This window comes from Diabrotica virgifera, chromosome 3 (assembly GCF_917563875.1).
Source record: "Diabrotica virgifera virgifera chromosome 3, PGI_DIABVI_V3a".
In the NCBI taxonomy this organism is placed as follows: Eukaryota; Metazoa; Arthropoda; class Insecta; order Coleoptera; family Chrysomelidae; genus Diabrotica; species Diabrotica virgifera.
The window spans coordinates 63,575,533-63,719,711 of NC_065445.1; the positions used below are offsets into that span (position 1 = coordinate 63,575,533).

A 144,179-nucleotide genomic window follows, 5' to 3' on the forward strand; every position below is an offset into this window, starting at 1 on the left:
AAAAGACAGAATCCAATCAGCAAATCGCTGTCTATTCGCACTGGATAAGCTTATAAAATCAAAAAATCTTACAAGAATTTCCAAGATCAAAATCCATAAATTCATCGTCAGACCTGTACTAAGATATGGTTGCCAAACGTGGACCATGACCAAATCAAACGAAGAAGATCTCAGACGTTTTAAACGAAAAATACTTAGAAAAATTTTCGAACCTCACCACGACATTAACACAAACCAGTATAGGATCAGAACCAACTTCGAATTAAAAGAACTCCGAATGACACCGATATGGTCCAAGAAATTAAATCACAGCTACTAAGATGGGTAGGCCACGTGCACAGACTTCATAACGAGAGACTTGTAAGACTGGTATGGGAGGAGATTCCTACAGGCAAAAGACCACTCGGACGTCCCAGAATGCGATGGATGCTCATTTGACCCTAGGTTGATGGAAGACCGAACAAATTGGAAGAAAGTTGTACAGTCAGCCAGGACCCACCCAGGGTTGTAGCGCTACGTGATGATGATGAAGATATTATGGGACAGAAGAAATACAGATATACGTCGGAGATGCAAAGTGGAATTAAGGACTGTGTAAGAAAGAGAAGAGTAAAATGGAACGATCATACAGGCACAGAGAGATAGTTCCCCAATAGGAAAACAATCAGTGGGAAGACCACGAAAACAACCAGTAGGAAGATTACGAACACAATGGAACCACAAATAGTTGGAGGCATATTGAAAAACAGACAGAGTCATGTCCATGTCTACATAAAAAGAAGAAGGAGAAGAAGTTATCTCTTTTCTTGGGGTAAATGGGTGTAATGATTCTAAAGTTCCATTCTTTAGATATTCTGTTTTGTATCCATATTTGATTGTTTACTTTATCTCCTGCATATTCTATCAGTTCGTGTATATCATTGTCTTCTGACGCTTTGCTATTGTTACCCTTTATATTTTACCACGTCTTCCTTGGTTGGATATTTTACTTCTTCTTTCTCTTACTTCTTCTCTTGCTCTTATTTGCTTTCGCTGTTTTCTTTTTCATTTTTTTGTTCTTTCTCCTTCTTATTTAGCATTGAGTAGAAGTATTAGGGTATAGACTTATTCTTTCTATATTTCTTTTTCTATATTCCGGTTCATATTATGTTACCTCCTTATTCTTCGCTTTCACTGATTTATTTCTCATATTTTTGTTCTTTCTCCTTATTTAGCAGTGAGCAGAAGTATTCCTTCCATATTTTCTTTGTCTGTTCCGATTAATATTCTGTTATCCCCTTCTTATTCTTCATTCATATAGCTCTACCTATTTTCATGTGATAATTTTTTTATATCATAGAATTTTTTTAATTATTATAAATTATTGACTTTTCTATTCTTTCTGGTTCTCTCTATCCACATATTTCTCTTTATTATGTAAAGCGCGTGATACACACGCAAACTTTAAGTACGCGGGTTTAAAGATCGCGGACTTACTCGGCTCGCCGTCGGTGATACACGGCAGACTTAAAGTACGCGGTTTTAAAGATCGCGGTCGCCGTCGGTGGTTTGTGCTATTTAGGAATCTTATCGTATTATATTGTTCGTATCTATCCTATCGTTTTATATAAGTACTAATAAAAAAAGACGAAATTGAAAAGTGTGGGTAACAAAAAAATATATAGATAAGAGGGTAATATTTTCATCAGGAGGATAAAACAGCCTATAAATAATTAGGTTTACTCAAAAACAAATAATCAAAAATAATTTAGTATAGCTTAAAATAGTGTTTTACGGTTTTCTCAAAACTTATAAAATGTATCTTGTTTTCTTTCAACAATAAACGATTGAATTATTTCTAGGCAATTTGCTTAATTAGTGAAAATATAAGTGTAACTTTAAACGCAATAACATGATGGCTCGAGGCTCGTGGCAGTGATAAAGGGGTGATACACACGCGAGTAAGTACGCCAACTTACGGCTCGCGACCTTTTTCGCGCGTGTATCACCGCAAGTACGCGTACTTTAAGTCCGCCGAGTAAGTACGCCGTCGATCCAACAAGTTTGAAATCTTACTCGTAACCCGTACGTGTATCACTGCCACGAGCCACGAGGCTTGAGCCATCATGTTATTGCGTTTAAAGTTACACTTATATTTTCACTAATTAAGCAAATTGCCTAGAAATAATTCAATCGTTTATTGTTGAAAGGAGACAAGTTACATTTTATAAGTTTTGAGAAAACCGTAAAACATTATTTTAAGCTATACTAAGTTATTTTGATTATTTGTTTTTGAGTAAACCTAATTATTTATAGGCTGTTTTTTCCTCCTGATGAAAATATTACCATCTTATCTACGATATTTTGTTTGTTTATGCCTACCTTGTATTAAATTAAAATAGATCAAAAACAAGTGCTATGCCATCATGATTTTGACAGCTTACCACACTTATAAAAAATCAAATTATTCTTCTATTTAACAAAACCTGATCAAAAAAATAATCAAACTCTACTAAAAAACATAAGATTTCAGCAAAATTAGGTACACAGAAAATAAAAAATTTAACCACGAGGACAGTTTCTAAATTTTTTGCTACCGACGGCGACCGCGATCTTTAAAACCGCGTACTTTAAGTCTGCCGTGTATCACCGACGGCGAGCCGAGTAAGTCCGCGATCTTTAAACCCGCGTACTTAAAGATTGCGTGTGTATCACGCGCTATACACGTACGGGTTACGAGTAAGATTTCAAACTTGTTGGATCGACGGCGGACTTAAAGTACGCGTATTTGCTGTGATACACGCGCGAAAAAGGTCGTCGAGCCATAAGTTCGCGTACTTCCTCGCGTGTGTATCACCCCTTTAAATCAGTTTTATCTTGTTTTATTAATTTCATTCATTTGAGCGTTTCTTCATTTTTTTGTCCTTTATACCGCCCTTCCCGTTCTGTCTCTTTCTCTTACGCCCGGTTTCATAATCAAAATCAACTTAAAGTGAACATTAACTAAAGTTCACTTTAACGTTGACATTTAACCATATGAATTGCATTAATAAAGGTACCAACTTAAAATTTAAAGTCCACATTAACTTATTATGAAACCGAGCGTTACTCTGGTAATTATATCTGTTGCTTGTAATTTGTGGTTTTTTATTTGATTTCAATTTTCAAAGATATTGTTTGTTTTTGTGTCCTTTGGTTTCATTTACTTCTCATTTGTATTTATTTTTAATTTTTTTTCTTGGGTTGCTTTTACTATGTATCTACATTCGCTTTACAGTACGTTCTTGCGTTCATCGCCTTGTTATATATTTTATTTGAAACTAGCCTTTGTTCTATTTCTTTTTCTACGTAAGTGTGTCTGCGTAACTTGAAACCATATAAGAAACTTTTCTTATTATTAGCTTTACGAAAAAAAGTTATTATTCATAAAAAGCTCTGCATTGTCTAAGACCTAAGATGCAACAATCAAGGATAAAACTACCTTTATATTTCACAATATCGAAAACTGTTATTTTGAAAAGTTGTTTGGAATTCAAATATGCAATTAAATCCTTCTAATTGAAAAAAAAATCTTCTCAAATTACCAATATCCAACATCATTTTTATTCATTATATGATAACTCTTTTATTATTAATTTTACAAAAAAAGTTTTTCTGTTTAAAAGGAATTTGCCGTTGCTGCTGAATAGAACTATCCTTATAAAAGCGCTTTCATAATTTGTATCCCCTCCTAGGACTTTGCGATTGCTTAATTTGCCAATTCCTTGTTTTATGACTATTTCAATTTATTACATTATATAATATAATAGTATTATAGTTATTATAAAACCATAGAATATAATAGTACTATCGATATTATAAAACTATAGAATCACGATTATTAATTCATCCTAAGTAGTCGTTGGAATTTCCCCCCCATTATTTGATTCACTAGCGCATGAAAAATACTGATCAAAGGCATATTTTTAGCAGAATTTAGAAATGGGAATATAAGTTTTTCAGATAAACTTTTTGTTATTAGTTATTAACGTTTCGACTTATAGATAAGAAGATCCCCTCAACAGATACTTTTAAAAATAAATACATGTATACTTCTATAAACAACAGACAACTTATCTTTTACGTGATTTAACCTCTTTCTTTACTCAGTGTTCTATCATCAAATTCTGAATATGCACTTCCTCCCTCCTCGTTTTCTCTTTTACATCCTGCGAATCCAGTTTCTTCTTACGGCTTTACAGATATCATCAGTATCACGCAGTTCTTGGTTCTGCCTCGTGGTCTTTTATTATTCTAAGATTTTCATTCTATTATTTTCTTTGTCCATGTCTTCCTCCATTATAGTAACATGCCTGGCCTATCTCCATAAGGCTTCAATTATTGTTATACTAAGGTAAACCTACCTAATAACGATTGCCTGCAGGCAGCAGGACTTGACTACTACGATATAAGACTGCTGAAATACTTATATTACAATCAAGTAGCCTCTACCCAAATTGGAGACAGTCGTACTAAAAAACTGCCGATAAAACGTGGAGTACGACAAGGTTGTGTTTTATCACCCACCCTTTTTAATCTGTACTCTGAAGAAATCTTTAGGGAGGCTCTGGATGACAGACAAGAGGGAGTAAGGCTAGGCGGAGAAGTAATCAACAATATTAGATAAGCTGACGATACAGCCATTCTTGCTGAAAATTTACAAGATCTTCAGACACTTCTAAATCTAGTCAGTGAAGCAAGTTATCGGAGAGGCCTTAAAATCAACATTTCAAAAACAAAGTGGATGGCACTTGGAAAGATTAATATAGATCAAGGTCAGCTTTCTCTTGATGGAGAGGAGTTAAAACGGGTAAATCATTTCAACTACCTTGGCAGCTGGTTAAATGTAAATTGCGACTCTGATGAAGAGATAATAACTAGGATCGAAATATCACGGAAGGCTTTTATGACCTGGAAACCAGTTTTATGTAACTGAAATGTTATGTGTGGTCTATCCTATTGTATGGTTGTGAGACATGGACGTTAAAAACCACAATGCTAAACAAAATAGAAGCATTCGAATTGTGGTGCTATCGACGAATCCTAAAGATAAATCGTGGGTTCCGCACACTTCCAATGAAGATGTTCTTCAAATGCTGAATTCAGAACGTCTGCTCATAAGCATCATAAAGAGGAGAAAAACAGAATACTTCGGCCATATCATTAGACATTAGAGGACCTAAATACCATCTGCTTCGCCTTATAATACAAGGAAAAGTGAAGGGAAAGAGATGGATTGGTCGAAAGAAACTTTTATGGCTGCGTAATATTAGACAATGGTGTGGCTGCACAGTAGAAGAATTATTTCGCGCATCAGCCGATAGAGAGATTTCAGGAAATTGTAAACGTGATGACGGCCAACGTCTGAATACAGATACAGCACCTAAAGAAGAAGAAGAAGACCTAATAACGGCCCATTTAAGGAATATTTGACTTTAGACGTAAAGATTAAGGAAACTAAATAATAGAGAACATGGATTTAAATTACATTTGATAGCTTGTGGTCTTCTTTATCAAAGTAAGAATTTTACGATCTTAAATTATGATCTAAACAGATCTTACGTCTGTTCAATTTTGTTTTTCTTGTACCTGTGGAATCCGACAGAACTGGCAGCTTGTATACCTTTAATTTCAAATAGTTTAGTATATGATGAATTGGTTCTGTAATTCTGGAGACTCCTTAACTACTGTTGTCCAAGTTCAAGGTCAAAGAACTTGTTCTTCTTCTTTTTCTTATATTAGGCCTCTTGACCTGTTTTTGAGCCTCTTGTTTTAACCGATTTTGAGCTTGTATCCGTAGTTGTGATGTTGACTGCCAGCTATCCCGCCACCTTTTAAAGGGCCCCCTATTGGTCTCTTGCCTGTTGGCTTTGAATCTTTGGCTATACGGGCTATTCTCTCGCTGTCCATTCTCGTCACATGCTGATTCCACTCTCGTCTTCTCTGTCTTCCCCACCGGACTATGTCTTGTATGTTACAGAGATCTCTTTTTCTGTCGTTCGGTATCCTGTCTCTCAGTGTTTTCCCAGTTTTTGACCTCAACGTTCTCATTTCTGATGTTCTCAGTATCCTTTTACTTTCTGCTGTGTCACATCTTGTTTCTATCGCTATACTTAAGTAGGTATACGTAATTACGTCACGATCGGTCTTACACATGATTTGTATAAGTACCTATGCGTACTTTCCCTTCTTCTTCTTCTTGTGCCACTCCTATCGGAGATTGGAAATCATCAAGGCTACCCTGATTTTGTTTACAGCTGACCTAAAAAGTTCATTAGTGGTGCAGCCAAACCACTCTCTCAAATTCCGCATCCACGACATTCTTCTACGGCCTGGATTCCGTTTTCCTTCTATTTTTCCTTGCATTATATTTTGAAGTAATGCGTATTTATGATCTCTCATCAGGTGACCCAAATACTCGAGTTTTCTTCGTTTTATCGTTAATAAAATTTCTGGGTCTCTTCCTATCCTTCCTATTACTTCAAGATTTGTGCTTCTTTCAACCCAACTTATCTTCAGCATTCGACGGTAGCACCACATCTCGAAACTTTCAATATTTTTTATGTTGTTCTGTTTGAGAGTCCAGGCCTCTACACCGTATAATAGCGTGTTAAATACGTAGCCACTTAGCATTCTTAATCGTAGAGGGATGCTTATATCTCTGTTGCAGAAGAATTTTCTCATCTTTATGAAGGTGGCCCTGGCAATTTCGATACGTCTTTTTATTTCATTGTTTTGGTCTCCAGTTTCGTTTATTAAAGTTCCCAAGTATTTATAACTTGATACTTTTTCAATTTGAATGCCGTTTATACTAATATGTGCTGGTTGTGTCATGATTTTACTGAAGACCATATACTTGGTTTTTGTGATATTAATGTTTATGCCATAATTGTTGCAAGCAATATTTATGTTTGTAAGTAATCGTTGTAATTCTTCTACTGTTCTTGCAACTAGTACAGTGTCGTCTGCGTATCGAATATTATTTACAACCTCTCCGTTGATTACGATTCCTTCATTTGCTTGCAAAAGGGCTTCCTGACAGATGCTTTCACTATACACATTAAACAGCAGTGGTGACAAAATGCATCCCTGTCTTACTCCTCTACGTATTTCTATTGCTTTTGATATCTCGTTTTCTATTTTGATGTTAGCTTTCTGATTCCAATATAAGTTGAGAATTATTCGCAGATCTTTATTATCTATGTCTTTTCTTTCAAGAATGTCTCTTAGCCTATCGTGGCGTACTCTGTCAAACGCTTTTTCAAAATCGATAAAACATGCATCTACTTCTTGATTAACGTCTAGGCATCTTTGTGTAAGAACATTCAAACCGAAGAGAGCTTCTCGAGTACCTAGTCCTTTTCTGAACCCCATCTGTGTATTACTAATATCTGACTCCAACTTTTGATAAACTCGGTTGTGGATGATTTTTAGAAATATCTTTAGTAGATGGCTCATTAAAGATATTGTTCGATGTTCTGAACATTCTTTTGCATTGGATTTCTTTGGCAGTGTAACGAATGTAGACAGCAGCCACTCTTGAGGTATAATACCAGTATTGTATACTGTGTTAAATAAGTGCAATATTATACCTATTGATTCATCATTCAAGAGCTTTAGTAATTCAGTAGGAACCTCATCGGGTCCATTTGCCTTTCCAGTTTTGGAATTTTTAAGTGCCATTTCTACTTCACATTTTAGGATTTCAGGTCCCGTTTCACCATTTACCTTGTCAATGTTATTTCTGTTGTCCTCAAACAATTCTCTTATGTATTCAGCCCATCTATTAATTTTTTCTGTTAAGTCTACAATAATATTTCCGTCTTTGTCCTTAAGCAAACTTATTTGATGTCTTCTTTGGGTTCCTGTAAGTTCTTTTACTTTTTTATGTATATTGAATGTGTCATACTTTCTTTCATAGTCTTCCATTTCTACACATTGTTCTTTAATCCATGATTCTTTGGCCTTCTTTATTATTTGCTTTATGTTCTTATCAACCTCTCTGTATTTTTCTGAATTATTCTTCAATTTGCGTCTTTCATCCATTAGTTCTAGTATGTCTGGTGTCATCCACACCTTATGTTTCTTTGGAGATTTGGTTAGGTGTTTCTTTCCCGTAGTTCTTATTATAGTGTTTATATACTTCAGTTTTTCATCTATGTTGTCTGTTCTGCGGATTCGGTTTTCTGCTACACTGAGGTCGGTGTTGATTTCTTCGCGCACTGTTTGTCGTCGGTGTTCACTTTTAAGCTGACTTAAGTCTAACGCTTGGATGATGGTTTTTCTCATTTTCTTTGGTCTAGCTTCTAACACAGATACTACTGGATTATGATCCGAACCGATATCAGTTCCAGGGTAAGTTTTAGTAGATTTCACGGCATTACGGTATCTTTTTGTCACCATTATGTAATCTATTTGGTTTCTGATTACTTTTTCTTGTGTGTGTTGAGGTGACGTCCACGTATACAGTCTCCTTGGGGGTAATTTAAAGAATGTATTAGTTATTATTAAATCTTCGCTTTGACAAAACTGAACTAAACGATCACCCCTTTCATTTCTATTACCTAAGCCGTATTCACCGACATTTTCTCCAACTTTACCCTGACCTACCTTGGCGTTCAGATCGCCCATTACTATGTTAATGTGTTGTCTCTTTGTTGTTCTCATCACCTCTTCTAAGTTATTATAGAATTGTTCTATTTCCTCTTCGTCTTTGTCTGCTGTAGGAGCGTACACTTGTATGATGTTTATTATGTTCTTCTTATCTTTCAGTTGTATTAACATCACGCGCTCTGAGAATGGAGTAAAATTTGCTACAGCATCTTTCCATTTTTTTGAGATGATGACTCCAACTCCGTATCGATGGGTTGTGGTGTCACTTCCGGCATAATAAAACATACCATGATTAGTTGTGGGGCATTTGCCATTTCCTGGCCATTGTGTATCGCTTATGCCTAATATGTCTATACCCAAACGATCCATTTCCAACACAGCGTTATCTAATTTTCCCGAAGAGAATAAGCTCCTCACATTCCACGTAGCAATTTTTATGGTTGTTTTTTTCTTATTACAAGGGTTTCGCAGGTTTACGACCGAGGAAGCCTTGTACTTATCTATTTGTCTTCCTCTGCCGGATCTTGGTATCCGATGTCCATGATCAGTACTTCTCCTTTGCATGTCCACCTCCTACCCCTACTTTCCCTTCCAGCCTCATATCTTTATTTCTCCAGATGACATCCCTCAAACATCCTGACAAGTAATTGGATTTATTTGCTTGCTTTCGGACGCTCTCTTTAATATTTCCATAACTACATATTTTGACTCACAGATATTCGAATCCCGAGACCCAATTAGTTCGTTGTTAATTACTATTTTGCATCTTATGGATTCCCATTCCCATAATACTACGCAGGGAGTTGGTCTTTACTGTTAATATTTTCATGCTATAGTTCTTCGCCACTGTATTGAAAGCCTGTGCCATTCGCTGTAGGTTATCCTCGTTATCGAAGGAAAGTTGTTACAGGTCACAAATATAGTGTACAGTTTTCTATTATATTCTATTGCTTTTCTAAAACCTTCCTAAGGGTGTGATGCTGTTATTTTAATGGAATGTACCTGATCATGTTCCGATCTAATTCAAACTTTTTTGTTGGTCTATTCGCTATTAATCACATCAGTATTTTCACACATGATTTGATAAACCTATTACCTATTAACCTGTAGTTGTTAAAATTAGTTCTATTTGTTTTATTATCCAAGAGCATTATTGCGTTATTTCAATCTGCCGTATAATAATTCTTTCCGTCAGGCATTCATAGGATTTCAGGATCTTAAAATTTTTCATTAGTTCGAGATTTGGTGTTTTGTGTTTTAAAAGTTTTGTAATACCTATTTCCTTCTTCTTCATTTGTCCTATTTTCTTGGTCTTACAATTTTTGTTATTTCATTTATCTATTTGTATTTTGAATACATTTTCTATTCTGATAAAATTCTTTTTAATAAAAGTTTATGGCTTTAAGGCCGCTTACAACGAACCACTTTTTGAACTCAAAGTCGGCAGTAAAAAGTCGAGCGTTTGTCTTTTCAGACAGGCGTTTTCTCGACTGCACAACTAGTCCAGGGCGCATCTGTTTTGAGATGGACGTTGAGAGGTGACTCAAATTTTTTTGCAGAAATTGCTTGAAAATAAATCAAATAATAATATTCGAGTTATCCTCCCTCTCAAAAAGGTCCGGAACATTGTTTAAATAATCAAAATGTCAAAAATTGAAGGAAAAATTCGATTTTTTCTTCGTTTTTTGATTATAACTTTAAAAGTATTCATTTCCGAGAAAAGTTGTACCAACATAAAAGTTGCGTAATTAAATTTCCTACAATATAGAATTGGTTAAAAATTTAAAAAATAGTCACCCTAGTTGCAAAATAGCAATATTTGCGAAAAAATCATACATAAACAAGTATTCGCATTTTACGTTTTTCAACCATTTATGCTTCACTTAGGACCTTCATATTTCACCCAGAAAAACTTTATGATACAGTAAAATAATACTGTAAATTTCTTTAAAAGACTGAAATAAAAATTAAGACTGAAAATAAAGCAGATAGCAAGTTGAATTTTTTTTTGCTTATAGAAGTTTACTGTACCTTTCATTTGCAATTTTCAAAATTAAAATCGATTAATTATCACGGCAGCAGAAAATTTTTGAAATAAAAAATAATTTTTGGTGCTACGCGCAGGACAGCCGTGTTCGATTCACACAAGTTGATTTCCACCAAAATTTCTTCCAATCTTTATATAATATATTATTTTCTTACTCTATATTTTGTTTTATTTTAATATTTTAATTCCACAAAAATCAAACTAATTTTATTATCGTTTGTGAAATATTGTTTAAACAATTGCATATGTTTAAAAATAATAAACTTTTATTATTTAAGTTAAAATATATGAACAAAGAAAGTTTTTGCTAATAAAAGTGTTATTTCAAAGGATAGAGTAGGTGTTTTTATTTTGCAATAAACAAATTTATTTATTTATATCGAAATGTAATAAAAATTAAAATGTATCAATCATTATCAAAGGTCACTGGAATGCCCAATCAGAGCAAACTATCCCCTGTCCTGCGCGTAGCACCAATAATTAATGTTTATTTAAAAAAATTCCTGACGCCGTGGTGTTAATCGATTTTAATTTTTCAAAATTGCAAATGAAAGGTAAAGTACACTTCTATGTGCAAAAAAATTTTCAACTTGCTATCTGCTTTATTTTCAGTCCTGTAACATTTTGAAAAAATGAATTTTTTTTACGAAAGCCGGATTGCAAAATTTATTTTGCAAAATCTATTGAACTTATCTTAATGAAATTTACAGTATTGTTTTACTGTATCATAAAGTTTTTCAGGATGAAGCATGAAGGTCCTAAGTGTAGCATAAATGGTTGAAAAACGTAAAATACGAATACTTGTTTTTGTATGTTTTTTTTCACAATTATTGCTATTTTGCAGCAAGGGTGACTATTTTTTAAATTTATAACCAATTCTGTATTGTAGGAAATTTAATTACGCAACTTTTATGTTAATACAACTTTTCTCGGAAATGAATATTTTTAAAGTTATAATCAAAAAACCAAGAAAAAATCGAATTTTTCCTTAATTTTTTGACATTTTGATTATTTAAACAATGTTCCGGACCTTTTTAAGAGGGAGGATAACTCAAATATTATTATTTGATTTATTTTCAAGCAATTTCTGCAAAAAAATTTGAGTCACCTCTCAACGTCCAAATGTACTAATATTTTTACAGATGGGCCATGGTCTATACAACTTCTGTCGCCCGTTAATATCTCAAAAACTGGTTCCTAGGAAAAAATGTATTCAAACATTTTTATAGATAAGTATTATCTGATCTACATTTTTTGCTAGAACTAATTTTATGATAAAACTTATCGTTTCGCTGAAAATTGCTAAAAACCTTTTTGTGACATTTGACCCCGAGTAATATTTTTTCCTCGAGTTTGTGTCTCAAAAGAAAAGTCTTTTGAGATCACTGCTAAAAATATTATTGAGATCCCAAAGGGAAGAAATATGTTTTTCTAAGATATCTACTTTTAGTATACACATCTTTTAGACCGGGCTGTATCGTCGCCTCCGCTAGCGAAATTATTCCGATTCGATTTTTTGCACAAACTTACTCAAAAAGAGGTTCTCATAACCATAACATATTCACAGGGTGCCGGGCGGTGCCGTGGTCGAAAAATTGTTTAAACAATTTTTTTAAACAAATTCACAAAAATAATTTTTTCATTTCGAACAATATTTTTTTTAGATAATTGGGGTCGGTCATTATGAGTAAAAAAGTTATCTTGTCATTTTTCTCTAAAATTGATTGTTGTCGAGTTATATGCGATTAAAAATTTGAAAAATGCTAAAATGGCCATTTTTAAGGCTTAATAACTCGATTAAAAATTATATTATGAATTTCAGAAAGTGACTAAATCAAGTTTCAAACCCCTTCTTCAAGGTACTAAAGAGATTTTTGTCATTACAGTAGAACCCCGCAAATTCGAAGTAATTGAGGGGACAGCCTGTTCGGATTCCGAAAGTTAGCCTTAACTAGTAGTTCAAAGCTTTCATTGTGATTATGAGTCGCCAAACGTTCTCGCAAGAGTGTGGACAATATTTTTGGACTCAAGTTGACTACGAGAGAACCAAAGTAAGTTTGTGTTTAACCTTTATAAACACTTTATAAACCTATATATTAAAGTATAATATTTATTTTTAAGAAATTTTAAATGTCAAAGTCCTAGTAATTCTACATTGTCTAATTTTCTGGCTTTACTCTGCATAATAAACATGTTTTTAAGTTTTTGTCTTGAATTTTTAAATTTTTTTTCACTTTACGTTGGTTCGGATTCGCGTGGTTCGGATTTACGGGGTTCTACTGTATTTTATTACAAAGCTGCTATTTTTAATTATCAACAATAAGCGCTATAGTCCAACTGTATCGTCTCCCCCGTTAGCGAAACTATTTCGACTAGATTTTTTTTACACAAACTTACTCAAAAAGATTACCTTATAACACATCCATAGGTTGCCGGGCGGTGCCGTGGTCGAAAAATTGTTTAAACAATTTTTTTAAACAAATTCACAAAAATAATTTTTTTATTGCCAACGATTTTTTTAGATAATTTGGGTTATTCTGAGCAAAAAAGGTCTCTTGTGATTTTTCTCTAAAATTGATTGTTGTCGAGTTATATGGCCATTTTCTCATTTTAAATCACGTGTCGTATAACTCGACAACAAACAATTTTAGAGAAAAATCACAAGAGACCTTTTTTGCTCAGAATGCCTTAAATTATTATCTAAAAAAATTTGTTCGAAGTGAAAAAATATTTTTGTGAATTTGTTTTAAAAAGAATTGTTTAAACAATTTTTCGACCACGGCACCGCCCGGCACACTGTGGATATGTTATAAGGACCCCTTTTTGAGTAAGTTGTGCAAAAAAATCGAATCGGAATAATTTCACTAACGGGGGCGACGATACATCCTGATGGACTATAGCGCTAATTGTTAATAATTAAAAATAACAGCTTTGTAATAATATAATGACAAAAATCTTTTCAGGACCTTGAAGAAGGGGTTTGAAACTTGATTTGGTCACTTTTTGAACTTCATAATAATAATTTTTAAACGAGTTAAGCCTTGAAAATGGCTATTTTCGCATTTTTCAAATTTTTAATCGCATATAACTCGACAATCATCAACTTTGGAAAAAAATGACAAGAGACCTTTTTGCTCAGAATGACTCAAATTATCTAAAAAAAAATTGTTCGAAATGAAAAAATTATTTTTGTGAATTTGTTTAAAAAAAAATTGTTTAAACAGTTTTTCGACCGGCACCCTGTGGATATGTTATAAGAACCTCTTTTTGGGTAAGTTTGTGCAAAAAATCGAATCGGAATAATTTTGCTAGCGGGGACGACGATACAGCCCGGTCTATAGGTATCTACTTCAAAAATTTACTGTATTGTATTTGTACAACTGAACACTCTTTTCTTCTTTTTGCCTTTTCATTTAGATACATGATTTAAGCTTTGGATACGTGCTTCAATTAGTGTAATTATTGGGAACAAATTTATATTTCCTTGAAATACGTTGAGCTGTTTGTACAAATATTTCGTTTTATCGCCTTTAGCATGTCGATAAATACATGAATCAGAGATAGCTATTATGAGTATGTCTCAGTTGGCGATAATCAAAATGTTTTATATATTTAACATTGACAATAATTATTAAGAATGCATTTATATCAATATCCCTATTAACTATTTATACAGAATATGTACGAAGTTTGAAGAAAAATAAAACAAGTTTTTCAGTAGCCTACTTTTTATGTAGGTACAGCTGCGGCCATTGAATAGTTTACACCCTTACATATCTAATAGCCGATTTTATGAATTTTTACCTTATTTACCCATTAACGCTCACATTATTTTTTTGCATTTTTAACCTAATTTTTTGTTTCGTAATATATTTTGAGGTACAAAATGATGTCCTATCAAAGTTTTTGTTTTTTGTTTTCAAATTTTTGAAAAAACAACTGTCCTCATTTGAGGACGCTGGGCTCAATTAGTATGAAATTAAAGACAAAATTTAGTTTAGCAAAATAAGTTTATTTAGTAGTTTTTCAAATTATATACATATTGCATACTATGGAGTTATAAAATGTTTATATAAATCCTATATTTTTTTATGAAATTGTTCAAAACAAAGCGACACGCAAAGCGTTACATTACATTTCTGGCAATATGTTCGCGGTTTTGACGTACAGTTTCGATTTTGACATATTCGTTGTTTTTCTCATTTTGCTACAATGTGGTTTTTACTATCATATCTAATGTCTTCAGAGATATTGCTTCTTGATATACTTGGAAGACTAAATAGACGACCTTTGCTTATTCTTACGTCATGTCCAATTTTTAGATATGAATAAGCTACTTGTCGCCTAAATTATTTGATGGATATAGTTTTCCTTATGTATCATGTTGTATAGCACGCATTCATTTACGATAGCCATATCTACCATGCCATCAATAAGACACCAATACCATTTTTTTCCTGTTACAGATATATGGTGTTTTTCTTACAACCAGTCATGGTGATCCACGCCACCCATATATTGGAAATAGCGGATAGTTGGGAAACTTGTACTTTCTTTTTTCCTTTTTACTCCATTGTTGAACTTGGTTGGTGAGAAAAACCGTATCATAATTGGTTCCAATAGAAACACATTAACTGTATTGTTGTTGTCAAAGCACCAGTCATATGCACCTCAAGGCTTCTGTTCTAGGTATTTTTATTGTTGGGTAGGACACTTTGCATTTCGGTTTTCTCTAATAAATACTTTTGTCTCATCCTAGAATCGAAGAAAATAATTAGTTACTAAAAATGCCAATGTAGACTTTTTACACAAAATATATGAATTTGCCCAGCGCCAGCGTCCTCATTTGAGGACGCATAATACTCTTATAATTTTTTTAACATTTTTTTTACTCTTTAGTCATTTTGGTATTTTTTGTGCAAGTTGTGGATCTAACCTAATAAAAAATACAAATTTTTAGAACTCACCTTTGTATATAAAAAACTTGCACGCCGATGTAAGTATAAAAATAAAGCATGAATACATACACTTATGTCTACGGTAGTGCTTCTACTAAACCACTGAGGTAGGCAATCACAAAATATTCACCAAGAAATTGTTTTATCCCCACCTAAACAAATCGTCCTCAAACGAGGACGCTGGGCGCTAATGGGTTAAACGCGCATTTTACTTCCAAAGTGGCGTTAATTACCAGTGGAGAACCCAGAATCATCATCAATCAGCCCTGATTTGTCCATTGTTGAACATAGGCCTCCTCCAGATGTATCCATCATCTTCTCTTCTGCGCCTCTGCTATCCAGTTGGTTATAATTCTTTTGAAGTCGTCGGTCCATCACGTTAGGGGACTTCCTCGACTTCGCTTGTCTGCCCATGGTCTCCACTTAAGCAATTTTTTGTCCATCTGTCATCTTTCATTCTCGCAAGATGTCCCGCCCATCTCCATGTTTGCTTTGTACCTAATATACGTTCGATAATGGCTTTCACTCCGGTTCGTTCGATGTTCGATGCTACTGCATCAGCCACTCCTGATCTTTGTCCTAGCCGGCGGTTTGGGATTTTGTCTCGTAGTGAAACGCCCAAATATTTAATATATTTTTTACTTACTTTTTGAGCCTTGAAAATCGTCAACTTTCGTTCTTTTTTCAGTTTTAAATTGTTTATAACTCGAAAACGATCATAGTCCATTAAAATGTTACATTTTTTAAGCCGTACCTTGCATTTCTTAGAGGAGTCAATTTTATTTCTTTAATGTGTAGGGGGAATCAGTAGAAGCTTAAGTTCAAGTTTTTGGGGTCGCCATCCTTGTCCCCCGGTCGCCATCTTGGAAATGGGGTGCAAAGGGGTTTCGCGCTATATCTCGTAAACTACCAACCCTATGGAAAATCTAATTAAACATAAAATGTAGCAAATTAAATTTTCCACAATTTTGTTTCTATTACTTTTTATCGTCAAGTGACCAACAAAAAAGATATAACCAAAAATAAATATGTAAATTTTTTTTAACAAGTTTGCTTTTGGATGTTATAACTTTTTTTCAGTTCATTTTAAAATAAAATAACATTATAGCAATATTGTAGAGGGTTTTTCAGCGAACAATTTCCACTATAAGTTGTTTAATTCTATTTATTTATATAGGTTTTACAGCGCTCCAAACTTGACCAGATTCTCGAATGCTCAAAGGGATACAATAAAAACAAAAGTTAGGCTTACTTTTCTATCCATATATATTTTTTATTCATACAATTTATTATGATTTTAACATTCCTATGCTATTATTAATCTGTTTTTGACCTTTCTTCCCACTATAAAACTTATACCTCTAAGCATATATAGAAAAGGCCCAAGAAGTTGTTTGAGGACAAATTCGCCGCTTCAGAAGAAGAATGACGCAACCGCAAAATGCAAAATTCTTAAGCAGAGCAAAAAAACGATGTTTGATATCAAAATCATAAAGTATGATAAAAATTAGCCATTCACCACACTGTGGTCAGGATCTCGAGATATAAGCGTTTTTTGGGGTGTGCCGCTTGTATATGAAGTAACATAACTTTTTTCCTATTATATATTTTGACTTAAAATTTTCCAAAAAACTTCTTCATGAACTATATTTTATTGTTGTGTTGGTTAAAATTATAAACTAAAAAGTTTGTCACTCAACTTTTTTACGTAAACATGAAACTAACGAAATATGATGACAAAATGTTAATAAATTAACAACTCCTTTTTTAATGTGTTTAAACATTTTGGACAAATTTCATTGTTATCTACGTACTGCAAAGATGACACAGTAAAATTTTTAAAAGGAAATATTTACAGCGACCAAAGATACAGCGAGTTAAATTTGAAAAATCATCAAAATTGATTTTTGCCATTTTTGTATAAAATTTATTTTTTTAACATGTTCCACCAACTCTAGATAAAAATAAACTTCATATTCGGATTCAGCGACCTCTAAAACATAAAAATAGATCAAAATTGATCATTCACCTTAAATTTGATTTTCGTGGTTAGCATAACGGTTAATGCCGCTCGTCTAATATATACGAGTAGATAGAAAAGCATTATTTTTCTACGAGAATTCGAGAATCTGGTCAAGTTTGGAGCGCTGTAAAACCTAGATAATAAATAAAATTAAACAACTTTATAGTGAAAATTGTTTATTGAAAAATAAAATTGTTTACAAAATCGCTATGATGTTATTTTATTGTGAAATGAACGTAAAAAAAGTTATAACCTCCAAAAGGAAAATTCTTACAAAATTTTCTCTTATTTTTGTTTATAACTTTTTTGTTGGTCACTTTACGATAAAAAGTGATACATATAAAATTGTAGAAAATTTAATTTGCTTCATTTTATGTGAAATTAAATTTTCTGTAGGGTAGCTAGTTTATGAGATACAGCGCGAAAGCCCTTTGCACCTCTTTTTCCAAGATGGCGGCCGGGGGACAAGGGCCTCAACCCCAAAAACTTGACCTTAAGCTTCTACTGAACCCCCCTACACATTAAAAAAATAAAATTGACTCCTCTAAGAAATGCACACTAAATGTAACATTTCAATGGACTATCAAGTTTAGAGAAAAATTACAAAAGACCTTTTCTGTTTAGAATGATCCAAGAAATCTGGAATAATATCTATTTGGGTCGACTTTTTTTTAAATCTATAAAAAAAGTCATTTTTAATTATTATCCCTTTCGCGACGGCAATTTTTAAACGTGCAGTGCCTCATATATAGGGTTTTTGGGATTTGCGCTTCCCGTTTAACACTTCCGCACATCTATGTGTTTCCCAACTTTTGTGGTAAATAAGTTCGTTAGTGTAAAATTGAATAAACAAGCACACAACACAACATAAATGTTTTATTAATTATTTATAAAAATGAATATGTGCGTCTCCCGTATATGTGGCATGCAAACTTTTGCGGGTATATGCGGTTCCCGACGTTAAAGGGTTAATTAATTATAGTTTAAACAAAAGTAGATCGGACACCCCTTGTTTTTTGTAATTATTATTAACATGCCAAATTCATCATCATCAATGGTGCTACAGCCTGTAATGAAAGAGCCTTGACCTTACCAAGTCTATTCGCCAGTCAGTCCTATTCATTGCCAACCGTTGCCAGTTTGCGCGCCTATTTTTCTCCCATCCTCATCTACAATATCCTTCCGTCTGAGTTTTGGCCTAGCCCTATTTCTACTTCCCACAGGTTGTGACATAAGGATTCTTCTAGGAGGGTTGTTCTGCTGTGATCTTGCTAGATGTTCTGCCGATCTTAGTCTTCCTATTCTTATAAGAGATACTGATACTACGTCTTTACCACCAAATATATGTTTATATCTGTGGTATACCTCGTAGTTGTACCTCCTCCTCCAAACACCATTTTCACAGATGCCACCGACTATTATTCCTCTCAGGATCCTTCGTTCAAATGTAGGCAAGCAGAAGATTTTCATCTACATTGGAGATGGTCCATGTCTCCGATCCATATGTCAACACTGGTTGTTTAAGGGTTTTGTATATGGTTATTTTTGTTTTTTGGCTTAACCCATTAGCGCCGTGCGTTGCTTTAAAGCAACGGCAAACATGCCTGTATTTGGGAGGAGCTTGAAGTCATAAGACAGTCATAAAAGAGGTGTGACCTTGCAAATTCCATCAACCATAATCGCTCACACTCGGTTATGCCTATCTATTTGCGGTGTTAAGAACTGTTTGTAAGTTTGGTGCATTTGAAGTTGAGCATAATATTAGAACGTAAAAATAATGGACTTTCGATTTGAGTAAGTACCATAATTTCGATATAAATGAAACTGATTATTTATATATAATAAATTTGGGTTGATTATACTTCTAACAAAACATATTTTAAATAATTTATATGAATTGATCAATAACTACTTGTCAGTGCCTGTTGTAACCCAGCCGTTGCCTTAAAACAACGCTAGGCGCTTGTACTACTTATATTTTAAATTTTATCATTTTTGTTCTAGACGAGGATTTTCGCTTGCTCAAGCCCTTGGTATAATTTATAATGATGAACTAGGTGGCGATATTTTTGTAGAACCTCCAGATACAAATAATGTAGACACTGACGAGAATTAATATGAACCATTCGCGAAAACCGAGTTCCCAGAGGATGTCCGTTAACTCCTAAAAATCAGTTTCTGAAAAAAGATCGAGGTTATTTTGAAACAGATATTGAACCAAATGATGGACAATTATATGTCCGGTGGATGGATCATCCTGCGGCACTCACAAAGTAGGTCAAGTAAGAAGATTTTCTCAGAAACTCAAACGAAACGTACTTGTTTCTAGACCCAAATTGATCGCCAAGTATAATACATTTATGGGAGGAACTGACCAAATGGATCAGAATGTAAGTTGCTACCGGATCAGTATTTGTGCAAAAAATGGTAATGGCCAATTTTTACGTGGATGCTCGATGTTGCATTACAAAATAGTTGAATATTGTATAATAAAACTGGCAGAGAAAAGGTATCGCAATTAGATTATATTATAAGAGAGATTGTAAGCACATATTTAGCGAAGTATAGTGTACTTAGTAAAGGAAGTGGAAGACCGTCGGCTTCCTTGACAGCATCTGTCGACAGCCGAGTATCGGATGACATTCTTTTGGACACCATTCCATCAATCATTTGATACAGTACATTCCAGATGGGAAAAAGAGAAGATGTGCGTCTAAAACATGTAAATCTATAGTTAGAACAATGTGTTTAAAATGTGATATTGGACTATGTGTTTCTTGTTTTATACCGTTTCACTCTCGATAGTGTAAATTTTTATAATTAATCACATCGAATTACATTTTTTTATGAATAAATATCTATTTTTGTTTTATTGCCTACTTTACTGTATCCCTAATGCCTTAATTTTTTGGTTTATTATTTTCAACAAAAACTAGGTAGTGTAAGCGCCTAGCGTTGCTTTAAGGCAACACTTAATATCTAAGAAATGGAATATCTCAGAAAAAATATTTTATGAAGTTTTTTATTATTTAAACACAGTTCATTATTAATATTGCAAAAAATAATACAAAATCAATAATTTATTAATCTCGGCGCTAATGGGTTAAGTTTCTGCTTTTCATACATATGTCTACTGTCCAAAATAGCATTTGTTTGCTAGGATTATCCTTCGCTTGATTTCTTCCGTCATGACGTTCTCATTGGTTATCAGGGAACCTCTAAGTATGTGAATTTGTCCACCACTTCAAAGGTAGAGTTATCAACCGTAAATTGGTGACCGATGTTTCTGTCCCTGTTGTTGGATGTTGATGCCATCATCTTAGTTTTCTCCTCATTTACTTGCAGGCCCATATTTTTTGAGGCATTTGAGAAGGTGGTACACACATCCCAGCAAACAGGTTTGAGCCCAGTTACGTGATGATTACGTTAAATTTACGGCAAATTTCAACGAATACGTAACTCGGTGATTTATGACGGGAAAAAAACGTATTTCAGTGCCAAATCATTCACCTATATATTAGTGCTTCCTTTATACATGTTTGACATTAGAAAAATATAAAATCATAATGACGAATATAGTACATGTTTTGTATAGTAGGTGTGAATGAGTGAATGTCGGTTACATCGCAAAGGTACGTTTATTTCACGTAATAATCACGAAATAGAAATAACTTCCTTTGGTTAAATTTAAAAAAATATTTTGGAAAACAAAATTTTACAACGGTGTTGGTTAAATACGTATCGCTTGAATTTTACTCACTGTATTTTATGGACGTCGCAAAATTAGATGTATTGTAAAAGTAATGTAAATAATAATAATAGTCTCCCGTTTTAATATAATAATAGTCTCCCGAAAAATTCGCAGGGGGCCGCGCCTGATAGAAGAACTGACATAAAACTCCCACAGGATGGTCTCCCGTTTTATACCGCTCACGTGGCTTTGGGAGTATAGCAGGGTAGTCTGCTATATCTAGGGCCTACGGTATACAAGGAAGGTAACAGGGCCAGTGCTACGCTTCAACCGCCTATTATTACCCCTGGTTTTACCCAAGGTACTCATTTTATTCAGGCTGAGTCGACCTGGGGCCTATAAACATTTAAAAATGTCTAGTTGTTCTTGCCGGCGGTAGGATTTGAACTCCGGACCACCGGTACGCTAGCCTAGCACACTACCACTCGGCTACGCCGGCCCCAATGCCCCAATTGAAATAATACCAATATTTAAACAAAAAGTTTATGATTTCGCTTTTAAAATCATTTAGCATAACTATTTCAATCCAACCTTGATTTGAAGCTATTTTTGCTATTTTTTCTTTAAAAATATCACAAGGAGCTAAAATGCGCGCGCGGTGACGACGTACTACCAAGCCTTTCTCCTCCTTTAAATACTATCACGTGACCACGGTACGTGACTAACATAGTTGGTTCGAAAACTAAATTAATCGATTTATCGAATAATAGATACGTTTCGACAGGATTATTTTTTTATATTATTCTGGTATTGAAATAGATTTTTAGTAAGACTAATTACTTAATTGTAGAAGAAATTTAAAAACAAAAATAATAGTATATTAAGTATGGAGAACGGTAAGGGTTTTATACCGATCGAAGACAATTGTTTGGAGGAGGAGCGGGGCGACGACTCCAATTGAGGACCTTGCTGCAAGAAGGGGGCAGCTCCATTTATAATAACTTTTGGGAAAATAGAAAAAATGTTTTTTAAAAATTTACTCATGTATTAATTAAAATAAAGCAGTTACGTTAAAAGATAATCATATTGGTACACCTGCCAACTTTTTCCTTTATTTATATAAGCTTCTTTTTTGCTGAAAAAATGCAAAAAAATTTGGAGCTGCCCCTCTCTTGCACCAAAATTACAAAAAAATAGTATCCATTGTAGTTATTATTGGAAAATAAAAAATAACTTACTGCAAAATCTGTTTATTATTATTAAAAACTGACAAAAAAACGTTTTTTCTTTTATATTCAAACAGAAAATCAGTCTATTCGTCTACTTGGTCGTCGTCATCCGTGCCTGAAATCTGGGAAGCATGGTTGTCATTACCAACGTCATCACATTTAAGGGATTGGTAAAACTCCATTTCGTTGGCTGGAACGTAGTTGGTAGCTAACTGCATTACGTCTTTGTACTTGGCCTTTTTTATGGGTATTGATGACTCGTACACCATTAAGTTTGTTTCAACTGAAAGATTATCTTTATTGTCCCTCAAAACGTAGTACGATTCAAAGATAGGAATACCAGTTGTAACAGACACATTAACTGTATCCATGTGGTCCTTGCTGTATTCAAAAATCCGGTATTGAGAAATCTTAAACCTCTGTTTCTGAGAATTCATTATAACTTTTTTAAAATGGTTCTCAAAATGACTGCTAAAGTTGAAGATCATATCTTGATGAACCATAATGGGTATGAAATATTTGGATGTCTGTTGAATAAACTGACAGTATTGTGTAGGAGAGAAAATATAATCTTTTTTTCGTAAAAACTTTTCTATAACACCAAAACAACGGTCACACGGTAGGAAACTGTGCCCTGGTTCAGGAAAACGATGTTGAATATTCTCCAAAGACGTGGTTCTTACAAGAAGATGCAGAAACTGTAGTATCGTTGAATTTTTATTTTGAGCTGCAGCATTATCAGAAAAGAGGTACAGTTGTTTGACATTTTTTGGAAGGATATTTTTTATGTAGTGATAAAGAAAAGAAACAACTTCATTCGGTGATTTTCTAGCGGTTGTTTCATCGTAAATGTAAAAATGAGCTTTGCCGGTTTTGCCCGAATGTATGCAAAAATTGTAGACCCATAGTTGACGTTTGTAGAAGGCTTCGCCGGCCGGAATTTTCGGAAGAGGAAGATTCTGCTGAAAATCAAACGTTAAAATTTCTATGTCGTTATTTTGTTGGCTCAGTTTTGTCTTTTCTTTTAAATCTGTAAAAAAACGACTTGCTTTAACCTCATGTACTTTCTTTTCAAGTCGTAGATTTTCCTTTTCAGTATCATCAAGAGCTGGATCTTGAAGGCTATTGTGTAATATGTCACATCTTTTACAGGTGTCTGAACGAGGCGCCCCAAAACTATAATTAAAATTTGCTTTAAAATACCTAAAATAAAAATCGTAGGTTACTTTAGGTTTATAGTTTTTATCAACAACATTTCCCGGTTCATTCACTTGCAAATAAAGTTCATGCATCTTTTTAACATTGAGATCAGGAGACAAATAAAAACGGGACGTTTTCACTCGGCTGTAGTGTGACTCACGTCGTGGAAAACTTTTTATGTGATTATCTACCTTCTGCAGTAAATCTTTTGAAATGCGGTTTTTTCTATTTTTATGTTTACCTTGTTTGCTGTTCGGTGGTGTAATGTTGTTACTGCGAAAAGTTTTAGCAATATTATCCACTCGTTTTTTGGATATCCCGTGTATTGCTCCAAATGCACTCCTACAAACTCGTATTTTTTCCATACCCAGCTTAATATAGTACTTGTGAGCACAACTACGCCTCTCTCTCTCACCAGTTTTAGCTCGAGTTCTGGCAACATTGCTTGTTGTTATTAAACCACCCAAGTAGATAGTTTGAATCTGTTTGTCTCCTATTTCATTAAAGTTTACTAAAACTGCTTGCCTCTGTTCTTCGTTCACCTTTTCAAAACATTTAAACTTACATTCACAGTTACGTCCAGTTTGCCTAGGTCCCACACTACTACCTTTCCAGTTAACATAACTTTTTCCTTCTGCAATACACTTTTTCTTAATGTTCCGTTTCCACTTAGCTGGATCAACACTTTTTCTGTTCTTCGCAAACGAAACACTCTGAACCTCGTTTTGAACTGTATTGACTGGAAGCTTGTGTTTTTTTACACGCCTTCTTTTCACTGAAGGCCCTGCTTCATCAGGATCAGAGCTTTTTTCCGATTCGGATGGATTATACAGATCCGACGAACCTGTACTAAACAGACTAACATCATCAAAATCAGATTCTGTACCACTCATGATACAAATAAATAATAAAAAACACTTAAAAAATAAATAAACAGTTGTATAGAAACACACGTGGTCAACTTTCGTAAAATGCACTGCGAGAATACGTTAGACCGTTATAGCAATGGACTTCAATCGACTGAATCATAGACTGAATACTAAACTTAAACTTCCGTTAATTTCGTTCGAGGCCAAGCTAACGGTTACAGCCGAAGCGTCTCGATGTTTGGCGAAAGAAGGGGGCAGCTCCGGAGCTGCATCTTTCTTGCAGCAAACAATTTCGGAGGCAGGTACATAAACAGTTATAGGTTTGCCATTTATAAATGGATCTGCTTCTTTCTTGTACCAATCGATTCAGCTAATTTTTTTACATAATATGCATCTTTAACCCAAATTTGACCAAAAATGGAGCTGCCCCCTTCTTGCGGCAAGGTCCTCAATTATTGTCTGAGATCGGTTACCCTTAACGTTCGACATGCTTATAACGTTTTTTGCACGATTGATACCATTATAAATTATAAAATTAAACATTTTCGTCATATTGACTAGTTTCATTCATTTTATCAAGATAGATACTTTGGTTGTTAGGTAGTAACTAGGGTGCATAACAACAATGGAGAATTGAGTTTTTATTTAGTTGTCAATAATTTTAAGTACAATTTTGATTATTATAAATTAAAATATGAGCGAAAGTGAATTTGAAGAAATTGAACGGGCTTGGGAAGAAGGGTGTTCCGCAATTATTCCCGAAAAATCCAAAATCCGTTATCAAAATACCTACCAAAGTTTTAAAAAATGGTGAGAAGGCAAGAATTTAAGAATCGAAGAAAAGACTCTATTGGCATATTTCGTTCAAAGACATATGCAGTTGAAAGCTCCTGGAAGCCTCTGGGCAGAATATTCAATGATTAAATCCACCGTTTTTCTTTATGATGGCATTGATATTTCCAAGTTTTCAACTTTGATCGCGTATTTGAAGAGAAAAAATGTTGGATACTACTAATGTATGCGATTCTGCAGGAGTTTCTGTTAGAAGTGAAACCACAGCCCAAACAAGTGGGATTTCATTAAATAATTTAACAAATTGTACCATAAGTTTCAATATTAATAAATAATTCGTTAGTTTTCTTTATTCTTTCAAAAAATAAATTAAAATTAAGAGATTTTTTAACTCGACGGTAAGTGAATTACTTACCGTCGAGTTGGAGTAGGTACTTACCGTCGAGTTGGATTACTTACCGTCGAGTTGCTAGTAAATGTCACCTACTGACGTAAAATCTGTCACGGTAAACAGTCAAAAATGATCAATCATCAATCGTGAAAAAAATACGTAATACTTTAAAGTAAGTAGAATAGTTTAACTGTAATTTAAAAATAATCGATTATCATAACCTCTAATATCAGCGTCTCTTTTCACATTTCTCACAACAAAAAGTGAAACGTGAAGAGCTTTATTTCCCTCGTTTTATTTTAGGCGGGTTTATTTATAATAATGTCTTTCGTATTAACGTTTACCTCACTGCTCGAGGGTTGAAGTGCCGATGATGTAATTAGAAAAAAACAAGAAAATGTCGAAGTGTCCTCGAAATAAAAAGTGACCTGTGTTGTGTTTTGTGTTGGCAAATTTTTTAATGTGTCTTTAGGTCGGTACCATTTTTGGTTCATTATCTTATATAGCCACTTTACACGATGCAAGTAATTGCGAAATTTATTGCACAAGTTCTTGCAGCAAGAACTTCTGCAATAAGTTGCAACTAGCTTTCTGCAATAAAGTGATTACACCACGATTACACGGTGCAAGTAATTGCATAAACTGACATGAAATGGACAGAAACTTTGACATACCATAAATTTTAGGTTATGTTGTTTTTATAAATTAAAAATGTAATTTTTTGAGTAGAGTTATCAGATATATTAAATTAAAAATGTTAGATTATAATTTGAGAAAATTATAATATGTATTATGTATAACAAAATCAATTAATACCTAATGCAAGTATACCTATAATACATTATTCATTTACAAAAGGAAACAAGTTGTTAAATACAAAAGAAATAGAAAATAGTTTCTTTAATCCCTATGTTGCATAATTAAAGTTATCCACCAGAATAATGTTATCTGTGAAGCGTGAAATTGGTAAAAAGTTCCTTTAGTTTTGTCAAAAATTGTTTAGTTTGAAATTTACAATGACAGAATGTCAAAACAAACAGTGTAGCCTTAAAAGTTACTAAAAATATAACCAAATTGCAGAAAAAATTGCATGAAAAATAGGACATGTTCTATTTAGCTGCAACTACTTGCAGCAAGAAATTGCTGCAAGAAGTTGCAGCTTTTCTGTGCAATTCGCGTATGACACGATGCAATTTCTATTGCTGCAAGAAATTGTGCAATAAATTTCGCAATTACTTGCATCGTGTAAAGTGGCTAATATAATAATAATTATACAAGACAAATGTTTTAAAGTCTCTAAATTCTGCTAAATAAATACATTGTTAATACTTTATATTATGCTTGTTTTATTTATATCATAATATGATGATCATATTATGATGATAATAATAATTACGTGATTCATAAGTTAATTAAGGTCGAATTATTTACGTGAACCGAGGACGTATCTTTCACGTGAGTACTAATATATACATTCCCTAAAAGATACGTTAATCAACACGTATTTGCAGCGTGAATTTCCAGAAACATTTTATTGCTATTTAAGGTAAATAACACGTCTATTGAAGACGAGTTATTCACGTAATTTAAAGACGTATTTTCAATGTGACATTCCAACCAAATTTTCACGTGAAATTCACGTAAGCAATTTACGTATATTGGTGACAAATGTACCCAAAATTCACGTAATTAACACGTCGGTCTGTTTGCTGGGATTTCTTGTATTTCGACTTTGCAAACAACTTTACGCATTGTAGCCTTAATAAATCTTATCAGTTTATCAGGGATGTGAAATTCGTCCATGGTTTCATACAATTTATTTCTTAGGACACTATCATAGTCCGAAAAGATGGTATGTGTAGATATTGAACTCATTGGTTTTTTCCAGTATTTGCCTTAGCACAATGATCTGATCTGTTACTGATCGACCATGTCTAAAACCACTTTGATATTCGCTAAGAAGCTCCTCTGAATGTGCACTTAGGAGACCATATATAAGATACTCGAAAATATTTTGTAACCTGTATTAAGGAGGGTTATTCCCCTATAGTTTCTATATTCCAATTGATCACCCTTTTTGTGTAGCGGGCTCTCAATATTATTTTATATATTTGATTAGTCAGAGCAGCACCTTCCCATTTAATAAGTCCGCGGGTATACCATCACTTCCAAGAGATTTATTATTTTTTAGGTGTTTTATTGCATCCCGTATTTCTTGTCACATGCCAAATTACATATCCAACAATTTTTATCCGATAAACAGCTAGGCGAAGTTCAAACCTTATATCGTATCTTAGATTATAATGTTTTCTTCATAAGGTGTTAGGTATATCTTCTGGGAACATCCACCTTCCACTATTCTTTGAGGATCATTTTTGATCTTTCGACTTCAGTGTTAAAAGTGGTTTTTGCTCTAATTAATCTATGGTCACTCCCTGTTGAAAATTTATTCAATACATACCGTTACATCCTGAACAATATCTTTCCGATTTGATATTATGAACTTGACGACACTCAGTGGCGGATCCAGAAATTTTTTTGGGGGTCTCATGTATCTTGATAATTTTCAAGGTAACACTAATGTAAATTATTTTATACCACAATATCCATACAACATTCCGCTCCAAAATCAATGGCAGGGCCAGCTACAATCACACCAACCACAAGCTTTATTTTTTCAACAACATTACCCACAAATTGCATATGGTCAATCTCAAGCACAGACAACAAATATGTTGGTTGATCAAATGGCAACTGCTGCAAATTACACACAACCACCCACACAGTTAGCATACCAACAACCCACTACAGGTAACTACGTCCCACAACAGATGTCTTTTCCATCAACATCGAGATATCCGGATTTACCAACGCAAAACACTCCCATCAATAAAGCATACCATGTTTCTAAGCGAAATGATGAAACCAAACTCTCTGAGGAACCAAAAGAAAATGAACCAGAAGTAGAAGAGCTCTACGAACCAAACCAATTCCAAACAATAAAATCACGGAGCAAACGCAAACGAAGCAGAGACAGCCCACAGAATAACTCGAAATCAGCAAAAACTATGACCATAAGTAACAAAGTTGAACTGAGCAATCGTTTTGATATACTACAAGATACTGAGGGAGATCAAAACGAAACCACAAACGACAACAAAAGTACCACAAAGAAAGTAAGCATTCCACCATTTATACTATACGGGGTGAATAAAAATGCCCCAAACCTGCTAAAGCTAATTGAAACAGTAACAACTGATTTTACATATCGCTTACTTTACGATAACAAAATGAAAATACAAGCCAATAGTGTTGAAAATTATAAAAAAATTAAAACACTACTGGATGAAAATAAGATTGTAAGACATACATACAAATTACCAGAAGAAAAACTTTTTCGAGTAGTTTTGAGAAACCTCCACCACAGTACAGACACCAATGAAATAATAACAGCGCTAAAAGAAAAAGGTCACATGGTTCATCAAATATTGAATGTTAGAGACAAACGAACCAAGGAGCCAAAAAACTTATTCTTTATAGACCTCCAACGAAACGAAAAAAATAAAGAAATCTATGACATCAAAATATTACTGCATGCAGTGGTTAGATTCGAAATGCCATATAAAAAGCAAGAAATAGTCCAGTGCAAGAGATGTCAGAATTATGGACACACTAGAAATCAATGTACACAGCAATTTCGATGTGTTAAATGTGCAGGACTACACGATTATAGACAGTGCACAAAGAAAAAAGAGGATGGTAAGCCACCCAAATGTTCTCTTTGCGGAGGAGCGCATCCATCAAACTACAAAGGGTGCCAGGTATATCTTGATATCATAAATCGTAGATTTCCTCAAAACAGAAGTGCACCTGGCAAAATAAACACACCCCAACCAGCCAAAATAACAAAACATAGTTACACAAATGAAGAAAGGTCAATAGCTATGACGTATGCAGAAGCTGCGGCAGAACATGTAGTGTTACCAACAAATACAAACGCGCAACCAAATGCCTCAGCAAATGATTTTCAAGTAATAGCATTTCTACAACACCAAAACAATTACCTCCAGCAACAAAACAGACAACTGCAGCTAACTATTGAAAAACAACAAGCTTCAATCAACGACTTAATACTAGAGGTTAAAAAACTAAGATTGGAGGTAAAACAAGACAGGGAAACTAGAGTATAGATGGCAGGGCCGTGCCGTGCTATGATGCGGCGAGGCAGTTGCATCAGGCGGCATCACAAGGGGGGCGGCATAATCAGTAAAATAAAAAAAAATTGTCAGATTGTGTAAAAATGTTGTCAGAAACTATAGAAAAAATGAAAAGTTACAGACAATATGGCTAATTACCAAATAAAAATTTAAAGAAATTGGAGAAAATCTTAATATCTATAAGTTCCGAATTTCCAGGTGAAAATGAAATTCGAGCCAGGAGAACAAAGCGTTTATTTGGTTACGACAAATCTGTGGACGAACTCTTCTGTTCATCTATATTTTAGACATTGCCGTTAATTCTTTGATTGATCGATTTCGCTTCTAGAAACTCACAATAAAGATTTTAAATTTTTATATATTTTTAAATTGAGGGAAATTGATGATAAAACACTAGAAAAATATAGTATGAATCTTCATTCAATACTTTCAATAGAAAAGGAATCGGATATAGAGACAAACGATCTTCTAGAAGAATTGCGTGTGTTGCGAAGAATTGCGAAAATGACCTAATTTCTTTATACCCGAATGTAGTTGTATCACTAAGAATTTTATTAACACTCCCTGTCTGGGTAGTTAGGGAAGTAAGAAATTTTTCAAAATTAAAAATTATTAAAAACTATTTACGAAGCTCCATACGACAAACAAAGCCAAACAATTTAGCACTTATTTCAATAGAGTTCTCACTAGCTGCTACACCTATCTATGCCTACTAGACTACACCAATCTGATTGACCAGTTTGTCAAAATTAAAGTCACAAGGGTAGGTGCATACTATGTATTTCATTTAATTTAAAGTATGTTTTGTTTTTAAAATAAAAGTTTTCGTTCATTTTGTGTAGTTTCATTTAAGGGGGTAGGTGCAAAATCTTGGTCTAATGCTATTTAAATTGATTCATTTTTTCGAATCCTGAGCGAACTAATAACTATTTTTTGAAGTTATACTTCTTTACGCGCGATAGAGGGTGAATTTTAATAGGATTAAAACCTTTGATCCCGGCGCAGTCGCATTACAACTTTGTTCTGATTGGATGTTCAAATGACATGACAAAAATTATCCAATATGGCAAAACAAAAAAGTTTATAATTGTAGTGATTTTTAAATAGTTTTTAAAGCAACAGGTACGTAATAATTGTAAATGTATCACAGGTACCTACCAAAATACATAGTATGTAATATCATTTGAACTATCATTTGAGCCTACCAAAATACATAATATGTAATACTTTTATTTACATAATTTGATTACCATCAAAATTTCTTCACCTAATATATTGTTTTCTTACTCTATGTTTTGTTGTATTTTTTCAATTCTAAATCATTTCAATTCAAAATCAAAATAATTTGATTTACATAATGCAAAAATGTCAAAAGTTTAATCCGTTTAGTTTAGTTAGTCGATCTTCGCACATAATGACACACTGTCTCCGTGGCGAAGCGTAAAATGTGAGTGAACCCCAATACAACGCCAATACCAGCCGCGCTGGTAAGTTGGTTCAAATCCCAATAGAAACTTTTATTTTTTTATTTTTTTTTATACATTTTATGATTGTAAGTATATTTATTATATAATTTTATTTTCAGAAAATACGTATTTAGTTAAAAAAATTTCTGACAATTAATGTTCAGAAATCATTTGTGGCATTTTTAATGTGTTTGTGTGTGTTTTATTCTTTTATTATTTTAATTTTTGGCACTGTTTTAATAAAAATGTTTAAGAAGTAGTAAGTATAAATTAGTTTTATATTTAAATAAAATATAAATAAAAAGTATATTAATTTCGTTTATAATTATATAATCATATAATAGAAGTATAACTTCTTACGTGCGTACAAAGTACACACACATTCTTTTTTTTTTATTTAAACGCAGAATGAAAGATTACATCATTACCGAGGGCCGATAGCTACAGAGGTGAAAAAAAGAGAAAATATAGTGTGATTTTTGATTTCAAATATTTAATTAATAAAAACTTTTTGTTTTTTGAAACTCAGGATCCAAAAAAAAAGGAATTCATTTAAATAGCATTGGATTCCCTTAGACCCTCTTAGGCGCAAAAAAGATTTTGCGTCTACCCCATTAATAAAAATAAAAGTTAAGTTTCAATAATATTTAAGGGGCGGCATTTTGAAGACTTGCATCATATTGAAAAGATATACCGCACGGCTCTGATAGATGGCACAATTATTCAAAATTGCTCTCTGGAATGCTAATGGTGTATTGAACCATAAAAATGAATTGCAGGTATTTTTAGAGTCTCATAAACTAGATATAATGCTAATCTCAGAATCCCACCTAACTTCTAACACTAATTTCAAGATATACAGGGTGTCCCGAAAAGATTGGTCATAAATTATACCACAGATTTTGGGGTCAAAAATAGGTTGATTAAACCTCACTTACCTATATACAATAGTGCACACAAAAAAAGTTACAGCCCTTTAAAGTTACAAAATGAAAATCGATTTTTTTTAATATATCGAAAACTTCTAGAGGTTTTTTATTGAAAATGGACATGAGGAATCTTTATGGTAGCAGCATCTTAAAAAAAAATTATAGTAAAATTTGTGTACCCCATAAAAATTTTATGGGGGTTTTGTTCCCTTAAACCCCCCAAACTTTTATGTACGTTCCATTTAAATTATTATTGTGGCACCATTAGTTAAACACAATATTTTTAAAACTTTATTGCCTCTTAGTACTTTTTTCATAAGGCAGTGTTTATCGAGATATTTTGAATATTTGTCGAATCCACCACCTATTTGTATATGGTTAAGTATGATTATAGACACCTGTTAATAATCTGAAAATTTATTTATAACCTAAATTTTTTGGTATATTTTGAAAAAGAAGCCACATCTCGATAAAAGTTGACTTATCAAAAAAAGACTAAGAGACAAAAAAGTTTTAAAAACACTGTGTTTAACTAATGGTACCACAATAATAGTTTAATTGGAACGTACACAAACATTTGGGGGGTTTAAAGGAACAAAACCCCCATAAATTTTTTATGTAAATATAGTAAAAAAGTAGCCGCATCTCGATAAAAACTGGCTTATCGAAAAAATACTAAGAGGCAAAAAAGTTTTAAAAACGTTGTGTTCAACTAATGGTACCACAATAATGAATTAATTGGAACGTACACAAAAGTTTGGGGGGGTTCAACGGAACAAAATCCCCATAAATTTTTTATGGGGTGGAAAAATTTCACTATAATTTGGTTTTAAGGTGGGCCTGTCATAAGAATGATACATGCCCGTTTTCAATAAAAAATCTTTGAGAGTTTTCGACATATTGAAAAAAATCGATTTTCATTTTGTAACTTCAAAGGGCTGTAACTTTTTTTATGAGCACATTTGTACTAAAGTAAGTTAAGTTCTACCGAACTATTTTTGACTCCAGAATGTGTGGTATAATTTATGACCATTCTTTTCGGGACACCCTGTATGGATATACCAGTTATAATGCAGCTCACCCTGATGCCGTTAGACTAGCAAGAGCAGGAGCCATGGTCCTAATAAAGGATGGCATTAAACACCATTTGGCTAACAAAGTAGAAGAAACATACCTCCAAGCAGTCAGCTTAGTCATAGAGGATTGGATAGGGCCAATAGCGGTTTCAGCTGTCTACTGCCCTCCTAATTATCTACCTAACAAAGAAGCATTCACCAACCTCTTCAAAAGTCTTGGCAATAGATTCCTAGCAGGGGGTGACTAAAATTCTAAACATACCAGCTGGGGATCTCGGCTTACAGCACCCGGTAGAGACAGAATACTCCATCAAGTAAAACAGGAATTAAAACTAGACCATCTATCTACATATCGACCAACCTACTGGCCAACAGATCATCGAAAAATACCTGACTGCCTAGACTTCATTACAAAAGGTTTTGCACAAGGATACCTAGACATACAGTCAAATTTTGATATTGCCTCTGATCATACACCAGTAATTGCTACAATTAACTCTTCGGTAGTATTAAAAGAAAAACCGATAACCTTATGCAATAACAAAACTGATTGGGATCTATTCCGGGATAAAATTGAAGAAAAGCTAAACCTAGCTATATCCTTAAAGAATGCAAAAGAACTCGAAGATGCGTGGAGTACTTCACAACACTGGTCCAAGGGGCTGCATGGGAATCAACCCCTACCACAACACCAAAGCAAAAACAACTAAACTGTCCCTTAAATGTCAGAGAGATGATTAACGAAAAGAGAAGACTAAGAAACACCTGGCAAAGAACAAGGCACCCAGATGATAGATGAAGATACAATCGAGCTGCAAGGCAACTAAAAGAAACACTTAGAAGACTCAAAAATAAATCAATCACAGAATATCTACAAAACTTATCACCCTCAGCCGATACTAACTATAGTCTCTGGAAAGCCACAAAACACCTAAAACAGCCACGAGATCAAATCCTACCAATTAGAAAATCTGATGGTACCTGGTCCAAAACAGATGGAGAAAAGGTATAAGTTTTCGGTAGATATTTGGAGGAAGTATTTCAACCGTTACCACCTGCAAACGGAATTAATGACGACGAAATATATGCATTCCTTGAGGAAAACGAGCAACAAATGGAGCCTATTAAAAACTTCACAATACAAGAAACTTACGACGTTATAAAAAATCACCTAGACCCCAAGAAGGCACCTGGCTATGACCTGGTTACCGGCCAAATATTAAAAGAACTTCCTAGAAAAGCAGTCGTTATGTTGACGCAACTCTTCAACGCAGTTCTAAGACTGAAGTACTTCCCTGCACAATGGAAGGTAGCAGAAATCATATTAATTCGTAAACAGGGAAAACAGCCAAATGAACCTAGCTCCTATCGACCAATCAGTTTACTACCAGTCTTGTCAAAAATAATGGAAAAGTTACTGATGAAGAGACTGATGGAAACTGTCGCAGCAAAAAGCTTAATCCCAAGACTATCAATTTGGGTTTCGTCAGAAACACTCGACAGTAGAACAAGTGCATCGTGTTGTTAACACAATCATCAAAGCATTCGAAGATAAAAGTTACTGTGAATCAGCTTTTTTGGATGTGAGCAAAGCCTTTGACAAGGTGTGGCATGAGGGACTTCTTTACAAATTAAAAAAGCAGCTACCAACAACAATATATTTGATTCTAAAATCCTACTTAGAAGAACGATACTTCAGAATCAGATACGAAAATGAAGTAACTAAACTACGCATCATCAAATCAGGAGTCCCACAAGGGAGTGTCTTAGGCCCAGTCTTATACCTACTCTTCACAGCTGATCTGCCATGTACTGATGACACAGTCACCTCTACGTTTGCTGATGACACAGCTATATTAGCAGTAAACAGAAATCCTGAAGTAGCAGCGACAACACTACAAACCAGTCTCAACAATATAGCAACGTGGGCAAGGAAATGGCGAATTACAATAAATGAAAGTAAATCTGCACACATAACATTCACAAAATGCCATGGTGAAACGCCAAGCATTACATTCAACAATGAACGAATACCTAAAACAGACAGCGTAAAATATTTGGGGATACACCTGGAAAAACATCTAACCTGGCGTACCCACATATGGAAAAAAAGAAAGCAGCTGGATACTAAATGGAAAAAGCTGTACTGGCTCCTTGGCAGAAAATCACAATTATCATTGCGGAACAAATTACTAGCTTACAATACCGTTCTCAAACCAGTATGGACCTATGGAATCCAGTTATGGGGAACAGCATCTAAATCGAACATTGCTATCATCGAGAGATTCCAGTCAAAAGCCCTGCGCAGTATAGTAGATGCTCCTTGGTTCGTAACAAACCGAGACATTTATAATGATCTAGAGATGCCAACGGTTACTGCAGTGACTAAACAGCTTAGCACAAACTACCTAAGACGCTTAGAGCAACATCCAAACACACTGGCAATTAATCTGCTTGACAACAGTGAGGAAACCCGAAGGCTGAAAATAAGAACACCCTTGGATCTACCATTTTAACAGCAATAATTGTACATATGAAATTAATTTTAAATTGTGATAGTTTTATTTTATTTTTTAATATCAATGTAATAATGTAAAGTTACAAATTTTTATTGTTTTTTAACATAAATGTAAGAATGTAAAAGTGCATACAGAGAGTGGATCATTGGACAAACTCTCTCTCACGACATTGTACCAATCAACATGTATGCTTATTGTTATTGTATGATGTAACAGATTGCAAAATAAACATTAAACAAAAAAAAAATGTATCTTGATGGCGATTTAATTACTTTTCTCTGAAGCAAGGTCTCTTAGTCTTACCACCCCTAGGATAAGTGGGTATTCAATTATTTTTTGTATGGGCCTAATTTTTTTTTGTTTGACGGGTCTCGGATTTTCTTTTTTAGGATTATTGAATTAATATTTATTTTCGTCTGGGGGGGGGGTCATGCCCCTCCTTGGATCCGCTACTGATAACACTGCAGTGCATTTAACATTAGGAGCTCAAAATACTTCGCTTGATGGTGAGAGAGCGAATTATAAATTAATATAAAATTTGGTTAACCCGCCACAAGCCACTTCTCACTTGTTATACTTCAGGTTATTTATGTGAAAATAGGTAGGTACTTCAGTTTTAGAAGCTTAATGTTATAGTTAGTCTAAATTTTCTGAAGAAGCTTTTCATAAATTCTTTTTTTTTTATTTGCTAAGTGCTATAATCTGGTCTTTAACCAATGAGTAACTTTTTATCTGTCCTATCTTACTAACTGCTTAATATCTAAGAGTCACCCTTTGATGTCTTCTTAGTTGTCTTTATTATTACTATCACAAAAAGCGCTGCTTTTCACTTTATAACGCACTACACCAACACGTTGCTTGCACATTAGTCGCGCAATACTCCGCTATTAGCTTTGTCGCACACTACACCAACTCGTGAGGTTTGGTCCTCTTCAGTCATCTTTTCTGGTTTAAGTTGTCCAGGAGCTGGATGGCCTCAATATTTTCGTGGAGAAGAAGTCTTTTTTCATGACTTTCTGCGTGTTTTCGGATTTCTTTGTGGACGGGCTCTATTCGTAGATCCTTGTGGAGGTCGTCATTACGGATGTACCAGGGTGCGTTAACTATGCCCCTTAATACTTTGTTTTCAAAAGTTTGTATTATTTTCAAGTTTGTCTTTTTTGTACATCCCCATAGTTGGATACCATACTGGTTTTATAACTTGTTTGTAGACTAGCATCTTGTTATACGTTGACAACCCTGAGTATCTTCCCAGTAGCCAGTATAATTTTTTATATTTGATATTTAATTCTTCCTTCTTTTTCTTTACATGGGCTTTCCAGCGAAGCTTCGTGTCTAGGATTAAGCCCAGGTATTTGGCTGTGTTGGCATAAGGAATGTCTTGTCCATTAATTTTTATTGGTGCGTACAGAATTTTATTATTAGTGAAATCAACATGTACTGATTTGCTTTCATTCAATGTAATCTTGCACATCTTAGTCCATTTTTGGAATTTGCTCATCGCATTTTGTAGTTTATTGGCTGTTTCTACGTTATCTTTACCTACTGCTAATATGGCGGTGTCGTCGGCAAAGGTAGCTAAACAGTAGTTATAATATTATATAAAAGGACTATCCGAGAAACTTAAAACAATAGGAAATAAATTCAACATTTCAACAACATTCAAAACAACAAACACATTGAGATCTATTCTATCTAAAACTAAACCTAACAATGATCAAGAAAGAACAAAGAATTGCATTTATAAAATACCTTGTGAATGCGAACAATTTTATTTAGGTGAGACATCAAGACCATTAGACGTTAGAATAAGTGAACATCAATCTTATATTAAAAATAGAGAATTTGAGAGATCTCAAATATGTCAACACGCATGGGATAATGAACATAGAGTTCAGTGGAGAGATTCAAGTATAGTCCTGAAAGAATCATGATAGTAAAAAGAGAAAAATCAAAGAAGCGGCTCTAATTATGCTAAATGAAACCAATTGTGTCGCAAATTCCTCGGTAGAATGCAGTAGGATGTGGTTACCCATACTGAAAGAGGAAGTCAATAGAAAGAAAATACCAAGATTAGTAAGTCAATAATATCGAGCTAGTACATATTTTATATTTTAGTATTACTTATATATCTAGTATTATTAATATTATTTATAATTTAAACATGTTACAAGTCAGAATTTGGTATTATTTTTTTAGAGTAAATTAATGTAAGACCAAATACTTACGATGTAGGGATAGTATCACAGGGTTTTTCCTGGTTTTCCCTTGTGATTTACTATGAAGTCTCTAACGCGAGAATTTTACTGTCGTTGCATTTGGTTGTCTTTTTAAAGACATATCACATGCTATAATTTTTTATGACGGATATTCTTGAGTTGGGGTTGATTTCATGTAATCGAATGAACTATCTTTCAGTAAGTCGTCCCAGGAACGCAACTCATAAATATTGGCAATATCATTTTAAAGTCTTCTACTTTAAAATGTATAATATATGTCTGAATTGCCAATATAAATGAGTTTATGAATGATTAAATTATGAATGATTAAATAAATTATTAGAAGAATTTTTTTGCTTAGTGCAATCTTGGACCGCGTTTGTTGCTACCTGTTGATCGCTACTGTGTGCTCTTAAAAACCAGCTGGATGACGACTTGCGAGTGTTAGGAGTGCGAAATTGGAAAACCAAGGCGAAGGATAGGAACGAATGGAAGCTGATTCTGGAACAGGCCACGACCCACCATGGGTTGTAGAGCCAATGATGGTGATGATGTAAAAATAAGAAGGCACAACAATTTATAAAGTATTTATTAAAACAAACAAAACATACTAATCTATTCAATATCATTAATTCTGCCCCATTTAAGTCTAGATTTCTTAATTTCTAGTTTCAACCAAGAAGGGACATAACCCTCAAAGTACACAGCATTGGGATATTTTAATGGAGGTGGAGGAGCCTTAAATGGATGTACGTCTTTCAACTTCCTCATTAAAAACTCTTTGTTAATTTGTTTTGGATCTCGGTACTTGTCCATATACAAGTTAAATGGTTCTTTAATTGGAAACCAAGCTTGTTTTTTAATATATGGTGGGGCAAAATCGTACTCAAATATTGGTTCCTTCATATCTATAATAAAAAAGAAACAAATGAATTTTTTATATACTTCCATGCCGTATCATACAGAATTTGAAACAAAACTGTAACAATGAGTAGTAAAAATATACACTGCGTGTCGAGAGAAAACACAGACGGCCACAAAATTGGCCATTTCTTATGTCTCGAATTTCCTAAGCCTGTTGTCCGATTTAAGTGATTCTTTAATATCTATACTATGTTATAGCTTATAGCCTTATTCTCTAACAATATCGCTATAATAATATTGTTGCTAAACAGGTAAATTTTCGTTGTATACCGGGTGGACCAATCAAACTGTGTTTTTTCTCAAAGTTCACAACACCCTGTGGAATATTCTAGCATTTATAAAATACTGAAATTAAAACCCAACTATAGCCTCAGGTTTTCTTAACATTCTGTTTTTTGATTCATTCGCTTATGTTGGATACTTTAGTATCCAATATAGGAAAAAGTTAGTTACTTTAACAATTAGCCATGTTCTTCATCAGTAAAGGAAAGGGTGTTTCTAAATAAGTGCGACAAACTTTAAGGAGTAATTCTGCATGAAAAAATAATGACTGTTTGCTTTATAAACATATGCCCGCAAAAGCTTCGTTTCTGAGACACGATATGACATGGGCCATATTACCCATATGCGCCCATTATTATTTAGAAACACCCTGTACTGATGAAGAACATGGCTAGTTGTTAAAGTACCTAACTTTTTTGTTATCCAACATAAGCGAATGAATAAAAAAACAGAATATTAAAAGAAACTCAGGCTATTTTAATTTCAGTATTTTTTAAATGCTAGAATATTCCACAAGGTGTTGCGAATTTTGAGAAAAAACAGTATGATTGGTCCACATGGTATACAATGAAAAGCTAGCCTTTATTAGCTTCTCTATAACTCTCCCTGAACGGTGTTTTCTCTGCTTCTGTTCTCGCATTTAGTAGTTCTAGATTATTGTATTTGTGGCATTTTGTTTTGTTTCATGTGTCTCTGGTGTCTCTTTCTTTACATATATCTTTAGGCCTTTTACATTTTTTTATGTGCTAAGATAAATTACACCATATACTTACTTAATTTATTATGATAAAATTCTTTTAAAGACGCATCCCAATCTGACTGAAAGAATGCCAGACCAGCTGGAGTCATAGTATCTTGGAATTTTTTGTAAAAATCATATGTATTAAAGGTTCTATCTGACAGGGTTAAACTAAAACAAGAAATATTTATTATTTTCTTCTCCCTGTGGTAAAAATAATATTTAAATTCATATATACATGTACATACCAAGGCCCTTCTTTCTTATATGATGAAAAATCTAATTTCTTATCTTGTTTATACAAAACAAATATCAACCTGTGAAATCCAATGCCCTTTGGCGGAAAAGGTTGCAAATACTCCACCAACTTCTCTCCTTTTTGCAAGTCATTTCCTGGAATGTTGCCACTAAAAAGCAAAAAGATGTTTATAAGCATTATTATACATATATAAATTGCCCCAGGTATGAATAATTGCTCCAGGTCTGAATGTATACCACCTTCTCACATGCCTCAAAAAATATGGGCCTGCAAGTAAATGAGAAAACTAAGACAATGGCATCACACCCAACAATAGATCCAGAAATATCGGTCACCAATTCACGGTTGATAACTCTACTGTTGAAGTGGTGGACAAATTCACATATTTGGCCTACCCAAGGAAAACGTCTGTCAAAATGGTCAATGTATTTTAAATGTATTCAGACAACTAATAAATATTTTTGAAAAATTGAAACGCAGAATGAAAGATTACATTATTACTGAGGCTGAAAGTCCCTGAAAAGTTCTATAAAATGTTTATTTTAATAAGTTACAGGGTAGAAAATAAAAGATAAAATTTAGTGTGATTTTTAATTGCAAATATTTTATTCAAAAGAAACTTTTTACTTATTCTAAGGGACTTTCGGTCCTCGGTAATAACGTAATCTTTCATTCTGCGTTTAAATTTTTAAAAATATTTATTAGTTTTCTCAGGATTTTTGGAATAATATATAAAATCACTTACATAAACCAATGAATATATTCACTCGATGTTTCAGTAAAATGTCCATCTGGATTGACCAACGTTAATGTCCATAGTGTATCACTATCACTATCATAAGAAACAGTAGGGGCGTTTGCTGATTCAGAAGGTTTTATAACATTTCCATAATATACAGGCAAACTTCCGTTCTCTGTTTCATAAAAAATGTTTAAAGGAACTCGTGGGTGAAAATATGCATCGCCATACAAATGTTCAAATACACCATAGTGGTCAGCGACCTTTTTTATATCAACAGGGGCTTGCGTTTTTAACCATTCTTTATTTGTTTCTTCTAAGTTTATTAACACTAAAAAAAAATGTATTAAATTGTTACAAAATAAACAAAACTTGACCAATTACACTTGAGTCCATGGTTCTTTATCAATTTGTTAAAGCAATTTTAACTATTTATAATGGGAAATAAGCCAAAATATTATTAAAAAATGATTTTTATTAACGTATCGACGCCCAAATCGGGTGCCGTTGTCAAAATACAAAATACTACTAACATAAACAAAAATGTTGTTGCTTAGTAAAAAAATTCTTCTAATAATTTATTTAATTTGACTCATTTATATCGGCAATTCAGATACATATGATACATTTTAAAGTAGAAGACTTTAAAATGATATTGCCAATATTTATGAGTTGCGTTCCTGGGACGACTTTGCTGAAAGATAGTTCATTCGATTACATGAAATCAACCCCAACTCAAGAATATCCGTCACAAAAAAATCATAGCATGTGATCTGTCTTTAAAAAGACAACCACATGCAACGGTGACATTAAAATTCTACATATTTAATTACTAAATTATTATATAAATTCTACATACAAAATCCAAAATATTCTACATAGAGCCAGTTTGTCAATGATCCGGGAAAGGTTACAATTTCACAGGTCAAATTTATTTTTTATTGGACAAGACATCGTAAGTATTAAATATTTGCTTTTCGGAATGATATCAAATTCTGATTTTGATCGAACTATTTTTAGTTTACACATAATTTATCAAAATTCATACCAGAAACAAAGAAATATACATTTAAATAAATTTAATATTCTTTTAGAACAAAATAGTATACATACTTTTGATAACCTAAATAGAAATAATGACATATTAGCGACAGTTGTCAATCTATCAAATAGACAGTTAAATGCAATGGAGAATTTGGTATTGTCAAAGGGTTTAAACTATGCTGTTACTCATCCATCTATTCCAAAATTAGACATAATTAGTTCAGTGGAAAAAATATCCCAGTGTTTACCAACTCATGAAAAATAACAGTACAGGGTACTATGTAAACTTGAATTGGAAAAGACAAATAAAATTGAACAGAACATCAGTAAAGAGGAAATGAAAGCTTTAAAAACTTTAAAAAATGATGACTCCATAACGATCCTACCAGCGGATAAAGGAAATGCAACTGTAATAATGGATAAAATACAATATGAGGACAAAATTACAGATCTAATTACAAATGGACCTTATACCAAATTAACGAAGGATCCAACGAAAACACTGGGAAACAAAATCTATAGAACTTTATTCAAATTTAAAAATGATCTAATATACTATCAAAGAAAATTAATGACATCTCATTACAGTAAGTCACCACATTTTTATGGAGTGCCGAAAATTCATAAAGCGAACATACCACTTAGACCTATTTGTAGTACCATCAGTTCTTCTTGTAGTGAACTATCAAAATTTTTATTAAACATTATAAAACCATTTGCTAATAATGATGACACATTTATAGAAAATACAAAACATTTTTTAAACAAATTATCAACTATTGAGTTTAATCCAAATAATATTTTAGTAAGTTTTGACATAAACAGTTTATTTACAAATGTGCCATTAGATAAAACTTTAAACATAATCAAAACGAAATTAGAGAATGATGGATACATTGACAACTAGGACAAAACTAAATGTATCAGCTATAATGGAGTTATTGACATTATGTACTAATAATACCTATTTTCAACTAAATAATGAATTTTATAAACAAAATTTTGGTCTAGCAATGGGCTTCTCTTTATCTCCATTATTGGCTAATATATTTATGGAGGATTTCGAAACTAATATCATTTCTAAAGAAAATTTAAAACCCACTGTATGGTGGAGATATGTAGATGATGTGTTTTCAATATGGCCTCATAGATCAGAATTGTTGGATACATTCCTGAATATTATAAACGATCAAGAAGAGACAATAAAATTTACAATGGAAAAGGAATATAATAACACCCTGCCTTTCCTCGATGTTTTAGTCTCAAAGAAGGATACTGGATATGAGACTCAAGTGTATAGAAAACCAACACATACCAACAGATATCTCAATTACAAATCAAATCACAACATCAACATTAAAAAGGGAATAATAAAATCCTTATATGATAGAGCCAAAATTACTTGTTCTAACGAAAATTGTGAATGCGAACAGTTTTATTTAGGTGAAACATCCAGACCATTAAACGTTAGAATAAGTGAACATCAATCTTATATTAAAAATAGAGAATTTGATAGATCTCAAATATGTCAACACGCATGGGATAATGAACATAGAGTTCAGTGGAGAGATTCAAGTATAGTCCTGAAAGAAACAGATAGTAAAAAGAGAAAAATCAAAGAAGCGGCTCTAATTATGCTAAACGAAACCAATTGTGTTGCAAATTCCTCGGTGGAATGCAGTAGGATGTGGATACCCATACTGAAAGAGGAAGTCAATAGAAAGAAAAAACCACAATTAGTACGTCAATAGTCGAGTTAGTACATATTTTATATTTTAGTATTACTTATATATCCATGTATTATTGATATTATTTATAATTTAAACAAAATTATAGTTAAGTCAGAATTTGGTATTAATTTTGAGAGTAAATTAAATGTAAGACCAAATACATATGATGTCGGGATAGTATCACGAGGTTTTTCCTGGTTTTCCCTCGTGATTTACTATGAGATCTCTAACGCGAGAATTTTAATGTCACCGTTGCATGTGGTTGTCTTTTTAAAGACAGATCACATGCTATCATTTTTTTGTGATGGATATTCTTGAGTTGGGGTTGATTTCATGTAATCGAATGAACTATCTTTCAGCAAAGTCGTCCCAGGAACGCAACTCATAAATATTGGCAATATCATTTTAAAGTCTTCTACTTTAAAATGTATTATATGTATCTGAATTGCCGATATAAATGAGTCAAATTAAATAAATTATTAGAAGAATTTTTTTACTAAGCAACAACATTTTTGTTTATGTTAGTAGTATTTTGTATTTTGACAACGGCACCCGATTTGGGCATCGAAACGTTAATAAAAATCATTTTTTAATAATATTGTGGCTTATTTCCCATTATAAATAGTTAAAATTGTAAAAATACCACAAGAAAATAGCTTCAGAACAACATTGTTAAAGCACCTATGCAAAAGCAACCCTAATATACATTCTATTTATTTGATAACGTCTAATTTTATAAGATATTCCGTGATCCGAGCAGTAATCACTTTCTGTCACTTGCTGTTGCATGGAGTAAATTTACGACTTATTGCATATGCTTTAACACCTTGGCTGCGTTACGAAACAAATAGACTTCATACTACACCAACGTATACGGGACATATATGCCGCCTAACGCACCCAACGTAAATTAATAAATATCTCTAAACGCAGCCAAGGTGTAAAATGATGATGCACGGGTAAAGAACCATGGACTCAACTGTAGCTGTGGTTTTACTTACACTTTTTATCTCTGGCTAATTTTTCTAAGGTTGGATTCTTTTTCTGCTCTTTTAAAATCTTTAATCTTTCTTGTAAAACTTTTGATCTGGAAATCTTAGGAGGAGGCAATCCAATATCTACACGATAATGAATAGCAGGATCTTTATAATTAGCCTCTGAAAAGGAAATACAGTATGTAGGATAGGAACAGTCTTATAGATTGGTAACAGTTTTACCTGCTAATTTGGTTTCCAACGATTTAGCAACGCCTGGAGCTAAACCTCTTAAATGGTGACCATGTCTTACAGATATATTTACCGCAGAGTTAATGCTTCCATTTATATTTTTACAACAAATATTCCATAAAGAACTAGCCATTTCTTGAGGTAAAATGTAAAATAACCTAAACCTAACCTAAAAACATTATTTTGATTTGACAGAATGTGGTAATGGTAACGCCTAAATGTTCGCAACATATTTTACTTTAAATATACTTTTCTATTTACAATGAATATTTTTGTTAATTTAACTATTTTTAATGGGAAATAAAGCCACAATTTTACCAAAAAAATGATTTTATTTTAACGATTTGGGCTTCGAAACGTTAATAAAATCATTTTTTTGGTAAAATTATGGCTTATTTCCCATTAGAAATAGTTGATTATAAAAATGCCAGAAGGAAATAGCTTCAGAACAATATTTTGTTAATTTGTTTATATACACGGTGGTTCATCTTATTCGCCTCGGTCTCTGTACATTAAAAAAATTCTTCACAGAAATATAGGGGGCCATTAACACTACAATCTAAAAATAATGTGAATTATACAGGCTGCAATATATAAAAATGGTACACACATTTTTATTTTATTTTCTTATTACTCAGTAGAGTAACTATGGTGCATCTTTCAGTTCCTAGCCAGCTGCAGACGGGGGATTTGAATTGCAAAGTTTAGAATTCCTTCCCTATCGTCTTTACTGCAGCATCCATATGACTTGCAAATTGTAGAAGTCTTGGAGGCGTATACATGGGGATGTACCAGTAAGTTTTCAATTCAAAAATCTTTTAGTAATTTTTGATATTTTCAATATTAATTATTTGCTATTAGGATTGAAAACTTGCTTCGTATTTTTACGGCCAGATGGCGCTAGCCACCCATTACCATCATTTTGGCTGCAATATTTGGGAAAACATTTCGATGCGATTTGATTGGATTAAGGAGAACAGTGCCTACGTTCCTTCTGATGACGCTCCAATAAGAGCAGAAAACTGCAGTTAAAGGGACTGGCTGCACTCCTTATTCTAATTAAAAAGTAAGATTGTTTTTCCTTCGTATTGCAGCCGAATATATAAAAATGGTACACACATTTTTATTTTAAGAGTGGTTTATATCAAAGTCATATTTTTTCTTATGGAACACCCTATACCTGATGACATTTTTGAATTGTTCTTAAAAAATAAGCTATACTTACCTTTAACCTTTTTATATGGGTTCTTAAATACAGGTATAGGGAGTTTTATGAAGTTTTGATTTATTTCTATTTCCCGATCTCCTGATCTTCCTAATGTGTTTGTTTGTTCTCGTATACTTCTACCCCATCATAATAAGACATTACATTACGAGTAAGTAATATATTGACTCAGATTAGGTAAGTTTACAAGCATTATCATATATTGAGAAGCTAGTATGAGCCCGCAAAGAGCAAAACCTATTAAACCACAAAATTCTCAGAACTCATTATTTACGAATCAATGAAGCTTCTTGGAATTCATTGTTTTGAGAACTGTGTGAACTATTGTAATGATCTCCTTACAGTGTAGTGTATTTCTTAATAACGATGGAAAAACATTGAATGTCTGTCCAGATTGTTACATTGCTGGAAAATGGAGCAAGCCAATTGAATGTTAGTCGTCAAATTGTGCAGAGAACTTAGCAATAATTTTTAAGTTCGGATCGCCACCCGGTATGGCTACCAAAAGGAAGACAACAGTCAGAGATCACGTTCTCACTATTGCTGATAATGCGAGATCACACACGGCAAGGATTGTAACAAAGTATCTTCAAGATGTTGGTGTTCCAAAAATGGACTGGTCTGCCCAAAATCCAGACCTTAATCCTATTGAGCATATATGGAGCCTTCTCAGAAGACATGTAAAATGTATACCCGCTCCAACAACATTGTGAAGAGCTTCGAATGGCTCTCATTGAGGAAATATACCACTTTTCCCAAAGGAATATCCAAAATGTGATCAATTCTATGCCAAATAGAATGATAAGTGCCATCCAGAACCATAGTGGCAACACACATTATTGAGTGATATAGTCGGTTCGCTAAACTCGGCTAGCGATTTTAGTAGGTATTTTTTTTTTGTTTTTTGCCAAGATTGGCAAAATTACTAACTATTTTAGTACCTAATTATTTTTTTAGCTCATTTTACCAAATTGGCAAAATTACTTACTAAAATCACTAGCCACACTAGACAAACCATGTGGCGGACCCATTCAATTATTGTGTATTTTTAAAACCATAAAATGAAAAATAAATCTAAAAAACGACGCAAAATCGACGTAAAAACTACTTTTTTCATATCACGTATTTAAAACGTGAATTATGGTGGGACAAATCGACGTAAAAACTACGTTTTTCATATCACGTATTTAAAACGTGATAAAAATGACGTGAAATATGGTGGGACATATTCACGTGATTTTCGATGTCGAAAAAGCGTGATAAACTGATGTCGTTTGGTGATAATTATGACGTTTTTTCAACGTTTTGTAAACGTTATTTGGTTGCCTGGGATACTTACCTTTTAATGACTCTATAATTCAATATCTGCTACAACTGTAACTATAATGCTACATCGAAATTTTCAATACATTTAGACATTATTTTCTCAAATTTTTCCTTATTTTCCATTTGCTACTAATAATAATGATGGGTTACGTGCTACAAGAGCAGTTGACTAAATACACAATATATTTAATTTGATATACTTAAATAAGGAAAAAATAAAAAAAACTTAAATTTTGTGAGTGACCGTTTTCTCTTACGCGCGGTGTAAATAAAACAAAAACTAAATATATTTCACGAAAAATATTTATTTATAAGTACCAGCACCATTACAAAACGTAACAAAAGAGTATATTCACAACATTCAAACTCAATACATATTGATACAAAAGATAATTGTATTAATTCTATACATCGTAATACAATAAATAGTGACAAGAGTAAAAAAGAGGAAAAAATACAATTATTAAAAAAGCAGCCCTATGATAAAACTAAATACATCTAATATATTGGGTGATTCTAGTATATTAATGGTATATAATAGAAAGAGATAAATATACACAAGGTATGCCAATAGTATAAAGCAGTGGTTCCAAGCCACTTTCTGATGTTCGCGACCCATCCCTCATCCATGATGATAGCATAAGGAACACTAGTGGGTCGCGATCCACCGGTTGGGAAATGCTGGTATAAAGTCTACAGTTATACAGGGAAAATAAATGACAAATTTGATAGAAATACGGTATTCAGCACCAGCTAGAATTTTTTAGTAGATTTTAGTACCTACAATGAACTTAATTGAAAATTTAAAATATTCAGGATGCGCTCCTTTCATAACGCTGTACACAGTTTACTGTCAAAATAAACTTGAATTTTAAGGTTGAGGTTGAATATATAAATCCAAATTTAAATAAATTAAACCACTAAAAAATTCTTTTTGTTATATCAATTGGTTATTAATGGATTGTATTAAGAAATGTGCGCTATGTGTTATTAAAATTAATTGCACAAACTTTACATAATATAAAAGTTATAAAGGTGGAGCTGTATGTAGACTTTCATTCAGTATGAGCAATTATATTTTTGTAAATATAACCGCAATAAATACAGTAAAACCTGTCAGTAACGGCCACTAAAAATGAAGGAACTATTGGCCGATATAGAAAGGTGGCCGGTATTTCCAGTTTTTGTAGTCCACAAATACATAAAAGATAATTGGAACTTTGTTTATTTTGTTAATAAAAGCAAATATAATTCTATACATAAACGGAAACTACTAAAGCTACTTTAATATCATAATATAAAACAAATCTAGGTAGGTATATACTGTATACTACGGAAAAAACAGATTGATGTTAAGCTTTTTTAAAGAATTTTTCAATTCCCTTTTATTTTTTATATCCTTTGATAATTTGAGTTTTTACACCATATTTTTCGGCCAACTTTTGTGAATTTAAATCATACTTATAAATAGTGACAAACGTTTCTCTTTTACAACGCTTTAACATTTTATTATAGGATTTTAAGAACCTTGTGACCACCGACCCGATACAGGTCATTTAATCTCCTGTTTAGGTAGATACAATAGGTCCTAATAAATAGTACTGGGAATTTCGATCAACAAATAGACAAAATGATTTTAACAAAATTATTTCGGCCGACATTCACATTCAATTTCTATAAAATGGGCTTTAAAAATATGTGATTATTTGGCCACTTCCGTATTATAAAGGTGGCCGTAAATAGCAGGTCATAAATAAGGGAATATACATATAATTGGTTTGGGGAATTTTGAAACCGTAAGTCGTAAGTACAGGTGGCAGATTTTGGCAGGTGGCCGGCAACACAGGTTTTACTGTATGACAATACTGTATGACGTACGTATACATTGATAGTATTGTTATGTGTATTACAATGGCGTAAATTATTCTCGCATACGGTATCTGATTATTTCATAACATCTTCTGAATTTTGGGCTCATGCAACCCAGTGCATAAGCGCCTGAATTGGCTCTAGCTATGCTCTGTCTTTAAACCAGAAGGAGTAATTCAAATTCACCGCGAGGTAATGCTTGTTTGTAATTGATCCAACCGCAGACAAGTTTACTCCAGTGTTATGAAATTTTTATGTAATTTTTAGATTCTTTGTCTGCTTTTATATAAAAAACAGTTGTTTTTAGAACTTTTTAGCGACGTATTTAGTATAACGATATGATTACCGTCGAATGCCGACATGATCAACCAAAAAAGAAGATGTATTTGATAATTTTTGTAGTGAAATTATTGGGTGTGGATCTGTTTTAGTTTACTCCTCCTGGATTAAAAACAAGGTATAGTACCTTTATATGAATTGATCCTAATAAGGTTAGCTATTGACACAGTAGGCTCTGTTCAGTTGAACGTGGCATACCCTGTATATTAAACGTCCAACTAGGTATATAAAATATTAAATAATTAACAGTAAATAAATTATTTTTATTAACATTTTACATGCAAAACTAATATATTTGACCGTAGGTATAAATAAATTACTATCTAAAGATGCTTAAGGTGAAGATTCTGTATATTATGTGTGTACAGTACCATTAAGTACACCTACTATACTGTGACTGTGTACTAATATATTAATGATGATCCTAATAATTTTTATACCATCACAATATTATTATAGTCCTTCCATTATATCTTTGCACATGCATGAAATTATTCACGAATTACTTTTTATACTACGTATCTTTTTTTACGCACAGAAACTAGTACCGCAAAATTAAACAGCTTGTCCATAGAAACCACAATAAGTTAAACAAGGATAAACAATACGTCTTTGATACCTTGTTTACTATAAATTTTGACGTTTATAATTTTTAGTTACAGTGACATTAGCGCATTTGTTGTGTTTATTGGAATTTACAACTTATACTGAGTTTATTTTATAAAGTTAGGGCCGGCGTGCAGCTGAGTGTGCCCACAGCAAGAGAGAAGAAGAACCCAATGCATGTACAGACGTTACAGCTATGTACATGGTTTGGAGATAGCAACATATGCATTCTCTGATGAAAAACTAATGAGTTTTGAAACTGTTCGGTCAGAGTGCTTGTTGCGCTCTCTAAACAAACTGAAATATAAGACGGCTTTGGCTTCGTGTTGGGGCGATATGAAAATGGTTATTCATTTTTAATTATAATGTACTTCTTCATCATGAGTATTTATCTATTAGTCTTTTAAGTGTGTATTTATTGTGTTAATTACTATCAACGTATAACAATAATAAAAATATGCCTATGTATTTGTATCGTTTAAAGTATGAGTAATTTTTTTTGAAACTTTTATTTAGCAATATATTACTTATAAACATTCTAACAATAAGCAACTTTGGGGCTCGAAGTAAAAAATTGACTTTAGGTCAGTCCAATGACTGGACCTCTAGTATGGAAAAAACATAACATGTTTGACACAAACCATAGGGCGTCTGTTATAGGGCTTTTCATTCACAGTCATTTGTTTCGAGCTTCAGTCATGTGTCACATAATATTAATATATCTACGTCATAAGTTATTCTTATTTAACAATGATACAAATGATATTGAGTTTAATTAAATTAATTTTTAGCCTTCTAAGATTGCTTCTAAGAAAACTAGGTTTTTCATATCACGTATTTAAAACGTGATAAAAATTACGTGAATTATGGTGGGACAAATCGACGTAAAAACTACGTTTTTCATATGTATTTAAAACGTGATAAAAATGACGTGAATTATGGTGGGACATATTCACGTGATTTTCGACGTTGAAAAAACGTGATAAACTGACGTCATTTGGTGATAATTATGACGTTTTTTCAACGTTTTGTAAACGTTATTTGGTTGCCTGGGGAGTAGCTAAGCGGCAGTGTGCTTCCGGAGTTCAAATGCTACCGCCGGCAAGAACAACTACATTTTTAAAATGTTTATAGGCCCCAGGTCGACTCAACCTGAATAAAATGAGTACCTTGGGTAAAACCAGGGGTAATTATAGGCGGTGGAAGCGTAGCACTGGCCCTGTTACCTTTCTTGTATACCGTAGACCCTAGATATAGCAGACTACCCTGCTATACTCCCAAAACCACGTGAGCGGTATAAAACGGGAGACTATTATATATTATTTTATAAAGTTATATTATGTTAAATATATTATACCACAGTTAAATATAAATGTACATTATAACTTTATAAAATATGTCCACCGCTAATATCCATGTCCTAATTATTTCATTGACATTACATATTAATGATATTACATATCGACGCAACGTACGTTTCACTTAATGTTTTGATTTAACTTGTTTGCAAATGAATCATGACGTTTGTGCAAAGATATAATGGAACAACTATACCTTTATTTAATAATTCAAAAACAAACACAAATAGTGATGTTTTTGCAGATATAATAATTAGCTGATGTATGTGTCTTTAAAAATCTCAATAAAAGGCACTCAATAAAAATATCGAAGTCTGTGAGAAAAGATATTATGTACACAATTTATACGTGAAAAATTTGTATACGAGTAGACTATATAACAAAACAAGAGCATGAAAGCAATGGGTAAAAAAAATGGCGACAAGTAGAAAAGAAATTTTCCGATACTGCCCAACAGCTAAGAAGACCTAATGGATCTCATATGCCTGGTTGAAAATGAGAGTGAAAGGTTTGGTCTGGAGTTAAATCGTTGATTGAATAGCCGAATTTCGAGTATTCAATCAACGGTTAAATATATCAAAGATAAAATCATGGTATTAGATATCCAACACAACGATCATCTACATACATATAGTCCTGTCGCCAGGGGGGGTACAACGGCCTCCTGTATTCAGATGGACTTACCCAAGTTTTTTTTATGTATTTTGACCTGTAGAACACGAATTTTTTGGGTAACAGTTGATCCGGATGTCGATAAGATTGTTATAAACCAAGAAGTTGAGGAATCACATAACAGCGATTTCTCGCAAAACAAAACATTTTTTTGTATTTTTTGGGGGATTCTAACCAAAAAATGTTCCTACAAATTTTTTTGTAGGATGCATAGTTTTCGAGATAAACGCGGTTAAACTTTCAAAAAATCGAAAAATTGCAATTTTTGAACCCGAATAACTTTTGATTAAGAAATAAAATAGCAATTCTGCTTACCGCATTTGAAAGTTCAAGTCAAATTATATCGGATTTAATTATTTGTATTGCTAAAAATTTATTATTTTATTGTTAAAAAAAGCTACAAACACATAGTGTTTCCGGTGCCTAATACATGCGTTTTAACGCATGCTACGTAGAAATAGCCCCGCTTGCACTTCTACCTATTCTACCTACTCGTTCGATTTTAAATGAGAAATCATTGAAAACATCACTCAAGTACTAGGTGTTTATAGCTTTTTTTAACAATAAAATAATAAATTTTTAGCAATACAAATAATTAAATCCGATATAATTTGACTTGAACTTTCAAATGCGGTAAGCAGAATTGCTATTTTATTTCTTAGTCAAAAGTTATTCGGGTTCAAAAATTGCAATTTTTCGATTTTTTGAAAGTTTAACCGCGTTTATCTCGAAAACTATGCATCCTACAAAAAAATTTGTAGGAACATTTTTTGGTTAGAATCCCCCAAAAAATACAAAAAAATGTTTTGTTTTGCGAGAAATCGCTGTTATGTGATTCCTCAACTTCTTGGTTTATAACAATCTTATCGACATCCGGATCAACTGTTACCCAAAAAATTCGTGTTCTACAGGTCAAAATACATAAAAAAAACTTGGGTAAGTCCATCTGAATACAGGAGGCCGTTGTACCCCCCCTGGCGACAGGACTAATAGCCGTTATTTAAAGATTGACTGGATTACTGCTTTGTATTTAGAAGAACGACTTATTTATCCACATAATGACCTAAGTGAAATTTTTAGAAAAATCTTTAAAATAGAGAAATCAAATGTACCTGATCATATTGAGATAACTTGGGAATACTACATTATAGTAGCTTTGAACATAGATATCCGAAATATTGGTATGCGAAATCAACTAATAATATATTTATGTTTAAAGCACGTGAAAGCATTTTTTATGTGTAATGCTATAATAATTTAAACAATTAACAAAAAATTAAATTCTCTCTGCGTACCTGCTAATGAATCAAACTTAATGACTCATTTGTATATTTTAGTATAAAAACAGACTTTAAAAGAAATACGAGATTAAAACTATGGTTATTCTTTTGTTGGGACTTAATGTGTTGGTGATGATGCAGTTCAGTTGGAATTTAGAATCAGATCGTAGTCTGGCATACCCGCTCGGTACGACTGTAAATATTTTATGTGGTAATCTGAGTGTAGTAGGCTTTTCTTAACGGTAGTTTCTTCAGTCATTTGGTTTCGCCATTCCATCTGAAAAAAGAAAATATATAGATATTTTCGATATTTAAACAATGCTTACTTACTACTAAAATCGACCGAAAGGAAAATAATAAACGTATAAAGGTGTAAAAATCTCAACAGCATACGATTTTGACGAATAAGGGTGTAAAATCTTAAACCGGAATAAAATATTCATGAATTAAAGAGTTTACAGAACATAAAATAAAAGAAAAATCTATAACTACCTTGGACCATTTGCTTAAGGCGGGTTGACACGATCCAAGTGTATTTGATTAAAGTCTGCTTGGAGACTGCGAGCGCAAGACGTGGAAGCTACTTTGATTGTGTCACCTATTCGTCCAAGTATACATGTATAAACAGCTTCTAGCCAAGTTGGCATCGTTACGTTCATTGCAAAGGATCTTAATGTCATTAAAGTTAACCATATGTTTCGAATTAATCGCATGTTGAGCTAGGGCGCAAGTATGCTTTGATAAAAATGTCACTCCGGTGAGAGGTTAGTCTCCCTTTAAGTGACGGCCCAGTCTGACCTATATAGCATGAGGTATATATATGATAAATTATGTTCACTTGCTCCAGGGGGACAAGTGTGTTTTAGTTTTGGAGAACAAATTTTTAACTGTTTTTGCATTTTTAACATTTCAATTTGAATTTGAAGGCCATTGAGAGCCAAGAATCGGTTCAATTAGCGTCCTTAATTTTATATTCCTTTATCTGTACATTCCATAATGGTTCCTCAGCTTGGTATGACTCCATGAATTTAACGCTCTCCATTTCAGACCATTTTATTTTTGTGTTTACTTCTCGTTTTCAATTTTCCGACACCGACGCTAATTTTACAATTCGACACTACTTGCATCCAAGAAAGTTGGCCAGCGCCCTAATTAACTTGGATAAAACCTGCTAATACAAGTGTACTTGGAGGAAGAGGTGACATAATCAAAGTAGCTTCCAAGTGTTGTGCGCGCAGCGTCCAAGCAGATTTTAACCAAGTACACTTGGATCGTGTCAACCCGCTTTTAATGACTACCAATTGTGAGTTTTGGCATATTCCAGGATCAGTTTTCATTACAGGGAACAACTGAACTATCTACAAAATGAAAATCAACAAAGCAACAGTACCTGTCAAAACCCCGGCAGTACTTTACAAGTATGGGAGTGAGGACGTAGCCAAGCAAGTCCACAATATTATAGCAAGAGTATGGGAAGAAGAGTAAATGCCTGAAGAATGGAACATCGGTTAGCTGTGTCCAATACGCAAGTGTACTGACCACAGAACAAGGTTGAATGTGGCAATTACACAGAGATAACTTTTGAACACAGTCTGCATGATACCCTCTTAACATAATTTACACATTTACACAGCTCTGAGGAAATTCTTGGTGGATATAAAAGTGGATTCAGCCCTGGACGGTAAACTGTAACGTAACTTTAACGTCGGTGACTATAATTTTGAAGTGCTTTAACAATTCTCTTAAGAGGATCGGTACGTATTTTCGGCTGCAATGCTATTCAAATGGGGATTCATTTTTTTCGAATCCTGAGAAAACCAATAATTATTTTTAAAAAATTTAAACGCAGAATGAAAGATTACGTTATTAGCGAGGGCCGAAAGTCCCTGATAACTTCTATAATGTTTATTTTAATAAGTTACAGGGGTGAAAAACTAAGAGAAAATTTAGTGCGATTTTTAATTTCAAATATATCATTCAAAATAAACTTTTTATTTATTCTAAGGGACTTTCGGCCCTCGGTAATAATTTAGTCTTTCATTCTGCGTTTAAATTTTTCAAAAATATTTATTGGTTTTTTCAGGATTCGAAAAAAATATACACAATGTTGTGGTAATATTTTCCAAATCTATCTTTGGCTTACAACGCACTCAGCGGAATATAATATTGTCAGCATATATTGTCAATCAGACACTGACAATCAGTGACAATTTTAAATATTTGACATTGCATCGGGAATATGTTGAGTTATTGATTAAATATTATTGATATATAGTGTATTTGATAAATAATTGATTTAAGAAGTGAACTTAATAAAAAGTTATTTATTGTGTATTATTTGTGGAAGATCCAAGCAGAGAATACATCAGGATAATATATTCTGTGATCCAAGTATTTTGTTGTTAAAGATGTTCAAAACTGTAAGCGTTCCATAATAATATATTATTAAAAAATCACTTTAACACTTTTCCTCTTTTCTCGATTGAGTATTAGTCTTTGTTGTACAAATAAATTATTACAATCACTGAATACATAGTTAGTGAAAAAATTATCACATTTATTAACTGAATTAATAATTTGCAATTATAAAAATAACAGTTATCCAAGAACATTCAAAACCCATCTCTTTAAATTAATGATGACATTTTCAAGTAGAATGACATTCTAGTAATGTTTACATAATATCCATACCAGTGTGAATTTTACTACACGTAATTTGCCGTGTAAAGACAGAAAAAGTAGGGATACACGTAAAATATTTGCGAATTATGTACCCATAGCCTTAACTGGAAAGCAGTGTAAATACCAATAACACAATAACGGAAGAGATAGAATAACGCTCGCAAATAGACAGAGACCATAGAATAACGCTCGCAAATAGAAGTTACTACAGAATAATCAAACTCTTATGTTAGCTGTCCATTCCTGGCCAATGAGGAAAAGCTGTCGCTTTTCCAGCTTTTCCTCATTGGCCAGGTTTCTAAGGCGTAGGTGAGAATGGGTGTACTAAACTGATGATTAAAAATCTAGACTTATTTCTATAAAATAACTTTTATTGGATAAATTCACTATTTGATTAGCAGGAACATAAAGATGTTTATTTGTAGAGAAAACAAAAAACTAACGACTTTTCAAGTTCTAGACAAAACTAGAGCGACCTGCACCGGTGACGATTGAATCCTAGGGTATGTTATAGTCTTAATAACCTTGTTTAGAGTTTAGAATACTAGTTTGAGGAGAGGAAAAAACAATGGCTTTGTCTAGTTGGGAATTCAATCAACACTTCTTAGAAACAGCATAATCCTAGGGATTTGTAGAGAAGAAAAATAATGGAATAGTGTATTAATTTTTATGTTTCAAAACAGTATCAAAGGCAAGGAGATCGGCCTAATATGCTGGAATAAGGATCTGACTATGCTTTGCGCTATACAGCATTAAAAAAAAACATATCTTACCAATTTCTTGTATTTGTCTCTTCTTAGAAGATGCTGATTGCCGAAAACTTTTAAGATTTCCGCTCGCTCGCACCATGGCCAAATCATGTAGTCTAACATACCAGGTTTGGTGCCACCAAAGAATGGAGTACCCCTTTCTCTTAGTTCCTTTTCGAAAGTGGAAAGGCCTGTTGATATTACTTCGTCGTCGTTGACGTTCATTCTTCCAATATTCACCATTATTCGGTACATTGTGTTAATAACCTACAAGCAATAGTTAATTAATTAATGTTAATCTTTAAAAATGACTGATAAATCATTTAACTATGTTAAATGTAATTCAACTAACTTTTTATTATCGAAGTCTAAAACTCCAAGGGCATTAGAATATTAAAAATATTTTTAATTTAGTAATACATCTTATATTTATATAAACCCACTTTTGACAAAATTTGCCAACGTGGTAAAACACATAGGTAAATATGTAAATTACAATAGTGTAGTAGTCCGTGTGCATAAAAGACCTGCGTAGTGTCCAAGAAAGACTCCCCAAACACCAGGCACTCGCTTACAGATCAGAGCAAATTAAGACGAGGTCGAAGCAACATCTCTGTTGGCAGAAGTCCTCTAAAAACCAACAAGAAATCCGTCAAAAATACTCTTAGGGCCGGTTGTTCGAACGCTAATCAACAATGATCACTATCAAATAATTAATTACTGTCAATGTCAACTTTGTTTGGGTTGTTAAAAAGTCTGTGGAGTCTATAATCAATTAATATAACAATAATTATTAACATAATTAATAATAAATCTCATAATTGTAATTAATTATGTTTTCAGCAACCCAAACAAAGTTGACATTGACAGTTTTGGTGACAGTAATTAAATATTTGATAATGATCATTGTTGATTAGCGTTCGAACAACCGGCCCTTAGACCTTAAATTAAGAGCAATCACAGGTCACAGGTATTTGAACTTGACAAGTTTCATTCAGATATAATCTCTGTAAACTAGTCAAAGTGGACAGAGTCATATTTAGATTCTGCCAGAATCAAACCGCCTAACATATTGTGTTCTTAACTGCAGAGTCATTGCTAATGTCATAAATACATAAGACAGATCTTTTTAGGACCTCATAACAAAGTTAATAAACGGAAATCGAAGCGGATAATATAAAAAGGCTTTCGCCCTTTGTCCGTTCTATCTCGTCTCTTGAATATAAGTAATTTGTACTGTACTATGTATTTCTTTTCTTCCAGATTAAAAGACCCTAAACTGATTTTTCTAACCTGTAAAGGTGTTACCCCTGAAATAATCCTCACCCGGAAGTCCGAACGGAAGCTGTGTATGCTACATTTTACTTGTGTTGCTTAGGTGCTTTTCAAAAATAAAGAATAAACAAAGGGAGTGCAATCATGAAGTCCCAAATTCAAAGTATGTACATAAGTCTTGAATCTTTAGGCACTTCGAAAAAGTAAACACTTCAACAAGACAGACCAAGGTTTATGCTTATACTTCTATTATGTCGATAAATTACCCCAAATGATGGGTACTCCTGAAAAGGAAATAATCACTTCAACAAGAAAGATCATGGTTTATGTGGATAATTATTTCAAATGATGAGTAAGGTGAAAAATAACAAGCAATTAAACTTTGTAAGTCCTAGGTTTTCACCAAAGATACGGAAGTCGATATTTTAACTCTTCGTATAACTTTGCGCCGATCAATATACGATTTCACTAATTTTGAAACTTGTCACAGGTATAATTTCTGCTATATATTTATATGCTGACTTCCGGTTACAACTATTTAACCGAAAGTGATATAAAAACCGGACGTATATATTTGTTCTTTTTTTGCTAAGGCGCTTCGAATAATATATCGCTTGTACTATTTCGGCGACTTTAAAACATTACTTCCGTTTGTAACTCTAAAACCGGAAGTCCGATGCCAAATTTCTTGAAGATGAATGTCATTTTCAATTCATTGTCAATCAAATTAAATGATTGTTACATCTAACTATGTATAGAACAGTTGCAAATACCTCCCATGTAATATATTTGATAATGTCTTAAAAACTAGATATAGATAATAATAGATATGTATCAAAGATAATATCGAAGAAGATAACAATAACATTAGTCTAAATTTACAACCGCGTTTAAAATTTATGCAGAAATAATTGAACGTTACCAGAAAGTAAGTATTAAGTATTTAGATCAACAACATCAAAAATATCCATATTATAATAATTATCGCCAAATATAGGACGATATGAATGAACACTTTCAAGAAGAATATAAACTATTAGCCCGATCAAAGAACACACAATTTTCCGAAAACCTCAAAAGAAATAAAGGAAGGATGAAAATTTGGGAATAGGTAGTTAAAATTATCTATTATTATACAGGGTGTCCCGAAAAGATTGGTCATAAATTATACCACAGATTCTGGGGTCAAAAATAGGTTGATTGAACCTCACTTACCTATATACAATAGTGCACACAAAAAAAGTTACAGCCCTTTGAAGTTACAAAATGAAAATCGATTTTTTTTTCATATATCGAAAACTCTCAGAGATTTTTTATTGAAAATTGACATGTGGCATTTTTACGACAGGAATATCTTAAAAAAAAATTAAGTAAAATTTGTGCACCCCATACACATTTTATGGGGGTTTTGTTCCCTTAAACCCCCCCAAACTTTTGTGTACGTTCCAATTAAATTATTATTGTGTCACTATTAGTTAAACACATTATTTTTAAAACTTTTTTGCCTCTTAGTACTTTTTCGATAAGCCAGTGTTTATCGAGATATTTTGAATATTTGTCGAATCCACCACATATTTGTATATGGTTAAGTACGGTTATAGAGACCTGTTAATAATCTGAAAATTTATTTATAATTTACATTTTTAGGTATATTTTGAAAAAGAAGCTACATCTCGATAAAAGGTGACTTATGAACAAAAGACTAAGAGACAAAAGTTTTAAAAACACTGTTTTTAACTAATGGTACCACAATAATAGTTTAATTGGAACGTACACAAACATTAGGGGGGTTTAAAGGAACAAAACCCCCATAAAATTTTTACGTAAATATATTGAAAAAGAAGGCGCATCTCAATAAAAACTGGCTTATCGAAAAAATACTAAGAGGCAAAAAAGTTTTAAAAACGTTGTGTTTAACTAATGGTACCATAATAATGAATTAATTGGAACGTACACAAAAGTTTGGGGGGGTTTAAGGGAACAAAATCCCCATAAATTTTTTATGGGGTGGACAAATTTCACTATAATTTTGTTTTAAGATGTTCCTGACATAAGAATTATACATGTCCATTTTCAATAAAAAATCTCTAATAGTTTTCGATATATAAAAATCGATTTTCATTTTGTAACTTCAAAGGGCTGTAACTTTTTTTGTGAGCACATTTGTACTAAGGTAAGTTAAGTTCAATCGAACTATTTTTGACCCCAGAATGTGTGGTATAATTTATGACCATTCTTTTCGGGACACCCTGTATAAGAAAAAGTTTACAATTCTACATCACCTCCATTTTCCAAAAATTGGGAAATACGGGGTGAAAAATATTTTCTCGGGGGTGAAAAAATATACATTCAAAATAAGTTCGAAATGGGATAAAATGACTTATTCTAAGCAACTTTTGTTCTATACAGTTTTTTCATTAAGTCAATACTTATCGAGTTATTTACGAGTGAGTATGTTCATTTTTAACAAAAACAAAACATATTTTTGGACGGTTTTTAGCAAATAACTCAAAAAGTAAGTGTTTAATCGAAAAAAAATATTCCTAGCAAAAATATAGCTTATAAGAAAATGAAAAAAATGGTGTATGCATGAAGTTTGTGGACCCAGTAGAAGCAGAGTTGTAGCTAATGAAAAGTAGGTTCTTATTCGTCAAATTCCAAATCGAATATTTCAATGTGAAATAACCAAAAAAAGGAGCACTTTTCGGGGAAAACTCATAACTTTTTTAAAGTGTTTAAAAAAGGTTTCATTCTGTTTTTCAAAAAAAACTTCTGGCATTAAAAGTAAGTGAGTTATGCTCAAAACAATGTTGGTCCTCAAAATAATGTTATTTTTTAGTAAAAAAATCGCGAAGTTACTTTACTTCTATATTTTTTAAACGATGTATAAGTTTCATTGGTTTAATGTGCACATTTTTGAAAAAAATTGGTTTTAAAATAAACACGTTTTTTAATTTTGAAAAGAATTCATTTTCTTTTTTAAAATAACTTAAAAATTATTAGTAATACCAAAAATCTCAAAGAGTAATAAAATGTACGTTTTGCTTTTCTGAATACTCTTTGAACCGATGAAACTTACAGATCATATAAAAAGAATACATAAGAAAAGTAACTTGTGAAGTGGTAACGATTAAATTTATTTGGGGCCAACAATATTTTGAGCGTAACTCACTTTTAATGTTAGAAGTTTTTTTTTTTTAAACAAAAATAAACCTTTTTTTAAACACTTTAAAAAAGTTGTAACGAGTTTTCCCCGAAAAGTGCTCCGTTTTTTGGTTATTTCACGTTAAAATATTCGATTTGGAATTTGATGAAGAACCTAATTTTCATTAGCTACAACTTTGCTTCTAGTTAGTCTATAGACTTCACGCATACACAATTTGTTTCACTTTTTTATAAGCTATATTTTTGCTAAGAATATTTTTTTTCGATAATATACTTTTTGAGTTATTTTCCAAAAACCCTCCAATATCATGTTTTTTTTTTTGTTAAAAATGAACATATTCACTCGCAAATAACTCGAAAAGTATTGACTTAGGGAAAAAACTCTATAGAAGAAAAGTTGTTTAGAATTAGTCATTTTATCCAATTCTGGACTTATTTTGAATGTATATTTTTCACCCCCGAGAAGGGGTATTCTCCTCCATTTTTGTAAAATGGAGGGGATGTAGAATTGTAAACTTTTTCTTATATAATAATAGGCAATTTCAACTACCTATTCCCAAATTTTCATCCTTCCTTTATTTTTTTCCTACATTCCTGCACCTACATTCTAATATAATATTATCCAAAGACTAAATATGTTTTAAATACGCATATTTCTAGTACTTATGTATGTAAACACTTAAGACCAACTGTTGGCTCATAGACAGTAGCATATGAAGGATGATTCTATAAATTAATTTATTATCTTAACATCAATGACTTTCATCATAAGTAGGTTATGTTAAAAATTTTAACATTAAACATTGCACAATTGATTGCTTCACTATTTCTCACAGGTTGCAACTACAGGAGACTGAAAATTAATATTTGGCATTAAAACAAAAATAACAAAGATGACAAAATAACAAATAGGTAAAACAGGGAGCCCTAAAAATATACAATTTATATTATAAAATATAAAATTGTATGATGTGTTTCCATTTACAAAATTTCTAACAGGTGACATTAAAATACGAGGGCAAGAATATTTTAAAAAGAGTATCTTATTTAAAAAAAGTTTATTCCTCTCTTTCTCTCTCTTCAATTCTTGCCCCCTCGGAGGGAGTGTAGTGGTCGTCGTTATTAGTGTATTGTCCATCTCTTTCATTGCCTCATTAAATATCTCTTTCTCTGGTTATTTCTTTTAACTCATGCAGGAAGATCTAGAAGAGAAAGGATTACCAACGAACGCATTAGATACCTACATAATGGGAATCGAACGAACAATCAAAGAAGACTTATCAACAAAGTAACTTATCTGGTTCGGCCATATACAAAGAATGGATGAACAACGAATACCAAAAGAAATATTAAAATGGCCACCAGAAGGAAAGAGAAAACGAGATAGACTGATAAAAAGTTGGAGCGAAGGAAGAGACAAAGAGCTGAGAGAAAGAAACAGAGATAGGCCTGGATTCCGCGTACCAAAAAAAGTTGATTAATAGCAAGCTGAAAATTTGTTAATAGCTTAACGGTGTCTAGTCCGACAAGCTTTGATGTATGGGAACACTGGAACAGGAGAAGTTTTAATTGTGGAACGTGTCATCCTGACAAGTATATGATTGTGAAAACTAGCAGATTGTTTTTAAGTTTATTCAATAGCAAACTTTATATAATATATGAAAAAATGTTTGTCGGACAAATATGTTGGGCAAATATAACAAAATACTAGAACTTCTGTTGGAGTGAAAGTAAAGAGGATGATAAAATCCAACAGAAGTAGGAAAAGAAAAAAACTATTGTGGATAATGGAACAAAAAAAAATGAGAATAGAAAGAAAATAGCTTCTCCGTTGAGAAGCCGAAGTAAAAAAATACTACTTTTGCAGTAGTATTAGTAGAGGAAGATGCAAAGACAAAGAGGATAGAATTGATAAAGAAAGTGATATGAACTGATAATAAAATTAGAAATAGATATATGTAAAGTAAATGGCTAGCTAGATATGCAAGAGAATGACCGCTTGACACTCAAGGAAGGATTCGGCCAATTTGCACGCCCGTCAAGACAGTAAATTAAAGGAAATGACAATGATGGTTAGGAAAGGAAATATTAAGATAGTGCTCAGAAAATAGACAAAATAAATATAATAATATAATAAAAATAAAATAAATTTTTGGGCGCCAGAAGGGATTTGGGCGCCAGAAGGGAGCTAACTAGGTTAACACTCTTCCAAGTATTCTACGCTGCTCTAGAGTATTAAATTTGTAGCAAGATTATATTAAATGTGTAAATATAAAGGAATAATCAGAAATAATATCGACAATAAATAAATAGTTATTAAATATAAATGTTGGGCATTTTATAGTCCGTTCGCTAAAATCAGACTCAACTGGCTAGTGATTTAAGCTAGTAATTTTGCCAATTTGATAAAATTGCCAAAAAAATAATTACTAAATAGTTAATAATTACTAAATATTTAGTAATTTTGCAAATTTTGTCAAAATTGGCAAAAAACAAAAAAGTTACGTACTAAAATCATTAGCCATTTGCGTCTGAGTTTAGCGAACCGACTATAATAAGTCCAACACGTAGAACATGTCAAATGACAGGAATTATATTGGTGGTAAAATAGCAGTCTGACTTTTGCACGGGAGTTTAATGTAAGGGTAACAAATCAATTGGAAATTCTGTCCGACAAAATACATGGGACGTTTTCGTAGTCTGACGTTCGAAACCTGTAACGTGTTCCACAATTAAAACTTCCCCTGTTCAAGTGTTCACGTAGGTACATCAAAGTTTGTCCGACTAGACACCGTTAAACTATTAACAAATTTTTCGCTTGCTATTAATAAACTTTTTTTGGTACGAGGGATCCAGGCCTAAGAGGAAGACCTATGGAACAACCGGATGAAGTGGCCATTGGATGTTGGAAAACGGCGGAGAACGATATAAAAACAGGCTTGTAGTACTAGATAAAAAAATTTAGGGAACGCTTTCATGACTGACAGAAATTGAATAATTCTATTACTTTAGTCTATTAAATACCTTACCCTATTAAATTGTTCAATAAGAATTCTATCTTTGGCCTTTTGTAAGGGATCCTTGGGGTAGAGATGGTGCTGATGATACCTCTCTTCAAGATAATCCACTATTATCAAACTTTCCCAGATAAATTCTCCATTTTCTACTTCTAATGCAGGTACTTTACCTCCAGGTACTCTGTCAAACAGCCATTCTGGTTTATTGGAAAGATTTATATTTACCACTTCATATCTGAAAATAATGATAACAATGTTTTAAAAGTAAAATCTTGGTTTTACGATTAAAATATATATTTTTTTAATTAGTACGGGCTTATGTGGCATATAAATTTAACGAGCGTTTAATTTTCTTTCCAATGGTAGCCTAATCGTAATTTAATATTTTTTTGTTAACGAGTTGTCAAAAAGTCACACTCAAAACTTCATAAGTGATTGGAACGAAGCTGATGATTGAGATGTAAAAAAAAAGAAGTCAAACGGACTTAATTCCGGTGATCTAGGAGGCTATTTAATTGCTTCCATTTTACCAATTCACCTATTCGGAAATCTCTCTTTTAACCTGTCCGACTCCAAGAGCATAATTAGGTGGAATACGTTCCTCCTGTTAATTACCTTCTGCATCAATTTGAGTTTCTAGATTAACAGCTGTAAGAGGATTAATAGTTTCTTCAAATACAGTAAAAACATATCTCCTGTCAAGTTTTCTTCAATAAATAAAGGTTCAACGAGTGTTTTCGAGAATCATAGCTGAGACTTGTGATTTCTTTTAGTAGCTCTTTTTTATTGGATATTCCTTTCAGTAGTTTTTTATTTCTAGTCCATTAGCAATACATACTTAGGTTTTTTTGTTGGCCCCCAATACACATATATGTTTGGTTTTTGTTAAATTTATTTCTAGATCCATTTGATATTCTATCAGTTTTATTAAATACTCTAGACTCCAGGTCATCGTAATTTTAAACGGGTCTACCCCAAAATCCCGACAGCCAAAATCCCGACAGTCACAATCCCGACGGCCAAAATCCCGACACGCCAGAATCCCGACAGGCCAAAATCCCGACAGGCCAGAATCCCGACAGGTTTGATAAGTTTCTTTTTAACATATAATTACATTTATTTCTTGTTTTTTGTTTATGGTCATCTGTTTTTTATTTTTTGTTACTAAACAAAAGTATTTACCATTTAATATGAACTAATTTTCTAAATAAAATTTTTAACATGGGTATATGAATTAAATTATTTTTTTTTGCCAATATATAGTCCAATAATATATGTATAATCAAATCCTGAATTCAAGTTTACTTTCATATAATAGATATTATCATGTCACTTACAACCTTCCATTTCAGTAAGTATAGCTTTTATATTATAAAATGAAGTGTTTAAATAATTTTTTCTTTTAAAATACATAATAATTAGTAGGTACCCGTACTTATTAGTAAGTAATATGTAATTTTTCAATTTCAATACTCTATAATATGATTTGGTATTGCATTTGAAAAGGAAACAATAAATATTCAAAATGTAGTGGTCGGAATTACTTATGCGAGGATTGTTGCATGTCGGGATTTTGGCCTGTCGGGATTCTGGCGTGTCGGGATTCTGGCGTGTCGGGATTCTCTCTGTCGGTGTTTTGGCCGTCGGGATTTTGGCTGTCGGGATTTTGGGCGCCACCGATTTTAAACAGTTACTAATTGATTTTCTGAAACACTTAGCGTATAACAAGTGCATTAGGCAGTCTTAAGCAGAGTTTTAACAACCTTACGCAGCCTTAGGATTTTGTAAGTTTAAGGTTGTTACTGACAGTTGATTATTGTTTCTTATAAACGAATCTCACAGTATTCAAAACTTAATTGTTCTTTAACAGCATCCAATATAATTTCCAGAAGAGGCTTTTTGTATTTCTGTTTCATAACCTAGATACACTACTAATAATATTGATGTAGGTCTAGGTACATATTTTGAATTATACAGGGTGTAACTCAAACGTAGGTAATAAATTGAATCATATATTCTGGGACCAAAAATAGTTCGATTGAATCTAACTTACCTTAGTACAAATGTGCACATAAAAAAGGTACAGCCCTTTGAAGTTGAATTGAAAAAAATGAAAATCAATTTTTTCTAATATACCTATCGAAAACTATTCGAGATTTTTATTGAAAATGGACATGTGGCATTCTTACGGCGGGAACATTTTAAAAACAATTAGCAGTGAAATTTATACACCCCATAAAATTTTTATAAGGGTTTTGTTGCCTTAAACCCCCCCAAACATAAAAATTAAATTATTATTGTGACACCATTAGTTAAACACAATGTTTCTAAAACTTTTTTGCCTGTTAGTACTTTTTCGATTAGCCAGTTTTTATCGAGATATTTGAAAATTTCGAGGGCTGAGGACAATAAGGTTCCAAGCGTCATTTCATAAATTTTTCGGGAGACAAATTTCTAATTTTAATCTATCATAATTTCGTTATTTGAAGGACTGTAAATCTTAAAATTATTTTATACTACAGTGTGGTAAATTGAGATAACGCCTCACGTTAGATAATGTCGTAACTAAGATTCTAGTGTGCAATTCTGTAACGTATTTACTGACGTCTGCAGTGTACTTGGAACCTTATTGCACTATAAGCCTTGTACTTGGAACCTTATGGAATTATAAGATAAACATTTCACAAAAAATTTAAAATTTTCCAAAAATTGCTAGCGCAATTGGTGAAATTAAGGTACCTAATTAATACCTAAGGTGAAATTTGTTGAATTTTTTTCAGTAACTGTTTTATTTTTCATTTTGTCGGTTGGAGCTATGATAAGTTTATTCAAATTACTGGATTTGACCGGAGATCGAGAGGTCCCCGGTTCAAATTCTGGATGCCCTCTGTTCTTTTTTATTTTTTAAATTGTTGTTATTGTTTTAATAAAATTTTTTGGAAAGTAGTAAGTATAAAAATTAGTTTATTTAAACAAAATACAAATAAACTGTTAAAAGTATATTTATTTCATTAAAATCATATAATAGAAGTAAAACTTCTTATGTGCGTACAAAGTACATATTCTTTTTTTTATTTTTGTTTTAATAAAATTTTTTAGAAAGTAGTAAGTATTAATATTAGTTTGATATTTAAATAAAATACAAATAAACTGTTACAGTGGCGCACCTAGTAGAATTTTCCTTGGGGGGGGGGGGGTTGGCTTGGGCACCGAAATTTTTTTGTATTGTTTGTGAAAGACAAGTTACATTTTCCTACTACTTTTTAAATATTTTTTAAAAGCGCTGAGGGGGGGCTGGGTACGCCACTGAAAGTATATTTGTTTCGTTGAAATCATATAATAAAAGTATAACTTCTTACGTGGGTACAAAGTACACACACTCTTAATTTTTCTAAAGTACTTGTCGCTTGGAACCTTATTGCCCGAACATGAAAGTATTTCACGTACTTGAAACCTTATTTCATCATTGATTACACCGCCATCTAGAAACAATTCAACGTTTTGCAACCATCATTCGATGTAGAATTCTTTAAAAAACCGATTTTGTACAAAATGTCGCTTGGAACCCTATTGTTCTCAACCTTCGATTTGGAAAACCCACCACATATAGTGAGCGGCAAAACTATGTATTAAATTTATTTTTTCGAGAATGAGAGATTTTGTTTCAACCAGTTTCGGGATTTCTCTCCAAAATCTCCCATTCTCGAAATAGTGAATTTATGCCATAATTGTGGCCCTTTTTGTATTTGTAAATGGTTAAGTAAAATTATAGAATAATATTTTCATATTACATATTACCAGGTCTCTTTAAGGCTATGGGTACATAATTCGCAAATATTTTACGTGTATCCCTACTTTTTCTGTCTTTACACGGCAAATTACGTGTAGTAAAATTCACACTGGCATGGATATTGTAGACATTACTACAATGCCATTCTACTTGAAAATGTCATCATTAATTTAAAGAGATGGCTTTTGAATGTTCTTGAATAACTGTTATTTTTATAATTGCAAATTATTAATTCAGTTAATAAATGTGATAATTTTTTCACTAACTATGTATTCAGTGATTTTAATAATTTATTTGTACAACAAAAACTAATATTTAATCGAGAAAAGGGGAAAAGACATCGATTTTTTAATAATATTATTACGGAACTGTTACAATTTTGAACATCTTTAACAACAAAATACTTGGATCACAGAATATATTATCCTGATGTATTCTCTGCTTGGATCTTCCACAAATAATACACAATAAATAACTTTTTATTAAGTCCACGTCTTAAATCAATTATTTATCAAATACAAATATCAATTATTTATCAATAATATTTAATCAATAACTCAAAATATTCCCGATGCAATGTCAAATATTTAAAATTGTCACTGATTGTCAGTGTCTATGACTGACAATATATGCTGACAATATTATATTCGGCTGAGTGCGTTGTAAGACAAAGATAGATTTGGAAAATATTACCACGGCATTGTGTTCATTTTTGTCGAATCCTGAAAAAACCAATAAATATTTTTGAAAAATTTAAACGCAGAATAAAAGACTAAATTATTACCGAGGGCCGAAAGTACCTTAGAATAAATAAAAAGTTTATTTTGAATGAGATATTTGAAATTAAAAATCACACTAAATTTTCTCTTAGTTTTTCACACCTGTAACTTATCAAAATAAACATTATAGAAGTTCTCAGGGACTTTCGGCCCTCGCTAATAACGTAATCTTTCATTCTGCGTTTAAATTTTTCAAAAATACTTATTAGTTTTCTCAGGATTCGAAAAAAATGAATCCCCATTTGAATAGCATTGCAGCCGAAAATACGTACCGATCCTCTTAATCTTATTTAAAAATATGTGGTTCTTATTAAAAAAATAAAAACTGGCTTATTGAAAAAGTACTAAGAGGCAAAAAAGTTTTAAAAACATTGTGTTTAACTGATGGTACTACAATAATCATTTAATTGGAAAGTAGACAATTATTTGTGGGGGTTTAAGAGAACAACACCCCCATAAAGTTTTTATATTATGCACAAATTTCACTGTTATTATTTTACAGATGTTTATGCCATAAGAATGCCACATGTACATTTTCAATAAAAAATCTCTAATTGTTTTCGATATATGTATTGGAAAAAATGTATTTTCATTTTGTAACTCCAAAGGGCTTTAACTTTTTTTATGTGCACATTTGTGCATAGAACTATTTTTGGTCTCAGGACATGTGATTTAATTTATTACCTGTCTTTTTGTTCTCCCTGTATAATAAACTCTATATATAAATTTATTACAGAAGTTTTGTGCATTATTATTATAAATATAACAATTTGTTAAAAAAAAAAGAAAAAACTTTTGCCGAAACCAGGGATCGAACCAGGGACCTTTAGATCTTCAGTCTAACGCTCTCCCAACTGAGCTATTTCGGCTATACAAGTAAGTTTTAAAAACAGGTAGGTGTTTACTTACGATATCTTTTTAGCATCCAATACTAAGATTACACGTTGCGAGTATGGACAAAATCGATTACTATACAATCGGATTTTATGGCCTTTTAATGGCGGAGGTGCTTTGGAACCTGAAATAAATTATACATAATAAGTATAAGTAATGCAATTTATAGTTTACTGGGTTTATAATAGCATTGAAACATTTATGAATATAATATATTAACAGCGAGTTTGATAGCAAATAATAGAGAGATATTGCATAGTCACTTTTGCACTTGCTGTTTTACAGCACGCGTTATTTTGACAGTAGAGCATGCGCAGACGTGATAATTGGCTTACGCTGCGTTATTGGAAATAGTGCCTGCCGTTATTAGGGGAGCCGTTACGCTGTGCGGTATTCGTTGCGCTATTTTCTTTTCAGGTTATGTTTGTTGTTTTTCTTTCATTTAAACTAAGTTTATTTGTAATGATTTTCTAAAATGAGTACCTCAGACAGTAGCAAACGAATTAGATTTACATCTGATGACGATTTGTGTTTATTAAAATAAGTTGTAAGTCAAAATCAATTGACTTATTCAGAAAATTGGACGTTAGTTCAGGAAAACATGAAGTGTACAACAGGAAATTTTTTTATTTTAAGAACACTCAAGGATCATTTGTTTCTCATGCTCGATATTTGGAAGAGAATTCAAACCTTCCTTCCATTTAAATCAAATTCTTTATTTTTAGCATGTAATAGGTGTATGTTGATCTTCCAGAATGTTATGTGCAAGATGATAAACTAGATGTTCTTATCATTAGCATTGGCCAAAATGAGAGCTTCTAACTAAATCTTGATCCAAAATTGCATACAAATTAGACAAACAACTAATCTTAATCGAGCCGTAAAATACAGCCACCAAAATGTTGAGCAATATCTGTATTTATGACACGTCTGAGAAATGTCAATTCTGTCAAAATAGCGCGGTGCAAATAGCGCAACGTAGGCTGTATTAAATTTGCAATATCTCTCTAATGTAAAGGTCTAAGCCCTAAGCATAAAATTACTTTATACAGAGCATAATTAAGTACACAAGAGTGTAGACTTTTTACCGAAATGTGAGAGCTACATTTTCTTGAAAAATATTCCTCAAACCACATATTTCTTAAAATGACTACGTGCAGTAGGGGAAACCGGGGCAGAACGAGAGTCGGGGCAGAACGGGAAATGCATCGGTGTGCATAACTTATAGTCGTCATAATATCGGCAATAGCGCCATTCGAACGAACGTGGGTTGACTCACTTCAGTCATTAGAAAGAAACTTTTAGTCACGTAGTGTGCTTCTTTACTGACATAAAATCCTTTTTCTTTGTTTTGTTAAAAAATTTGGTTATATTTATAGAAGTGCATTCAAATATGATAGATATATTACTGAATCTTAATATTGCGTGCTGTGAACCGTTTTATATCTTTTACGTTAGAAATTACTAATTTTATTTGAAATGATGTCTGTTGGGGCAAAGCGGTCGGGACAAGACGGGATATTATCCCAGCTTGCCCCGCTCTTCTAAATTGCCACTACTTTACAGCATTTAAACTTTGTAAAAAGAATCTGACTAAAACTGAAACTAATAAAGAAAGTTAAAGAAGAAAATGAGATGGGCACTGACTCATCAGATGATGAAGATTGTGTTTGCATCTACTGTGGATACCTACTTATATTTGCAGTCAACTGAAGGATGGGTAGTGTGTAGTGTCTGCCATGGATGGGCTCATAATTCGTGCGAAGATGTTGAGGATGAAGACGAAGGTACTCATATTTGTGAACTCTGCCAAGCTGACTAAAATACATTCCCATTTCGCCCGTAACCGGGGCAAAATGGGAATTTCAGAACTGATAAGTTAAGTTCTTTGTTACCAAATAACTAATCAATTTGGATTATAAATAAAGTAAGTTCTATAAAGTTTAATAGGAAGTGATCCTGTCTGACTTTGTTATTTTTTAATACACAGTTTAGTTTTCTTTCTATGACTTTTTCTTTCTTAAGTATCCCGTTCTGCACCGGTCTCCCCTACCTACTATAGTAGTAGACATAATAATTCACATAATTTATTTGATTATTATAACTCAGTTGTGATCTTTTTTTGACGTGGACTCGTTGGACTACCAATAAACACGAAGACGTAATCAAAAAGTACATATCAATAATGCATAGATACAGAACAAGTAGGTAATACCTAGATATGTACTATTAGCAAAAAAAATAACAGGTTAATAACATCATACATTTAAATACGCTGCTAAAATTATAATAAAAAAGGGTAAACGAAACAAACTACAAAATATGAAATCACTCTTTGTGCATTTTGAGTTTTGTCCATAATAAGTGTTCAATTTTCACCCTAAATTTTAAACTATTTCTTAATCCAACCTTTATTAATATCTTACTACTAACTCCACCCCACTCCCTACAAGTTGGCTTTCACCTTTCTCTTTGTGAAGACAGAGAAATCGACTCAACCACCCACATGCTTCGTGGAATAGTCATATGATGCTTTGAGTGAGGTATCTCTTAATTTCATCCATCGCCAGAACAACATGTCAATGTAAGACTTTTAGTCGAAATTTTATAGGTAATACCTAGATATGTACTATTAGCAAAAAAAATAACAGGTTAATAACATCATACATTTAAATACGCTGCTAAAATTATAATAAAAAAAGGGTAAACGAAACAAACTACAAAATATGAAATCACTCTTTGTGCATTTTGAGTTTTGTCCAAATAAGTGTTCAATTTTCACCCTCAATTTTAAACTATTTCTTAATCCAACCTTTATTAATATCTTACTACTAACTCCACCCCACTCCCTACAAGTTGGCTTTCACCTTTCTCTTTGTGAAGACAGAGAAATCGACTCAACCACCCACATGCTTCGTGGAATAGTCATATGATGCTTTGAGTGAGGTATCTCTTAATTTCATCCATCGCCAGAACAACATGTCAATGTAAGACTTTTAGTCGAAATTTTAAGGGTTTTGACCCATGTATTTTTGGTGGCTTAGCATGTAGAGCTTGCTTAGAACACTGATGATGCTCTCTTTAGAGCGAAAACGTTCTGTTTTTAATGTAGCCCTTTATTTGGCTTTTCAAATAAATTATCTTTTACACAGAAGATTTTTTTTCTTCAATGTTTGTAATTAATGGTTTTATATAGCCAGCTCCAGGAAATTTTTTCCTTATGGATTTTAATATTGGCTAAAATAGGTAATTAAAAGCAGAGCCGTGCGGTACATCTTTCCAATATGATGCAAGTCTTCGAAATACCGCCCCTTAAATATTATTGAAAATTAGCTTTTATTTTTCTTAACGGGGTCTAAAGGGGGTCTAAGGAAATCCAATGCTATTTAAATGCATTCATTTTTTCCAATTCTGAGAAAACTAATTAATAGTTTTGAAAAATTTAAATGCAGAATGAAAGACTACATTATTACCGAGGGCTTAGTATAAAATCCCTTAAAAAAAGGAAAAAGTTTCTTTTAATGAAATACATATTTGAAACTAAAATCAGTGAGAACACTATTGAAATAAGTGCTAAATTTTTTAGTATTGTTTGTTTTATGGAGCTTCGTAAATAATTTTTAATTTTGAAAAACTTCTTTCTTCACTAACTACCGAGACAGGGAGTGTTAATAAAATTCTTAGTGATACAACTACATTCGGGTATGAAGAAATTAGATTATTTTAGCAGAAATAGTTCAAAACCTCTAAAGGTATCGTATCATTATTTAGGATATATCACGCAATTCTTCTAGAAGATCGTTTGTCGCTATATCAGATTCCTTTTCTTTTTCTATTGAAAGTATTGAATGAAGATTCATACAATATTTTTCTAGTGTTTTGTCATCCATTTCCCTAAATTTGAAAATATCATATAAAAATTTAAAATCTTTATTATGAGTTTCTAGAAGCGAAAATCGATCAATCAAAGAATTAACGGCAATGTCTAAAATATAGATGAACAAAAGAGCTCGTTAACAGATTTTTCGTAATAAAATAAACGCTTTTTTCTCTTGGCTCTAATTTCATTTTCACCTGCAAATTCGGAACTTATAGATATTAAGATTTTCTCCAATTTCATTAAATTTTTATTTAAGTTGGTCATTCGCCATATTGTCTGTAACTTTTCATTTTTTCTATAGTTTCTGACACCATTTTTACACAATCTGACATTTTTTTTTATTTTACTGATTATGCCGCCCCCTTGTGATGCCGCCTGATGCGACTGCCTCGCCGCATCATAGCACGGCACGGCCCTGATTAAAAGTGCTACAAATGTTGCTGAACTATGACACCAGGTGTCGCTCTTCCGAATAACTTGCACGATGCCAATAGTACATTTTTGAATTTTGATTAATAGATCATGCAAAGTGATTACAAAGCTTCATAATGTATCATAGATTATAGATAAAAAGGAGTAAGTAAAACAAAAATTTCCATGTTTATGAACACTATTCAAGTTACCTACTTATTTTTAATATAGGTACCCAATATAAAAATTTTAACATTAGGAAATAATAATAAAAACATTTCACATTCTTTTTCAACATCAATGTGATACCTACTCGAAGAGGTATTTCGAGTTCATTTTAAAAATAGCAATGGAATAAGGTTAGCGGCACAACAAAATTAATTATTTATGAGCATATCATTTCTCTCTCGTTCCGACAACATAAAACTACGACTATGAGGTAATCAAACGAAAATAAACGTGATACACTCAACACACACCGAGGAAGGACTTTTTTTAACGTAATATGGATTGGTTAAGGTTGTGAATTGTGAATGTTATAAAAACATCGCTATGGGTAGCTGAGTTTTACCGAGATAACATGAGATAATCGGTCGGATTTTAGGAAGTTGTTAAATAATATTTTGTTTACTTAATTTATATATTACAAAATTACTGCATATTGAACATCTCGATCATACTTTGATATTATTATCAATATGTTTATGATAAATATAGTGTAAACTAATAAACAAGCCACAATTAAATTGAAAAAATAATTTTATTAACGTTTCGACGCCCAAATCGGGTGTCGTTGTCAAAACACAAAATACTACTAGATTAAACAAAAATGTTGTTGCTAAGTAAAAAAACTCTTCTAATAATTTATTTAATCTGACTCATTTATATTGGCAATTCAGACGTATATTATACATTTTAAAGTAAAAGACTTTAAAATGATATCGTCAATATTTATTCCTTGTGTAGTGTGAGTTGTGTTCCTGGGACGACTTTACTAAAAGTTCATTCGATTACATGAAATCAATCCCAACTCAAGAATATCCGTCACAAAAAAATCATAGCATATGTGATCTGTCTTTAAAAAGACAACCAAATGCAACGATCACAGTAAAATTCTCGCGTTTGAGATTCCATAGTAAATCACGAGGGAAAAACCAGGAAAAAACCTCGTGATACTATCCCGACATCGTAAGTATTTGGTCTTACATTTAATTTACTTTCAAAAATTAATACCAAATTCTGACTTTAATATGTTTAAATTATAAATAATATTAATAATACATTGAGATCTATCAAATTCTCTATTTTTAATATAAGACTGATGTTCACTTATTCTTATTCTAACGTTAAATGGTCTTGATGTTTCACGTAAATAAAATTGTTCGAATTCACAAGGTATTTTATAAATGCAATTCTTTGTTCTTTCTTGTTCACTGTTAGGTTTAGTTGTAGATAGAATAGATCTCAATGTGTTTGTTGCTTTGAATGTTGTCGAAATGTTGAATTTATTTCCTGTTGTTTTAAGTTTCTCGTTTTGTATTTTGACAACGACACCCGATTTGGGCGTCGAAACGTTCAATTTAATTGTGGCTTATTTCCCATCTAAATAGTTCATCATAAAAATGCCACAAGGAAATAGCTTCAGAACAACACTAATAAACAAGGACGTACATAATCACAATCATCGTCTTCCAACAGATAACGATAACGGCAAAAACCAAATCAAATTAATTCTAATTACTAATGAAATAAAAAATTTTAGTAGTTCCAAAATGACACAAAATCTAGGCATCGAATAAAAAAGTTTATTTGAAGAAAGTGTATTTTTTTGTTCTTAATGGCGGTACAGGCTCGTTTTTTAAATATTCTATTTAATTATAGAGCACTTTCCACATTCTAACATATTTCTGAAATTGGGCTTTGTACGTATGATGTATGATGTTCGTGTTTATCTCTACACATCGTCAGCCGTGGATTAATGTATTTTCTTGTCTTATTTGAGGCGCTTAGTGCAAGAGTGGCCTAACTCGTAAAAATTGATATTGAGAAAAAGACGATTTAGTTTTTATTAAATATGACCACTCTCTTTTCTGTAAGGATTATTATCCTTAGTTTTAAATTTCAACACCTTAAATTAAGTTAATAAATTTCATTTTACATTAATATCACAAAAGAGAAAAATGTTCAAAACATTTTTGGAAAAAAAATTGTAGGCCACCTTTGCACTAACATTATATAAATAAAAAAAATAAAGTGCGTTTTTGCATAAAATACATTTTTACAATACTTGTATACAAAAAATGAACAAAAGTCAAAACAATGCCCTTAACTAATTTTTTTTTATAAACATTTATTCCACTATTTGTTCGGAATCTTCTATAGCGTAAAACACATTATCTTCATCATTATCTTGTATACGTTGACCTGAGTTTTTAACATTTAGGTTGTTATAAAAGTTATGTAAATAGGGTGGTACATACACCAACAAATCTTGTAAATTGCTAAATTTAGCTGCTTCAATGTCTCTGCCCTTTGGGTATAAAAGTGGAAGTTTTCCAATAAACGTAGATATATTGCGCTTCGTAATATCTATATGTTTAAAAATAACATCCGGATTGTTAGATTCTTTATAATGTAATTGTAATGGTTCAGTTAAAGAGTATCGCAACCATTGCATTTTTAACCAGTTGACCGATTCACCCTCGACAGTCTTTTTACGATTAGTAATGGTTTTCTCTAATGGAACACTACTCACGAAATCGTTGCTGGTCATTTCTACAACTGTGAATGGATTTTGTTTTTTGACTGTCCTAATCACTCTGGTCCAATCTCCAGGTACATAGATATCATTGAAAGTTTTTTTGTTCTTCTCTATGATCCCAAAGTCACGGTCACAGGCTAGATATGAATGCCCCGACACCAAAAATTTATGGTCAATTTGCTGGACTTTTGATATCTTGTTTTGTATGATATAATTACAGAATAGAGACATTTTGATATTCCTATTCTGTCCTCCGCATTGGTCACTATACATAATTAATTTTGACGTGTTAACATAGTTTTTAATATACGCTGTATGCAAGATCCAATCTCTTGAGGTCCTCTAGATGCTATGGCTTCATGCCAAACGTACATGTGGGCCTGATTGCTTGACAAGTTGTGGATACCTAAACAGTATGTCCACAACTGTCTTTTGTAGTAACATACCCCAGTTGAAAGATGAGGAGTAGGTAATGTAGACATGAGATCAAACGCTATTATAGTGACATCGTTTTCAGCTATTTTACCCAACTCCGAATCCAATGCCATCCCAGCACGTGCGCTTTCTGCCTTTCGAAGATGCAATTCTTTCTCTAACTTTAAACTTGCTAAAGTAACTTCAGAAGTTTCTGTTTTTATTTTTTGTTCAAATTCGTCACATCTTCTACGACTGCCAGATATAGGTGCATGAAAAGTTAAATTAAATTTTTTTCTGAAAACATCTCTAAAAACAAATTGTGACGCAGGATCATTTGTTTCTTGTTTGTATAAGGAATACATAGTTGACAGATTTAAAGTGGGAGCCAAATAACAAAGATTGGCATTTTTTGTTCTAGAATAGTGTGACTGATATTTTGGGAATCTCGAAATAAAATTAAAAATATTGTCAAGTTTCTCCTGACTTGTTTTATTATGAGGCTCCTTTTTTCCTCGTTTATCCTTAGAAGGTGTACCACCTTGCTCCTTATTATTCAAAGCACGTGTAAGCCGACCATCTGAAACTCTCAGGACTTTTTTAAAAAACTCCTTGCAAACTGGAATCTCTATGCCTCTTTCTCTTGTCAAATAATATCGTCTTGTGTATTTTCTGGAGTCACTTTGAGCAGTATTGGCTAATTTTGAAGTAAGTTTGATTTGGCCACATAAATAAGACGTCTGTAAATCATAATTGGTGAGTTTATAGAAATCTTTAAAAATAGTTTCACGCTGTTGAAGAGTAATAAGTTTATGGCATTCTTTAAAGCAGCGGCAGTCGGATGGATCAAATTGTTTGGCAGCAACTACCTTACCCTTAATGGTTGTATACTCACGTTCACTGTTTCGTAATTTTTTTCTTATATTACGTTGCCATTGACTTTTATCTGCAAATTTGCGCCGAGGACCACGTTTCTTACTTCTTGGAATTTCTCCAGGATTTGCAATATCGTTAGACTGAAAATTGCTTTGTAAATTCTCATCAGCCACCAGCACCTTTTCATTTTCAGCTAAAACAAAGTTTATTAGTTTCTCGCAAACGATTATAATAATAATAAAATACCTGTACTTTTTTCACTTGACGATTCTTCTATATCAGAAGGATTGTAGCTGGAACCTGAATCTGCAAATGGATCATCAATACTAGAGATATCACTGTCATCAAAGATATTATTGCTTTTGCCTGAAAGAGATAAGTTACAGTAATTCAGCCGTGCATTAAAATATACTTTTTAACACCTTATTCCAAAATGTCTGCTTTTACTTTTAATAATATTACTACTTAAGAAAATTATCTGGATAATATATTTACCTGATGTGGATGGAATATCCATAATGAAACTTCCAAATAACTACAGTTAAACAATTAAAGTATACACGAGCTGTTAAAAAACAAATAATAATTTTAAGGTTAAAAGATAGGCCACTAGTGCACACGAGAAATTGAAACACATAGATAGGCACGAACGTTGGGCTATTACTGCACAACCGTTTGTCAACAAATCGTAATACGCCAAAGTGACCTTGACCATTCCTCTACCGTCATTTTAATCAAATCGATGTGGGCCACTATTGCACACGATAGATTAATAAAAATACTAACGCTCGGTGTTATTAACTCAAATATCATTTTTTTTTAGTTAGGCCACTTTGGCACTATGCGCCTCATTTAGGATATTATAGAACTTTTTAGTTTCATTTTACCCTTTTAGCAATTGAAGCTCTTGCATGATCTGGTTTTACAAGGTCCGCCTTTTTCTTCGATGCACGCGTTTTTCGTCCTTCCTGAGTTCTTTGCACGTTTGTTCCTTATCCCGTGTTCTTTTCTCTGTTGCATAAGTTTATATGGAAATATGTATGCATTGTTTTTCTTTTAGTAATACGAATAGTTGCGTGGAGTGGGTTCTTCTAGTCCTAACACGTTATTTGCAAATAAATTCAATAAACATGAATGATTGTGGAAAAAGCGGATACACTTTGCAATAGTCCAAAAAGGATGAGTTTACGAAAAATACCGAATATTTGAAGAACAGCGATAACTGAATTTATTAAAATTTGAAACGAACGGACCAAAAAGACATACCGTATACCATGCCAAAAAAACGTGAAGTAGTAATAAGTAGAGTAACACATATTTATAATTCATAATAAAACTCAACACATAGGTACGTCCAATAATGTCCCGTTATCTTTTAGAAACATTTTTGTTTGTCTATTGTGACTCGAGGCATCGTGTTAAGGTTATCTAGTAATATAAAGGAAAAGAAAGCCGTAGAAATGGTACAAACGTAGGTGGAGGTGTAACCTCGAGTAGGTATATAGGTACATAAAGGAAAGGTATCTCCTTTTACATAGGTAATATTTGTGAAAATAATAATAAAAGAACATAATGCCACATTTTTTATACAAGTTTTTATACAAGTTATACAAAAACAGGTTTGCTAAGACAACAACGATGATTTTTAAGAAAAACATGGATTGTTGTTAATTTTTTAACATACAAAGGTGAGCACAAAACAAGCGTTAAGAACCGCTAGATAAATATTCTGCAAAACGAATAATTTAGAAACCATTTTATGAAAAAAATAGGGGTCAAACTGTCTAAAACTGAATGTTTTATGGTTTCATGTTAAAAAGAAATCTGACGGACTATGGCGCGGCGGGCTGAGTGAAATAAAAAACCAATTTACCAGTACAAATATATAGGAGTGCAAAGTAAAGAGAACACTGTTAGCACCCCTTGTTACCAAGCAATTAATAAACAACTGATAAAATTTGTCGGACCCAGAGTAAGGACTATAATACACCACCAATGGACGATAGAATTTTTATTAAGTTGGTTAAATCATACAATGATAAAACTCATAACACAACGTGGTTAGACCACTACATAGTAAAATTACCACGGCACTGATCGTAGCTCCTTCGGAAGGTAGGAAGCTTTAGCACCTGTATGTTAAATATCTTTGAACCGTGTCATTTTACCGACAGTTCATGGGAAAAACGTCGACGTTCCACACGATAATAAAAATTGGGTACAGAGGACATAAATTAGGATTCGGTATTAGCTTAAGGATAATAAATAACAAATTTTGAGAGACATTTCGCTGTTTCATGTTGCGTTGAATCACGCCTTCAGTTTTTATCTTTTTCTGTTACATTTTTCTATTTCACTTAGCCTGCCGCGACACGGTCCGTCGGATTATTTTTGACAGAAAAAGATAAAAACTGAAGACGGGATTCAACAATTTAGCATAAGTGTAGTCTTTCGCAAATTACAATCAAGTTTTTAATAGTATTTCCCATAATGTCACCATAATATGTAAATTATTTATACATATTTCTTTTTTCAATTTTTTCTATATTTTAGATTCAGCGGTTCTATATGATAATGAAGATTTGTTGTTATATTGCATTTAAGGTTATTATGATAAGGTTTTTGTAACCTAAGTAATAAAATTTAAGTGAGTTAACACAGATCAGCTTATGTAACTATAATAAAACAATACATGGAATTGATAGAACTATCCTTAATCACAGTCAACATGCATTGTTAACGCAAATTATTACACAAGTAAACAAGTAAATTAAAAAAGGTGGAAAAACTTTCGCGGCAAAAGCAAGAGCATAGATCAATCGAAAACAAAATTATATATTATAGACTTGTGAAGTGACAGCACAAGAAATAATAAATATTTCGAACAAGTGGCAATAATATAGCTTTTGCAAACACATTAATACCTACTTTTAATAATAAACGGCGTAACTATTTAGTACATATAACATAAATTAATGTCAATATGCACCGTGTCTTTTTATGTTCTTCAACGAAAACATTTCGTTTATAAATTCGCAAAGTGTGTGTGTTATTGCGTTGCCGCTCCTGCAATACTTAGAGCAGATTTATCGATGGCTTCTTACGTAGTTTTGTCTTCTGAATCCAAATCTGAAAACGGCATTTCGATATCTCTAACCGTCTTCGAGATAATCGACCTCAAAATCTAAAATATGACGTCACAATCCTTTTATTTTCTTCCGACACACTACACACTAAACGTCATCTGAAATCGTTGCTATTAGTAAGTAGGCTAGTTTTAATCTGAATTTGTTAAGCAAAGCATAGTATATTTGGTATTTACATTTAAGTTTGACACTTCGTGAATGTCAAACTAAATTTTAAATTAGCTATTAATAAAATATAAATGACATTTTATAGTGAATTTAATTATTATATAAAATAAATAAGATGTTTAAAAATACAATTTGAGTATATTTTGAAAGCAATAATTTATTAACAACAAAGGTTTGTACGAGTATACGGCCTCCCCTTTAATGATAAATAGACTGTTCCATTTTTAGGCGAGCAGTAGCAACTCCTAAAATTACGTTATACCGACCCGAAAATCAACTTTAATATGAATGACCAATTTTGGTGATTCTTTATATTTTCGATACCGCTGAATCTGAATATGAAGTTTATTTTTATCTAGACTTGGTGGTAAATGTTAAAAAATGAGATTTTATGCAAAAATGCGAAAAATCAATTTTAATGATTTTTCGACTTTACCTCGCTGTACCTTTGGTCGCTGTAAATATTTCTTTTTGAAAATTTTCTGTGTCATCTTTGAAGTATTTAAATAACAATGTGCTTTATTCAAAGTGTTTAAACAAATTAAAAGAGGAGTTGTTAATTTTTAAACATTTTGTGGTCAGATTTCGTTAGTTTCATGTTTACTTAAAAAAGTTGAGTGACAAACTTTTTAGTTTATAATTTTCACCAACACAGGAATAAAATATAATTCATGAAGAAGTTTTTTGGAAAATTTCAAGTCAAACTATGCAATAAGAAAAAAGTTAGGTGACTTTATAGACGAGTGGCACTCTTAAAATAACGCTTATTTCTCAAGATACTGATCACGGTGTGGTGAATGGCTAATTTTCGTCTAACCTAAGGTTTTGATGGTGCTGAAAACGAAAATAACGTTTATTTTAAATCATCATTTTCCTTTATAACTCTTGCATTTTTAATTTGACGAAGAAAAGTTATTCTTCATAAAAAGCTCTTCATGGTCTAAGATTTATGATGTAACCATCACATATAAAATTTTATTAATTTCATACGAGGTATATAAAAATTATGAATTTTGAGTAAAGTATCTTTATAGTTCACAACATTTAAATTAGAATGATATAATTGCAAATTGAAACATAATTTTTAATTCTAAACAACTTTTCGTAATAGTAATTTATAAACAAAATCCACAAGGAAAAGAAAAAGTTTTCCTGTAGTTGGCTGTATACCATCAATCACAAAATTGGAAAGAAATTCTTTGTAAAAGGTATACATTTTTTTTTATTAAAAATCCCTTAAAAGGGCTACATCACAACAAAACGTTTTCGATTTTTATAAAAAATCATCATCAGTGTTCGATAAACTTATGATAATGCTCGCATTTTCAGCTTGTTTTTATATGGGGGCGTACAGGGCGCCACTGATTGAAGCTAAAAAATCAACGGAGTCTTGTAGTTAGAAACAACGATCCACTTTGACAAGTTAGCCAAAAACTGGAATTTTTTAGAAAAAAATCCCAAAAATCATTAATTAACGCATTTTTTCAACAAAAAACTGTTAATAAATCGAAAAGCAAGCATTTTTCGAAACAAAAAAAAATAGCAAGAGAGCAAAAGTTTTTATTTCGATGAGTACGTCTAAACAATTGATTCTGAAGTGATTCGGTGAAACTGTTTTTTTTTTATGTTATTTGTTAGTCAATTTCCGGCCCACTTGGAAAAATTAAAAAAAAAATACATTTGAACTTTGAAAAATATTTAGAATTGAATAAAAAAGGTATGGTGCAGTAGAATTGCTAAAAAATTAGTCGGTTTGTAATCTGCTTATGCACTAGCCTTAAAACGTGAACAGATTAATTTTAGCGAGTAAGTATCTAACAAGAGTAGGTGCTCTAAAAACGGATGTCAGTCACTACTCAGGACAACGTCAATAATTACTTTTCCTATTTTAAGTTCAAGGTTAAGGCTATACATAAACTGAAGAATGATAGAAATGGTAAATTGTTATAAAAAAACTGATAGCGTCAATCAATGAAACTCAAAAACCGCGTACAACATTAGTAGTTGCGAATTTATTAAGACGAATCAGAAAGTAAACGTCACTCATCTGTTTGGATGTTCCACAAATGAAGCAGACAAAACAGATGAAAGTCATCCAAAACATAACAAAACAGTCGAGATACTTAGTCTTACCAACCCTAGGATACGTAGGTTTACAATTATGGGGGGTCATGACCCCCGTGACACCCCCCTGGATCCGCCAGTGATGCCCGGGCGGGCATAAAGAAATTATTGCAATATTAAACAACAAAAATCAAACATTTACGCGTTCAATATTATTTTCTGCCATCTATTGTTGAAATTTAGCATATCCCTTGTACGTTTCTTTGGATTTTTCTGTAAAAGATTCTCTGTCGCTTTTTTTGGCTTTTTTAACTATTTCTTCAGAAATATCGAATTTCTCTTGCATTCTGACTTTTTTTGACAATGTCACATAAAAAACTTTCGTTTACGTTAATAACAGATGGTTAACCAACATCATCTTCCTAGCAACGGTACTAAATACCTGCTGCGATACAATATTAAATACATATTTGCCTCTAATTAATATAAAATAAAATTAAAACTTAATGCAATGAACCGGTATGACAAGTTTTGTATGCACCACATGCATTATTAGATGTTTATACCTACCCTCGGGCGACATATAAACCCGAGGGCCTCCGGCCCGAGCTTGCCGCCCTTGGGGTATAAACATCTATTTAATGCCCTTTATTCGCGGTGTGTAAGTACTTGGAGGCGATACGAGAAACGAGAATAGCGGAGAAATATTGTAACTTTCTTAAATAATTCATTGTCAATTGAAATTGTCAAATTGACGTATATTTTATATCTACTGTCAATGAAAAAAAAATTATATATTGCTCCACAATATTGATATGATATGCAATTATTATATAAAGGTAAATGTAATTAATTGTATTTTGCTTGCATTACTGCATTTTAATATCTAATTTTATTTACTACATACAATAATTGTTTACGTTTTAATAACATAACCTGAATCTTATTTTTTCTTCTTATTATTTTTTTGGACTATGGCCTTGACAATTATCCAGCAACCAGGACCATATGATTGGCCAATATAATTAAAAGTGCGAATAAAAGTGCAGAGCGAAGAAACCAGGTGTCGCTTTTCCGAACTTGCACGGTCCCAATACATAAACAACTATTATATATTGGCTCTTAATACAGGGGAGATCGTTAAGGGGCGGCCGAAAAAAAAAATCTATCCTCAGAAAAACTCGAAATCGTCAGATTAAGATAAGGTAAGTTAAGTACGAACAAAACAGTGTATATTTAAAAAATCTGACGATTTGAGAGTAAGGAAATGGGTGAGTCACAAAGTTTCACAAAAAAGCGAATATTTCGCGAAATGAATGTCATATCAAAAACTAAAAAAATATGTATTCAATACTTTTCAAAAATCTATCGAATTATACCAAACATGACACCCCACGGAGAGGGGTGGGGGTAAATTATATATATATAGTCTTTTAAGTCCCTTTTACTTTTCAGTGTCGGGACTAATGTCTATTCACGTGTGCACAAACTTTGACCATTGTTTTCTATCCTGCGCCAGTCTGCTTGCTTCTGCTACGGTTTTCCCTTTCTTTTGGATAATCTTCGCAATGGTTGTATCCCAGTTTTCTGATGGTCTTCCTCTGTTTCTTTTTTTCTGAATTCTTGCTTCCCATACTTTCCTTACTGGTATGTTTCTTCTCATTCTTTTCATGTGGCCCCACCAACTCAGCCGTTTTTCTTCGATGTATTCTAGGAGTGGTTTAGTTTTGAGCTCCGCTCGTATATCTATATTTCTTAGTCTGTCTCTTTTTGATACTCCTTTTACTCGTCTTAGGTATTTCATTTCCAGTGCCTGGATCTTACTCTTCATACTTCTTGTTAATACCCAAGACTCGCACCCGTATGTAAGTACTGGTCTGTATATCGTGTTGAAGACAGTTATTTTGGTTTTTCTGGATATTTCTTTTTTGTTTAAAAATTTGTTGTTAATTGCGTGGAATATTTTAGACGTTTTGTTAATCCTTTCTTCTATATCTTTGTGTTGTTTTCCGTTGTTTTCCACTGTTACTCCCAGGTATTGAAAGTAGTTTACCTGTTCTATTGTTTCTCCATTGATTTGTATGTTTAGTACGGGTTGTTCTTGTGCTACTACCATAATCTTTGTTTTGCGTGTGTTTATTTTCATCCCATGCCTATTTAATACCTCATTCCATGTTTGTAGATTATTTCTTAGATCTTCCTCTTTATCTGCCATGACAATTACATCATCAGCAAATGCACATTCTGATATTCCTATTCTTTCTAGGTTTCGGTAACCTACATGTAGCTTTTTTAATTGTGGTATACATTCTTTGATTATTTCGTCCATGAAGATGTTAAAGAGTGTAGGGCTCATGACTCCTCCTTGTCTTAAGCCTTCAGATGTTTTAAATTGTTGCGATTTCATATTTTTATGCATTATGTAATTCGTGTTTCTTTTATATAGACTTTTGATGACTTCTATTAGTTTTCTATCAACTCCTCTTCTAATTAGACTGTTCCATATTGTTTCTCTTTTCGCTCTGTCGAATGCTTTTTCTAGGTCGATGAAGGCCATGTACGCTTTGGTTTTAGTCAGTAGTGTTTTTTCTGTTATTTGCTTCACTGTGAATATGTGATCTTGCACCCCTCGTCCTTTCCGGAAACCACTCTGGGCTTCTTCTAGTGTCGTTTCTATTATATTCTTCAGCTTTTGTTCTAATACTGTTTCATATACTTTCAGTGCCGTACATAATAGTGTAATTCCTCTATAATTGTTACATTCTTTGATATCTCCTTTCTTATGTATGGGCAGTATTACTCCCATCTCCCAGTCCGACGGTATTTCTTCTTTCTTCCATGCCTCATTGCATATTTCTCTGAGCAATTTCCTACCTTCCAGTCCCATATACTTCAGCATTTCTGGTGTTATTCTATCATGTCCAGGAGATTTCCCATTTTTAAGTTTCTTTATTGCTGTTTCTATTTCTTCGTTTGTTATTTCATCTGTGTTTTCTTCCTGTTCTGTTCTTTCTTCATTTTCTTCGTTGTTCTCTTCTCTGTTTACTTCATTACTAGTTAGTAGTTCTTGAAAGTGTTGCTTCCATCGTTCCATTATTTCTTGATCGTCTGTTATTATTGTTCCATCTGTGTTTTTTATTCTTGTATCTCTTGTTGGTTTGTCTATTCTTATATTTTTCATTGTTCGATAGAAAAGTTTCTGATTTTCTTTACTGTTGTATTCCATCTGTTGTCTGAATTGTATCCAGGTCTTTTCTTTTTCTATTTTTATCATGTCTCTTACTTTCTTTCTTTCTTCTTTGTATCTATCGTAATTTTCCTCGGTTTTGTTCCCTAAGTACTTTTCCCACATTTTCTTCTTCATTTTTACATGGTTTTTGATTTCATCATTCCACCAGCTCGTTTGTTTAGTTTTGTTGTTTTTCCTGTAAACCCCACACGCTTCTTTTGCCGTTTCAATTAGTATATCTTTGAGTAGTTGCCATTTTTGTTCCAAATTGCTTATCTGTATTGATCTCATCAAGTTTGTTATTTTTAAGTTTGTCAGTTCTTCGTATTTTTGAGCTATTTGTTTGTCTCTAAGCTTATAGTTTTTAATTGTTTCGAACTCAATCTTTTTTCTATTTTCTGCTGCTCTAGTTTGGGGTTCTATCCTATGTTTTATTTTAGCTTCTAATAAGTAGTGGTCACTGCTTATTTCCGGTCCTCTTCTAACTCTTATGTCTTGGAGTGCCCTTCTATTATTGCGTTCTATCAGTATGTAGTCGATTATTGATTTTTCCGTTTCTCTTGGTCCTTGTCTTGTAAATTTATGAATATTTAAAATTTAAAATTTTAAATAGGAACCCCGCGATATTTCGCGAAATGAACATCAGATCGAAAAACTAAAAATACGTGTTCAATATTTTTAAAAATCTATCGAACGACACTAAACCTTACCCACCAAGAAGGCAGGGTGGGCTTTAAAATCTTAAACAGGATCCCCCATTTTTTACTGTAGATTTGGATTCCTTACTTAAAAATAAGAAACTTTTATTCGAGACATTTTTTTTCGAATTATGGATAGATGGAAAATCCCCACTAAAACGGAAAACTTTACTTTTTTTGGTGTTAGGACCTAATTTTCACAGCCCAATAGGTCCTCATAACGCTTTAGTAATTACAAATTTAGCATCCAAGGCTACCCTACTATAAAAATGATATTTTTATTCCTTTAAGTCTTTAGGCATGGGGCATGGGCGCCCATATAAATATTTTTAGGGGGGTGGGCAGACGTGAGGATTGTTGCACATTACATTTTATATTAGACCAGGGCGCATCTGTAAAAATATTAGTACATTTGGACGTTGAGAGGTGACTCACTTTTTTTTGCAGAAATTGCTTGAAAATAACTCAAATAATGATATTTGAATTATCCTCCCTCTCAAAAAGGTCCGAAACATTGTTTAAATAATCAAAATGTCAAAAAATGAAGGAAAAATTCGATTTTCTCTTCGTTTTTTGATTATAACTTTAAAAGTGTTCATTTTCGAGAAAAGTTGTACTGACATAAAAGTTGTATAATTAAATTTCCTACAATATAGAATTGGTTAAAAATTTAAAAAATAGTCACCCTTGTTGCAAAATAGCAATAATTGCGAAAAAACCATACAAAAACAAGTATTGGCATTTTACGCTTTTTAACTATTTATGCTACACTTAGGACCTTCATATTTCACCCAGAAAAACTTATGATACAGTACAACAATACTGTAAATTTCATTAAGATCGGTTTAATAGATTTTGCAAAATAAATTTTGCAATCCAGCTTTCGCAAAAAAAATTCATTTTTTCAAAATGTTACAGGACTGAAAATAAAGCAGATAGCAAGTTGAATTTTTTTTACGTATAGACGTATACTGTATCTTTCATTTGCAATTTGCAAAATTAAAATCTATTAACTACCACGGCGCCAGGAATTTTTTTAAATAAACATTAATTATTGGTGCTACGCGCAGGACAGCGGATAGTTTGCTCTGATTGGGCATTCCAATGACCTTTGATAATGATTGATACATTTTAATTTTTATTACATTTCGATATAAATAAATAAATTTGTTTATTGCAAAATAAAAACACATAGGTACTCTATCCTTTGAAAGAACACTTTTTTTAGCAAAAACTTTCTTTGTTCATATATTTTAACTTATAGAATAAAAGTTTATTATTTTTAAACATATGCAACTGTTTAAACAATATTTCACAAATAATAATAAAATTAGTTTGATTTTTGTGGAATTAAAATATTAAAATACAACAAAATATAGATTAAGAAAATAATATATTAGATAAAGATTGGAAACAATTTTGGTTGAAATCAACTTGTGTGAATCGAACACCGCTGTCCTGCGCGTAGCACCAAAAATTAATGTTTATTTAAAAAATTTCCTGACGCCGTGGTAATTAATCGATTTTAATTTTGCAAATTGCAAATGAAAGGTACAGTACACTTCTATAAGCAAAAAAATTCAACTTGCTATCTGCTTTATTTTCAGTCCTGCAACATTAAAAAAAAAATGAATTTTTTTTTTGCGAAAGCTGGATTGCAAAATTTATTTTGCAAAATCTATTAAACCGATCTTAATGAAATTTACAGGGTAAAATATGAAGGTCCTAAGTGTAGCATAAATGGTTGAAAGACATAAAATGCCAATACTTGTTTTTGTATGGTTCTTTTCGCAATTATTGCTATTCTGCAACAAGGGTGACTATTTTTTAAATTTTTAACCAATTCTATATTGTAGGAAATTTAATTACACAACTTTTATGTCAGTACAACTTTTCTCGGAAATGAATAGTTTTAAAGTTCTAATCAAAAAACCAATAAAAAAATCGAATTTTTCCTCCATATTTTGACATTTTGATTATTTAAACAATGTTCCGGACCATTTTGAGTGGGAGGATAACTCAAATATATACAGTGCTAGTCAAAAGTCCGTACTCCCCCTCGTATCTTTTGAACGGTTATACCTATAATAGTGAAATTTGGAGATAGGAAATAAACGGACGTAAGCTTCTTAACTAGTCATGACAGGTAACGTAATAGTGACAGATGACTTTACAGCGCCACTGTGACAGATAATTTTAAATGGGACCTTATGGCAAGTGACACCTCGTTTGAAAGGTATTGAAAATACCTATTCAGTCATACTAATATTGTTTAAGTTTAAGCTAATTTTGACGAATTAATGAAATAAATATAAAATTGTAGTTTCATTTAATTAATTCAAAATTCCGCCTATGATTACTTGTCAAAAAGGTTGACGTTGACGTAAAAACTACTAGAGAATCGAAAAACGTCAACTTTTTTGACAAAAAAACCATAGGCGTACATTTGAATTTTTATTAATTAAATGCGAAGCTACAATATTATATTTATTTAATTTATTCACCAAAATCAAAATCAACTAAAACACAAAAAAATTAGTATGGCTGAGTAGGTATTTTGAATACCTTTCAAACGAGGTATCACTTGCCATAAGGTCCCATTTAAAATTATCGGTCACAGTGGCTCTGTAACGTCATCTGTCACTATTACGTCACCTGTCATAACTAGTTAAGAAGCTTATGTCAGTTAATTTCCTCCATCCAAATTTCACTATTATAGGTAAAACCGTTCAAAAGATAAGAGGGGGGGTACGGACTTTTGACTAGCACTGTATATTATTATTTGAGTTATTTTCAAGCAATTTCTGCAAAAAAATTTGAGTCACCTCTTAACGTCCATCTTAAAACAGATGCGCCTTGGACTATAAATACTTTGGATAACAATATGTATATAGTTTAAAGTAGCCGAAAAGCTAGGGGGGCCTACGCCCCCCTTCTCATGGGTATGGGCGCCCATGTCTTTAGGGGATAAAGGCAAAAAATTTCATTGAATTTGACTTTCTTCCTACTCTCTAGGTATGTAGGTATGTATTATTTGCTTAGAGGATGGAAAATTTTGAGGGGTAAAATTTTCCATCCTCTAAGATTATTAGGCATGTTCGTACTTACACCTAACGAAAAACTGGTTGCACTTTTTTATTCTTGTTGAAGGTATGTTTGTAAATGCTTGTTAGTTTAGTTAATTAAAACTACTTCTTTATTATATCTGTTACGTTTGTTTCGGAAATATGGAAACGCCGGTCGGCATAAGTATGCGACAACAGTATGAAATGCACGAGGGACATGCAGGTACCTACCTATATAAAAATATTCTTCAGGCATGTCTATATGTATAGCATATTCTGTAAGTATATTCCAAAATCCAGTATACATTTACGTACAGTGTCTTTTAACAACAATAAACAAAGGCTAATTATTACAGTAGGTACATTAATTACTTCCTTGTAATAAAAAATGTATGTACAATGTACGACCTTCGGTTATGTTGCAGTCTTAATTGCAACATTAATCATAAATAACGCATTTGTTGATGACATCACTTTATTTACATTTGCTATTTTAGGGTACTTGACTGACTGCAGACAAAAATGTGTGGCCATGTATTTGCTAATAATATAGGAATGAAAAAAATATTACTTACCTTTTGATAAATGAGAACTATTCATTTTCCAAATTAAGAGATGATGTCACTCACAAAGTAGGACAAACTATTGATTACACAATTATTGATTCTTATTCTGAATTTGAGGATTGTTCCTACTAACTTGAATTCAAAATAGCAACTAAACAAACTTCACTGTAAGCGGCCAGCTGATCCATTTTTATTTTCATGATGGTGTCGCCATCTATAACCAAAATGTTGAATTGCCAGGGACACATTCGTAAATAGTTTTCTGCAAAACGATCTAAATTTTATTTTTATTTAAATGATTTCCTTCTTGGCAAAATATTATTTATTATTATTATTTTTAAATCTGTTCGATTTTCTAAAACGATAATAATGATTTACTATCAATAATACCAATAATTTGCTGTATTTTTAAACTTTCATGTGATGAAATACATGGCCCTGTGGCGCAACGGATAACGCGTCTGACTACGGATCAGAAGATTCCAGGTTCGAATCCTGGCAGGGTCGAACCTTTTTGTGAATAAAAACTGTTTTTATTAAAATATTTTAGCAGGCAGGTTCCAACATTTTTTGTAAAAAAATACCTTGATAAAATTTTTAATCAAAATATGGTCACTGCTCTTCAAAGCCCACGAAATTAAAATTGAATAGGTAATCTACTTTTTCAAGATATCAAGAAAAAAATTGATTTTATCACCAAGGTATTTAGAAACAAAATAAGCATGTACAAACGATGCAAATATTAAACAAATTATAATAAATTAGAAATCTACTATGCAATCCCCTCATCAGAATACACAGCAGCCCACAACTGATCCATAAAGTAATTCATAAATGAACACATTCTGATCATCATCATTCATCATCATCAGCCCCTTTGAATTCCACTCCAGGCCTGCCATGTTTGTATTCAGTCCACAAATCAACTTCATCTACAACACATGTATCTGATCATCACCATAATCATCAGCCCGTTTTAAGTCCACTGCAGGACATTAGACCTCTCATGTTTGTATCCAGTCTGAACAAATAGAGCGACAAATAAACAGTCTTCTACAGTACGCATATGGATCATATCCACATTGGTTTCATTCATCTTCTTGAGATATGCAAATGGAATTTGCTAGGTTTTAAGAGGTATATGCGCATTTTTTGACATACAAATAAGAATTTTATATTCACCATTGGCGTGTATATGGGTAATATGACCCGTATGCACGCCAATGGTCACTATAAAATTCTTAATTGTACGTCAAAAAATATGCAATAACTATCTACCTCTTGAAACCTACCAAATTTCATTTGCATATCTCAACCGGATTTAGAGCGACAAAAATAAACCGTCAGTTTGTAAGAAAAAATTCAACATCCCGTATCTCTGAAACGAAGCATTTGTAGACATATGTTTAACCCGGCATTGGTCGCGGTAGGTTAGTACGCGAGTGGTCGCGCGTGAGATTTTCTCTCACATATCCAACTTTTGCTTTTTTTACAAAATAAAATTTTTGAAAACAGATTTTATACTTTTATTAACTCATAATCATAATAAGAACATAATAATATAACATAATATGTACCTATACATAATATGATAAGATACAAAAAAAAATGATCGGAATTAAACCAATATTACTCAATCTCCGTATCTTCATAATTTACGGCACCGCCCTTTATACAAGTATAACAAGAATGCTCGGGACAAATTGCGGTTGATGACAGGAATTACAATTTTTTTTACTTTTCTATTTTAGGCTTGTTTATATGCAGGCGGTTTGCCAACGTAGACGCCGCGATTTACCTGTTTTCCCCTGTCTTACTTGATCTCACCCTAATGCCACCTTTGAAGTCACCAAGATAAACAGGGGGAAAACAGGTAAACCGCGACGCCGACGTTGGCAAACCGCCCTGTATGAACAAGGCCTTAGCGGCGAGGGCAAAATGATCAAAACTGAATATCCGATGGTTCAGGTTGTGATGAGTTCGTAATGTTATTTTGGCAATTCTTGCAATATAATTCCGAAGGCTTAAAGTTAAGTTTGGAATTGTCGAACGATTTATAAGATGAGGTTTCATCAATGATAAAGCCAATTTCTTTTAAAAAGACACGACGTTCTTCTGTTTTATTATTATTATCTTTACATACAATGTGACTGTTGATGCCGCCAATATTTCATATTGAAAAGTATATGGTAAGTGGCCATCTACAACTAAAACGTGAAACAGAATAGGTATAGGGTTTTCATTTCATCGACCACATCCACGGAGGCCTTTGTTACATTATAAAAGGATATTATTTCAGGTTTTAAGTGCCCAAATAAAATTAGTTTTTATACACAGTTGGTGGCGCCGGTGGTCGCGCGATGAGAGAATGTCTCACATGAAGCGCACTGACTCAGCAAACTGGTGATACTAAGTCAACTGAGTCACTATCTGAGCGGACGAGTCTATTAGATTGTCGAGGGAGAATACTTAGGAGACTAGAAGGAACTACAACGCGTATAATTTCCCCAAAAAAAGTTGTGCTCAATTTTCTGAAACCGTGAGAGAAAATCTCATATAGCGACCACTGCCGGGTTAAAGCAAATGGTCATTATTTTTTCATGCAGAATTACCCCTTAAAGTTTGTCGCACTTATTTAGAAACACCCTGCATTGAGAAGAACATGGCTAGTTGTTAAAGTACCTAACTTTTTGATTGTCCAATATAAGCAAATGAATCAAAAAATAAAATGTTAAGAAAGCCTCGCTACAATTGAGTTTTAAATCAATATTTTATCTGTGCTATAATATTCCACACAGTGTTCCGAACTTTAAGGAAAATACACAGTATGATTGTTACACCCGGTATAAAATGATATTTACTTGTCTAGCAACAATATTATTATTACATTGATATTCTTAAATAATAAGGCTATAAACGTGCTCAGTGCAGCAGCTCCACATAGTGGATACGTTGGTGCTCGCCGCTCGGCGCTCACCCTCTTCGTTCAACCGGTTTGCGGTTTATATGTAGGGGAGCGCAGGCCGTATCCATTTGAGCGGTTACATCGAGCACAGCACAGAGCACCCCGTATGGATACGTACTTTGACATACTAAAAAAATCACTCAAATCGGACAACAGCTTTAGGAAATTCGATACATTAAACATGTATAATTTAGTGTTGCCCAAATGCAAGACCAAGACGAGACTTAAAGAGTCTTGGTCTTGGTCTTGCACCAATACACCTGGTCTTGGTCTTGGTCTTGGTATTGCACTCCCGGTCTTGGTCTTGGTCTTGGCCTTGCAGCAAGAGTCTTGCAAGTTTCGCAGTTGCCCACTAGCATATTACTATTTATTAATCGTTACTTTAGATCTTAGAACAACGTAACAGTATAGGTACATTTTCAGCTTGACTTAACATACAGGGTGAGGCAGATAAACTTTCCTATTAAAAATATCTCCAGAACTAAAGAAAACAGAATCATGAAAATTGGAATGGAGTGTTTTGAAGAGTGGTCTATTTAATGAAAATATTTTATCTATTTCCTACTTTCAGTTATACCGGAAGTTGCTTATAACTTCGTCTTTTTAAATGGAACACCCTGTATATTATTACATTTCTGAATTCTCTTCCATGTCTTCTTTCTGAAATATGAGGTTTTGTAATATTATATAGGGTAGTTTAAAAGATAATTACGTTTTCTTATTAATTTCGTAGCAGTTTTCACACCCTGTAGAATTTTTTATTTGACATCAAAAACTTTATTTATGTTCAAATCATTTTTAATATAGTCTACTATTGTTAAAAATTATTAGTGTAGCTAAATGTTGAATTTGATATACAGGGTTGGTCGAAACTCGGAATGAATATTTTCTGAGTTTTGTTAAATGGAACACCCTTTATTTAAGTATTGTAATGAAATGATATTTTATGGTACTTTTTATTTCTTAAGCATTCTCTATAAATAACTGCTTTAATTTGTGCTTAATTGTTAATCGCACTAACAATCTTAACTACGTAGGTATTTTAATAGCTCAACAATTATTGCTAATTTTTTGGATCAGTCTAGACTTCTAGACTCTAGATTAATATGTATCTATTTCCGAAAAATTATTTCCTATTGAATTATTTGCGAACATTTTATGTTCACGGCTAACCTAATAAAATTTCACATATTTTTTGTTGCAAATAATATTTGGCTTGAATCACCAATAACTCACAAAATAAAGCAGTTAGGTATAGGAAATGCTTAAGAAATAAAAAATTACCATATTATATCATTACAGTACTAAAATACAGGGTGCTCCAATTAAGCAAACTCAGAAAATACTCATTCCGAGTTTAGACCAACCCTGTATTCTAAAATTAAAAATTTAGCTATATGGTGTATTCCACAAATATACGACTGTTTTGTATTATCGCGACGACGAATATTTTAGTACGCAACATAAGAAGTACGAAAGTATTTTGCTCTAATATTTACTCCAATAGGGTAGAGGTACCGGTTGCGGCCACTTTAAGCTAAACTTTGTATTAAATCTTTTGTCGTATCAAAAATGAATTTAAGTTTCGAATGATTTACGGACTAAACTTTTATAATATATTTCTAAATTAATTTAAAACTGTGAACATCGGATACTATTATAGAAATTTAAAGTAAAAACAATTTAAAATCATCGAAGCTAATTTCACCAGCTCCGGCCACAAAAGTACCAATAGGGGCCATGTTGTGCACCAGTTGTGGCCATGATAAAAAAAGTAAAAATGAAATATAAAAAATAATAAAGATGAAGATAAGAAAAGTGTAAATAAAAGTAAATAAAAAGTAGGTTAATAGTCATTTATTATTTGGACATGAGATAATAAAAAACACATATAACACATATATAAAAAATATTGTAAAAGAAATCGTATTAAAGGTAGGTAACTTAGATGACGAGGGTAATTAACACCACTTTTTTTTTAAATTAGACATTTCGGGTACATCATATATTCCCCTAGAATTAATTTTCTTAGGTTCAGAAATTGTCTGAACAACGTCACACTTTTCGTATATAAGCTCGTCTTTTTTTTCTGGCCACTTCCAGTGATTCAACGTTTTGACCATTGTTGAAACAGCATAATCGTTACTATCAATTTTGGTAATTACACCAGGATAGAATGAGTCATCGTATTTTACAATGACATAGTCATTTTCTTTCAATGTGTTTTCAAGTGAAATTTCTGTTTTCTGCTTTTCATTTTCTTTCGGTGTGTTTTCAAGTGCACTTTCTGTCTTCTGCTTTTCGTTTTCTTTCAGGGTGTTTTCAAGTGCAATTTCTGTCTTCTGCTTTTCATTTTTTTTCAGTGTGTTTTCAAGAGTAATTTCTGTTTTCTGTTTTTTATATATTTTTAGGTTCTTTTTCATTTCTTGTGCTACAACACGTTTCTGTCGATTTTCTTCTCTTTTCTTCTTGTTTTCTTCTTTTTTCTTAATTATATTCTCTTTCTCCAGTTCTTTTCTCTCAGCATCAGCAAGCCAGCGTTCACATGTCAAGACACTTGAGACATATTCTCTCTTTTTAGATTTTTCGTTTGTCTTTGGCTGGGGTATTACTAATATATTGCTTAAAATATTTATTTTATTACTAGATTTTTCTAAACTTTCCTTTAATTCACTTTTAATATCAGATGTTATTGTAGTATCAAACTCTGAATTCTTTTCCATTTCTAATTTTTGTTCTATGTTTATAACACTTGGTAACATTTCAACTAAGTCAAGTGATGCTTCAGGTAACTCTTGGGTTTTATTATCTTCAGGAAACATTTCGCTAAGTATGTTACATACCCCAGTAGCCGTAAGTTCCAAATTATCTACAACTAATGATGACTCATTATCTTCAATAACTGAACTCTCAGCTGTAATATGTTGAAATTCTGGAAATGGAAATTCCATGACATCTTCGGCATTTGGTAAATGCGAATTGAATGAAAGAGTAGGTAAACTTTCATTCAAATCGCATTTAATCTTTGTCCATACATCAAATAGCATTTCAGCTTGTTTAATACTAGTCTTCTCTCCTTGATTATATTGAAATTTAAATTCATCTAGAACTGTATTTTCTATCTTCGATTCTAAGTAGGACAGACATTCCTCCTTAAAATTAAAACTGGATATTTCAGATATTTCAGACTTGTTTACTGATTGATCTAAAGAACTAAACGAGATTTTACTTTGATTCAGGCATTTACTGTAGTCTACATTTTCCGAATTAAATGGATAAAGGCCACACTTTCGAAATCCATTAATTATTGCAGATTTAAAGGATACTTTCGATAAAATCATGTGTAATACATTCGGAACGTCTTGTTTTTGTATTTCCCTTCCGTCATTGTCCAATCTGTAGGTTCTTAATGTTTTCTTCCATTGACACTTTAGAGGGAAAAATAGGGAAACGTCTAATGGTTGTAAGATGTGTGTGGTGTTCGGATATAAACAAACAACTATAATTCCATGATCGCGACAAAATCTACTTAATTGTAAACTTAAATGAGATGTATGTCCATCCAAGAAAACAATTACAGGAAGAACGTAGTTTTGTTTAATTAAAAATGGATGAAACACATTCTGAAAATATTCAAAGAATGATTCTGCTGTCATCCATCCATTTTTTGACTTCCCAATCCCCCAATGAGGTGGTGCTGCTTTAAAATATGTAGATGGAATTCTTTCAAATTTGTACATTGTTAATGGGGGGGCATAATCGCCCTGCGCATTCACGGCAATGAGAGTGGTGATGTTTTCTTTGTCACTGTTCGCTGAGGTGGCATATACATGTTTACCTTTTTCTGCAATTACCCAACTACCTGAAGGGTTAAGATAAAATGATGTCTCATCCATGTTCCAGATTCGTTTGGGATCTTCCAATACTGCAACACCATCTCCAAGATCAACTAAAACATTTTGGAACCATTTTTTAATTTTTTCGGGTGTGATAGCTGCACGAGCTTTGCTGATGTACTCGGATTGTTTGACTGAAAGTTCTGGGTGTCGCGTCATGAAACTATCAAACCATTTGCGGCCGGGCCGATTGTTGGTGAAAGGATTTTTTCTTTTATTCTCATTCAATATTTTTTGAACAGAATAGCACAGTCCATCTTTGGTCACCGGGAAACCTCTTTCACACGAAGTTTTCATCCATGAGCATAATGTTTTTTCGAGATCATCTCCCAACACACACGTTGGTCCTACTTTACCAGTTGTTTCCGGCCGACTACCATCTAATTTATATCTAAGGGTACTTCTGGGGATATGAAATGTTTTGGAAGCGGTTTGAACAGGCATGCCAAGTCTAACTGCATCTAAAGCATTTTTTAATGCTTCTGGTGTATAATTAAACAATTGGCGTTTTAATTCCTTTTGTTTTCTGCACTTTTCATTTTTTTTAATTGTTGCCATTTTGTCACTGAAAAAAAAATTATATTGAAACACATTTGTTTTCAATGGGCTTCTAATTCTAGATAAGCAAATAATGAAATTCTCTAACTTTTAATTAGTTTTATTAAATAGTTTAATAATAAAAGCAAAATCGAGTTGAAATTTCTTGTCTTAAGTTAAAAACTATAGAAAACGTAAAATATTTTGTTGATATCAAAATGTAAAAATTTCTATATTTGTTCTTCCTTTCAGTATGTCGAAATGTCAGTAAAGAGGGTTCAATTATTTCAAATATTAATTTAATACTCAAATTAATAAAAATGTGCTAATTCTGGCGACAGTGGCCGCAAATCAAAACATGCATACCCGGTTGAGGCCACAGTAATGGCCTAAGCTGAAACTTAATACGATTTCCAAGTACCGGTTCCGGCCACAGTAAATATTAAATGAAATGTTGATTTTATTTGAAGTTATTTTATGAAAACTGATATAATGAAACCTTTTAAAGACATTACAATGGATTATTTGGATATATCTTATAAATACAGAGAATGAACTACAAGTAAACTTACCTTTGTTCCTTAACAAATTTCTTAAGAAATCTATAGAATCGTCATACACACACTTTCATAATACGCCATATTTAAACCGGCAGCGTCACCTACTGTCAATTTTTATAATTAAAAGCAAAAGTATTTGAATTTCTCGTTTCGAGATGTCGTTTTATATTTGAGTAAAAGTGCAACTTAATAAATACAAAATAATAGACGGATGGCCGCAACTGGTGCATTGGCCGCAACCGGTACCTCTACCCTAATTACTCCAGTAAAATATTCGTTGTCGCAATAATCCAAGATAGTCGTATATTCGTGGAATGGGGTATACTAACAATTCTTAACAATAGTAGATTATATTAAAAATCATCTGAACATAAATATAGTTTTGGATGTCAAACTACTACAATTCTACAGGGTGTGAATATTGCTGCGAAATTAAGAAAAAAAATGTAATTCTCTTTTAAACTCCCCTATATAATATTACAAAACATTTTAACAACGAAGACATCGAGGAGAATTTAAAAAGTAGGTAAAAATATACAGGGTGTCCCATTCAAAAAAATGAAGTTATAAGCAACTTCCGGTATAACCGGAAGTAGGAAATAGATGAAAATATTTTCATTAAATAGATCACTCTTTAAAACCCCTTCGTTCCAATTTTCATGATTCTGTTGCCTTTAGTTACAAAACCAACCAAATTCATAAGTGTATAAACAATTCACATCGGGTGGGGTTTGAACCCACGATCTAAACTATCCCTGCCTATAGCTATCTACGATGTCCCATGGGAGTCAGTCTGTTTCTTAATAAACATTTGCATTTAATGACCTTACATGTGCTAAAGCATGGTTACAACACAAACAATCCAATAAATGGCATAAACTTGACTGTATTAACCTTCGGATGACCAAGCGGGGGAAATTGTGACCCCAGCGTATGTTTTTCTTTGATAAATTCAAAAGTATTTTTAATTTTTAACTCATTATTTTTTTATTTGACTTTAATATCATTCTAGATATCCTCATATTTTGAAATAAAAAAAATTCCCTATATTTTACGAATAAAAAATATATTCTGAAGTTGATGTTTAGCAAAATACCGTCTATAATGTGTAATTCCAAGTAGTTTTACGCTAATGACGTCGACTTTGCAAAGTAACAAGACATTTACTCAACATACACACTACACATGACACTAATACTCATGTTGTGACTGGCTGAATGACATAAAATCCATGCCATAAAAAAAATTAAAAATTAAAAAAAAAAACTTCATTTTTTTGTTAAATGTCATTTTTGACATTTTTGACCTGGGGTCATTTCCCCCCCCTTGGTCATCCGTGTCACAAAAAAAGGTTGGTTATCGGAAGGTTAAAGAACATTTGTCTAGAATGGTATTTTGTTTGACCCATTGATATAATTGCACACTCTGCAAAAAGTTTATATACCTACGATAGTCTTTAGTTTTTAAACTGATAAGGAAAAACAATTAAGTGGCTGTCGTATTATATCAGCTTTGGTGACATCATAACAAGTTTCAAAAGGGTATTTATTACTGTCGGCGTCAAAACACAAGATTATTTTATGAAAGGACCTATTTTCAAAATCTACACAATTACATACAACGAATTTCAGAGCGAAGGCGTCGTCTGCTATATAAGAAAGAATGTATTATAAAATATTTTATTTTTACATTGTACAAATTTATTATGACCTCTGAGTACGTGTCAAATAAATATGTCACGTGGTCTTTTAATGTATATTTTGATTCGCTATGTATGCTTATTGTATTGTTCATAATGCGCATAAGTCCAATTTTCCAAATTTTTTTTACCTTTTTTGCGTCTCATAGTCCCTAAGCATATACCCGAACTACTACAGTGCGTCCATAAAGTAAGGCATAAATTCGTTATTTCGTAAACCGGCGACTTTAAGGAAAAATCCCGAAACAGGTCGATTTTTATTTTTAAATTACGATTTTTCGGAATATATATCATACTAGTGACGTCATTCGTCTGGGCGTGATGACGCAATCAATGATTTTTTAAATGAGAATAGGGGTCGTGTGATAGCTCATTTGAAAGGGTATTCAATTCTCTATTCACTAATGTAAACATTAACATAATTATTTATAGAGGATGTTCCAAAAAACATTTTTTAATTAAAATGATTGTGACAAAAAGAACAATGTGTGTAATTTATTTAATTCAAAAAATGCGTTTTACTACTGTCAGAAAACCGAAAAAAAATTTATTTGACAAATAAACATTGATTTTCGCTTAAACGAAATATTCAAACTGGCAAGAGGCAGGTGGGTGAAAGCTGTAACATTGAATTTAAGCGAAAAACAATATTTATTTGTCAAATAAACATTTTTCCTGTTTTCTGACAATATTAAAACGTATTTTGAATTAGATAAATTACATAAATTCTTCTTTTTGTCTAAATTACTTTAATTAATAAAATGTTTTTTGAACACCTTGTATAAATAATTATGTTAATGTTTTTATCATGGAATAGAGAATTTAATACCCTTTCAAATAAGCTGTCACATGGCCCCTATTCTCATTAAAAAAATCATCGATTACGTCATCACGCCCAGATGGATGACGTCACTCGTATGATATATAATATAATATATATGATATATAATATATATATATATATATATATATATATATATATATATATATATATATATATATATATATATAAGATCACTAATCACGTATTTGACTTTTTAAAAAAGAACTTTATTTGTTACACATTAAATATTCAAACAATAGTACAAAGTAAATTAATTTAAAATGACTACAATAACTGGACTGGTCGAAGTTGCAGCTAAGAGTGGTCCCGGCATCTGAAAATGGTAATTTATAGGTTTGGTATAAAGTGCTGAATCGCTGTTCCCATGAATGTTGGCCAACGGTTCGTACAAAGTTCCTCTGCTGCTTGCTCAGCGGTTTCTGTGGGAATGGTATGATGAAATATGAAGTCGGCGAACTTAGGCTAGTTCAAGGTTAATATTTTCTCATATAACAACTCCCCTTATTAGTGAAAAGTCAATGCCATTGCTTTGACTTTTACAGAGAAATTGGTGTTTCTGCTTCTTCTTCGCTTTCTTGTTGGACATTGGGTCTTCTTCTGAAGGAGGTTAAGCTTTGAAGTTTTTGTCTAATGGAATTCCTGCGTGGTGCTGAAGTTGGAGGCTGATCCTGGGACAAGGAGATTGCAATTTTTGGGAATATTTTGGTTCGATATTTACAGCAAAGGTATAAGATAACTAGGATGATAATCAGGGATAAGGTAGATATGGTGAATAAGGGTAAATGTTCCTCGATGAATGATTGGCTCATGATATGGTCCAGTTCTTCTGAATATTGGTCCAATTTGTGTTGTGCAATATTTAAGTCATCTACGTTGATCTTACTGAGTTTTAGCGGTTTCAATTTTGATAGGTGACTCTTTGTCTCAAAATGGTCACAGCATCTGTAGGGTACGTTAACTGGGTGACTTCTATACGTAATATTTGTATATTTCTCGATTTGGTCTTTGGCATGAATTCTGGTACTGCCAATGAATGCAATACATTCGGGAATTAATCTTAAGATTGAATTTGTTTTGATTATTCGTGTAGCGACATCTTTTCTTGCACATTTGATTGTTACTGGTAATGGATCGGAAATGGTTAGCAACCATAAATTTCGGTCAATTTCTTGAACGTTGTAACCTTGTGCCAAGAGCATGGACATCTGGCAAGTTTTTGGCAAGTTGCTGAGAGGTTTCAAAAGCTGGGCTTCGCATATAGCATCGGTGTCTATGGGGTACGGAAGAATGTCTGTACACATTCTTTGGTTTTGACTGATTTGATTGCATTTTTCGGTGTCCATGGGTAAGACATATGAAATTGAATCATCATCTCGCGCTATGTATTTATGAACAGTTGAAAGTATATGATGAAAACCAGTTTGATTATCTAATATTGGTATTGAATATAGTTGATACAAAGTGAAGATTTCGGGATCAACTAACGGAATTTCGAGAACGAAAACAATTTTTGAATCGAGCTGATAAGCTTGTAGTTTTATTATGTCAATATACTGAGCTATATTTGACATATAAGTGGGTAGAGGCAAAACGTTATTTTGTAATGACTGTGAGATTTCTTTTAATGCTTCCATTAAGTCTATGGGCGAAATAATAGAACTATGTAAAATTTGCAGGCGAGAGAATGTGATAGAATTTAGTATATCATTTAAATAATTTTCTAAAAATACGTAACTTTCCATTAAGGACTCACATAAATCTAGTATTTGTAATTGTGCTTGGTAAAAGGAGATGTCATTATTAATGTCCAGAAGTGTAGTCTCTATAGTTTTTAAGTCGTTGTTAAAGGTTTCTTCGTCTATTTGCAATTTTTGAATAGAAGTGTTGAAAGTTTTTATAATTTCCACAAGGAAAAGAAAAGGTTTTCCTGTAGTTGGCTGTATACCATCAATCACAAAATTGGAAAGAAATCCTTTGTAAAAGGTATAAAATTTTTTTATTAAAAATCCCTTAAAAGGGCTACATCACAACAAAACGTTTTCGATTTTTATAAAAAATCATCATCAGTGTTCGATAAACTGGATGCTAGCTGAGCCACAAAAGAAAAATATCTGGGTAAAACCCTTTACATATAATATAGACGCCTTAAAAGTGCATACTTCGATGAAAAGGCCTGTGATGGTCACATGGCAAACAGGATAATGCCCTAAGGTAAGGTATACAGGTATCCCAACACGTGGGATCCAAATTGAGTTGATCACATTTCAATGACTTGCCATTAAGTCATTGAAATGTGATCAACTCAATTTGGATCCCACGTGTTGGGATACCTGTATACCTTACCTTAGGGCATTATCCTGTTTGCCATGTGACCATCACAGGCCTTTTCATCGAAGTATGCACTTTTAAGGCATCTATATTATATGTAAAGGGTTTTACCCAGATATTTTTCTTTTGTGGCTCAGCTAGCATCCAGTTTATCGAACACTGATGATGATTTTTTATAAAAATCGAAAACGTTTTGTTGTGATGTAGCCCTTTTAAGGGATTTTTAATAAAAAAATTTTATACCTTTTACAAAGGATTTCTTTCCAATTTTTATAATTGAAGTGGTAACAGATATTTGATTTTTTAAGAGATTTTCAATTTGAGTTTCATCGGAGTTTATCTTATTTATACATTTATTAAAGTATTCGCCGTCAGAGGCGTCCAAATTTCCAGTAATGGATTTCCATATTGTTCCAATACCATTTACTAAACCGCGTTTTACGCGTTTATTATAAGGTACTGTGTCAGAGGTTATTTCTTTATATTTTAAGTTAACGGAGTTTGAGATTTGTTTTAGCAGACTAACATGTGTCTGTACTTCGGCTTGAAAGGCAAGTTTTCTCGGTGTATCCACGTTAATAAATTTTTCTAATAGGTTTTCCAAAATTTTGTCATTGTTGGATATTGTAGTTTTGATAGGCAATAATTCTTTGTAAACAAGTAAAGTCCATTTGTCGTTAGATATTCGTATAGTTCCTTTTTCATGGAAAAATATTCCAATTGTGTTATTAATGGGAATGAGGAGAATTTGGGATTGGACGATAGAAAGGAGTCCATAGAATCTGTAAAGGAAAATTATTCAAAATAAGGTTTTAGTCTGTCAAAATTTACTTTAGAAGTTTGGTTAGTTTTGGGATTTAGGATAATTGCGGAATTTGTAAAAATTTCTTGAATTTCGAAAGGTCCATTAAAAAGATTTTCCGATTTTGATTTAATTTGGGATTCTTTTACGTAGACTTTATCACCAATTTTAAAATCAGGTCTTTGTGCTGAAATATTTTCGTCAAATCTTACTTTCGCCTTTTCTTTCTGTCTCTCTGTTTTTGCTCTGGCTACTTTGTAAAAATATTCCATGCGATTATTCAGGTCTCGAATATATTTACTCATTAGTGTTTTTTGATTGTATAGAGTTTCTGGTGGTCGGCCTGCAGTGTGCCCAAATATAAGTTCATATGGTGTAAAACCGTGAGTTTTATTTTTTGTGTTGTTATAGCATATTATTGCATAAGGAAGTATAGTGAAGGGATGATCGTTTGGGTTTTCGGCTTGATTTGCTCTAATCATTTCTGAGAGTGTGGCATGAAATCTCTCTACGGATCCATTAGATTGTGGATGGTTAACACTAGAAAATGTTAGTTTGATGTCGTATAATTCGCATAGGTCTTTGATTATAGCATTCTCGAATTCTCGACCGCAGTCGCAATGAATTCTTAATGGTGTTTCATAGTGTTGAAAGAAGAGTAAAAGTGTCTTGGCTACTGTTACTGCTCTTTTGTCTTCTAAAGGATAGGCTTGTGTGAATTTTGTCAGTTCGTCACGAATAGTTAATGCATAATTTCTAGTTGGGTATTCGAATATGTCCATATTGATTCTTTCGAATGGTGTTTTTGGAGTTTCTGTTATGACTAGTGGTCCACTTAAGTTTTTTCTACAAATTTTAACTTTTTGGCAAATTTCACATGCTTTTACAAATTTCTCTACATCTTTTGTTAAATTTTTCCAATTATATTTTTGTTTTATTCTTCTGACAGTTTCGTTTATTCCACGGTGTAAATTATTTTTACCACAATGGTAATGATCTAAAATTTGAGGGATTTCGTCTTCGCTGGCTGTTTTAATTATATTTTGACAGATTCTTAATTTTAATTCTTTGTCAGCAAAAATATAAGAAAATATCTCTAGAATAGGTAGTTCGAGATTATTTTCGACACAATATATTTTTGATTCATCGAATTGATCTTTATTTGCAAAAAGTATAAGAAACAGGTGTGATTACTCGTTCGGGATCAAAAGGTAATGGTATAATAAAATATTTTCGATCTTTTACTGTTTTGCTGTGTACAATATTAATTCTTCTGTTACTATATTCCATGTTTTCTTCGAATATGTCATTCATTATTTTCTCGTGAAGTTCTTCAAGTTTATTTTGCCAGAAAAAGGTAACAATATTTTTGTTAGATTTGTCTAATAAGTCCGTATTCGATATTTCAACTTTAGAATAATCGATTATCGACTTAGTTCTATAAAGTTCGATAAACTTGTCAAGTTCTTCGGACATTTTTTCTATATCTTCTTCATCGTTGTCTTCCTCGTTTTCTTGTGTGTCCGTGTCGTCTTCATTCGATGCATGTAATGTGATTTTCGATTGAAAGTTTGCACAATCCTTAAAATGGTTAATCTTAATCCTTGAGAGGGCATCAGCGTTTCTGTTTATTTTTCCTGCACGATGTTCTATTTTACAATTGTATTCTTCGAGTTTTAGGCGCCAACGCGCTAATCGGCTTCCGGGATCTTTTATCGAGAAAAGCCATGTAAGGGGTCGATGATCGGTAATAAGTGTGAATTTTCGGCCAAAAAGGTATGGTCTAAAATGTTTGACTGCCCACACAATAGCTAGTAATTCTCTCTCTATGGTTGAATATTTTGTTTCTGCACCGCATAACGTTCTGGAGGCATAAGCTATGGGTAAATCTTTTCCTACTGGGCCTTGTGATAGAACGGCTCCAATCGCGAATGCACTAGCGTCAGTTGTTAGTAAAAATGGTTCCTCAAAATTCGGATATATGAGTATTGGATCTGATGTTAGAATATTTTTGAGTTCGTTAAAGGCTTCTTTGCATTCAGAATTAAAGATAAAAGGTACGTCTTTCTGGAGTAGTTTCGTAAGTGGTTTAGAAATTTTTGCAAAATTTGGAATAAATCTTCTGTAGTAACCGGCTAAGCCTAAAAATGATTTTATTTCTTTGGTGTTCTTTGGTTCCGGGAAGTTTTTGATGCAAGAAATTTTAGCTGGATTTGTTTTTACACCATTTTCTGTTACAAGGTGGCCCAAATATGCCACTTCTTTTCTTAAAAATTCGCATTTGTCTGGCTGTATTTTTAAATTTGCTTTTCGTAACCTTTTAAAAACTTCTGTTAGTCGTGACATGTGATCATGGATAGTGGGTGAGTAGATAATTATGTCATCCATGTATACTAGGCATCTTTCGTTTTGTATTCCCAAGAGGATGTTGTCCATTACTCTTTGGAAAGTAGATGGAGCATTCATTAGTCCGAATGGCATGCGGACAAATTCATAATGCCCATTTTCGACGGAAAAGGCCGTTTTCTGGATGTCTTGTGGCTCTATTTCAATCTGGTGAAATCCAGACGCTAAATCTAGTGTTGTGAAGTATTGGCATCTTCCTAATTGGTCTAATAGTTCTGATATTTGTGGTAGAGGATAACGGTCTTGTACTGTCAGTTCGTTAAGCTTGCGATAATCAATAACAACTCGCCATTTTTGTTTCCCTGAGGCATCCAATTTCTTCGGTACAACCCAGACTGGACTCGAATATGGCGACACGCTTTTCTGGATTATTCCTTCTTCTAACATTTTATTAATTTGCGTCTTTACCTCTTCCTTATGTATTTGAGGATATCTATAGGATTTAGTGAAGATAGGTTTAGCGTTGTTTGTATCGATTTTGTGCTTGATTTCGTTTGTGAAAGTCAATTTGTCGCCTTCGACATAAAATATATCTGCATATTCAGTACAGATATCTAAAATCAGTTCTTGTTCTTCGCAATTTAGGTGATCAATTCTTAGTTGTTCTTTAATTATTCTTGTTCTATCTACTACGGGTTCTCCAAAATCATTTCCGTTGTTGGCTAGGATTGTCTCCGAATTTTTGAAAGGTTCAATTGAAATGTCTGAAAATTCGATTGTCTTCGGCATAGCATTAGCATTTAGGACGGAAGTTAAGAATTCTCCATTTTCGTCTACACGGACTAATGCATGAGGTAATCTAACTTTTTCTATTTCTTGAGCTGATAATCTGGCATCTGTATTTGATAAGTTGCATTTTAGTCTGCATATTTGTTCGGTCCGGCTGTCAATGGTAATTATGTTTTTTCCTTTTATTCGTTTTCTCTCCGGTCTTTCAAGATTTTTGTCTTGATCTCGGTTATTTACGATAGTGTATTTTTCATTCATAGGGTTTTGGTATTTTAAATTTGATTCCTGTTTAGAATCTGGTTTAATTTTTATTTTAGGTTCGTTTTGTCTTGTTTCCGTAGGGTGTGTCGGTGATATGTCTTTAGGAGGTGTGTTTGTATCGTGTCCTACCTTGTGAAGGGTGAGAGTTTTAAAATTTGTATGCAACTGTCGGGATTTGAGATCTATTACGCATTCATAATGATCTAGAAAGTCTAGGCCCATTATGCCATCGAAGTCAATGTCTAAATTGAAAATAAAGACTTTGTGGGGATTATCGTCAGTGAAAGGAATAAGGACAGATTCTGTTATTAACAATTTTTGATCGGTTATACCTTGGATAGTAACGTTTTCAGGAAATCTATTATGATAATTGCGTGCTGTGTTTTCTTTGAAAACAGTGATTCCAGCACCTGTGTCGATTAAAAGTTTAAAAGTGTTGGTAGCATCGTTAATGTAATATAAATTTTTGGAACTCATGGTATGAAATGGGGTTACAGGAACCTTTGTTCGGGAAAATTGAGATCCGGATGAAAATTGTCTAAGTTGAGTGCCTGGATTTGTTCTTGGATATTCGTAATATCCGTTGAATGGTTCGTATGGTTGGGAGGATGATTTTGATTCTGAAGTGAAAGAAAATCCTGATAATTTTCTGTGTCGAGTGTGTTATTGGTTTCGTAAAAGTTATCTGTTTGTGGATTATTTTCTGTATAATAATCTGTTTCATAGTTTTCGTAGTTATCGGTATTATAATAATTATTATCTGTATAGTAATCGTCTGTATAATAGTTAGTCGTCATTTCATCAGGGTATTCATTTAGAACATGTGCCCTTTGAAAATTTGGGTTTCTTTGAATAACGGATGGACGATTTTGATTTTGATTTTGAGATGAAAAGGAAGGTCTCTCTTGGTTGAAATTTGGATTGTTGGAGGAATATTGATTCCTATTAGGGTTTTGATTGTTTTGATAGTTGTTAGGTCCATTATTATATTGGTTTTGATAACCGTTAGGCCTAGAAAAATATTGATTTGGTTGTACGAAACGGGAAGAACGGCATTCAAAATTTTGATGACCTATTCGGCCACAATTTGTGCATTTTGTAAATTGAGACGAGGGTCTTCTTATTGGCTGAGAGGGTTTAGGAATAGTTGTCTTAGAATTGGATTTTTGTTCTTCAAAATATGACAATTGAAGTTCGCGTCGGATACGATTGCTTGCTTCAATGAGATCTTTAGGGTTACTAGCCCTAATAATTTGTCCTAGACGAGGTTCTAAACCGGTTAAAAGTGTGTTTAGGGCCATGGTATCGATTAAGTCACATTGGGCGGTTTTTTGTTCTGCGGATAAATCTGCAATTTGGATCGAGGCGTACATTTTTGCATTCAAAACTTGTAAGCGATTAAAGAAAGTTAGAGGAGATTCGTTAGATAGTTGTCTTAGTCTTTGTAAGTCTTGTATTAAGGAGGTCAGGTCTCTACTGTCTCCGAAATGTAGATTTAGTAATTGTTTTATTTCTTTATAAGAAAGTGGTTTTCTAGAATTAATAAGCTGTGCAGCTTTACCTTTGAGTTTATTTTTTATGTGAATCGTTAAAAGAACGCGCTGATCGCCTGTAGCCATCTTAATAGCACAGTCGCACGCATCTAAAAATGTTGAAAGAGAAATCGGATCGCCTTCAAATTCTGGGATAATGGAAAAAATTTCCGAAAGCTTATATGGTTCGATTTCTTGTTGAGTTTGGAAACGTGTCTCGGGCATTTTGCGGGATATTTTTAAACGAATATGAAAAAAAAAAGAAGTCTGGAGAAATATAAAATATCTGTATGTAAGGGAGAAAAAGAAATATGTAGTGGTATATAAAGGGCAAAATGTATCAATAAAAATAAAAATGTTATATAGAGACAAAATGTATCAATAAAAATATCAAATAATATATCAATAAAAATGTATCAAATATATCAATAAAAATATCAAGAGAAAATATACCAAAAATATAGCAAGTAAAAATATGTCAATAAAATATAGTAGAAATATACCAAGTAATAAAAATATGTCAATAAAATATCAGTATAAAATAGTATAAAGAAAATGTCAATATTAATACTTTCAAATATTAGATAATCAAATTGTATTTTATTTTTTTTATGTATCTTGATTAATAATTGACTTGCAGTATAGTCAATTTCGTAAATTATTAAAACAAAATTATTAACGAGATGATTCAAAATCCACTTACATAAAGAAGAACATCGGGACGCCTTGTTCTCTCTGCTCAGCTACCAGGGGCTTCACTAGGTGTTCCTTCCGTAGATCACAGGAGTGAGGTTGTTCGGAGATGCTTTCTTCTTTAAGGGTCGTCTTGTTCTCTCTGCTCGGCTACCAGGGGCTTCACTGGGTGTTCCTTCCGTAGTTCACAGGAGTGAGGACTTCCGTAGATTCTTTGATCCGTTAAGGGATAAGAATCCGCCGCTGCCAGTGAGTATACACGTGTTCTAGCAACGTTAAACGGATCCTACTGACTGCGCCAATTGTTAGATCACTAATCACGTATTTGACTTTTTAAAAAAGAACTTTATTTGTTACACATTAAATATTCAAACAATAGTACAAAGTAAATTAATTTAAAATGACTACAATAACTGGACTGGTCGAAGTTGCAGCTAAGAGTGGTCCCGGCATCTGAAAATGGTAATTTATAGGTTTGGTATAAAGTGCTGAATCGCTGTTCCCATGAATGTTGGCCAACGGTTCGTACAAAGTTCCTCTGCTGCTTGCTCAGCGGTTTCTGTGGGAATGGTATGATGAAATATGAAGTCGGCGAACTTAGGCTAGTTCAAGGTTAATATTTTCTCATATAACATATATATTATATGCTAAGAAATCGAAAATTAAAAATAAAAATCGACCTGTGTCGGGATTTTTCCTTAAAGTCGCCGGTTTACGAAATAATGAATTTATGCGTTTCTTTATGGACGCACTGTATATTCCCTAAAACGACACTCAATCCTAACTGCAAGACGCAAGAGTCTTGCAGGCTTAGTCTTGTTCTTGCTCAAGTCCTGCACGGTCAGTCTTGGTCTTGGTCTTGCTAAAATAAAGCGGTCTTGGTCTTGGTCTTGGTCTTGGTCTTGCGAAAATGCAAGAACAAGACCAAGACTGCAAGACCAAGACCGATTTTGGGCAACACTATGTATAATTCATCGAGTGACCCGATTTCTTTGCTCGGCAGTGTATTTTCATTTACTGTAAAAATCCCCATTCTTGCGATTTATTAAAAATCATTTTTCTTCCCATTTCTTTGGTAAATTTTTATTTAGGGTAATAAAAATTTATCATTTTTTATATTTATTTCGCGTGTGATGTAATAAAAATTACGTGTTTTGAACACAATCGTCGCTTAGGGCAAATCAGACTACAAAGAGTGGTTAATGATGCAAAACTTGAGTTTCAAAGCTTTGATCACGTCTCGTCCTTGCTATCCATAAGTTATCCTTTAAATCCGTAGGGGAGGAATATGTGTGAGATCTACGTTACTTACTTATTCCTCTTCACTCCATGCGGAGCGAGCATAGGGCGGCAACTGTCTGCCTCCATTATGTCCTATTCTTTGCACTGATCATCTCTGCCCAGGTTTTCCCAATAGCATTAGTTTCTTTTCCACGTTTCTACGGGTCTACCTGGTCTTCTCTTTCCATGTGATATGTATTCTAAAGCTGGCCTCGCTATTATCAAGTCTCCTTAGTGTGTGCCCCATCCAACTCTATTTCCTTTTGCATATTGTTTTAGATACGGATTCCTGATTAGTTCTTGTCCATAACTCTTGGTTTGATATGCGGTTTGGCCAGTAAATGTTATGAATCTTCCTTAGGAATTTATTTATGAACACCTGCATCTGTCCGATACATTTTCTTGACACTTTCTGCTCCGTATAGTAGCACAGTCTTCACGTTTCTGTTGAATAATCGTATCTTGGTTTTACTTGTCATTTGACGTGAAGACCACATTTTCCTTAGCATATTAAATGCGTTTTGAGCTATTCCTATTCTGCGTTGTACGTTCCCTGCCGAATTATATAAATACATACTGCCCAAGTAGTTAAATTTCTCTACCATTTCTAATTCCCTGCCTCCCAGTGATATTCCCGTTTCTCTGGTTGTATTTATTTTCATTATCTTAGTTTTTCTGACGTTTATGTTAAGTCCGACCTTCTTCCCTGCCTCTGATACTTGTCTTGTTTCTTGTTTCTGTTAAAAGGCATATATTCATATATCATCTGCAAATTCCAAGTCCTCATGTTGGTTACAAATATTCCATTTTATTCCAGTCTGATTACTAGTAGTACCTACTTGGACATGATCTAGTCGATTACTATCAGGAATAATAATTCCTGATTTTTGGAGATGCTTTCATCTGTTATTATTGCTGCCGTCGATCTTTCCATTGTCATTTTCGTAAGATTTATGAGTTTCATTGGTATAATATCTAGATTTTCCATGTCTTCGATTAGGTTTCCATAGTTTTTCTGACGTTTATGTTAAGTCCGACCTTCTTCCCTGCCTCTGCTACTTGTTCAGTTTGCGTTGTATGTGTTGTCTTGTTTCTGTTAAAAGGCATATATCATCTGCAAATTTCAAGTCCTCAAGTTGGTTAACAATATTCTATCTTATTCCAGTCTTATTACTAGAAGCCTTGGACATGATCCAGTCGATTACTATCAGGAATAAGATTGGAAATCTTATTCCTGATTTTTGGAGATGCCTTCATCCGTGGCCCGTCAAAATAGCCCGGTCAAAAAAGCCCCGTCAAAAAAGCCCCGTCAAAATAGCCCGAACACAAAATAGCCTCGACAAAATAGCCCGCAAACAAAATAGCCCCGACAAAATAGATCGCACACAAAATAGCCCCGGTCAAAACAGCCCCGGCTAATATAGCCCCGGCTAAAACAGCCTCTTATGAACAATTACATAATTATTTATACAAGGTGTCCAAAAACTTTTTTTTAATTTAAATTATTTAACAAAAAGGAAGAATGTATTTAATTTATTTAATTTAAAATACAATTTACTGTTGCCCGAAAACAGAAAAAAATGTTTATATCATAAATAAACACTGATTTTCGCTTAACTTAAATGTTCAAACTTCCTCAAAAGAGGCAGGAAAGACAGGACTCGAGTTCTCTGAAAAGACCATTTTTATTTAATGTGGTTAAGATAAACATCTGAATAGAGGATAATTACCATTTCCAAAAAAATGTATTTTTAAGGAATTATTACATGATGAATTCTGAAGGAAGCTTTTTTGTCGGGGCTATTTTGTCGGGGCTATTTTGTCGGCGGGCTATTATTCCGCGGCTATTTTGTCTGCAGGCTATTTTGTCGGAGCTATTTTGTGTGCGGGATATTATGTCGGGGCTATTTTGTCGGAGCTTTTTTGACGGGGCTATTTTGACGGGGCTATTTTGACGGGGTACCGCCTTCATCTGTTATTATTGCTGCCGTCGACCCTTCCATTGTCATTTTCGTAAGCTTTATGAGTTTCATTGGAATAATATTTAGATTTTCCATGTCTTCTATTAGGTCGGGTCTTTTAAGCTGCCAAATGCTTGCAAATTTTACCTCATTCACTGTATAAAGATCTTCTCTTTCGATTTGTTTAAAATAAAACGAAATAAAAATCATTTTCCTTCCAATTTCTTTGGTAAATTTTTATTTAGGGTAATAAAAATTTATCATTTTTTTATTTTTATTTCGCGTGTCATATAATAAAAATCACGTGTTTTGAACACAATCGTCGCTTAGGGCAAATCAGACTACAAAGAGTGGTTAATGATGCAAAATTGACTTTCAAAGCTTTAGTCACGCCTCGTCCTTGCTATCCATAAGTTATCCTTTAAATACGTAGGGGTGGAATATGTTGTGTGAGATCGGTCGCACTAAAATGACTAAAGCATTTTAAATATACAGGGTGTTTGGTAAAGAATTGGCCATAGCTTAACCCTAGATTCCCTAGATTCCTGAGGTTAAAATAGGTCGATTTAAGCTAACTTATCTTTGTACGAAAGTTGATAATAACCGAAATACAGGGTGTCAAAGGTAAACTTTTATTTTACTTATTCTTGAATATTTCCTAACAGGCATGGGACAATAACACAAAATTTGGCAAGCGGGAGTTTTTTGGGACGAGAAATCTAAATTCGCCACCAAAAATGATGTATTACCCAGAGGGCGCCACATACGCCTTTCAGCGCTCATTTAATAGGTTCAATTTTTTATATTACCCACTCTACATACTTTTTGAATCAAAACTTTTATTCTCTTAATATCTTTACTTAAAAAAGGTATACTACATATATCTCGCTAAACTCAACTCTTTTCGAGATAAACGCATTTTAAATCTGCGAGGCAACATAATTTTTTGCATAGTATCATTGTAGTTACACCCGAAAAATAACTTAAAGCGAGAAAAATTCACAAAAATGTATCGCAAATTTCTTTAAATGGAATTATCGATGCAGTGACATAAATATGAGACCTGGCACAATTATTATGGTTTCAAGTTTACTTTTCGGGTCTAACTACAATGCAAAAATTTATATTAATATATTATAGTCTAACTACAATGCAATATTATGCAAAAATTATGTTGTATCACAGATTTAAAATGCGTTTATCTCGAAAAGAGTTGAGTTTAGCGAGATGAATATAGCAGGGGTGGCCAAGATTCTTGATATTCCGAGCCACTTTTCCAAAGTTGAAATTTTTCGCGAGCCGCAATTAAATGTCTACGTATTCAAAAAGTTAAAAACTTTTTTTAACAGAACTACATTTATTGAAAACAGAAATAAAATTACGCAATACATATTATCTAAAATTTAATTACATTTGTTTTCCTTCTTTTGACAATTTTTTAAAATTTGGTGAATAATTTGTGGCAGCACTTTTCAGTAATTATTTTTGAAGTCGCGTAAAATGACTAAAATGTATAATCCAAATTACAAATTATATCCGTAGCCGGCCACTCACGATACTGCGGCGTCGTTCAATTTTGTCGAATTCGACTAAATTGACAATAATTTTGATCGTGTGTGACCGTTCATCCAACAAAATCGTTACAATTTTACCACAGAGAGACTGGCTCGCCTGCTGCAGTACTGCAGAATTGATATCATCGATGATTTTATCGAACGACACCGCAGTACCGTGAGTGGTCGACTTCAAAATCGGTCTTGAGTCGGTTGATTACTGACTTTTATGTCGCGCCACTCTTAATAGGTCTGGATCCCGCGTATGAAAAAAAAGTTGATTAATAGCAGGCTGAAAATTTGTTAATAGCTTAAGGGTGTCTAGTCGGATAAACTTTGATATATGGAAACACTGTAACAGAGGCAGTTTTAATTGTGGAATAGGTTAAAAATTTGGAACGGTCAGACCACGAAAACGGCTCATGTATTTTGTCCGACAGAACAGACTTAAACTCTTCGAACAGAGAATAAACTCTCTTGCAAAAATCAGACTGCTATTTATCACCAAATGGGCGTTTTATTGAGTGGAACATGTAGAATATGTCAAATGGCAGGAATTGACAGGTGATAAATAGCAGTCTGATTTTTGCATAAGAGTTTAATCTCTGTTCGGAGAGTTTAAGTCTGTTCTGTCGGACAAAATAAATGTGCCGTTTTCGTGGTGTGACCGTTCCAAATTTTTAACCTGTTCCACAATTAAAACTGCCCCTGTTCCAGTGTTCCCATATATCAAAGTTTATCCGACTAGACAGCCTTAAGCTATTAACAAATTTTCAGCTTGCTATTAATCAACTTTTTTTTCATACGCGGGATCCAGATCTATAATGTTCGTTCGAGCAATTTTCGATGTGTCATATCATTTTTAGCTCGGATGGAAATATAATTTGTTATAAAGTAGCATTTAGTCTTTCATATTTGTTGTCAGTAATTTAAGAAACATTTTGAAACACATATGGAACGATAATAATTTTTTTAAATAATAACACAAAATTGAATAGGAATTCCGGTACATTTATCGAGAGCCACAAGTAATCCTTCAAAGAGCCGCATGTGGCTCGCGAGCCGCAGTTTGGTCACCCCTGGAATATAGTATACCTTTTTAAGTAAAAATATATTAAGAAAATAAAAATTTTAATTCAAAAGTATGTAGAGTGCTAAATAAAAAGAAAATGAATGATGAACTATTTTAAATGGGAAATAAGCCACAATTTTACCAAAAAAAAAATGAATTTATTAATGTTTCGACGCCCAAGTCGGGTGTCGTTGTCAAAATACAAAATAATACTAAATAAACAAAAATGTTGTTGATTAGTAAAAAATTCTTGTAATAATTTATTTAATCTGACTCATTTATATCGGCAATTCAGGCATGTATTATACATTTTAAAGTAGAAGACTTTAAAATGATATTGCCAATATTGATGAGTTGCGTTCCTGGGACGACTTTACTAAAAGATAGTTCATTCGATTACATGAAATCAACCCCAACTCAAGAATATCCGCCACAAAAAATTGAATTGAAATTGAATAATTTCAATTTTTTGAAAAAAAAAAAAATTGAACGTATTAAATGATCGCTGAAAGACGTATGTGGCGAACCCTGGGTAATACATCATTTTTAGTGGCGAATTTAGATTTCTCATCCCCGTTTACCAAATTTCGTGTTGTTATCCCATGCCTGTCAGGAAATATTCAAGAATAAATAAAATAAAAGTTTAACTTTGACACCCTGTATTACGGTTATTATCAATTTTCGTACTAAGGCAAGTTAACTTAAATTGACCTATTTTAAGCTCAGGAATCTAAGGTTAAGCTATGGCCCATTCTTTACCAAACACCATGTATAATTTTAATAAAATGCAATGTGTTAAGATAAACTAAAATTTGATTTTTTTATTTATTTATTTTTATCCTGCCGAAGCTGAAGCAGGATAAAAAAAAATAAAACTTTTTGTGAATTTCTTTGTTTCCCTAGACACTAGACACGCTTTAACTATAGACTTTGCGGGTTCTTCTTATAGAAGAAAATCTTTCTCCCAGTCAGTTAACAAATTAGTGATTTACGGACACTGCTTCACATCCACCCCAATAAATAGGAAGGTAGAAATATTAAGGAAACCATAAAAGGTATCTTCTTTCTCATCCTGATTGGGCGAACAAAAATAGAAATTATTTAATTTTGTTTATACCATTCGAAGAGACACTAAAGTGTTTTTCTCCGAAGTTTAAGATGAAATTATAATGTTTATAACAAACTACTGTTCGAATGCGCATGCTGGAAGAAGAAGGTGTAGCAGTATCGGAGGATGGCGATGCTGAAGTGAAAACCCAACGGAATCACAGGCATAGATCGACGGTTCTTGGGAGTTCGGGTCGAGAAATGGGGCAGACTACCACTATTTTTCATCGAGCGGAGAGACTTTAGTCCTTATTATCCAAAGAGAAGTTGCAGCAGGTTCTGCTCATCCATTCTTATGAATGACCTGCTTCATCATCAATCTTTACGCTGGGCATAGGTCTTCCTCAGCTTTTTCTATCTGTCTCTGTCTTATGCAGCTTACATCTAGTTACTTACTGATAACACGCTTCAGATCGTCTGTCCATCTGGTTGGTGGGCGTCCTCTACTCCGTACTGCTTCTTGTCGTAGCCTCCACTCGACAATACGTTTTGTCCAACGGTTGTCTGATAATCTGGCGACGTGTCCTGTCTAATTCCACTTTAGCGGCGCCATTCTTTCGAGAGCGTCTGTTGTTTTTGTTCTACGACGTATTTCTTCGTTTGGGATTCGGTCTCTCAGGGAGACACCCAACAACTCTGTATCTCTCTCCTCTTTCCCAACAATCTCCATAGCCCTCTGAGTTATGCGAATCTTATTCAGTGCTCTTGTTCACATAATGGCCTGCTTATGCAAACCTAAATCAATTGGGATTCGAACATCGGACGGTGAACCTGCACTACATAGATCCTGCATCAGGAGATACACACTGCACAGGGGATCGAGCGATCGTGATTTGATGCAAAGATCTGCATAATGAAAATAGGAGGATCACGTCTACATCCGAGGAGTACCACGTCAACATTTCTAGTCTCATTTGGACGATTACTGCTGGAGGATTCTATCAGACAGGTATATAGATTTTTTAGAGTATACAGGTTTTTTTTTTATTTTCACTTAGGGTGCCCGCATGACTTTGTTAAGCTAGAATCATTAACTGCTTTTCTCCTTTAAATTAAGGTGCATGCATTTTTTCTTTATTAATAATTAGCCTGCATCTTTTTGTAAATAAAGGATACATATAAAAATCTTTTGTGAATAATTGGGATGCATTTTTTTATTTTACATTTATTTTTCTCCAAATGTTTATTACTTCTGAATAAATATTTTTTTCTACAAGAGTTTCCATACATTTCATTATTTTGCGCAAATCCTTCAGGAATTTTCAGATTGCGATCTGAAAATAGAGCTTATATTTTTACATATTTTGCTATAAAGGTTTCTTTGTAATATTGGTATAACTTGTGATTTAACCTTATTCTCCACATACCTACTTTATCATTCTTAATATCTGTTTTTCTTTCTTCTCGATCAGCTATTATGTCATGGTGATTTTGACTTCTATTATTTTGACGTACATGTTTCCATTTATGGTTTAAATAAAATTTCCAAGTTGTGTCTGATATTCGATTATAATAGATTGTAATACGTAAGGTCTTATCAGACTCAAAAGCCTGACTAAAGAGAATAGCATCATACAAATAAAGAGTTCACTTCTCAAACCGATCCTGTAGGTCAGCGATTCTCAACCTTTTTGAGTCATGTACCACCTACAGTTCTTTTTATTATTTTTGGTACCACCTATATTTTTAGATTGTATGTGCATATTATCAAGACTTACTAAGTACTACTATTTTAAGTTATTTTTGTGTTTTGTGTACCACCGCAAATAATGATATGTACCACCAGTTGTGCATGTACCACAGATTGAGAACCGCTGCTGTAGGTTACGGAATTTAAAACCTTTTTGATGTAGCAGCAAATAGCAACAGCATCAGATACGTCGATGATACGGTGTTGATTGCGGATTCCGACTTGGGTTTATAACGACTCATCGACAAGATTTACTCGACCTGTGGGCAATTTGGTATGACAATAAACATTAAAAAAACCAAAGTGATGTCAATCCCAAAAACCAAAACGTACCTCAACCTTGCACAATAAATGGGCACATTTTAGAACAGGTCAATAGATTTAAGTTCCTGTGATGTTAATAATAATAATAATAATAGCTTTATTGCCCAACAGTTTCCCATTTATAGGACAAATACAGAAAAAAAATAATCACATAATTCATTAGTATAACATCTACAAAGTAATAGTAGAGACCTAATCCAAGTAAAGAGAAGCCATTTTTAACAAATCATTAAGTGAGCACGAAAAAATATCACAATGATTGCAAATACTATTATAATTCTTACACATGACAAAAAGAGGCGATTTAACTAATATATTTGTTCTTGCTCTTGGACACTTAAATAAAACGTTTGATCTAGATCTAACTCGAGGAACGTTGAAATTAATTTGTGCTAATAAATCACTACAGTCAATACTGTTATGTAATAATTTATACAAAAATGTTAATGAACTAATTTCTCTCCTTAATTCTAAACTAACCATGTCAACTCTACAACATAATGTATTATTATCACATCCACGGTTAGGATAGATTCCATCAACTTTAAATATCAGATATTTTATAAGTTTTCTCTGTACTTTTTCAATATCTTTTGTATAACAATTATATATAGGATACCAAACTAAACTGCAATATTCTAATTTTAGACGTACTAGAGAATAGTATAATAATTTTATTGGTGTTATGTTGGTGAAGTTTCTGCAATTCCTAATAATGAAACCGTACATTCTCATAGCTTCAGAAACTTTTTGTTCAATATGCAAATTGAAAGTTAACTTGCAGTCAAAAATGACACCTAAGTCTTTGAGGCTATTACATTTTTCCAAAACATAGTTCTGAATTATATAGTTAAAGTTAACTGTCGTCAATTTCCTGCAAAAACTCACTACTTTACATTTTGCAGAATTTAATAATAGTTTGTTATTAGTACACCATGTATCAATAGCAGTTAAGTTACGCTGAAGTTCTAAACAATCGCCAATAGTGTCGATCTTACAGAAAATTTTCAAGTCGTCCGCAAAACACAATTTTTTACAGTTAATTTCTTGAAACAAATCATTAATATAAAGTAAAAATAATAAAGGTCCTAGATTGGAGCCTTGCGGAACACCAGACTTAGACAGAATTAAATCTGACTTAAAGCCATTATAGAATACATACTGTCTCCTTCCTATTAAATAACTACCAAAGAATTTAATTAAATTAACAGAAAATCCTAAATTTGATAACTTGGATAATAAATACGGATGAACCACCTTATCAAATGCCTTCGAGAAATCTGTATATACGACATCAATTTGTCCTTGTTCATCTAATACTTCAGAAATAAATTGTGTCATCACTACCAGGTTTGTGACGGTAGATCGTTTATCTATGAATCCGTGTTGAAAAGGTGCAATATAGCCGCGAACACACGGATATATACGATTATACAGAACAATCTCGAAAATCTTTGAGAAGTTACACAACAGAGAGATAGGTCTGTAATTAGATATATCAGATTTAACTCCATTTTTAAATATAGGACATACTTTTGACTCTTTCCATATTTCAGGATATTTTCCAGTTTCCAAAGACAAGTTAAACAGTTTTTGAAGCGGTTTGACAAATATTCGTGTACAATCTTTAACTAGAGATGCTGGAATATTATCTGGACCAGTCGTCATTTTATTTTTTAATCTTTTAAAAGCTTCCAGAATTTCATTTTCTTCAAATTTCAAAAAATTAATGGTTGGTAAATTAAAACCCTGAACGCTGATGTCCTCTGGTTCATTATTGTCAGTAGATACATATACTTTTTCAAAAAATGTTTTAAAAGCGTTGACAATATCCTGGGGATTATCAAAAGTATTTCCCTCATAGCACATTTCACCTGGAATTCGCGATGACTTATTTTTAGTATGTACATAAGACCAAAATGATTTTGTTTCAATGGTAATACTGTCTTGAATGTTTTCAATGTAATTGTTATATGCAGTTTTAATTTGCTGTTTAATAACTTTGCGCAATCTTTTAAATTCTGTGATATATTTCGTTTCCTGTTTTTCTATACTTTTGACGGTTTTTTGCTTTGAGTAACATATCTATCAACTATTGTATACAATATATTATAAAATTGCTTTAATGCTATATTTACATCATCGTAATTATCTAAAAAGTCCCAATTAGTTTGTAATAGTTCAGAATACAGAGAAGTGAAATTTGCTTTCCGAAAATTATACATTTTTGAATTAGAATTTGGTAAAAACCTAATTTCCTTTTTTCCCAAATTATTAATCCTTATCATAAGTGCAGGATGATGACCATCTTCTTTAACCAGTGAAGAATCATCATGAATAATATCACATTTCTCTGATGACATTATGGTCCAAGAGCTGTGAGACATTTTTGAGTAGGTATTTTAGGCAACCTGAAAATTTTTCAGGTGACTTTTCTATAAAAGCCTAATACAAAAATGCCGGTCTGGCTGGAGGGTAGCGGTTATTTTCCCCAAAAATCCCCCCCAAAGTTTAAAAAGGGTAAAAATTGTTATTACAAAAAAATATCATTGATATGACTTGAAAGTAAATTTAAATATTCAAATATAAAGAAAATAAACAGGCCAGGCGATTTAAGGGCGATTTTAATTCTGCAAGATACTTGCATGGGCGCCCCAGGATTATTTTAAGGGGGTGCGTCTGAACTTCAGAAGATTTCATCTGAATCTGTACACACTATTAACGAGTATAAAATATACAACTATACACGCATAGCTATGTACATTCCTTCCGGACAGGGAGGTGCAATTGTTATTTTGACAGGGTATTTTTTAATATTAAAAAAAACATTCTAAAAAGACAGGTTCTTTTTGGTGAAATTTTCCAACTGTCAGGTGATTAAACAAATTACGCGTGCATATAAATGAAAAGCGCTATAGGCAAGCAGCAGTGTGAGAAAGAGCGTGTACCGATAGCTTTTTGTGTCCTAGTTGTAGCTGAGCGAGTCCGTTCGCTCGAGAAAAATCACGTGACCTGGCGATATCCATGTTGTTGTTCCTCGGAACGTTAGAGTGTTTATTATAATATATTATAGTTTTTTAAGTAACTTTTTCTTAATTAAAGAAAAATAATACGTACTATACAATAGATTTTGGAAATATGATAGAAAAAGACAAATTTATTATTATAAATATATAGGTAGAAAAGAATAAAACTATAAACTATATTAATTCTGTGTCCGTACTTCTTCTTCAAACTCCTCAGCTGAGCTTAAATATTCATTCTCTTCTTCCTCGTCAGACTCCCATCGAGACTCAGATTCCTCTTCTACATGATCTGTAAATAGTTGTAATATGTATTTAGAATTAATTAAAAATTAATTAGTGATTAACTAGTTGAGTTGCTACGGGCGCATCTGAAGAAAGACTTGCCGTTGTTGAGATGTGGAGTTATCGAATAATGTTAAATATATCATGGACACACGTAATAAAAGCGGAAACAATAATAAATATGAAAAAGGCAAAAGAAATACTCAACACTATAAAAGAAAGAAACATGAGCTACTTTGGTCATACCTACACTAAGAAATAAAACACGTGATGTTATTGGTTATATAAGGAAAAGTATTAAGCGTTAGTAATTTTTCACTAATTCTAAATAAGTATTACAAATATTTACAGATCAGGTAGAAGAAATTGAGTCTCGAGGGGAGTCTGACGAAGAAGAAGAGAATGAATATTTATTTTAGCTCATTTTTCTTTCCTTCATAGTGTTGAGTATTTCTTTTGCCTTTTTCATCTTTCTTAATGTTTCCGTGTTTGTTAAGTGTTGTGTCCATGATATTTTTTACATTATTCGATAACACCACATCTCAACAATGGTAAGTCATTCTTCAGGTGCGCCCGTGATTCTCCAGGCTTCGACTCCGTATAAAATTACAGATAATACGTAGCAACTCAATTAATTAATCACTGATTAATTTTTAATTAATTCTAAATACATATTCTGACGAAGTCTGACGAAGAAGAACAGAATGAACATTTAAGCTCAGATGAGGAGTTTGAAGAAAAAGTACAAGATTCGGACACCGAATTAATTTAGTTTATAGTTTTATACTTTTCTACCTGTATATTTATAATAATAAATTTGTCTTTTTCTATCATATTTGCAAAATCTATTGTATAGTACGTATTACTTTCCTTTAATTAAGAAAAATTACTTAAAAAACTATAATATATATAATAATTACTCTAACGTTTCGAGACACAACAACATGGATATCTCCAGGTCACGTGATTTTCTCGAGCGAACGGACTCGCTCAACTACAACAGAGGACGCAAACAGCTATCGGTATACGCTCTGTCTCACACTGCTGCTTACTTATAGCGGTTTTTTTTTTAAAAAACCTGTCTTTTGTAGAATATTTATTTTTAAAATTAAAAAGTACCCTGTCAAAATAACAATTGCACCTCCCTGTCCGGAAGGAATGTACATAGCTATGCATGTATAGTTGTATATTTTATACTCGTTAACAGTATGTACAGATTCAGATGAAATCTTCTGAAGTTCAGATGCACCCCCTTAAAATAATCCTGGGGCGCCCATGCAAGTATCTTGCAGAGTTAAAATCGCCCTCAAATCGCCTGGCTTGTTTATTTTCTTTATATTTGAATATTTAAATTTACTTTCAAGTCATATCAATGATATTTTTTGTAATAACAATTTTTACCCTTTTTAAACTTTGGGGGAGGATTTTTGGGGAAAATAACCGCTACCCTCCAGCCAGACCGGCATTTTTGTATTAGGCTTTTATAGAAAAGTCACCAGAAAAATTTTCAGGTTGCCTAAAATACCTACTCAAAAATGTCTCACAGCTCTTATACTATTAATAAATCCAACAAACGACCTAAGTTATTAGGCACATCATTGTATTGAACTAAATTAAATAAACTTAAAAAATCTAATACAGTTGATGTTTTTATATCTAATCTGCTTTGATCTACAAACTTGGGTACATTGAAGTCACTTAATATAACAATGGTTTCATTAAATATATCCAGTTGTTCTAAACATTCAAAAAAGTATTCGAAGTCTTCAGAACTTAACTTATCAATAATATAAAGAACTAAAACATAAAATTTTCTATAACCAACACAACATTTTACAGCTAACATATCGATTAGGGGAAACTGTAGATCGTATGTGGATACCTCGATAACAGACGATTTAATCTCCGTCTTCAGCGCTAATAAGACGCCTCCCCCAGTGGTTTTATCTACAACATCAAATTTTCGATCCTTTCTATACACATCGTATTGATCAGGAAACAACTCTAGACTGGACACATCCTTGTTCAACCAGGTCTCACTTAAAGCAATAATGTCATATTCACCTTCACTTACACTAGTATAAAACTCTGAAACTTTAGAGTTAAGACCGCGTACATTTTGGTAATAACAGATAAGTTCACATCCTACAACACTGTCGGGCTCTATTGGTTTAAAGGCACTACCTTGGGTATACCATTCATATACTTGATTTTGAAAGATCCATTTCCACTCGCATTCATGTTGTTTAGTTCAACCTTTACATTGTTGTAATAATTAATTTGATTTCTAGTTCGATCAAATGACATTGACACATTTTTGTAGTTCCCATTTCTTAGAAATTTAGCTTTCCGTATTAAAGCAAATACATCATTTTCATCATCTAATATGACCTTAATTGTTCGAATTCGCCCTTGGTTAACTTGCCCAAGTCTGAAGAGCTTAATGTTGGCAGTATTCACATTAGGACTTACGCTTGAGATTATTTTTTGAACTTCAGACTTATCGCTATTCTTACGATGATCCTCAGATAGTTGTTGATCGTGTTCCGGCACACCAAAGAAAATAACATTTCGTTTTCTTTTATTTCGTTCGTTGATTTCTTGTATTATTTCTTCCATTTCTAGTGGGTTCGAAGAAGATTTCAAAATCTGGTTATCATTTTTTAGGGCTTGTATTTCAGCCTGAAGTGAGAGAATTAATGATTTTAAGTCCTTAATCTGATTACCAATTTGTCTACAATTTATGCAAGACCAGTCACATCCCTTCTCTTCGTCATTAATCAGTTCAAGCTCATTTGCACTAATGTTAACACAAGTATGTCTAAATACTTTAGTACACACAGAGCATTTTAACATTAAATTTGGTTTGTATGATTTGCTGCAGCAAGAACATATTAAATTTGACGCCATATTTCCGAAAATACTGCTAACGATACGCTTATGTTCCTCCAAATACTTTAAAAAGAACAAGAAAAAAAACAGACTGGAATGTGTTACCTTACTTTATGAATTCTTGTAATTAGCAAGCAATTTAAAATTCTAATATACCTGTTCCAAAACACTAATTGCAAATCACTTTTTAGACTAGTAAAAAGAAATCACAACAAATATCAAATATTAATACGTTGATTCGGTTATTAAAGAGATTCGATGTTGCTTCGATCGTGTCTCAAATACTACTGTGGATCGATAGCAGCCTAAATTCTGATCTAGAAAGAGAATAGAACAGGCCAGAAAATCTTTCGAAAAAATAAAAAAACTGCTTTGTGATTCTTGAATAAAACTAACTCAAAATTCTACTATGTTTAAAACTAATGCAGAGCGAAGATATTGTTAGATTTGTACAGCCATAAAGACTAAGCCTACTGCCAGACAAGCGACAATTTACAGCGCCGTAAGAGCAGTCAAATGAAGCTCGAAAAATGGGTCCTATCCTTCTTCTTCTTCTACGGTACTACAGCCCAAATTAAGCCTTGGCCTCCTTTATTTTTTGCCTCCACCCTTGCTTGTCTGTGGCTGCTCTTCTCCATACACGGACTCCTAAAAGGGCTTGTGCGTCGCTATTTACTGTGTCTCCCCAGCGTTTTCTTGGCTTTCCAACCGGTCTCTTTCCCTGCATTCTAGCATTCAGTGCTCTTTTTGGTAGCCTATCCTATGTTACTATTTTGCAGCATGATATTTTACAGCTCAGTCTGGCCATCCACTACACTCTCCGTGGGACTCATTTTTCGAGGTTCATTTCACTGCTCTTACAGCGCTGTTAATTGTCGCTTGTCTGGCCGTAGCTTTTACTGGCTTTGCCACTTAGAAATAATGCCAGAGTATGGAGCTGTGAGAGTACTCCAGAGATGGAAGCCCCAAGGAAATAAAACAAGGGGAAGGCCCCGTAAAAGATGGATAGACGACGTCGAGGAAGACCTTAAAATCATGAACATCAGGTAGTAGTGGCAAAAGTATCCCACAGGGCAGAATAGAAGAACATTGTTAAGCAGACCAAGACTCACAAAGGATTATAGCGTCATTAGAAAAAGAAAAAGGCTAAAAAACTACTTTAACAGCATTTTTGTCTCTTCATAATTTCTAAACGGTTCTCCTGGTTTCGATTTTCTTTTTGTTCCTCATTTTTTATTATCAAAAACTTTCCAAAATCTACCTCCATCATGGTAAAAATAAATTCTATAGAAATTTTAAAATTACTGAGTAACAAACACCTCTTTCCACACGTTATTTCTACATAGCATTTATTTAGTAGTATGAGCGTGTGAGTCTCTCTAAACAAACAAACAACAGCTAATCAAAAATTTGACTTATAGAGAGGAACTTCTCAAAAATCTCGAACAGAGACAATTTTTGTTTTTTCAACCACTCAACCTCAATCTCAACCACTGATGAAAATCAACTGAGAACATTTGAGCGCAAAATACTAAGAAATATAAAAACTAAGTTTTCAATCTAATAGCACATAAACTAACATCAAAAGATGTTACTCTACATCCTACCAGATTTAAAACAATGGGAACCTTCTCTGGTAACACCTTCGAAGCTTCTACAATTTGCAAGCCATAACGGATGCTGAGAACTAAGGAAGATGAGGGAATTTTACAATTTATAATTCACGTCCCATCTGCTCAGCGCGGTAAAGTTCCAACGAGAATGGTTCCCTTCGTACTCCAATCAGAGTAAACATGTAAATCAAAAATGAATAACCACGCCGGGGTTTGTTTTGGTTGGATCAGAGAGAGCAGCATATTTGCCTCCTGATGAGAGACTAATAAGTTTCGAAACCGGTAGAGGTGCTTGCTGCACTCTCTGATTTGACTAGAATTATGATGCGGCTGTAGTTTCGTGTTGCAATGAAACTGAAAATGGTTATTCATTTTTAATTTACTAAGAAATATGTTTGGACTAACCCATTGCATAGAATGAACTAATGTAGAGCGCAGATATTGATACATTTGTAAAGTCACAAACACTAAACTGGCTTGGTCACTTACAAAGAATGCCAAATAATCGAGCCGTAAAAGTAATCCAGATATGGAAGCCCCAAGGAAATATAACAAAAGAGAGGCCCGTAAAAGGTGGATAGACGACGTAGAGAAAGACCTTAAAACCATGAACATCAGGCAGTTACGAAGGAAAGTATCCGACAGAGCAGAATGGAAGAACATTGTTAAGCAGGCCAAGACTCACAAAGGGTTATTATAGTGCCATTAGAAGAAGAAGTGAAATTAAAAAAAAATATTTTAACAGCGTTTGCCTGTTCATAACTTCTAAACGGTTCTCCTGGTTTCGTTTTTATTTTTGTTCCTCATCTTTTATTATCAAATACTTCCCAAAATCTACCTCCATCATGGTGAAAATTAATTCTATAGACATTTTTAAATTACTAAGTAACGAAAACCTCTTTCCCTACGTATTTTTACATAGCATTTATTTAGCAGTATGGGAGTTTTTCTCAACAAACAAACAACAGCTAATCAAAAATATGACTTATAGAGAGGAACCCCTCACAAATCTCGAACGGTGAAAATTTGTTGAAAATAGAGGGTTAGAAATCCATGTATCAATACATTATTACGTCATTATGCGACGCGTGTCGCTTGACGGGCATATGTTTCACGCACGATTTCACTGCTACACGAGTAGCAATAGACTCAGTTCACATCCCTTATTCTGGTATACATTTTTCTTATCAGTGGCGTTTCTTCGAAGCAAGAGAGCAATACAAAATATGAGAAATTCTGATTCTTTGTGGTGATAATAATGTCAAGCTTTTTCGGTAATGTACGGGTAAGTTTAAACAAAAGTTTAAACAAAAGTTTAATCAACGAAATTTAATCAAAATCCTAATATTATTTCGATGCTCTTTACTTCATTATTACTTCGTTCATTACATACTTCATTCAATGTTAAAACTATTAGTCCAAGTAATGAAGCTTAAAATAGGACAAAACCTCGCAATTTTTACCGAATGGATCGATTTGCTTGAAAATTTGAGAATAAGTAGTGGATAGTCCATGGATCAAAATCTATGTAACGGCGAAAGGCGCTTTTACCACGGGGGTGGTTGCCACCCCATCTCGTGGGTGGAAATTTTTTATTATATTTTGACCACAAAAGTTGGTAAAAGCGGTAATTCTAAGCAAAAAATGTTTTACACATTTTTTTTTGATAAAATTAATAGTTTTCGATTTATTCGCTATCGAAAGTATTAATTTTATATCGAAAAATTCAATGTTTTTAATAAGTTTTTTGCTAATAACTCCAAAAGTTTTCGTTTTATCAAAACAACTTTACTTAACAAAAATGTACCTTTTGAAAAAATAAACAAAACTGTTTTTTTTTTAATTATCTTTAAGACCAATAGTAATCGAGCTATACTTTATTATATGTTGGCTCTTCTTCGTCAAATGCTAAATATTGTAGTTTTAAAGTCAAAAGACGGGAAAACTATGTATTTTTCGGGGACAACTTGTTCTAAATAATTTAAAGTATTTAAAAATATCTATCTCCAGAAATAAAAAAATGTCTCTAGCTAAACAATTAAGTGACTTATAATGAAAAGGATATCAGTCCCTATTTTTTTCAGCGAAAAAGTGTTCGGAAGCAACCTCCTAATCACCACCCTAATTAAAATTAGTCATTGACCTTATTTGGTCTTTTCTATTTATGTATTATTAATAGGTTTCAATAGCTTGACCGGTTTAGAATGACTAGTTTAAAAAAAAAATGAAGTTAAAAGCGAATAACAAATTTTTGTAGTTTGGAAAAAATTGCTTTTTCTTCAGAATAGCAAGATTAGCATCAGAGATACGAAAAAATGTTTAAATATGAAATTGTAGCTTATTGTTCCCAAGAACCTGGTTTGCAAAATTTTTTTCTATGGCAAAAATTGAGTGAGCTTTTGACAATTACAATTTGTAATAACATGCAAAAAGCACCTTTACCAACCCTTTCAAAGTCAACTCTTTTTGCGACTGAGGATTTTAAAAAGATTTAATATTAATAGGCTTATAGGTCTTATAAAAACCTACATAATTCTTTTCTACCAAACTTTTTAAAGTAAAAAATAAAAAAGTTACGGTTAAAAAATCAATATATTTTTTTGAAAAACAAAAAGGGGGAAACCAATTGGAAGCATAATAATGTAAGTTAGTGCTATTTTTAGTCATTGTCCTTATTCATTCTTATTTATTTATGTATTATTAATAGATTCTAGAAGTTTTACTGGCTTAGAATGATTAGTTTTTAAAAAACTGGAGTTAAAAGCGAATAACGAATTTTTGTAGTTTGGTAAAAATGCCATTTTCTTCAGAATAGAAAGATTAGCATCACACATACGAAAAAATGTTTCAATATAAAATTGTAGGTTATTTAATTCCCAAGAACTTGGTTTGAGAAAAATTTTTCTACGGCAAAAATTGAGTGAATCGTAAATGTGTATATCGAAAATCATTAATTTTTTCGATATAAAACTAACACTTTCGATAGCGAATAAATCGAAAACTGAAACGTTTTTACCACCCTCATGGTAAAAGCGCCTTTCGGCATCATATAGGTTTTGATCCCTGGACTATCCACTACTTATAATGTTCAACCAAATCGATCCATTCTGTAAAAATTGCGAGGTGAAAAGTTGCGGTTCCTGGCCTATATAGAAGGATAGCATTTCAGATAAAATACATGAAGTTTTGGCCATATCGATCATCATCATTCATCATCAGAGCTCGTTATAAAACATAGAGCAAAACATTCTTGAGAAAAATCCTCCATTGGTCTTTGTCCATCTGCGTAACATGAGGGAATGGTACGAATGCACATCAACCATCAACCGAACTATTCAGAGCAGCAGCATCTAAGATCAGAATAGCCATGATGATTGTCAACCTCCGTCGCGGAGATGGCACGTAAAGAAGAAGAAGATCTCTATCTCTGGCAACCCTTCTCCATGGCCCAATACCAATAGATTTTACTTCATTCTTTAGGTTGTATTGAAACCTTTTGCCTTTATCCTTCTTATCAATAGCAAAAACATCTTGATACTCTATCAGCATCGACCTCACTTTTTTGGTTCGTTCATGATCAAGATCTTGGCATCTTCCAATGACCATCTCAACAAGCTCCTTTGGATACTTCGACGTCCCGGTTTTCCTTTGGCTCGTTGTCCCATTCTGGCTCGTTGTTCCATTTGCCCTCTTTTCACTGTTCATCTTCCTCTCGCCTGATTAAATGCTCTATCCTATTAAGGTGTGCTACCTTAATGAATTTTAGAACGGCGGATTCCCCAAAACTTCTATAAAACTCAAACTTGTAATGCCTGCTGCACAAACCTTACTCTTTTATTTCTCCATATTATATTCTTCTTAAACATATATCTCTGCTTTTTGATGTTCTCAAACAGCAGAAATGAGAATACTCAGAAGAATCACAGGAAATACGTTGAGAGACCGAATAAGGAGTAACAAAATCAGAAATGTAATTTACGACATGTTATAGGTAAGACGAGTGGAAACTAAATAGAAAAAAAAAAAAAATGGAACAATCACATCAGCTGACTGGCGGACAGGCGCGGATACAGGGGGGGGGGGTCAACGGGTCCATGTTGTATTTAGTCTATAAGTATTTTTTAATATTTATTATTTTTTCTGTTAACTTTAAACTTTAAGCCATCAGTACAACACTAAATTACACGACAACCGCTTCCAAAGAATTGAAAGAAGCGATAAAATCTAATAAAACACCCTTCTCTGAAAAATAATCTGCAGGCACATTTGTTTGGGTACCGGTGGAACCATAAACAACGGATATATTTTTCTCAATTCAAAGAATAACAAAAATGATATTTTAAAATGCAAATACATTACACTGGGTATAAACCTTATCTCATGAAAGTCACGTTTCAAATTTGCGATACAATAAAGATATAAAAATTTGTATTTTACTATATTATCCATGCGTACCTACCCATTAATGGTAGAAAGGTTAATCTTTATGGTAAATAACGACCAGTGAGATTAATAGTCGTGAATTGTCTATCAATCCTTTTGATACCGTAAGTATCTGGGATTATATAGTGTATTTTATCCTTAGAGTAAGTGTGAGTCGTATGGCTAAATCTGGAAAATAGAATATTTGAGCAGTGTTGCCACAGGTCTTGGACAAAATTTCGGGAGACTGCTCCTATTTTTTCGGTAGAAATCGTTAAATTTAGGTAGATTTCATTTTTTGCTTCTTTTTCTATCACATTGCAAAAAAATGATACTTTAGGTACGAGTATTCAAAAATAAACTACATTCATCATCATATAATGATCAATAATCACCATTCATCATAAAAATCATTCAAAGTTCAAAATCGGTATACCTTAAAAAAAATGAATTTTCTCGGCTTTCTAGGTATTATAGAGCAATTTTCTTCATTTTTTTAATCCAAAGTAACTCAAGTAGAGCCGCCTAACTAACGCAATACTAAATATCAAGGATGCTTTAGTTTTGTTATAAGGAAATAATTTATTTATAATAAAATAAAACTGCATATTTTTCCTGTTGTAGACTTTTTAAAAAAAACTTACCACACGTGTACCTATTAACGTTCAAAATACAAATATTCTTATTTGCATGCTGTATAATTGTTTAAACAAGTTAAAAATTTTTGTTATAATAAATAATAGTTATAAGTTATTAACATTTATAAATTATTGCAAAAATAAGGGTTTTTTGCAATTATCTCCAATTGTTTATGTATTTCAAATTAGAAACCATTAAGATCTAGAATATTTATTTGAAACATTTTTCTCTAAAATTTACAAGGAATATTTTATAATTATAGGCAAAAACATGACTTTTTACACTTTATAATCGTTTAAAAACAAAATAATATCGGATATTGAAGCAATTGAGAACGAGAAAAATTTTTAATGTTCTTTAGTTATGTCGAAATACTGTAAGTTAAAAAGGTGCAAAATAAATTTCTCCTGTTTTAAGATTTTAATATAAATACTATTTTTAGTTTGGAATTATCTTCAAGAATTCTTGAAAATTGACTAAACTCCGTTGCCAAATCTATCCGCTAAAAAAATTTTTTCTAATAATTTTGATTTTTCGGTAGAAAAAAAATCGGCAGATTAATTTGAAAATTAAGAATTTTGATTTTTCGGTAGAAAAAAAGGAGAATTAGGTAGATCGGTAGATTTGACAAATATTCGGTATATCTACCGAAAAATCGATAGCTGTGGCATCACTGTATTTGATGTAAGTCTGCCCCCCCCCACTATTATGAATTTCTAGATCCGCGCCTGCTGGCGGACACAATATGTTATAACACAAAAAGAAAATATATACCTTTACGAAAATGTAAGTAATGTGATGTATTGGGTTCAAAAAGTACATAACACGGAATGACACCATAAGTTGCTAAAATTAACTGCAGGCTCAAATTGCACCCAACTAGAAAAATACATCAGAAAAAACAGCTAACGGTAAATAATGCGAAAGAATTCCAAATGAAACTGATAAACAAGGAAAAACTACAAATATTAGACGACACACAAAACATGGAATGCAATAAAATTCTGTATATTATCAGCGGAGAAAAGTGAGAAAAAATAAACATTGTATGTCAGGGGAAACCTTAGAATTAGTGAACAAAAAAGAAGAGTTATGCTACGACATAACTAGCAGACCTAAACAGGAAAACAAAATGTATGTCATCAGAGATTAAAACAACCACGAAAATAACGTGTGTTAAAAATTGGAACAACATGCAAACCATCCTAAAAGTCATAAACTTTTTAAAAAAGTTAAATATTTAGCCCAGAGTTTAAGCCATAACTTCAAACTATTCAAGATCATAATAGAGAAGTAAATCCGACATAGAGAGCATAACATAAACCTGGAAAAATTACTGATTAGTATTATACAAATGCACTTTAAAAGATACATCAATCTCAGAACATAAGAAACATGCAATCAAAGAAGCAGAACCAATAATTTTACTAGCAGAAGTAGAGAAGACTCTTAAACAACTAAGAAACAAAAGACTCAGCGATAGATGTCATATTAGAGGAGATTCAAAAGCAATGGGAGATATTGATATAGGTGTAATACTGTTTACGTGGAACATGACCAGGATCACAGGTTAATGGTCTGATGAGTGGTGTGAATGATCCTTATTCATAAAAAAGGATCACTAACTTATGTAGCAATTACAGAACCATTGCCATTGTTCCTCATACAAGCAAAATCCTACTACATACAATCAAAGAACGGCTAAAGAACTTTGTATTTCCCGAGACAGCCAAAGAACAATGAGGATTCGTACCGGAAAAAGGAACGCGTGAGCAGATATTAACACCAGACACATAATAAAAAAAGAGAGGGAACACAATATACCAATGTTGCTCTGTTTCGTAGATTACACAAAGGCTTTTGATTCAGAAAAATGGTATCCCCTCTGGAGTATAATGAGAAATATGGGAGTACCTAACTACCTTGTTAACCTAATAAGAAATCTGTGTTATAAAAACACAGCAAAAGTTAATCGTAGGAAAGGAAAGTACGCCAAATGGGTAGTCACTCGAGCGTTATGGGGACCTATTGGGTTGTGAAGAGTAGGTCCTTTAGTTTTTCATTTTAGTGGGGCCTTTCCATTTTTTAATTTAATTTTCCATTTCCAACAATCTTTTTTTCGATTATAGCGCCATCTATCCATAAAAAATGGGGGCTCCTATTTAAGATTTTAAAGTAACCCCCCACCCCACCTCCGTGGGGAGTCGTGTTTGGTGCCATTCGATAGATTTTTCAAAAATATTGAATACGTGTATTTTTTAGTTTTTCGATCAGATATTCATTTCGCGAAATATCGCGGGGTTTGTATTTAAAATTTTTAAATTTACCCTCCAACCTTCTCCGTGGGGGATCATGTTTGGTATCATTCGATAGATTTTTGAAAAGTATTGAGCACATATTTTTTAGCTTTTCGATCTGTCGTTCATTTCGCGAAATATTCGCTTTTTTCTTCTGAAACTTTGTGACTCACCCATTTCCTTATGCCCCGCTCAAATCGTCAGATTTTTTAAATATGCACTGTTTTAATTTAACTTACCTTATCTTAATCTGACGATTTCGAGTTTTTCTAAGGATATATTTTTTTCGGCCCCCTCTTAACGGACTCATTTACATCGAAATTTACTAGTAAATCATTTACATCGGAGTCAAACAGCCACAAGAAAATTTTTATAAAATTCTCCTGTCACAGTGGCAATTGCCAAACTCCTCCGATACGTCTAAAGGTGGGAAACTATCAATATAATGTAAATTTATAGGTTTCTATTGATAATTTCACACTTTTACTATAGTTCATTCGCTTTCAAGATGAGTAGGGGAGACCGGGGTTAGTAGGCCCACTTTTTGGATTTTGATTTTTTACAATTACATGAAACCAGATTACTTTTTCTGAACTATTATAAAATATAATACAAGGTGTGAACACTATATTACAGTAGAAATAAATACTCAAAACAAATTTTTAAAGGGATTATACGTATTTTTGTTCGGCTGGTCCAGTGGGCGAACTAACCCCTGAAGCGGGGCAAGTGAGCCACATCATTGGGGTAAGTATGCCCATACTTTTAAATGAATATACAAAACGATAATATCAATTAAAATATATTTGTAAAAATATACAATCACTAATCCGCATCGGACAAACAGTTATCGCACACAAAAAAAGGATATCTCCAGCTGTGCAAGCTTCATGAGCCCATTCTTTACATTTAGTGCACTGTACCCATTTCTCCTTACTAACACTATTAGAGAATAATTCGAGACATATTAGATAGAAGCATTCGTCCTCTTCTGAAGATGAATCTATCTCTTTAGCTTTCGTTTTTTTAGAACATATGTATCTTTTTACATTCTTTAAACCTGCTTTACTTTGCTTTGTCTTCTTCTTTTTTCTCTGCTGCTTCTCTAACTCAAGCTCATCTTTTATTGGTGTATCCGTTAACATTGCTGTGGTTCTACGTTTTCTGCCTCCTGTTTTACTTGTTCTCTCTCCTGCTTTTGCTAACGGTCTGATTTCTTCCAAAGATTTCTCACAAACGGGAGAAGGAACATGTGACGGTCCGGCTTCTAACAGATCTTTCAAAGAGATGTCATTATTTATAGCACCCATCAAATTCTTCTTATCTTCAAGATGATTGTTTATTTTTTTTTGAGTAGTTAATTTGGGGGATGCATTAATTTCTAATGTGCTATTATTCATCTAATTTGGTGCAATCACTGTATTTGGAGGCCCATCTGTTGTATACCTACGCAGGTAAGAAATCTTGCTCCCCAAAAATATTTCTATTAAAGGGACATCCAGTACAAACAAATCTCGATTTTATATTTTGGGGGATTTCTTGGAAGTTGTTCCTGTTCAGTAGAAAACACCTACAAATTTTAATCGGCTGAAGAAAAAGAAAATAAAATTAAGTTAAAGAATACCTGTCGGCTTTTAGCGTAACCTATTTGAATATTTATCAAATTTCCATTTTGTTCCTGAACTGCCATAAATTTTTTGCAATATTTTTCTAAGGTTTTTCTTGTCATCTCAAAATTTTTTGCAGCTTTTCTGACCGAAAAATTTTCTTCAAGGACAACCTTCACTGCTCGCTTCATAATATCGTACGGGGTTTTACCCTTCTCACTTTTCCTTTTGTATGTTCTCATTTTTTTTTTCTAAAAAGTAAAAGATTTTGTTTTGTATGTAAGCACAATAAAAGACCAGGGTTTAGTTCGCCATATGGCTAACTAACCCCAGCTAATATGGGCCAACTAGCCCCGACTAGAATATTTTACAAAAATGGTAGCCAGTTAACAAAATAAGCGATATTTTAAAACTACAATTCTACCAATATATTACAATAGTAGCATGTATTTGCATATTTAAAAATAAAAACTTGTAGATTATCTATATACCTACACAAACATTAAAAATGTAACAGAGGTAAAATTTACTCACCAATTCGAAAAACACTTAAACAGCGGTATGCACGCAACGAAGTCTTATAGATAACTAAAACGGAACTCCGCAGTTGCCGGGCGAGGTTACAAAGGAGTGGTCAGGCCATTGGCGCACTATCGTGATTTACATAGGAAATACGGCATGTGGGCGAACTTGCCCCTATGGCACACTAACCCCGGTCTCCCCTAATAAACGACGTCAGTTTCAGACGCCTGATTTGTGGGTTTTTCGTGTCGTCGCAGTTTGTTATTAGAAATTAATTTATAATATAGAATAAATTAATTTATAACAAACGACAAGTTGCGACGATACGAAAACCCACGAATCAGGCGTCTGAAACTGGCGTCGTTTAACTCATCTTGAAAGCGAATGAACCAGAGGCGTAGCTACCGCCGTATCAGCCGTATCAATTATACGGGGCCCCCGACATTCAGGGGCCCCAACGCGGCATGTCGAAAAAAAATTCCATTCAAAAAATTGAACAAAATATTATGCAATTATTTCACTATTAAAATGCTTTGAAACAGTGTACATATATTGTTGGGATGTCGACATTTTCGTGTAATGGATTCTTTATTATAAACTATATTTATGTACTGTATAGGTACCTAGTACATACCTATCTATTTTCTGCCTCTCGCCGTTCTTTAACAACAGAGGTTTTTCGTTTTCAAGCTACTTCTTATTGTCTATTCACCGTTGGCTGCTTGAGTTATTGTATAGTGTATAATGCGAAATTGCAATATTTGTAATGGCTTTACCTTTGATAATTTGAAACATTGAAACACTGTGTATTATTTGCGTATATTTTCGTGTAATCTGTTCGTTATCTATAGTATTTAGGTATTATCTATTTGCCTGTCGCTCGCCGTTAAAGGACAGAGCTTCTTTGTTTACGCTCCTTTTCAATGTCTATTCACCCTTGGCTTGAAAAAACTTAATCTGTTTTAAAACAATGGGTCTCAATTCAAATCTGTTTTTTGACTTTGGATTATTAGAGTTTATTAGATTTATTATTATTATCTATATTTGAGTGTTATACTATTATTATCTAATAAGTGAACTTATTAGTTCCTAAGGTTTTATTATGGAATTTGCAATTTATTCAAATATTTCAATATACAGGGTGTTTCATTAATAATTGGAAATAATTTAACTGTAGATTCCTGGGCTCAAAATATGTATTAAGATTTAACCCAAATCACCTAGTCTGAAAATGCTTCTTACAGAAGCTAGAGCTCTTTGAAAAAGGCGTCTTGTGATTAGTTTTTTTTAAATACCTCCAGAACGCTTCTATTTAGAGAAACCAAAACGGTTACGCCTATTATTTATCTTCCTTTTTTATCTTTAACTTTTAAGCCTTTTTGACACTGGATTATTAAATTGTGAGGCTAGTAATAAAAAGTTTCTGGATTCTAGTAATAAAAGGTAGTCTTGCTTTAAGTCGGTAGGATACACCGTTTTCTAGAAATGTCGATGTGAAAATTTTGTGTTTTTTTAATGTGAGAAACATTTTCAAATAAAACTATGAAAAAAAAATGAAAACTGGTACGTTTATTCCAGAGATGAATCGATTTCATCAATTGCGAATTTCTAGTACCGGTCATTTGCGTCCGTTTTGAGTAGGTCAACGGTTATTTTATCGCATTATATTTTGTGTCTTTAATTTTGAAACATTTTTGACACTAGATTATTAAATTATGAGGTATTTTTGTACTAAAAGTTACTCTTGCTTAAGGTCGGTAAAATACACCGTTTTTAGAATTTTTTTTTTAATTTTGATCAAATTTAAAAAACGAAAAAAATTGGTATTTATAGACAACGGTGTATCCTACCGACTTAAAGTAAGAGTAACTTTTAGTACTAGAATACCACACAATTTAATAATCCAGTGTCAAAAATGCTTAAAAGTTAAAGACAAAAAAGTTATGCCGTATGCGATAAAATAACCGTTGCCCTACCCAAAAAAGACGCATATGACCGGTACTAGAAATTCGCAATTTATGAAATAGATTTATCTCTGGAAGATAAATAGCCGTACCAGTTTTAGTTTTTCTAAATAGATGTGTTCTAGAGGTAGTTCAAAAAAACTAATTAAAAGGCAACATCTTCAAAGAGCTCCAGTTGCCTTAGAAAACCTTTGCGGAGTAGGTGATTTGGGTTAAACCGTAATATTTTGAGCCCAGGAATCTACAGTTAAAATATTTCCCATTATTAATGAAACACCCTGTATTGTTTTGTTTCATTTCATTATTTTTTATTTTGTAATAATATTGACGATTTGTGTAATTTCAGTAAACTCCATTTGTTGTTGCTTTTTTCCTACTCTTTGTACATACGCTTTGTCCATAAAATTGTAAAAATTTCAGTGACAAGAAAGTATATTTCTATTCTTTTCTCTACAGGCGTTTTTGCTGCTTTTGTTGAACATCTTTTTAGCACTTTCCCATATTAGTCGTGGAAAAGGGCCCCGCAACACACTTAGATAGGGGGCCCCCGTGGGGCTAGCTACGCCACTGGAATGAACTATAGTTTAATCTTGACCTCTGTTTATTTCACATCGTATTATGTTTTCCATCCATTGCGTTATTTCGTCGGTTCTTAGTGCACAAGTGCAAGTGCACTCATCACTGTATTTGTGCCTCAAGTATATAAGACTTTTCAAGCACATACATTAAGTTAGTAAAAATCTTTATTTATATCCAAAATCACTTATCGATTACCAATGTGTGTTATTTGTATACATTTATTAGATACCTATCTATGATATTCTATTTCAAGATGATTCCAGATCAACACGTATTTAGGATATCGTGATAGCTCCCTTAGTGGCAGTATTGTTGCCTAGTTACCTGTTGGGGGTGGCCCGAGAGCATCGATTGCAAGGGTTCATCCAATGATTATACTTACACTAGCAACTTCACGAAATGGCCGGAAATGCAATCGACGTGTCGAGGTTTTTGTTTTCTTTTTTCTTGGTTAGAAGAAATCTCTTTGATCTTCGCAATAATAGGTAATTGTCTCATCCGGTTTACTCGAGTTCGACCTACTTTTAAAAAGATTATCTTTATATTACTTTTATGTACCTACTAAGTTTATTGAGATGAGTTATTTTTGCATAAATTTGAATAATATAGGTACAGGGTGTTTGGTAACGAATAGGCCATAGCTTAACATTAAATTCCTGAGATTAAAATATAGGTCTGGATCCCGCGTATGAAAAAAAAGTTGATTAATAGTAAGCTGAAAATTTGTTAATAGCTTAAGGGTGTCTAGTCGGATAAACTTTAATATATGGGAACACTGGAACAGGGGCAATTTTAATTCTGGAACAGGTTAAAAATTTGGAACGGTCTGACCACGAAAACGGCACATTTATTCTGTCCGACAGAACAGACTTAAACTCTCCGAACAGAGAGTAAACTCTCATGCAAAAATCAGACTGCTATTTATCACCTGTCATAATTCCTGTCATTTGACATATTCTACATGTTCCACTCATTAAAACGCCCATTTGGTGATAAATAGCAGTCTGATTTTTGTATGACAGTTTCATCTCTGTTCGGAGAGTTTAAGTCTGTTCTGTCGGACAAAATACATGTGCCGTTTTCGTGGTCTGACCGTTCCAAATTTTTAACCTGTTCCACAATTAAAACTTCCCCTGTTTCAGTGTTCCCATATATCAAAGTTTGTCCGACTAGACACACTTAAGCTATTAACAAATTTTCAGCTTGCTATTAATCAACTTTTTTTTCATACGCGGGATCCAGACCATATGTCGATTTAAACTAACTTACTTTAGTATACAGTGATGAGCGCGCTAATAACCGGCAAAGTAGCGCAAAAGATGGAAAACATTAAATTTTGAGATAAAAAGAAATAAAACTAGTAGAGTTGTTAAATTTAGCGATACTAACATATAAATTGACATTATATTGATTTTTTCCCACCTTTAGACGCATCAGAGACGTACGTCAACTAAAACTGTCACTGTGACAGTGGCATTTCTCAAACTCGTCCGATACGTCTAAAGGTGGGAAACAATCAATATAGTGTCATTTTATAAGTTACTATGGCTAAATTTAACACCTCCACTAGTTTTATTTCTTTTTATCTCACAACTTAAAATGTTTTCCATCTTTTGCGTTATTTTGCCGGTTATTAGTGCGCTCATCACTGTATATACGAAAGTTGATAATAATTAAAATATAGGGTGTCAAAGTTATACTTTTATTTTATTTATTCTTGAATAATTCCTGATATGCATTGGATATCAACACGAAATTTGGTAAGCATGGGTTTTTTGGGACGAGAAATCTTAAATTCGATGCCAAAAATTATATATTACCCAGAGGGAGAGGGCGCCACATACGTCTTTCACGAGCTCGTTTAATACGTTCAATTTCTTTATCTCGCACTATACATAGTTTCTGAACCAAAACTATTATTCCCCTATTATTTTATTATCTCGCTAAACTCAACCATTTTCGAGATATAAAATTACGTGCATAGCAATCGGCCCACTTAAAAATTTGGTCATTTTTGAAGTCTCATATTTTCTAAACCTATTTTCTAGCCGATTTAAGTGATTTTTTGAACATGTTATAGCCCGATTCTTTAACAATACCACTGTAATAGTATTGTTGCTAAACAGGTAAATTTTCATTGTATTTGTATGGGCCGGCGATAACGGGCCTGCAAGGGATGCATTGCAGGCGGGCGCCCCTTTTTGGGGGGCGCCAAAATGACCATTTTTCTGTCGGTGCTATACAAAATACTAATTTAAAAGACACCGAAGAGCGCCGCCTATGCTTCTTTTGCAGGCGGGCGCCTTATACCCTAGTGCCGGCACTGGGTGTATCAATCAAACTCTGTTTTTTTCTCAAAGTTCGCATCACCTGTGGAATATTGTAGCATTTATAAAATACTGAAATTAAAACCCAACTATAGCCTCGGTTTTCTTAACATTCTGTTTTTTGATTCATTCGTTTATGTTGGATAATAAAAAATTTAGGTACTTTAACAACTAGACATGTTCTTCATCAATACACGATGTTTCTAAATAAATGCGACATGCGACAAACTTTAAGGGGTAATTCTGAATGAAATAATAATGACAGTTGGCTTTATAAACGTATATCGGCAAATGTTTCGTTTCCGAGATACGAGATGTTGAATTTTTTCTTACAAACTGACGATTTATTTATTGCTCTAAAACCGGTTGAGATATGAAAATGAAATTTGGTAGGTTTTAAGATACAGTTATTGCACATTTTTTGACACAAAATTAAGAATTTAATAATTACCATTGGCGTACATACGGGTAATATGATCGGTCATCCCGGTCATCGGTATTGTTAAAGAATCGGGCTATAACATGTTCAAGAAATCACTTAAATCGGCCAACAGGTTTAGGAAATACGAGTCATCAAAAATGACCAAATTTTTAAGTGGACCGATTTCTATGCACGTAAGTTTACCTACGCATTTTAAATCGGCGATGCAAAATCATTTTTTGCATAATATCATTGTAGTTACGCCCGAAATTATAATTATTAATATATTGTAGTTACACCCGAAAAATAAATTTAAAACCATATTAATTTCCAAAAATGTATCCCAAATTCCTTCAAATGGAGTTTGCGATGCAGTGACATAAATATGAGAACTTGCAGAATTATTATTATTATATGGTTTTAAGTTTATTTTTCGGGTGTAACTACAATGATATGCAAAAAATCATATTGCATCGCAGTTTTAAAAGGCGTTTATTTCGAAAACGGTTGAGTTTAGCGAGATGAATGTAGTATATCTTTTTCTTCTTCTTCAAGTGCCCTGTCCGTTGCGAACGTTGGCTATTAACATGGCAATTCTGATTTTGCTTGCGGCACCGCTGAATAGTTCGACTGATGTGAGCCCGAACCACTTCCGCAGATTTTGGAGCCACGAGTGTCTTCTTCTGCCTGGCCCGCGCTTACTCTCTATTTTCCCCTGGACAATCAATTACAGTAGACGGTACTTATCGTATCTCAATATGTGGCCTAGATATTCAAGTTTTTTTTGTACATCTTTTTAAGTAAAAATATTAAGTGTAATCAAAGTTTTGATTCAAAAAGTATGTAGAGTGGGGAAAAAACATTGAACGTATTAAATGAGCGCTGAAAGACGTATGTGGCGCCCTCTGGATAATACATAATTTCTGGTGGCGAATTTAGATTTCTCGTTCCAAAAAACCGTCGCTTGCCAAATTTCGTGTGGTTATCCCATGCCTGTCAGGAAATATTCAAGAATAAATAAAATATAAGTTTAACTTTGACACCCAGTATTTAAGTTATATACACTTTCGTTCTAAAGTAAGTTAGCTTAAATCGACCTATTTTAAACTCACGAATCTAAGGTTAAGCTATGGCCCATTCGTTATCAAACACCCTGTAAAAATATTTCAACATAGTGCTGTAAAATGCTTCGAAGAGACAACTTTAAATCATTCAAGTAAAAATGAATTCACTTTGTGAATTAAAACAGCTTTAGGTAACTACAGACCGGTCCCTCTAGTAGAGTATAGGTAGCTCAGGTTCATGAGCTCTTTTAATCCATTTCATGCGGTGGATTGGTCCTCTTCATTATCCTTTATAGATTTTCGTGTTTTTTGCTTTCTCTGTGATCTGTTTCCATTCTTTCCTATTCTGTATTTTTTCTCTCCAGCCTGTAATTTCCATATTGGATATATCCTCTCGCAGTTGATCTTCCCATCTTATTTTCGGTCTTCCTCTAGGTCTGTTTATTACTCGCGTCCAATTTGTTATCTGCCTAATTAGTTCATCCGCTCCTCTTCTTTGGATGTTTTCTTATTTCGTGATTCATCAGAATTCGTATTTCTCCTTGATCTGTTTTAATTGGACCATGTATTCTCATAATTTTTCTTTCTATCTAAACTATTTAAACCCACGAATCTAAGGTTAAGCTATGGCCCATTCGTTATCAAACACCCTGCAAACATATTTCAACATAGTGCTGTACAGTGGTGTCATGGCAAAATTAGCAGTGTCGGAACGCAGTGCCGGAACGAACTGCTAATTTTTGTTTACAAAACCTAAATTCTCTATTTATTTTTTTTCTT

General features: G+C 32.9%; 3 protein-coding genes and 2 non-coding genes across 5 annotated transcripts; 1 reads left to right on the top strand and 4 right to left on the bottom strand.

Annotated features, from left to right (window-relative positions):
- Window positions 1-38,831: 38,831 nt before the first annotated feature.
- Window positions 38,832-45,388, bottom strand: LOC126881091 (39S ribosomal protein L38, mitochondrial). Its single transcript, XM_050645131.1, has 6 exons — window positions 45,192-45,388; window positions 44,976-45,131; window positions 41,207-41,531; window positions 40,451-40,609; window positions 40,237-40,373; window positions 38,832-39,165 (listed from the first exon to the last, which is right to left on the bottom strand). Exons 1-6 carry the CDS (start codon window positions 45,331-45,333, stop codon window positions 38,873-38,875), a joined length of 1,212 nt encoding a protein of 403 aa, XP_050501088.1. The 5' UTR covers window positions 45,334-45,388; the 3' UTR covers window positions 38,832-38,872.
- A 2,648-nt stretch (window positions 45,389-48,036) lies between these two features.
- LOC126881092 (pyrimidodiazepine synthase-like) lies at window positions 48,037-91,684 on the bottom strand. The gene is made up of 5 exons (XM_050645132.1): window positions 91,514-91,684; window positions 70,242-70,350; window positions 64,776-64,998; window positions 57,331-57,573; window positions 48,037-54,152 (listed from the first exon to the last, which is right to left on the bottom strand). Exons 1-5 carry the CDS (start codon window positions 91,536-91,538, stop codon window positions 54,018-54,020), a joined length of 735 nt encoding a protein of 244 aa, XP_050501089.1. The 5' UTR covers window positions 91,539-91,684; the 3' UTR covers window positions 48,037-54,017.
- Trnaf-gaa (transfer RNA phenylalanine (anticodon GAA)) lies at window positions 70,129-70,201 on the bottom strand. Its single transcript has one exon. It is a non-coding gene; the product is annotated as a tRNA-Phe (tRNA).
- A 254-nt stretch (window positions 91,685-91,938) lies between the features above and the next one.
- On the top strand, window positions 91,939-92,011 carry Trnar-acg (transfer RNA arginine (anticodon ACG)). Its single transcript has one exon. It is a non-coding gene; the product is annotated as a tRNA-Arg (tRNA).
- Window positions 92,012-96,430: 4,419 nt separating this feature from the next.
- Window positions 96,431-97,810, bottom strand: LOC126882498 (putative autophagy-related protein 11). The gene has a single exon (XM_050647463.1). The coding sequence runs from the start codon at window positions 97,808-97,810 to the stop codon at window positions 96,431-96,433; it is 1,380 nt and encodes a 459-aa protein (XP_050503420.1).
- Between the last annotated feature and the right edge of the window lie 46,369 nt (window positions 97,811-144,179).

Coding starts and splice junctions, on each gene's coding strand:
- LOC126881091 (XM_050645131.1), bottom strand. CDS start 45,333: ATGGCTAGTTCTTTATGGAATATTTGTTGTAAAAATATAAATGGAAGC. Junction 41,532..44,975: donor ATTAGCCAGAGATAAAAAGT/GTAAGTAAAACC, acceptor ATTTTTTTTTAG/TGTTAATAAACTTAGAAGAA. Junction 40,610..41,206: donor GAATATATTCATTGGTTTAT/GTAAGTGATTTT, acceptor TTTGCTTTTTAG/TGGCAACATTCCAGGAAATG.
- LOC126881092 (XM_050645132.1), bottom strand. CDS start 91,538: ATGAATAGTTCTCATTTATCAAAAG. Junction 70,351..91,513: donor TAGTTCTCATTTATCAAAAG/GTAAGTAATATT, acceptor AATTTATTTCAG/GTTCCAAAGCACCTCCGCCA. Junction 54,153..57,330: donor GAGACAAATACAAGAAATTG/GTAAGATATGTT, acceptor TTCTTTTTTCAG/ATGGAATGGCGAAACCAAAT.
- LOC126882498 (XM_050647463.1), bottom strand. CDS start 97,810: ATGATTTTATCGAAAGTATCCTTTAAATCTGCAATAATTAATGGATTT.